We start from the raw sequence: 139,722 nt of genomic DNA on the forward strand, positions 1-139,722 counted from the left end.
TTCCCCCAGTGGGTTGAAAAAGGGCGAGGCTCAGAAATCATTTCTCTGTGGCCTACCTTCTGATTCCGGCAGGTCTGAGGATCAGGCGGCAACTGGGAGCTGGGTGGCTGGAGCTGGGCTGCTTCTGTGAATCAGCAAAGAAGTCCCTGAGACAGGAATGCCGACAGCTGCTGTATGCACACTCTCCCTCCGTCTCTCCCACCTCCCTGTCCTCCTTCTGCCCCTCCTCCCCTCTTTCGGAGCCGCTCTGTGTTGCTATGCAATCATATCATTGGCACTAATAGCTTCTATCCGACCTCAGGCAAAGATACCCTTGACCGGGCAGATGCAGGAAGAGCAAGGACAGTTTTGTGAAACTACCAGAGCCTTGGCGGCTCTCGGAGATTTCAGTTCATTAGAAGCTGAAGAGGAAAGCGGAAGAGGCTGAGAGGCAGAGGGGGAGAGGCTTCCACTGGGGAGGAGGAGACAAAAGAGGCTGGGAGATCAATACAAGCTGCTGAGCCAGGAGCCTGGGCCCCAACTTCCACAGATCGAGCTCAGAGCCAAAGCCAACTTCAGAGCCAGCAGCTGGCATGATCCCTTGGTAGCCAGTCCAGGATTCAGTTTCTGTGTTGGAGGTTGAAACACTCTGCTCTAGAATTGTCACTGGTACCCAAGGTAGAGTCTTGGGCCCAGGGCAGTCTGCCAGTCACCCGTTAAGTTCCATCCTCACCTTCTCTTAGATCTAAAGGTGGAGAAATCCTTACCCATGAGGAGAGCAAAATGCACCCCGAATGATTTGAGAAAACACAGCTCCTTCGTGCCTCCACTCAGACACTACACCAGTCACTCTCCTTCCTTCTGTCCATACTAGGCTTTACTCTTTTAGCTGTCACCTCTGTTTAAGAGAAAAGGGTATGAATGCCAAACACATTGCCAGACATGGGAGAAACAACTGAAGAGATGGAGACAGTTATGTCCCTTTATAGGGTGCCCAGAGCACAGTACAGTAACTCAATAAAGATTTACCGAATGAGTAAATGGGGTGGATGGATGGATCAATGGCAGTCAGAAGGCCCCCACCCAAATCCTCTTACACAAACACACTCATACTTAAAGGCCCCGTAGCTCCAGATCAGGGCAAAGAATAAGAGAAGCATTCTTCTTTCCTCTCTTCATTTCTGAGAACAGGGTGTGTATGACAGGGAGAAACAGATTGGTTTGGGGGTGGGTTGCTTAATTTCACTCATTTGCCTCTAAGAACTTTATAAGCTCTGATCGCACTGCAATTTAGAAGAGAATACACTTTCTGGCTCAAAGGACTTGGCACTAGTGTTGACAAAGTTTCTACAAAGACTGAGAATTAATACCATTATTATGATTGTTAGAGAAAACTCTCAGATAGGAAATAACTAGCACATGTATGTGTTTTCTTTTGAGATAAAATGTTAAAAACTTAAGCTGCTGGTGTCAGAAAGATTAGCCATAAGGCTGGATCTCTTTAAAACAAACAAAATTGGAACCAATTGCTCCCTCCACCAAACAAGGCTTTCAGAGCTGAGTGAGTGACCCCTCCTGCCTGGCCAAAACAGCAGCAGCCAGGCCCCCATGCCAGCGCAGAAAAGGCCTTTGATTTCTGAAGGGTTTTGAAAGCACATCCCGGCTTCTCAACCTTACATACCCCCGACAGAGCATTTCTGAGCTCCCCAGCCTTGCCCTGCCTGGCTCCAGTCTTAGCCCTGCCAGCATGCAGGTTTTCTCAGCACCATCCTGACCCAAAGCCCCAGGAGCCCTTTACACCTGACTTGGAATGACTTGGGGATAGGGGGAGTTGCCTAGAAGAAAGATTAGAGAAACACTCTGAAAAACTGTTTGGGTTGGCACAGTGCAGAGCACACACCAAACACATGCAACCTAACTTCAATCTCACCCCTGGCACCAGTAGGCTGGTGGGTCAATCCAAAGCCGAGCTTAGATCTAGAAGGAGGAAGGAGAATGAACTGGATGGGATACTTGTTCCCCACCTTGACTGCACTTGGAACTGCCCAAATCACCGTAAGCACTCAGAATCCTTCTTCATTTTTCTATCTCTAGAGAAAACATTCAGGTAGCAGATACAAAAAGACAGTACCAGCCTCCAGGAAAATAAACCCATAGAGTTTCTTTCACAGGATACAACAAAATCTTTCCCCAGATCTCCTTCCCACTGACCCAATCATCATGGAATCATTGTTCCTTTACTTCAGGCACTCAGACCTCCTGTGAAAAATGAGGATATTACCATGAGACAAAAAACATTATCAGCGACCAACAATTAAGATTTAATTATTAGATTATAATAATGGCTAACATTATTGAGAATTTACTTCAGGCTAGGCACTGTTCAAAGTGCTTTGCATACGTTATTAGCTCATTTCATCCACATAGTAGATTAAAAATAGGTTCTATTATTCATCCCACTTTATAGATAAAGCTCTATAACATGGTGAGGTTACATGACTTGCCCAAGGTCACACAGCCATGCATTACGGAGCTAAGACTTACACTAGATCTCTCTGGGCAATGTCCGCATTTTTAACCATGATGCTATACTGCCTGAATCTATGTTCTAGTGGCCTGATCAGATGTCAAACCTAGGTAGGTCATTGAGACAACTGTGACTAGGACAAAGTCCCTGGATAGTTTTTCTAATCTTTTGTGCCTTTCTCAAGCTATTTTCTCTATTCAAAATGCCTACCTTCCCTTTAGAGATCAAAAACACAAAGTCCCAAGTGAGCAGACTCCACACAAATTTTGATTAAGACTATGAATGGAGTATGAAAGGGAAAAGACAAGTGACCTTGAGATGAGGTGGATCGCTCCAGTTTGCTATAGTTCCCACACGGCCCACTGTACTCTGCTACTGCTAAGTCGCTTCAGTTGTGTCTGACTCTGTGTGACCCCGTATATGGCAGCCCACCAGGCTCCCCGTCCCTGGGATTCTCCAGGCAAGAACACTGGAGTAGGTTGCCATTTCCTTCTCCAATGCATGAAAGTGAAAAGTGAAAAGTGAAAGTGAACTCACTCAGTCGTGTCCAACTCTTAGCGACCCCATGGACTGCAGCCCACCAGGCTCCTCCGTCCACAGGATTTTTCAGGCAAGAGTGCTGGAGTGGGGTGCCATTGCCTTCTCTGCACTGTACTCTAGTCATTTATATTTCCTGTTTAGCTCCTGTGGTTTTTCAGTGGGTGCCATCTCATAGGCTACCCAAGGTGCACTCTTTACTGTGGTATTTTGGGGGTATTTGGAGGAGGACTGTTTGATTTTTGTTTCCTGGAGGGTATTGAGATAGTCTCTATAGTTGTCTCTCAGGAGAGGTAACATCTTTGCTTGAACATTGCAATTTGACAGAAAATTTCACTCTGACATTTAAATCCCATGCATGCTCAGTTGCTCAGTCACATCCAACTCTGTGACCCCTTGAGCTGTAGCCCACCAGACTCCTCTGTCCATGGGATTTCCAAGGCAAGAATACTGGAGTGGGTTGCCATACCCATCTCCAGGGAATCTTCCTGACCCAGGGATCGAACTTGAGTCTCCTGCATTGCAGGTGAATGCTTTACCCCTGAGCCACCGGGAAAGCCCATTTAAATCCCAGGGACACTCGTTTTCACCCAAGCGACATTTGGACAAAGCAAGCACACAGGCTAGCTTCAACTATTTTCCTGAGGAGGACAAAAAAAGATCAAAGGACATCAGGCCACAAGCTTTGATTGTAGCTCTACCCTGGTAACCTGTAGGAGGATGTTTGAGACCCATCCTAGTATCACTGAGCAGGACTTTGCTCAGTGGACAAGGATAGGTGGGGCATTTCAGGCAGAGATAAAACATGTGCAGAGTTACAAAGCTGACAGAGCACTGCTTGCTAAGGGATTGTAAGTACTAGAACACTAAGCTAGGATGGGGTTGCTGGTGGGAAGCAGCAGGGAGTGGCAGATGAAGCTTTGCAAGCACACATGAAGGCGCTAGGGTCATCTGTGTTTTTGTGTTTTTTCAAGTAGTGAAGTGGCATGGTCAGATTTATGTTTTAGAAGTATTACTATCATTCTAATGGCTTCCATGGAAAAGACAAGTTTTTACATTGAAGTATAGCTGATTTACAATATTAGTTTCATGTGTACAACATAGCAACTCAATTTCTTTTATAGATTCTACTCCATTTAGAGTTATTACAAAATAATGGCTATATTTCCCTGTGCTGGAAAATATATGCTTGTTGCTTATTTATTATATATGTAGTGGGTTGTGTCTCCTAATCCTCTACCCCTATCCCAGTCCTCCTACCTCCTCACTGATAAATACTAGTTTCTTCTTTATAGTTGTGAATCTATATCTGATTTGCTATATTCACTAGTTTGTTGTATATTTTAGATTCAACATATAAGTGACATCATACAGTATTTGCCTTTCTCCATCTGACCTATTTTACTTAGTACAATACCGTCCAGGTCAATTCATGTTTCTGCAAATGGCAAAATCTCACTCTTTTTATAAGTGAGTAATATTCCATTGTATATACACCTTCTTTATCCACTCATCTGTTCATAAGCACTTAGGTTGCTTCCATATCTTGATTATTATAAATACTGCTGCTATGAACGTAAGGGTGTATGCTCTGACTAGTGTTTGTTTTTCCTTTTGGTTATATACATAGGAGTGGATTGCTGGATCATATTGCAGTTCTAGTTTTAGGCTTCTGAGGACCCTCCATGCTGTTCTCCATAGTGGTTGCATCAATTTAGAATCCCACCAACAATGTCTTAAGATTCCTTTCTCTCCATATCCTTGCCAACATTTGTGAAGAACAATTATTGAGTGCTTGCTGCATACTAGATCTGTGCTAGAACTCAGGAGCACAGAGAAAATTTGGAAACTACCTTCAGGTTGCTCACAGCCTAATGGGTGAAACAACTAATTAAACAGAAACATAGTCGACTGCAATGAAGGATGAACTGGAGGGGAGGAATGTGGAAGCTTGGATACTTGGTAGGAGGCAGTTGTAGTACTCATCTGATGAGGGCCTGAAAACAGAGCAGTTGGTAGTGAGGATGGAACAGTGCCCCCATCCCTAATGAATCTTCCTCATATTATCCTTTCCTTTTATCATTTCTTCCTAGCTTTACTACTTGCCGAGTTGCTAAAAGAGAAATAAACTGTGACTATGGTAGGTGGGGGAGAGGCGGTGTAGGTCACTCCCATTGTCATTCCACAACCTTATTATTGGCCCCCAACCATGTTTACCAAAAGTACTACTTGAAATTGTTTCTACTCTTCTCCAACACCCAACCCAAGCTCACCTACCTCAGCAAATAACCACCATTTTTGTTTGGCTGAGTGGTGAACGATATCCCTGTAAAAGTCCTCTCTACTTCAGAATTTCATCCCATCTTCTTCCCCTCCCACCATCCTCTGACAAAGGACCTCCTTTCACTTTTTCTTCACCAAGGTCAATACCTCTGCTCACGACCTCACATCATTCTCTCTCTATCTTCTCTAGGAACTTCATGAATTTTTGTTTTTCTCTGGTTTTCATCTTCAGTCTTTTCCTTGCTTCTGACACTTTCCCCTGCTATCCAAAAACATGTGAGGAGAAGGGAGATTGCTGACTCCTGTGGGCTAGGAAAGGGGAAGAATGTTTCCCCATTAGAGAGAGCCCTCCAATTCACTCTACAGGAAAGCACTGCACACACAACCAGGTCAAGACTGTCTTATCAACAAGGTAGAGAAAGTTTGAAGGGAAGAAACATCATCAGGGTAAAGAATTACTAGGTTTCAGGTAAGGCTGTGAAGTAAAAAGTCTCACTAAGAAAATGCAGAGGAGGGCTTCCCTGGTGGCCCAGTGGTAAAGAATCCGCCTGCAAATGCAGGAGACACAGGTTCGATCCCTGATCTGGGAAGATCCCACATGCCACAGGGCAACTAAGTCCATGCACCACAACTACCGAGCCAGTGCTCTAGAGCTGAGCTGCAACTAGAGAAAGCTCACATTCAGCAACAAACACCCAGTGCAGACAAATACAATATTGTAAAGTAATTAGCCTCCAATTAAAATAAATACACTTAAATTTAAAAAAGAAAAAACCTAAAAAAATTAAAAAAATAAATTAGTAGATAAATAAATCTTAAAAAAAGAAAATGCAGAGGATAATAATAATAATAAAAAACTTTTTACCAAAAGGGAAAGGAAAGAGAGATAAATTGGGAATTTGGGATGTTAAGATACACACTACTATATGGAGAATAGATAACCAATAAGGACCTACTGTATAGCACAGGGAACTACGTTCAATATCCTGTAATAACCTACAATGGAAAAGAATCTGCAAAAGATATACTTTTGCAAAAGGTATACTTTTCTGTATCAGTTCAGTTCAGTCGCTCAGTCATGTCCGACTCTTTGCGACCCCATGAATCACAGCACACCAGGCCTCCCTGTCCATCACCAACTCCTGGAATTCACTCAGACTCGCGTCCATCGAGTCAGTGTGAAACATTATAAATCAACTATACTTCAATAAATTTTTAAAATAAAGAATTTGCAGAGTGTTTTTTTTTTTTTTTTTGCCACATTATTTTATTTACCTAGCAGAAATTGCTTCCAATGAACGGGAATTTCTGCAGCAAAATTGAAAGGGTTAAGTAGAGACAGAGGTGAAATGCCTCAGAAGAAGCTGGGATTGTGAGAATGAGTCAGGCAGTAGGAGGGAGGGAGTTTCACCAAGTGTCTATAACAGACAAGGGAGCAGAAAATTGGGTGCTATGTGGGAGGAACACATTTGAAATGTAGGGACACACTGCTGAAAAGGCTGGGTTTTGTCACTGGAATTGGTAAAGAATAAGGTGAAACCACAACAGAGAAGGGTTGAAGAATCAGTATTGTCCCAGTCAATAGTCTTGGCACCCTCTGCTCTTTCTGCTGAACATCTCAAAATGTAGAACTCATCTTACACACTTGGCTACCTCCCACCCTCTTCTGCTGCTTTTCAAGCTTCTGCTACACCAGACCCAGCAGCTGGGATGTTATATAACCAAATATGTTCTATTTATGTTCTTAAATGTATTCCATTTAGACCAAAACCATTCAAGCTACAGTAAAGGTGGTATAGTGGAAAGAACACAGAATTAGGGGTCAGAAGACAAAGGTTCTAGTACAATTTTGCCGCCAAATTGCTGTTAACCTTTTTGAACCTTGGGTTTTTTCCCCCTTCACCAGAAAGAGGATAATATCTGCTCTGTTCACTTGATTAGGTTGAGAATCAAACAGAATAATGGATATCAGTATATATTGAATATACTGAAATTATAAAATGCTGCTCAAATATAAGAGATTATTATTTCCATTGCTTCAAGGTCCTGGTGGTTCTCCTATCTGCAAAAGACATAAAGACTTGGAGTAGATTATAGCAGCTAAAGAAGCAGAGCCAGAAATGTAATTAGCTCCCTGTCTCCATAATAGATCAGATACTATATGCTTTAAGTAGACATACCAACAAGGCACATCAGATCATTTATCATCCTTCACATTATCAACATTCTCATCCTCTTTCCAGCTGAGAAGGCTAGATATATACACACACACTAACAACCTTCACATATGCAATTCTAGGCTAGGATATATAACACAATGGTAGCTCAGACGGTAAAGAATCTGCCTGCCTGCAATATGGGAGACCTGGGTTCAATCCCTGGGTCTGGAAGAGCCCCTGGAGGAGGAAACGACAAATCCCTCCAGTATTCTTGCCTGGAGAATCCTGTTGACCGAGGGGCCAGGAGGGCTATAGTCCATGGTGTCACAGAGTCAGACACGACTGAGCAACTAAGCGTTCACTCAAAGCCAAGACTCTGTCAGTGTTAAAAGGATGGCTTACACAGTGTTTTCTGGCTAATAACCATCAACTCACAGCTACTGCATGGGCCCCTCCTTAGACTTGATCTTAAATGCAGTCTTATAAGGGTGAATAAAGTCGGTGGGTATCTACTTGATATGACTTGAGGAAGACTGAAACGCTATCTCTAATCAAAATGATTTCCCCTGCTGGCCCTGTCATGAGACCTGCAATTCCCTACTAATCTCTTCTTTCAGGTTAAGGCATCTGTCAAAATGTAAGTGCTATCTTCAGTCATGATACATTATAATCAGTAGTTTATCACTTTCATTCTGATCACCAGACAGGTATGGAATGCAGAGCAAATTATATCAAAGAGGAAGGCAGAGAGGAAGCTTCAGTATGATGTATGATGGACAGCTAGAGTCCAAAGAGTCCAGACGAAGACACTTAGAAACCTCAAGCACCAAAGAGGTAACATTACAAATCCTATATGCCGTGTTGTGCTAAGTCGCTTCAGTTGTGTCCAACTCTTTAAGACTCTATGGACTGTAGTCCTCCAGGTTCCGGTGTCCATGGGATTCTCAGGCAAGAATACTGGAGTGGGTTGCCTTGTCCTTCTTCAGGGAATCTTCCCACCCCAGGGATCGAACCCGTGTCTCTTATGTCTCCTGCATTGGCAGGTGGGTTCTTTACCACTAGCACTACCTGCTTCCCTGGTGGCTCAGAGGTTAAAGCATCTGCCTCCAATGCGGGAGACCCGGGTTCGATTCCTGGGTCGCGAAGATCCCCTGGAGAAGGAAATGGCACCCCACTCGAGTATTCTTGCCTGGAGAATCCCATGGAGTGAGGAGCCTGGTGGGCTGCAGTACACGGGGTCACAAAGAGTCGGACACGACTGAGTGATTTTACTTACTTACTTACTGACTTAGCGCCACCTGGGAAGCCCCACAAATCCTATATGCCAATATATAATTCAAGATAAAAATAATATTAACCTATAAAGTAGGCATAAGATGGTTCAACAAAATCTGACTTTTCCCATAATTTACACTGCAATTCTTTTCTATTGCCATACAATTCATACTTCAAAAGTATACACTTCAATGGCGTTTAGTATATTCCAAGTTGTGCAATGACCACTATGATCAATTATAGAATATTTTCATCACCCTATCCCCTACAAAAAACCTTATCAGTCACTCTCTATTTCCCTCGTCCCCTCCTAGCTCTAGGCAACCACTAATCTACTTTCAGTCTATGTAGTTTTTCCTATTCAGGACATTTTACCTAAATGGAATCATACAATGTGTGATCTTTTGTGTCTGGCTTCTTTCACTCAGCATAATGACATCAAGATTCCTTCTTGTTGCAGCATCTATCAGCACTTCACTCCTTTTATGGCTGAATAATATTCCCTTTTATGGATATAACACATTTTGTTTAGCCATTCATCAATTGATAGACATTTGGGTTGCCTCCACATTTAGGCTATTATTGAGTATTGATGCTATGAACATATGTGTATAAGTTTTTGTATGCACATATGTTCTAAATTCTTTTAAGTATATATCTAGGAATAGAATTGCTGGGTTATATAGTAACTCTCTATATTTCACTTTTGAGGGACTACCAGACTCTTTATCAAAGTGGTTATACGATTTTATGTTCCCGCCACACCAATACTTGTTATTGTTTTTCGATTATAGTATCCTAGAGAGGATCATCAAAAAAGCAAGAGAGTTCCAGAAAAACATCTATTTCTGCTTTATTGACTATGCCAAAGCCTTTGACTGTGTGGATCACAATAAACTGTGGAAAATTCTGAAAGAGATGGAAATACCAGACCACCTGACCTGCCTCTTGAGAAACCGATATACAGGTCAGGAAGCAACAGTTAGAACTGGACATGGAACAACAGACTGGTTCCAAATAGGAAAAGGAGTATGTCAATAAGTCACCCTGCTTGTTTAAGTTATATGCAGAGTACATCATGAGAAATGCTGGATTGGAAGAAGCACAAGCTGGAATCAAGATTGCCAGAAGAAATATCAATAACCTCGGATATGCAGATGACACCACCCTTATGGCAGAAAGTGAAGAGGAACTAAAAAGCCTCTGGATGAAAGTGAAAGAGGAGAGTGAAAAAGTTGGCTTAAAGCTCAACATTCAGAAAACGAAGATCCTGGCATCTGGTCCCATCACTTCATGGGAAATAGATGGGGAAACAGTGGAAACAGTGTCAGACGTTATTTTGGGGGGCTCAAAAATCACTGCAGATGGTGACTGCAGCCATGAAATTAAAAGATGCTTACTCCTTGGAAGAAAAGTTATGACCAATCTAGATAGCATATTGAAAATCAGAGACATTACTTTGGCAACAAAGGTCCGTCTAGTCAAGGCTATGATTTTTCCAGTAGTCATGTATGGATGTGAGAGTTGGACTGTGAAGAAAGCTGAGTGCCAAAGAATTGATGCTTTTGAACTGTGGTGTTGGAGAAGACTCTTGAGAGTCCCTTGGACTGCAAGGAGATCCAACCAGTCCATTCTGAAGGAGATCAGCCCTCGGATTTCTTTGGAAGGAGTGATGCTAAAGGTGAAACTCCAGTACTTTGGCCACCTCATGTGAAGAGTTGACTCACTGGAAAAGACTCTGATGCTGGGAGGGATTGGGGGCAGGAGGAGAAGGGGACGACAGAGGATGAGATGTCTGGATGGCATCACTGACTCGATGGACATGAGTCTGAGTGAATTCCGGGAGTTGGTGATAGACAGGGAGGCCTGGCATGCTGCGATTCATGGGGTCGCAAAGAGTCGAACATGACTGAGCAACTGAGCTGAACTGACTGATCCTAGAGAGTGGGCTTCCCTAGAGCCTCAGTGGTAAAGAATCTGCCTGCAATGCAGGAGACCTGGGTTTGATCCCTGGGTCGGGAAGGTCCCCTGGAGGAGAGCATGGCAACCTACTCTAATACTCCTGCCTAGAGAATCCCATGGACAAAGATGTCTGGCAGGCTGCAGTCCATAGGGTTGCACAGAGTCAGACGTGACTGAAGCAACTAAGCAGCAGCAGCAGCATCCTAGAGAGTATGAAGCTACATTTCATTGTGTCAATCCTTTTTTGAAATATCAAATATCCAGTTCTTAAAAAAAAAAAAACCCTTTAGTGCTTCTATTTAGCTGGTTTCCTAAGCATATGCTTGATCTGCCCATTCTTAGAGCATCCAGGACTGAGATCAACTAGAATTGATTTGGTTTCTGGGGTTGGAGGGCACATAAGCGAGGGCCTGACAGGTAAAACATTTCCAACACCAAACTAAGACACAAAGATGACTAAGCCACACTTCCTGTTTAACAGAGGAGTCAGTCTCCTACTCAACCAACTACAAAACAAAGTACAATGAGGGAAGTGCTATAATAAGGCAATGGAAGCACAGAGGGGTATCAGAGCAAACCAGATGCAGTTCTCTCAAAATACAATGCTAAGCAACCCCCAAATCACCAGAGAAGCCTAATTCTCCACTCCTACCCAGTCACAGTGTGAATCCAGAGTCTTCTTGGAAACAGTCACAAAGGAAGGGAACAAGGCTCTTAGAGATATACTGTACTGGGCCTGAGAGGTATGTTTGTCATTATCTCACTTCAATTACCAATCATACTTATTACCCACTGGCTGGCTCTTTCAGATTGGCCCTCATTATTTTCAGTCCTACATCAATTTGTAGGACTGCACTGAAGAATGCTTGTAAAGTGCTTTGTAATTCTAAAGTGTGTTATAAATGATAATGTCCCATTGCACCCTTCTCAGCAACAACAAACAAATCCTATTCCAGCAGTTCATTGCCCTCTCCCCAATCTACCATTTTACCTGAATTGTTCCCATTATACCTCTTTGCATCAGTACACCCTAACTTCTGGAGATAATGCTTGCTATCAGCTAAGCCTTCAGAGAGCCTTGCAGTCTTAGAAGCACTTTGATTCTGAGTTTTGCTTTGGAAATAGAAAGCAAGCCCAAGAGACTGCTCCCATTTCATCAGGGAGAGGCTGAGGCATATGAAGATTGTGACACAATAATTTAAAAGAAATCATGTAATCAGACTGATGTTCTGTGTGTCCTTCCTGTCTTATGCCCATCTCTACCCATGAGAAAACTGCAGCTATTGAGATTGTGGGTTTGGGATACCTATTCCCCAGGTCTTGAGACTTTCTCTTTCTCCTGAGGGTAGTTAAGAGTAAGCCGGCTGCCTGAGCACAGCTAATTCATATTCACAGACCAGAGAAGACAATTTCACTTTTGAACTGCTCTCTACTTTTCTGAAGTGGGACTCAAATGTGCTCAAAAAAGTCAAGCACAACTGAATCGCCCTCAACCATCTGTCTAAACCCTGCTCAGAGCAATAGGTTAGGGTGTTGTAAAAACATGTGACTCTGCTTGAGGGAGGCCTTGGAGGAAGCCCTTTGGAAAATAAAGACCTCTCATCATTGCTCTATTTATTCAAACATTTATTGAGTACTTACTAATTTGAATACTTCAGAGTGGTAATAACATAGGGGTCATCAGCACAGGTTCTTAAGGTCAACTGCCTGTGCTCAAATCCTGACTCTAATGCCTGCTTACTGACTTTAGTTTCTCTCTTGGTAAAATGAAAATAATAAAATTACTCATGCCATAAGTGTAGACATGAGGACATATCCATATGAGATCTATATCTGAAGTGGCTAGTGCATTGCCTGGTCTGTAAGAAATTTTCAATAAATACTATCTAATATTGCTATTCACACAGAATCAGAGAAAACCTGTTCGGGAGCCATGAATGGGAGTAAAATTTGACAGACCTTAAGCCAGTTTATGGCAACCCACTCCAGTATTCTTGCCCGGAGAATCCCATGGACAGAGGACCCTGGTGGGCTACAGTCCACGGGGTCGCAAAAAGTCGGACACGACTGAGCGACTTTACTTACTTAAGCCAGTTTCACGGGCCCATTGCTGGAACCGTTCTGGGGAAGAGTCAATGTGCTGAGAAGAGTGGTAGGAAAATGCCATGATTGGAGGAAGTAAAGTAGAAACCATACTTGGGAACCACTTGCTGCACTACAGAAGTTTCACGAGAAGATAAGCACCAATGAGGAAATTATTGCATATCAATACATTCTGTTCTAGGGTAAATGATTCCTGCTAACACAACTGAGCCCCTCCCAGTCCCACTTTCCATCACATGACAGAGGACAATGAAAATTTAGGGAGGTGATTGTTAGGTGCAAAGTCTGGAACCTAATGTTATTTTAACTTCCTTCCAGCAGCACTTTTCCTGGAATTAGTCCTGTGAGTTAGGGTACCCCAACTGACCCCAAGAAAAGACAAATATGCAGAAGAGAAGATCCAGTTGATGAGCTAACTGAGAGGTCTGATTTAGGACTATCTTGAAGGGGTCTTTTGCTGGGACAAAGCTCAAAAGAAACTTAAGGAGGGTGGGGAGTGAAAGTGAGAATACTGTTTTGACCATGCTAATTGCTGTCATGCAGGAATCTTTTTGATTCGTTTATTTATTTATTTTGGCTGCTCTGTATCTTCACTGCTGTGCACAGGCTTTCTCTAGTTGAGGCAAGCAGCAGCTACTCTAGTTGCAGTGCACAGGCTTCTCATAGGGTGGTTTCTCTTGTTATGGAGCATGGGCGCTAGAGTGAGCTTGTTGTTTAGTCACTAAGTTATGTTTGACTCTGAGATTCCATGGACTGCAGCACGCCAGGCTTCCCTGTCCTTCCCTATCTCCCAGAGTTTGTTCAAACTCTTATCCATTGAGTCAGTGATGCTATCTAACCATGTCATCCTCTGCTGCCCCCTTCTCCTTTTGTCTTCAATCTCTGGTAGCATAAAGGTCTTTTCCAATGAGTCAGCTCTTTGCATCAGGTGGTTAAAGTATTGGAGCTTCAGCTTCAGCATCAGTCCTTCCAATGAATAGTCATGGTTGATTTCCTTTAGGATTAACTGGTTTGATCTCCTTACTGTCCATGGGACTCTCAAGAGTCTTCTCCAGCACCACAGTTCAAAAGCATCAATTCTTCGGCACGCAACCTTTTTTATGGTCCAACTCTCACATCTGTACATGACTACTGGAAAAACCATAGCTTTGACTATATGGCATGCAGGCTTTAGTAGTTGCGGTACACTGGGCTTAGCTGCTCTGTGGCATGTTATCTTCCCAGACCAGGGATCAAGCTCGTGTCCCCTGCATTTGCAGGCACATTCTTAACCACTTGACCACCAGGGAAGTCCCAAGCAGGAATCTTTAAACCCCATTCCTGGCTTTCATGTTTATCGAGTCTCTCGTGTGTGCAGAGTAGTGCTGAGAATTGCAAGGGACCCCAAAGAAGCAACAAATGAGCTCCCTGCTTCCAGACAGTGATTAAACTGAACTGGGGAAAAATAGTCTATATTTTCCACCTGTAACTTAATTCCAGATTGGAGAGTACAATAGTAACAGCTGCACTAACTGCTTTTATTTTACATACAGTGCTTAGAGTCAGAACCTCTTGAACTCAATTCACAAAGTGACAAAAAATCATGTGTGGGCACTTCTGTTGGTTATAGGATTGCTGCCAGAACTGTATAAAATTCTATATTTATGTTCTCTGCTGCACCACTCTCTCACTGGACTTGCATTCCATAGTCTTTAAACAACAACCAACCCAGTGAAATGTCTCTGGTTTTCCCAGGGAAGGGCTTGAGAGACTCAAGGGCATTCACACAGTGAGTTAATATCACTGGGCATTCCAGTACCAACTCTGCTGTTTTCTCTCAAGTTCCCTTGCCATTTCCAAGGCCCCGTGTTTGTTTTTCACTCCTGATGGGCTGAACCTCAGGAACAGTGGGCAGGTGAACAACAATTGTGAACAATCTAATTGTGAGGAAATCAGGGCAATGGCAGACTGAGCAGAATGAACCTGAAGCTCCAATGAGCTCCCAACCCATGCACTGGTACACTCTCTGGATTCCTGTGTCCCAGTTCCTTGCACCTCCCACTTAGGGTAACAAAGCTCACAGTGAGAGGGAGGTACTAGACAAGCAAGCAATTTGCTAGGATTATTTTTTGTCTTCTATAAGACATTCTCAAAAAGTTGTCCTTTGCTGGTCTAAGGTGGGTTAGGTGCAGTTCTGCTGAAAGCAGAGATAGCCCCTTCCAGCCACGTGAATCTCTGGGTATATTTCCTGACCCCCACAGAGATGAGCCCCATTTAGCACCCATGCTGTGTATAGTCCTTTTTTATGTTCAAACCTAGCAAGGGCCAAGCTATCCCAAAGACCTCTGCTTATTGAAAGCTTGCTGCTACTGCTATTACTACACCCTTCATCACTGCTTCCTGCCCTCGGGGAAGCGCAGCCTGATAGCACAGTCACTAAGAAATTAACTTTGACTGCAAGGGGAGAGAGTCTGTGAGACTTCCAACAGGGACTGATACTTAAACTGGTCACCAGGCAGGGAAGGGCATTCCAGGCTGAGAGCAACATGAGCAAAGGTGCAGGGCTTTGTAAGTACATGGTGGATTCAAGAAAGTGGATAGGGACTTCCCTGGTGGTCCAGTGGCTAACACTCCACGCTCCCAACGCAGGGGGCTGGGGTTCGACCCCTGGTCAGAGAACTAGATCCCACATGCCACAACTAAGTGTTCGCATGTTGTAATAAAGATCGAAGATCCTATGTACCCAGTGCAGTCAAATAAATACATAAATAAAGTTTTTAAAGAAAGAAAGAAAATGAATAGCTGAGTGGGACACATTGGAAGGTATCAGTGAAGGGAGACTGATGTCTGAGAGACTGGACCACTGTAGGGTGGGGCAGAACATGCAGGGCATTGAATGCCAGGTTCAGCACGTGGATTTACTCCTCTAGGCCATGAGGTGTCCTAAGCAGATGAAACACAATCCAGCTCACACTTACAAAGAGAGATCTGTGGGAGTATTGAAGCTTGATAGGCAGACCATTGAGGAGGCTTTAGGCAAAGGGCTGGATAAGAAATGAGAGCCATGTCTAGGGTAGTGGTAGTGGGAACTGAAGGTGGCAGATTTGGATGCACTAAGAAGCAGTCATGTTCTGGTAAACAACTGGCTCAGAAAAGAAAAGGGGGAAAAAGCCCTGATTCATAGTGTTCATTGATTTCCAAGGTATAAATACTTTATCATGGCTGCTTTTAAGCTATCCACTAGACATCACTGGATGTGAAGTTGGGAAGACGTGTGCTCAGTCAGCTCTCTCGGGCCAGTGTGAGCTGGTGTTCCACTATCTAGTGACCAGTTCAATGTGGGGGAGACAGAGAAAAACCAAATGTGATGAACATGTCTAATCTGGATGACTCCTTAGATGTTAACAGATAAAGGGAACCCAGGGAAAAAAACAGACTTTGTTTATTTATCTGTTTGTCTGGAGTAGGGGATAATTTAAAGGCATATCATGAGAGAACTGTGACTTTGATTTTGGACATGTTGGTTTGGAAGTCTTAGCCCTGGAATTCAACTTTCACTGAGGCTCTACCTTATAACAATAACTCACATTGATGAAATATTTATATTGTGCTGAGTATATTATATTTGTTTATGATCTTTCAGTAATGCCACAACCCTATGGATCTAGTAGAAAAGCTGTCAAATAGTAGTTACACAACAAATATCTTTTAAATGAGTGAATGAATTAGGTAGTCTTATTTTCTTCATTTTACAAATAAGAGAAAGGAGACACAAATTGATAGTAACTTGCACAAGGGCATACATCTGGGACTCAAACTCAAGCCTGTATGATTCCAAAACCACTCTGCTATACTATGTATATGTGCTGTGGAAATGAACCATGAGAGTAACAGAAAAAGACAGTGTTAGGTGCTCACTCATGTCCAACTCTTCGTGACCTTATGGACTGTAGCCCGCCAGGCTCCTCTGTCCATGGAATTTTCCAGGCAAGAATACTAGAGTGGGTTGCCATTCCCTTCTCCAGGGTATCTTCCGGACCCAGAGACTGAACCCAGGTCTCCTGAATTGCTTACAGATTCTTTACCATCTGAGCCACCAGGGAAGCCCATGGATCCCATAGACATCTTTATCTCTATACTTAGTCTCCAGGAGCAAATCCCTTTTCTGTTTGTAATAGAAAGATTCTTAAAAGAGTGGACTACTGACATCTCATCCCATTCTTTCCTTTTTATCTTAGTAGCTGTTCACTGGATTGTCAGTTTTACTTTCACTGTATATGTTTTTCTGACAATATATATCAATGTCAACCATTAGCAAGAACAAATTTAACTATTTTATCTATCTCACAACTCCTCTCTGCAAATCTGAAGCTTCTTCTTGACTAAAGATTCTCACTTCAAAGAAAAATTGCTGGGTAAGGATTCTGAGTTCATCAATTATTATCATGTTAAGCAAAATATTTCCTTGAAAACCAAAAGGATATAGGAAAAATGAAAGCTTACTGTTTTCTCCATAGTACTTAATGGTGGTAAACTGGGGGAAGAAATAATAATGGTTAACATCCATCAAGTGACCACTATATACTAAGCACTGTTCTAAGTTGGTTTTAGAAAAGGCAGAGGAACCAGAGATCAAATTGCCAACATCTGCTGGATCATCGAAAAAGCAAGAGAGTTCCAGAAAAACATCTATGTCTGCTTTATTGACTATGCCAAAGCCTTTGACTGTGTGGATCACAATAAACTGTGGAAAATTCTGAGAGAGATGGGAATACCAGACCACCTGACCTGCCTCTTGAGAAATCTGTATGCAGGTCAGGAAGCGACAGTTAGAACTGGACATGGAACAACAGACTGGTTCCAGATAGGAAAAGGAGTACGTCAAGGCCGTATATTGTCACCCTGCTTATTTAACTTCTATGCAGAGTACATCATGAGAAACGCTGGGCTGGAAGAAACACAAGCTGGAATCAAGATTGCCGGGAGAAATATCAATAACCTCAGATATGCAGATGACACCACCCTTATGGCAGAAAGTGAAGAGGAACTAAAAAGCCTCTTGATGAAAGTGAAAGAGGAGAGTGAAAAAGTTGGCTTAAAGCTCAACATTCAGAAAACGAAGATCATGGCATCCGGTCCCATCACTTCATGGGAAATAGATGGGGAAACAGTGGAAATGGCATCAGATTTTATTTTGGGGGGCTTCAAAATCACTGCAGATGGTGACTGCAGCCATGAAATTAAAAGACGCTTACTCCTTGCAAGGAAAGTTATGACCAACCTAGATAGCATATTCAAAAGCAGAGACATTATTTTGCCGACTAAGGTCCATCTAGTCAAGGCTATGATTTTTCCAGTAGTCATGTATGGATGTGAGAGTTGGACTGTGAAGGAGGCTGAGCGCCGAAGAATTGATGCTTTTGAACTGTGGTGTTGGAGAAGACTCTTGAGAGTCCATTGGACTGCGAGGAGATCCAACCAGTCCATTCTGAAGGAGATCAGCCCTGGGATTTCTTTGGAAGGAGTGATGCTAAAGGTGAAACTCCAGTACTTTGGCCACCTCATGCGAAGAGTTGACTCATTGGAAAAGACTCTGATGCTGGGAGGGATTGGGGGCAGGAGGAGAAGGGGACAACAGAGGATGAGATGGCTGGATGGCATCACTGACTCGATGCATGTGAGTCTGAGTGAACTCCGGGAGTTGGTGATGGACAGGAAGGCCTGGCGTGCTGCGATTCATGAAGTCGCAAAGAGTCAGACACGACTGAGCGACTGAACTGAACTGAACTGAACTGTTCTAAGTGCTTTACATATACTAATTGACATAATTCTTAAAATAGCCCTAAAAGGAAGGTGATATTATTATCCCTACTTTACATATAAGGAAACTGAGACACAGAGAGATTAAACAACTTGCCCAAAGCCACTCACCTAGCGTGTGGCAGAGTCTAGATTCTAAACTAGGCCATCTAGCCTCAGAGTCCACTCTGTTAACTACCATACTATTAGGTTAGTTTTTATTCAAAGTTTCTAGATATTCAGGCTTTTAAGGATGGAATAGAAAAAGTAGAATTACCCACTATCTATTTTTCTCCCATTTTCTCCTATTTTACTGGACCTGTGCCAGTAATTTACTCATCGCCCTTCAACTCACTCTGCCATTCTAGACTTTGCTCTGTACATTTCCCAGGCTCTTTTGCTAACTTAGCTTGCTGTTCGGGTCTGCAAATAAGAGGCAGTGACAGGAGATCAGAAGGTGGAGAAAGAGATGCTTCCTGCTTTTGTCTCTGATGGGTGGCAATTGCTGATAGAAGATGTAGTTGCAGAAATAATAGTTTTTAGCCCTGGTTAACCAGGTGGTGATAGCGGTAAAAAACCCACTTGCCACTGCAGGAGACATAAGAGACACAGGTCCAATCCCTGGGTCAGGAAGATCCCTTGGAGGAGGGCATGAGAACCCATTCCATATTCTTGCCTGAAGAATCTCATGGACAGAGGAGTCTGGAGGGCTGAAGTCACTTTAGTACTCGTGTCTGGTGAAGCTCATGGACAGAGGAGCCTGGGGGGCTGTAGTCCATAGTCTGACAGAGTCGGACACGACTGAAGCAACTTAGCACAAGCATGAAAAGTGATACTACTGCTTATTTAACTTCTGTGCAGAGTACATCATGGGAAATGCTGGGCTGGATAAATCACAAGCTGGAATCAAGATTGCTGGGAGAAGTATCAACAACCTCAAATACACAGATGATGCCTCTCTAATTGCAGAAAGTGAAGAGGACCTAAAGAGCCTCTTGATGAAGAATCAAAGAGAGGAGTGAAAAAGCTGGCTTAAAACTCAACATTAAGTAAACTAAGATCATGCATCTGGTCCCATCACTTCATGGCAAACAGATGAGAGAATAGCATTGAACATGTATATTACCACATGTAAAATAGATGGCCAGTGCAAGTTTGATGCATGAAGCAGGACACTCAAAGCTGGTGCTCTAGAACAACCCAGAGAGATGGGGTGGGGAGGGAGGTGGGAGGGGGGTTCAGGATGGGGGGACACACATACACCTGTGGCTGATTCATGTCAATGTATGGTAAAAACCACCACAATATTATAAAGTAATTCACCTCCAGTTAAAATAAAGAAATTAATTTTTAAAAAGACCCGGTGCAGCCAAATAGATAGGTATTTTTTAAACCATTGACAAAAACCCTCAATATTCAATAAACTAAAATCATGGCATCCAATCCCATCCCTTCATGGCAAATAGATGAGGAAAAGTGGAAACAGTGGCAGATTTTATTTTCTTGGGCTCCAAAATCACTGCAGATGGTGAATGTAGCCATGAATTAAAAGACGCTTGCTCCTTGTAAGAAAAGCTATGACAAACCTAGACAGTGTATTAAAAAGCAGAGACATCACTTTGCCAACAAAATTCTGTATAATCAAAGTTAAAAAGGTTAAAAGTGTTAAAAAGTTAAAAAGGTTAAAAAATCCACCTGCCAATGTGGTGGACATGGGTTGGATCCATGCCACGGAGCAACTGAGCCCGTGCATGGCAAATATGAAGCCTGTGCTCTAGAGCCTGGGAAATGCAACTACTGAGCCCACATGCCACAACCACTGAAGCCCGCAGGCCCTAGAGCCTGTGCTCCACAGCTAGAGAAGCCACCGCAATGAGAAGTCCACTCCCCACAACCAGAGAAAAGCCCTGCAGCAACAAAGACCCATCACAGCCAAATTAAACAGTTTTTTTAAAAGTAAGATCACTTTACAAAATGAAAAATAACAAGTGTTAGCAAGAATGTGGAAGAAAATGGAGCTCTCATACATTGCTAATGAGAATAAAAAGTGGTGCAGACACTTTGGAAAACAGTTTGGCAGTTCCTCAGTAAGTTAAACATGTAATTACCATATAACTTTGCAATACTATTCCTAGGTACACACGCCAAAAAACTGAAACACAGGTGTTAAAATAAAAATTTGTATAAATGAATTTTCACTGCAGCACTATTCACAATAGCCAAAGGTGGAAGCAACTCAAATGTCCATCATCTGATGAATAAACAAAAGTGGTGTGTCCATACAGTGAAATATTATTCAGCCATGAAAAGAAATGAAGTTCTGATACATGTTGCCACATTATGCATGTGAAAAAAACCAGACACAAAAGGCCACGTATTGTATGATTCTACTTACATGAACTATGCAGCATATTGGGCTGAGAGAAGAGGGGGAAGTGAGGAGCAACTGCTTAATGGGTATAGGGTTTTCTTTTTGGAGGATAAAAAGTTCTGGAAGTAGATATTGCTGAAGATTGCACAACATTGCAAATATAGTTACTACCACTGAACTGTATAATTTAAAATGATTAAGGTTGTAAGTATTATGTGTATTTTACAGAATAAGAAAAAAGCATCAAATATAAAAGTTATCTTACCAAAACTAATCTTGCAGAGTTCTTAAATAAACCTGATAACACAAAAATGTGAAATATGAAAAGCTGTCAAAGGTATTTGGTAATAGAATGATAAAATGCTAAGAAAAGAAAGAATCCTTATTAATGTCAAGGAAAAATCTGAGGTTTAGGGTAAAACGATCTAATGTAGCTATTAGTCAGTATGTCTGAGTGAAACTTGTTCAGTCGTGTCCGACTGTTTGCAACCCCATGGATTATACAGTCCCCAGAATTCTCCAGGCCAGAATACTGGAGTGGGTAGCCTTTCCCTTCTCCAGGGGAGCTTCCCAACTCAGGGATCAAAGCCAGGTCTCCTTCATTGCAAGCAGATTCTTGACCAGCTGAGGCACAAGGGAATGGCTAATAGGGGTAGGGTTTTTCAAGAGGTATAGAACCCAGCAAGATTCAATTATTGTCTGACCCCTAGACCCTAAGTCTATATCTGCTACTGCTAAGTCACTTCAGTCGTGTCCGACTCTGTGCGACCCCATAGACGGCAGCCCGCCAGGCTCCCCCATCCCTGGGATTCTGCAAGCAAGAACACTGGAGTGGGTTGCCATTTCCTTCTCCAATGTATGAAAGTGAAAAGTGAAAGTGAAGTTGCTTAGTCGTGTCCGACTCTTTGAGACCCCATGGACTGCAGCCTACCAGGCTCCTCCGTCCATCAGATTTTCCAGGCAAGAGTACTGGAGTGGGGTGCCATTGCCTTCTCCAAAGTCTATATCAAGAATCCTCAAGTTGAGGGAAGCTCAATTTATTTCCAGACAGAAGGGAAATGGATCTTTGTAGTCAAGAAGGGCAGAAATCAGAATTGTACTCTAGCTCCCCCATTCAGCTCAACACACTCATTTTTCCTTCGTCTGCACTAGCAGAGGCTACTGAAAGTGAAAGTGAAGTCGCTCAGTCGTGTCCGACTCTTTGCGACCCCATGGACTGTAGCCCACCAGGCTCCTCCATCCATGGAATTTTCTAGGCAAGAGTACTGGAGTGGGTTGCCATTTCCTTCTCCAGAGGACCTTCCCAACCCAGGGATCTAGCAGAGGTCAAATTCCTTGTAGTGGGGTAAACGTCCAGCAGGGGGAGATGCTAAGTTATTCTAAATTCAATAGTAACATGGAATTCTAAACACAGCCAAGATTTTCCTACACAGAGCAGCTTAGAAAACAGGTTAAGTAACTGAAATAAACTTAATTTTTACAATTCTCACCTGAAATTAAATAGGTTAGTAAATTTTTCTTCACGATTACCCATATAGAAATGTGAAAATTTCCCATTTCTATTTAAAACATCATTCACTCTGACCGTATCCTCATTCGGAATAAAGAAAATTAAATATTTTGTTAGAAACTCAGTTGCCCTTAATTTGTTTGAATATATCTATTATAATTATATTATATATTCTATTTTTGGTAGAAAAATATGCAAATACCTCTAAAATTGATCAAAGCCATTTTTAGAGAAATAATATTACAGTGATTTTTACCCACAGTTTCATAACCTACTCCCTCTTATCTATCTATACTTTAGAAAATTGTTCCAGCTTATCTTTTTTCCTTGCTTATCCTAAAATATCTTCAATAAACATGCAAAGCTAATATCTACCTTTAAAAATTCTTTAAAATATTTGATAGTTACAGTTATCATATAAAATTCTCTTTGCATGGGCCTAATTTCCTAGACTGGAAGAGAATAAGGTATGAGAAGAGACACAGATAGTGATTTTATGACTATAATTTTTTTCAAATTCATTATTATACAGTTAAGATAATCATTATCCAAACATGAGATCTTTAAGATTACTTACCTCATCCTTTTCCAAAACAGGACTTAAGACAGTTCTACAAGCTTTTTTTTAAAGAACTTTAGTGATATACTTAATAACATAAAATTCAGTGGTTTTTACCATATTTACAGAGCTTAGAATACTTTTATCATCTTAGAAAGAAACTTCATAGAGGGCCAGGCTGAGCTCCCTGTGTTGTATAGCAACTTCCCACTATCTATTTTACAATGGTAGTGCACAAATGTCAATGCTACTTTCTCAATTTGTCCCACCCTCTGTGATGACCTAGAGGGGTGGGATGGGGGAAAAGGAGGGAGGCTCAAGAGGGAGGGGATATATATATAATTATGACTGATTCGCACTGTTGTAATGGCAGAGACCAACACAGCATTGTAAAGCAATTTTCTACCAATTAAAACTTTTTTTTAATGAGAATTAAAATAAAAAGAAAACCTCATATCCATTAGCAGTCACCTCCCACTTAGTCCTTTGGGGCTGCTCTCACTGGGTAGCATATAAACAAGAAACTTATTTCTCATAGTTCTGGAGGCTGGGGCATCCAAGATCAAGGCACGGAAAGATGCAGTGTGTTTGGTGAGGACCAGCTTCCTGGCTCATAGACAGCCATCTTCTTGCTATAACCTTACCTGATGAAAAAGGCAAGGAAGCTCTCTGGGGTCTCTTTGATAAGAGCATTCATCCCATTCATAAGAGGTGCACCCTCACAACTTGATCACCCTCAAAGGCCTCACTCCAAATATCATCACACTGGTAATTCAGCAAATAAATTTTGAAGGAACACAAACTTTCAGTCTGTCAGTTCAGTTCAGTCACTCAGTCGTGTCTGAATCTGTGTGACCCTGTGAACCGCACCACGCCGGGCCTCCCTGTCCATCACCAACTCCCGGAGTCCACCCAAACCCATGTCCATCGAGTCAGTGATGCCATCCAACCATCTCATCCTCTGTCGTCCCCTTCTCCTCCTGTCCTCAATCTTTCCCAGTATCAGGGTCTTTTCAAATGAGTCAGCTCTTCGCATCAGGTGGCCAAAGTAGTGAAGTTTCAGCTTCAACATCAGTCCTTCCAAAGAACACCCAGGACTGATCTCCTTTAGAATGGACTGGTTGGATCTCCTTGCAGTCCAAGGAGCTCTCAAGAGTCTTCTCCAACATCACAGTTCAAAAGCATCAATTCTTTGGTGCTCAGCTTTCTTCAAAGTCCAACATACATGACCACTGGAAAACCCATAGCCTTGACTAGACAGACCTTTGTTGGCAAAGTAATGTCTCTGCTTTTCAATATGCTATCCAGATTGGTCATAACTTTTCTTCCAAGGAGTAAGTGTCTTTTAATTGCATGGCTGCAGTCACCATCTGCAGTGATTTGAGAGACCCCCAAAATAAAGTCTGACACTGTTTCCACTGTTTCCCCATCTATTTGCCATGAAGTGAGGGGACCAGATGCCATGATCTTAGTTTTCTCAATGTTGAGCTTTAAGCCAACTTTTTCACTCTCCTCTTTCACTTTCATCAAGAGGCTCTTTAGTTCTTCTTCACTTTCTGCCATAAGGGTGGTGTCATCTGCATATCTGAGGTTATTGATATTTCTCCCAGCAATCTTGATTCCAGCTTGTGCTTTATCCAGCCCAGTGTTTCTCATGATGTGCTCTGCATATAAGTTAAATAAGCAGGGTGACAATATACAGCCTTGACGTATTCCTTTTCCTATTTGGAACCAGTCTGTTGTTCCATGTCCAGTTCTAACTGCCGCTTTCTGACCTGCATATAGGTTTCTCAAGAGGCAGGTCAGGTGGTTTGGTATTTCCATCTCTTTCAGAATTTTCCAGTTTTTTGTGATCCATACAGTCAAAGGCTTTGGCGTAGTCAACAAAGCAGATGTTTTTCTGGAACTCTCTTGCTTTTTCAATGATCCAGCGGATGTTGGCAATTTGATCTCTGGTTCCTCTGCCTTTTCTAAAACCAGCTTGAACATCTGGAAGTTCACGGTTCATGTACTGCTGAAGTCTGGCTTGGAGAATTTTAAGCATCACTTTACTAGCGTGTGAGATGAGTGCAATTGTGTGGTAGTTTGAGCATTCTTTGGCATTGGCTTTCTTTGGGATTGGAATGAAAACTGACCTTTTCCAGCCCTGTGGGCACTGCTGAGTTTTCCAAATTTCCTGGCACATTGAGTTCAGCACTTTCACAGCATCATCTTCCAGGATTTGAAATAGCCCAACTGGAATTCCATCACCTCCACTAGCTTTGTTCATAGCGATGCTTTCAAAGGCCCACTTGACTTCACATTCCAGGATGTCTGGCTCTAGGTGAGTGATCATACCATCATGATTATCTGGTTCATGAAGATCTTTTTTGTACAGTTCTTCTGTGTATTCTTGCCACCTCTTCTTAATATCTTCTGTTTCTGTTAGGTCCATACCATTTCTGTCCTTTATCGAGCCCATCTTTGCATGAAATGTTCCCTTGGTATCTTTAATTTTCTTGAAGAGATCTCTAGTCTTTCCCATTCTATTGTTTTCCTCTATTTCTTTGCATTGATCGTTGAGGAAGGCTTTCTTATCTCTCCTTGCTATTCTTTGGAACTCTGCATTCAAATGGGTATATCTTTCCATTTCTCGTTTGCTTTTCACTTCCCTTCTTTTCACAGCTATTTGTACGGCCTCCTCAGACAGCCATTTTGCTTTTTTGCATTTATTTTTCTTGGGGATGGCCTTGATTCCTGTCTCATGTACAATGTCACGAACCTCCATCCATAGTTCATTAGGCACTCTGTCTATCAGATCTAATCCCTTGAATCTATTTGTCACTTCCTTTGTGTAATCATAAGGGATTTGATTTAGGTCATACCTGAATGGTCTAGTGGTTTTCCGTACTTTCTTCAATTTCAGTTGGAATTTGGCAATATGGAGTTCATGATCTGAGCCACAGTCAGCTCCCAGTCTTGTTTTTGCTGACTGTATAGAGCTTCTCCATCTTTGGCTGCAAAGAATATAATCAATCTTATTTTGGTGTTGACCATCTGGTGATGTCCATGTGTAGTCTTCTCGTGTTGTTGGAAGAAGGTGTTTGCTATGACCAATGTGTTCTCTTGGCAGAACTCTATTAGCCTTTGCCCTGCTTCATTCTGTACTCCAAGGCCAAATTTGCCTGTTACTCCAGGTGTTTCTTGACTTGCTACTTCAGTCTATAGTACCTCCCATTATCTTCACCCTATCTCCATCAGCCCCAGACAATCACTTAACTATTTTCTGTCTTTACTGATTTGCCTATTGTGGACACTTTCAGATAAATGGAACCATACAATATGTGCTCTTATGCGACTTATTTCACTTTGTATAATGCTTTTGAGGTTTGTCCATATTATAATATGTACTACTTCTTCACTCCTTTTTTTTTTCTTTTTGCTAAACAGTATTCCATGATATGGTAATTGCATATTTTATTTATTCATTCATCAGCAGGACATTTGGGTTAATTCCACTTTGAGGCTATTATGAATAATGCTGCTATGAACATTTGTGTACAAGTTTTTGCGAAACCTGATTACAAAAAGGATTCAGTTCTATTTTTTAAGTTGAAATTAACATCTAATTAAAAAGTATATACTATTTTTTCCTCCATTACCCCAAGTAACAGAAAGTACATCTACATATAGATACAAGGGGAAAGTATAGCATATAAAATATTCACTCTTGTTCTAATGCTTAGGATGGCAAACTATTAAGTAGGTGCTAATTCATTCATACTTCCAGCACTTTTCTCAGAAAGTCTCAGGAAAGCTCTGTTCACACAGAGAGTAAAGTATGGAGAAAATACATTATTCCAGTAAGCTACTATCTCCTGTTGTTAAGCCGTTAAGTTGTATCCAACTTTTTGCAGTCCCATGAACTGGAGCATGCCAGGCCTACCTGTCCTTCACTGTCTCCCAGAATTTGCTCAAATTCATGCCCATTGAGTCAGCGATGCCATCCAACCTACTTCCTAAATCTTTAATTGAATTTTTATAAGATAGTATACTTTGATCAAATACAGCTTGCAAAGTAGGAAAAACCTATATATCATTTCTCCTCTTTTTGGCTTTTCAATGAAATTTTTACAGGATTTCTATCATTTTACATGCCAAACCTTTGAAAAATAGATCTCAGAATCTAAATTTTACCAAAAAAGGAATCAAGAGGCAAAATACTCAAGTGACTTCCAAGGCCATTTTGTTGTTTGGTCCTGGAGTTGTGTCTGACTCTTTTGCAACACCACCGACTACAGCTTGCCAGGCTCCTCTGTCCATGGTATACTGCAGGCAAGAATACTGGAGTGGGTTGCCATTTCCTTCTCCAGGAGACTTTCCCAACCCAGGAATCAAACCCATGTTTCCCGCATTGCAAGCAGATTCTTTACCACTGTGCCACCAGGGAAGCCCAAGGTGACAGTAATGACGAATCTAAAACTAGAAGCAATGAAAGGTTTTCTTAACATCCAGCCTTCAGCTCGGAGAAGGCAATGGCACCCCACTCCAGTACTCTTGCCTGGAAAATCCCATGGACGGAGGAGCCTGGTGGGCTGCAGTCCATGGGGTCTCAAAGCGTCGGACACGACTAAGCGACTTCACTTTCACACGCTGGAGAAGGAAATTGCAACCCACTCGTGTTCTTGCCTGGAGAATCCCAGGGACGGAAGAGCCTGGTAGGCTGCCGTCTATGGGGCTGCACAGAGTCGGACACGACTGAAGCAACTTAGCAGCAGGAGCAGCAGCCGCTTTCAGCTCTGTGCACCAAATCAAACTAGATAAGCTAATATTCTTCCTGACAAGCTGAAAAAGTCTGCATTCCTGTACATACTTTAAAGTGGACTTTAATTCACATACACTATTATGTTCCTTGGGAAGATACCCTTTCCTGAATATTATAAAAATAAAGCATTAATGATGTCAATGATACAGTCTGTTAAACACTACTGCCCATTGTCTTAGATCAGGCTGCTATATAATAAAAACATCACAGACTGGGTGGCTTTAAAAAACAAATTTACTTCTCACAATTCTGAAGGCTGAAATTCTAAGATCAGGGTATCAGGATGAATCTTATTCCAAGATTGTAGACAGCAGCCTTCCCTGATGGATCTTTCTCAAAGGGGAGGGAAAGGTTATCTGTTGTCTTCTCCATTAAAGGCACTCCTAGACTTTCTGGGTCTCCTGGACTCAGGACCCAGGAGATAGGATCAGTGACCCCACAAGAGACTGAGCCAGACCTGCCTGTGAGTGTCTGAGAGTCTCCAGTGGAGGCACGGGTTGACAGTGGCCTGCCAGGGGGTCAGGGACACTGACAGCAGCAGTCCTGGGAGGTGTGGCATGCTGGCATAAGTTCTTTTGGAGGGGGTCACCATTACTGCCATAACCCCTACCATTGATGAAGAACTGATGCTTCTGAATTGTGGTTCTAGAGAAGATTCTTAAGAATCTTGGATAGCAAGCAGATAAAATGAGTAATCCTAAAGGAAATCAACCCTGAATATTCATTGGAAGGACTGATGTTGAAGCTGAAGTTCCAATACTTTGGCCACCCGATATGAAGAGCCAACTCACTGTAAAACACCCTGATGCTGGAAAAGACTGAGAGCAGGAGGAGAAGGGGATAACAAAGGATGAGATGACTGGATGGCATTACCAACTCAATGGACATGAGTCTGAGCAAACTCCGGGAGATAGTGAAGGACAGAGAAGCCTGGCATGCTATAGTTCATGGGGTTACAAAGTGTTGGAGGCAACTTGGTTATTGAACAAGAACGATCCCTACCATAGTTTGGTCTCAGGCCAAATTACAGGGAGGGAACACAGCCCCATCCACCAACAGAAAACTGGATTAAAGATTTACTGACCAAGGCCCTGCCCACCAAAGCAAGATTCAGTTTTCTCCACAGCCAGTTCCTCCTATCAGGAAGCTTCCACAAGCCTCTTATCCTCATCAATCAGAGGGCAGACAGAATGAAAACCAAAATCACAGAAAACTAACCAAAATGATCACATGGACCAAAGCTTTGTGTAACTTAATGCAATTATGAGCCATGCTGTGTAGGGCCACCCAAGACGGATGGGTCATGGTGGAGAGTTCTGACAGAACATGATCCAATGGAGAAAGGAATGTAAACCACTTCAGCATTTTGCCTTGAAAGCCCCATGAACAGTATGAAAAGGCAAAAACATATGACACTGAAAGATGAAACCCCCAGGTTGGTAAGTGCCCAATATGCTACTGGAGAAGAATGGAGAAATAGCTCCAGAAGGAATGCAGAGGCTGTCAAACTGGAAATGACGCTCAGCTGTGGATGTATCTGGTGGTGAAAGTAAAGTCAGATGCTGTAAATAACAATACTGCATAGGACCCTGGAATGTGAGTTCCATGAATCAAGGTAAATTAGAAGTGGTCAAACAGGAGATGGCAAGTGTGAACATCAACATTTTAGGGACCAGTGAACTAAAATGGATGGCAAGGGGTGAATTTAATTCAGATGACCATTATATCTACTACTGTGGGCAAGAATCCCTTAGAAGAAATGGAGTAGTCCACATAGTCAACAAAAGAGTCCAAAATGCAGTACTTGGGTGCAGTCTCAAAAATGACAGAAATGACAGAATGATCTTGATTCGTTTCCAGGGCAAACTATTCAACATCACAGTAATCCAAGTCTATGCCCCAACCACTAATGCTGAAGAAGCTGAAGCTGAATGGTTCTATGAAGATTTACAAGACCAGCTAGAACACCCAAAAAGAGAGGTCCTTTTCATCATAGGGGACTGAAATGCAAAAGTAGGAAGTCAAGAGAAACCTAGAGTAACAGGCAAGTTTGGCCTTGGAGTACAAAATGAAGCAGGGCAAAGGCTAAGAGTTTTGTCAAGAGAATGCACTGATCATAGCAAACACTCTCTTCCAACAACACAAAAGACAACTCTATACATGGACATCACCAGATGGTCAATACCAAAATCAGACTGATTATATTCTTTGCAGTCAAGGAGGGAGACGCTCTACAGACTCAGCAAAAACAAGGCCAGGAGCTGACTGTAGCTCAGATCTTGAACTCCTTATTGTAAAATTTAGACGTAAATTGAAGAAAGTAGGGAAAACCACTAGGCCATTCAGGTATGACCTAAATCAAATCCCTTATGATTATCCAGTGGAAGTGACAAATAGATTCAAGGGACTAGATCTGATAGACAGAGTGCCTAAAGAACTGTGGATGGAGGTTTGTAACACTGCACAGGAGGCAGTGATCCAAACCATCCCAAAGAAAGCAAGAAGGCAAAGTATTTGTCTGAGGAGGCCTTATAAATAGCTGAGAAAAGAAGTGAAAAGGCAAAGGAGAAACAGAAAGATATATCCAACTGAATGCAGAGTTCCAGAGAATAGCAAGGAGAGATAAGAAAGCCTTCTTAAGTGAATGATGCAAAGAAACAGAGGAAAACAATAAAATGGGAAAGACTACAGATCTCTTCAAGAAAATTAGAGATACCAAGGGAACATTTCATGCAAAGATGGGTACAATAAAGGACAGAAACGGTATGTACCTAACAGAAGCAAAAGAGACTAAGAAGAGGTGACAAGAATACATAGAAGAACCGTACAAAGCTCTTAATGACCCAGATAACTACGATGGTGTGGTCACTCATTTAGAGCCAGACATCCTGGAGTATGAAGTCAAGTGAGCCTTAGGATGTATTACTACAAAGCTAGTGAAGGTGATGGAATTCTAACTGAGCTACTTAAAATCCTGATAGATGATGCTGTTAAAGTATGGCACTATTTATGTCAGTAAATCTGAAAAACTCAGCAGTGGCCACAGGACTGGAAAAGGTCACTTTTCATTTCAATCCCAAAGAAGCGCAATGCCAAAGAATGTTCAAACTACACTGTACAATTGTGCTCATTTCACATGCTAGCAAGGTAATGCTTAAAATCCATCATGCTAGGCATCCACAGTACCTGAACTGAGAACTTCTAGATGTACAAGCTGGATTTTGCAAAGGCAGAGGAACCAGAGATCAAATTGCCAACATCCGAATCATAGAGATATCCAGAAAAACATCTTCTGCTTCACTGACTACATGAAAGCCTTTGACTTTGTAGATCACAACACACTGTGGACAATTCTTAAAGAGATGGGAATGCCAGACCACCTTATCTGCCTCCTGTGAAACCTGTATGGAGGTCAAGAAGCAACGGCTAGAACTGGACACAGAACAATGGACCAGTTCAAAAATGGGAAAGGGGTACATTCAGGCTGTATATTGTCACACTGCTTATTTAACTTCTATGCAGAGTACATCATGGGAAATGTCAAGCTGGAGGAATCACAAGCTGGAATCAAGATTGCCAGGAGAAAGAACACCCGCAAACACGGAGATGACACCACCCTAATGAAAGAAAGCATAGAGGAACTAAAGAGCCTCTTAATGAAGGAGGAAGGGGAGAATGAAAAAGCTGGCTTAAAACTCAATATTCAAAAAATTAAGACAATGGCATCTGGTCCCATCACTTCATGGCAAATAGATGGGGAAACAATGGAAACAGTGACACACTTTATTTTCTTGGGCTCCAAAATCACTGTAGACAGTGTCTTTAGCCATGAAACAAAAGACATTTTTTGTAAAGGAAAAGCTATGACAAACCTAGACAGTATATTGAAATGCAGAGATATCACTTGGCCCACAAATGTCTGTATAGTCAAAGCTATGGTATTTCCTGTGGTCATGTATGGATGTGAGAGTTGGATCATAAAGAAGACTGAGTGCCAAAGAATTGATGCTTTCAAACTGTGGTGTTGGAGAAGAGTCTTGGGAGTCCCTTGGACAGCAAGATCAAGCCAGTCAATCCTAAAGGAAATCAAACCTGAATACTCACTGGAAGGACTGAAGCCGAAGCTGAAGTTCCAATACTTTGGCCACCTGATGCGAAGAACTGACTCACCAGAAAAGACCCTGATGGTGGGAAAGATTGAAGGCAGGAAAAGGGGATGACAGAAGATGAAATGGTTGACTGGCATCATCAATTCAATGGACAAGAGTGTGAGCAGACTGGGAGATAGTGAAAGACAGAGAACCCTGGTGTGCTGCAGTCCATGGGGTCACAAAGTGTCAGACAGGACTGAGTAACAACATAAAGGCACGAACCCCATGTCATGAGAGGTCCATCCTCAAAATCTAGCTACCTAAGGCCCCAACTCTAAACACCATCACGTTGAGAGGGAGGGACCGGAGTTATGACTTCAACAAATAAATTTGAGGGAAACAAATATTCAGTCCACAGTGTCCACCTTTGTTAGAAACAAGATTTTTTTTTTTTACATGAAAGAAATAGAGGTTCTCTATACATTCGTGGCTCAGAAGGTAAAGAATCTGCCTGCAAAGCAGGAGACCTGGCTTTGATCCCTGGGTTGGGAAGATCCACTGGAGAAGGAAATGGCAACTCTCTCCAGTATTCTTGCCTGGAGAATTCCATGGACAGAGAAGCCTAGTGGGCTACAGTCATGGGGATGCAAAGAAGACACGACTGAACGACTAACACTTCCACTTTCATAAATTTAAAAACCTAATAATTTAAACAAAGTGAAAAGTAGTATCAATTCAAAAAAGATCTTAAAAATATAATAACAAGCGGTGCTGGGAAAACTGGTCAACCACTTGTAAAAGAATGAAACTAGAACACTTTCTAACATCATACACAAAAAGAAACTAAAAATGGATTAAAGATCTAAATGTAAAACCAGAAACTGGAAAACTCCTAGAGGAAAACATAGGCAAAACTCTCCGACATAAATCACAGCAGGATCCTCTATGACCCACCTCCCAGAATATTGGAAATAAAAGCAAAAATAAATAAATGTGACCTAATTAAAATTAAAAGCTTTTGCACAATGAAGGAAACTATAAGCAAGGTGAAAAGACAGCCTTCAGAATGGGAGAAAATAATAGCAAATGAAGAAACTGACAAAGAATTAATCTCAAAAATATACAAGCAACTCCTGCAGCTCAATTCCAGAAAAATAAATAACCCAATCAAAAAATGGGCCAAAGAATTAAACAGACATTTCTCCAAAGAAGACATACAGATGGCTAACAAACACATGAAAAGATACTCAATATCACTCATTGTCAGGGAAATGCAAATCAAAACCACAATGAGGTACCATCTCATGCCAGTCAGAATGGCTGCTATCCTAAAGTCTATAAGCAATAAATGCTGGAGAGGGTGTGGAGAAAAGGGAACCCTCTTCCACTGTTGGTGGGAATACAAACTAGTACAGCCACTATGGAGAACAGTGTGGAGATTCCTTAAAAAACTGGTAACAGAACTGCCTTATGACCCAGCAATCCCACTGCTGGGCACACACACCAAGGAAACCAGAATTGAAAGAGACACGTTGTACCCCAATGGTCATCCCAGCACTGTTTATAATAGCCAGGACATGGAAGCAACCTAGATGTCCATCAGCAGATGACTGGATAAGAAAGCAGTGGTACATATACACAATGGAATATTACTCAGCCATTGAAAAGAATATATTTGAATCAGTTCTAATGAGGTGGATGAAACTGGAGCCGATTATACAGAGTGAAGTAAGTCAGGAAGAAAAACACCAATACAGTATACTAACACATATATATGGAATTTAGAAAGATGGTAACGATAACCCTGTATGCGAGAAAGCAAAAGAGACGCAGATGTATAGAACAGTCTTTTGGACTCTGTGGGAGAGGGAGAGGGTGGGATGATTTGGGAGAATGGCATTGAAACATGTATATTATCATATGTGAAACAAATCGCCAGTCCAGGTTCAAAGCATGATACAGGGTGCTCGGGGCTGGTGCACTGGGATGACCCAGAGGGATGGGATAGGGAGGGAGGTGGGAGGGGGGTTCAGGATGGGGAACACATGTACACCTGTGGCGGATTCATGTCAATGTATGGCAAAACCAACACAATATTGTAAAGTAATTAGCCTCCAATTAAAATAAATAAATTTAATTAAAAAATAAAAGGTCACCTAAAAATATATATATAATATCAATCTTAGAGAATAATTTTTCTTCTAATAAACTATTTTGTGATAAAATATAACTGATATAAAGAGAATTTCTACTATGCTAATAAAAGTTTTTGAGGCACCATAGTTATTTTTTCTTTCCAGATTGTCCCCAAGACCAGACGAAGAAGTTATGATAAAAAAATGTTAGAAATCTAATAGCATTTTATTGAATATTAAGTCAATATTTATAACATCAGAAATTTTACACAGATACTGGGTATTCTTTTTGTACAATTGGGAAAACAAACCACATTTTCTATTTCTTTTCTTAGACATGTTTTACATGCAAGCAAAATATTCGTCTTTTTCTTTGCCATGAAGATTCTTCAAAAAAGACTTTTCAAATAACTAGATTTGGCATATTTGCACAGCTGTATATCTAATTTTAAGTGTGTTAAATAATTGATCGAGAAGAATATGGTCAAAGAGGTACCCAGGGAATAATTATTGAAGAAAAACGCAAACTAAGGGGAAAAATTTTTTTTCTCCCAGAATATAAACTCAAGTTTAGAGAAGTTTCTTCCGTGATATGAGATTGTTAGGGGTTAAATTTTCATAAAAACTAATCAAACCCCTTCTCACAATTTAAAGTTCTACATGATCTTAAGGACCAAAATAATATGTTGTGAAAAACAATATGGGAAGTTACTTGGAGTACGAAGTTAAAAGCAAATTTTCTAAATGACAATGGCTACCCATTGGGGAAGCTATCAAATTTACCTCAAAGCAGCTAAAGCTTCTTTTATCCAGGTATATGTAAGCAACATTCCATACCATTAAATATCCCCTCCTTTTTGAAACATTTTACTTGGCCTCCAGCACATCAGTCTCCTAACTTTTCTTCGAGCTCACTAGTGAGTACTTCTCAGTCTCTTGCTGGTTCCTCCTCTTCTCTACTACTTAATATTCGCACGCTCCAGGGTTCAGTCCTTTGCCATTTTCTCTTTGCAAGCTGTACTAAGTGATCTCATCCAACATCATGACCATGAAATAAAGACTCCCAAATCAATTCTGTCAGAATCAAAATGCACCCTGAATTCTAGATTTGGATATCCAACTGCCTATTTAGTATCTCCAAACTAACATGACCAAAAACACCCTCATGACTTCATACTCCTTCAAATCTGTTCCTCATCTCTCCATTCCAGCATTCACCCAGTCACTCAATCAAAAAACTAGATGTCATCCTTTACTCCCCTCCCCCCCTTCATATCCAAGCTATCAGCAGAGCCTTTAAAATTTAGCTTGAATACAGTATCTGACTACCCACCCACCCACCCCACCTCTCCCATCATCTACCACACTAGTCTAGGACTCTTGCCTGGAAAACTGTAATAACCTAACAGCTCTCTCTGCTTTTACCCTTAATCCTCTTCAATCTAAACTCTACACTGCAGCTCTATAGTTCAGTTCAGTCACTCAGTCATGTCCCACTCTTTGTGACCTCATGGGCCACAGCATAGCCAGGCTTCCCTGTCCATCACCAACTCCTGGAGCTTGCTCAAATTCATGTCCATTGAGTTGGTGATGTCATCCAACCATCTCATCCTCTGCCATCCCCTTCTCCTCCTGCCTTCAATCTTTCCCAGCATCAGGGTCTTTTCCAATGAGTCAGTTCTTCTCTTCAGGTGGCCAAAGTATTGGAGCTTCAGCTTTAGCATCAGTCCTTCCAATGAATATTCAGGATGGATTTCCTTTAGGATGGACTGGTTGGATCTCCTTGCAGTCCAAGGGACTCTCAAGAGTCTTCTCCAACACCACAGTTCAAAAGCATCAATTCTTTGGCACTCAGCTTTCTTTATAGTCCAACTCTCACATCCATACATGACCACTGGAAAAAGCATAGCTTTGACTAGACAGACATTTGTTGGCAAAGTAATGTCTCTGCTTTTTAATATGTTGTCTAGATTGGTTAGTAGTAGTAGTAGTAGATTGGTTGTAGCTTTTCTTCCAAGGAGCAAGCGTCTTTGAATTTCACGGCTGCAGTCACCATCTGCAGTGAATCTGGAGCCTAAGAAAATAAAGTCTGTCACTGTTTCAATTGTTTCCCCATCTATTTGCCATGAAGTGATGGGACTGGATGCCGTGATCTTTGTTTTTTGAATGACAAGTTTAAGCCAGCTTTTTCACTCTCCTCTTTCACTTTCAAGATGCTCTTTAGTCCCTCTTAGCTTTTTGCCATAAGGGTGGCATCATCTGCATATCTGAGGTTATTGATATTTCTCCCAACAATCTTGATTCTAGCTTGTGCTTCATCCAGCCTGGCATTCTGCATGACGTACTCTGCATGTAAGTTAAATAAACAGGGTGACAATATATAGCCTTGATGTACTCCTTTCCCAATTTGGAACCAATCTGTTGTTCCATGTCCAGTTCTAACTGTTGCTTCTTCTTGACCTGTATTCTCAGGAGGCAGGTAAGGTGGTGTGGTATTCCCATCTCTTGAGGAATTTTCCAGTTTGTTGTGATCCACATAGTAAATCTGTGATCCACAATGTCAGATTATGCCACTCCTCGGCTCTCCATCCTTCTAATAGCTTCCCATTACATACCCATACCCAGCTACAAGGACCATCATGAACTACTCTCTGGCTCTCTCCCATTTCATTTCTTATCATTCCTTTAATCACCAGGTTGTAACCCTACTGGCCTCTGCTATTCTTCAAACATGCCAAGTAAGTTAACATTTTCAAACCTTTTTACTTGCCTTTACCTCTTCCTAGAATGCTCTTTTCCCCAATATTCACATGGTTCATACACTTATTTCATTAGGGCCTCTGCATATGTCACCTCTTCAAACAGGTCTTCCTTAAGCATCTTACGCTGAAACCCTCTCAAACATGTATATCTCTTTATGAATAATTTGGTGGAAGGCAGAGTCTGATGATGAAGTCATTTTTCACTTCCTGGCTAAAGAACCCAAATCCTGCAAATCAAAGTTGGCCACATTGAAGCTCTCCTGAGCCATGGATAGGAAGACAATTTTAAGGACTCCCTGAAGATGGCAGTCTGTTGCTGAAGTGAATATGGAAACTCAATGAGCCACTGGGCCTCTACCAATGAGGAAGGAATTTAGTACCATACACTCAGTTTGTTTCTGTCCCTATTCTTTGCTTTTTCTTTATAGCATCTGATATTATCCATCTATTTACAACCTGTATTATCTGTCTTCTCCAATGGAGAAGTAAATCCCACAAAAGCAGGTACTATATAACCAGTACACAGAAGAATTCACAGCACATGGTAAGCTCAGTAAATATGTACAAAATAAAAAATAAGTGAATAAATAGGATTCTACTCTGAACACCTTCCAATAATATAGTTCAGGGTTATTTTGCTTTACAGGAAAAAAGAACTGCAATGTGCCCTTAAATACAAAAGTATATTCAGCTTTATTTCTCTCAAATGATACAAATTTTATTAAAAGGCAGAGAATTTTTCTGTAGCACTGAAGCAAAATTCTGTGGTAAATTTTCAGCAAGATATTCTAGCTATTATAAAAATTTTAAAAAGCTTCAGAATTATTCCTGAAAATAAGTTACAGTTAATTTATTTAAACCTAAACATTCAAAAATGGGATATATACATACACATACATGCACATGCACAAAATAGAGCAGTCTCGTAAAATCAAACTGGCAAAACTCCAGGAATGCGGATTATCCCACAGTTCTCTCCTTTTCCTTCTCTCATCACATTGCTACTAACAGTGAAGGCCCAAGAATCTACCAACTACCTAAAGTCAGCTTTTAGAGTTAGAAATATATCCTGTTAACTTGGTGTTGGTATGGTTGTCCAAAATCAGTAAAAGGGCAACATTCGCAGAGGTTTCAGAGGCAGCTGAGTATTTTGCATAAATATGTCCGGCTTAGCTGCCACTGTATATTATCATCTGCTCTCTTCCGTAAAAATGCAAATCATAGTTTACCAAAATGTGAAAAATCCCACCACATAATGGATATATCTCTTTATGCATAATTTGATAGAAGGCAGAGACTGATGATGAAGTCATTTTTCACGAGTGGGCTAAAGAACCTAAATCCTGGAAATAAAGTCAGCCACACTGAGGCTCTCCTGAGCCATGGGTAGAAAGCCAGTCTAAGCACTCCCTGAAGGTAGCAGTCTGTTGGTGAAACGAGTATGGAAACTCAAGTTGAGCCTCTTGATCTCTTCAGCAACAAGGAAGTTTAGTCCCATATGCTCAGTTTGCTTCTGTCAACATTCATTTAATGTTATCAGGTGGAAGAATGAAAAAAGCCCCTTTGACTCAATGCTGTCAGACAGCATAAATCATAAAATTCATGGATTTTCATTTTTACAAGAAGTGCATAAGCAATGCCCACTCTCCTCCTGAACTAGCAATTGGGGATTCTAAAAGTGGTTGCCAACTTTGTAAAGCAGTTAACTCCTGCGAACAGTTTGCTACATGAAAAGTCAAAGGCTATACTTATCCTGTTCTCAGTTTTACAAAAGCTGATGGCAGCCACAGCAAAGAACGAGCAGCTAGTAAGCTGGGTGTACCTCTGCTCCTGTGCAAAAGGCCTGAGAAACTCTGAAGCTACACCTGTACACATGTGGTCCAATGATGCCATCTCCATGGCAACCAGATGTCTCAGTTATCTAGTCTGGTGCCAGGTTTGGAGACCGTGGTAAATTTCAGAGGCTTGTAACCTGCCTGAAGCCAATGGTGGCTAAAATAGTATCACTCATCCAACATGGTCTTCTAGAATAGGGGTCAGGAAGCTTTTCCGTTGTGGCAAAGCCAGAGATAAGACGTAAATGCCCAGACGCGACTGCCCTGGAAAGGGAGCCTGATTTCATCCAAGGGTCATAATTTGCCAACTCTACTCAAGAACTCTGCCATTTCCCATCATGAGGTGGAGTCTAATACCCCTCCCCTTGAACTTGGGGAAGTATGTGATTTGCTTGTGACCAAGAGAGTATGAAGGAACTGAGAGTGCATGACCTCCAAGGCTGCATCAGAAAAGGTGATGTTTCTTGTCCCTGAGACATCTGCCTGCCTGGAGCCCCAAGCCACCACAGAAGCATCCAGTTGTCCTGAGGCCACCATGCTGTAAGGAAGCCCAAGTGAGCCACATGGAAAGACCACATGAAGAAGCAGCCTTGAGACTCTAAGAAGAGGGGGAGATTAACTCAGCCAGCCTCCAGAGTTCTAGCTCTCCATCCACCCGACGACAAGTTTGGGAGAGACCCTGAGGCAGAATCACCCAGTTGAAGCTCTCCCCAAATTCCTGCCTCCTAGAAATAGAAATATTAATAAAAAATGATTGCTATTATTTTAAGGCACTAAACAAAAAAAACTCAGAACACAGTCTCAAAACTAGTGAGTGGCAGATATGAGATTCAAACCTAGGTTGGCTTGACCCCAACCCCATGTCTGTTCTATTACATGACTGCTAACAGCAGCCTTTTAAAAATATCGTGCTAAAACATCCATGACATGAAACATTAAAAAAAATGTTGATCAGGTGGTTTATGCTCTCTGCTCAGGGGACAGAAGAACGATGAATACTACTTCTTATGAAGTGTTTCAAGCCGTGTAACCCCTCTGAAAATAAATAGTCCAAATACCAGTTCCATTTCTTCCCCTGCAGGCACAAAAAAGGGAAAATTACTTATCAGGTATTTAGTTTGCTTATTCTCTACCTCCTCTTCTTTCCCTAGAAAAAGTTCCCAGCATCCTGGATGTGCACACCAAGAGTAAGCTCGAGTAGCCATGTTCTTTACTAAAACTCAGTCACTAAAGCAACATTCAAAGTAGAGCATACCCAAAATTTAAGGGCTAAATATTCCTTTTATTATATTGACAAAAAAATGTAGCTGTTCAGCTGAATAAGTACTGTGAAATGGAAATGGGTCATCATTCCTGCACTCTAGGAATTTAACATCTAAAGTACACAGCACAGGAGCAGACATTATTACATTACTGTCTATATTAAATATGTACACAGCAGAGTTTCTATACTGAGACAACTGTTTGGTTTTGTTACAGTCACACTTTGACTACATGCAAGTGTATTATAAAATAAGACGATGCACAGACACAACAGCAAGAGTCAAACTATGAATAGTTTTATCTATGTAGACGGTATGTGCCAATGAAGTCACATAAAAGTCACTGGAATTAATTCAGAAAGCAAATACTTTACTTTGAATTTGCCTAGGCAGCAGACTTGGGATTTGGGGAAAACTAAAGGTATAAATTCTTTTGATGAAATGAAGCTTTATCCCTGCACACGATGAAAATAAATTTCCTTACCCGAATAGAGCTCATGTTTACTTTCCTTTCTTCTGGGCATTCCTTTAAAACAAACAAAAAAAAAAACAAACAAAAAAAGGAAGTGGAGAGAAATGGGGATGAAAATACTTGGTTAGCAGAAATTACCAGAAAATTAAGATGGCTCTTCACTGTCTGATCCATTTGCTATGTTCTATTCCTACCAACATTCTTGGAATCCTTTTGAATAAACACCCACTATAACCTTTCATATTTGTCCCTAGAAGCACAAACAGAAAGAAGATAAGATCACAGCAGATAAAGTGAGCACCATTTTGTTAATCTACGGCCTCATTTTTAAAAATTCTGGACTCGGTCATGGGTGGAGATGGCAGGTGTTATAGAAGGTTTTTCCTGAGGAATATGATTATCTGAATTGAGTTTTGAAGGATGAGGACGAAGTCTGGTGAGGCAGTCTGTGTACACAGTAGGTTTCTGAAATTGTAATGCTTTATGTAAACTCAAGAGCTAGGTGAGCTAGCTAGTTATTCTCTGGCTTTAACTATCACCTACGGTACTGCACTGAAAAGCCATAAATTCTAACAATCTTTTTTATGAATCACTGAGAAATAACTCTGCTGATCAAACCATGTATAACACAATTAGAAGTTTATATTTTACAATGAGTGAGTTTTAGATGTAGGCAGATTTTGAACATATATCATTTTTACCAACATGAAATGGTAAATCCAAACAAAATTCAATGGTGAAAGTTGTTTCTAAAACTTCACATTCAGAGTCTAACTCTTCTGAATTACTTTTCTACTTGAGGGTTGTGGACATCTATGTTTATCTTCACACAGTATCATTCTCTGTGCCAGAGAGTGGATTATGCAGCATTTCTTAAAGGAACAGAAAGCTACGGTGCTTGGGTCTCAACTGCAAAAAGCTAACCTACTTTTGGCCCTTGCCTCAAGGAAACGTCCAAAACATGTATGGTTCACCGCTTCTCTACCTACTTCCTCTGAGTGATTTGATTTTAAGGGCTTAATATAGTGCTCCAATATCATCTCCAATTGTCCCCCACGCTGCTGACATCCAATCTGCAAGGTCTGATTCTGGCAATCTGCCAGTACACACTTAAAACAGCAAAACTCTATCATGATTGCTACCTAGCTGACATCAATCACATGATGCATCCCAATCTCTGAAAAGTTAAAAAGCAAAAAAAAAAAAAAAAGTAGTTTTGGAACTGATAAAGTATCATCCATGCTGATGAATTTCATACTTATTTCTCACATTCCACCACCTCTCTTGAGCTCCAAAGGTCCCTGTTTCAAGGTGCTTACTTACACTTCTTGGATATCTAACAGGCATCTCAAACTTTAGTAGGTCCTACTTAACTGATTGATTCTTGATTCTTAACCTGCCCTCCCCACAAAAACAAAATAACCTATCCTGTTATTCTATCAGTCAGTCAGTTCAGTTGCTCAGTCGTGTCTGATTTTTTGTGACCCCCATGAACCGAAGCACGCCAGGCCTCCCTGTCCATCACCAACTCCTGGAGTCCACCCAAACCCATGTCCATTGAGTCGGTGATGCCATCCAGCCATCTCATCCTGTTGTGCCCTTCTCCTCCTGCCCTCAATCCTTCCCAGCCTCAGGGTCTTTTCCAATGAGTCAGCTCTTCACATCAGGTGGCCAAAGTATTGGAGTTTCAGCTTAGCATCAGTCCTTCCAAAGAACACCCAGGACTGATCTCCTTTAGGATGGACTAGTTGGATCTCCTTGCAGTCCAAGGGACTCTCAAGAGTCTTCTCCAACACCACAGTTCAAAAGCATCAATTTTTTGGTGCTCAGATTTCTTTATAGTCCAACTCTCTGGACCTTTGTTGATAAAGTAATGTCTCTGCTTTTTAATATGCTGTCTAGGTTGCTCATAACTGTCCTTCCAAGGAGTACGTGTCTTTTAATTTCATGGCTGCAATCACCACCTGCAGTGATTTTGGAGCCCCCCAAAATAAAGTCAGCCACTGTTTCCACTGTTTCCCCATCTATTTGCCATGAAGTGATGGGACTGGATGCCATGATCTTAGTTTTCTGAGTGTTGAGCTTTAAGCCAACGTTTTCACTCTCCTCTTTGACTTTCATCAAGAGGTTCTTTAGTTCTTCTTCGCTTTCTGCCATAATGGTGGGTCATCTGCATATCTGAGGTTATTGATATTTCTCCTGGCAAACTTGATTCCAGCTTGTGCTTCCTCCAGCCTAGCGTTTCTCATGATGTACTCTGCATAGAAGTCTATACTCTGCAAATAAGCAGGGTGACAATATACAGCCTTGATATACTCCTTTTCCTATTTGGAACCAGTCTGTTGTTCCATGTCCAGTTCTAACTGTTGCTTCCTCTTGTTCCTTAATCTAAGTCACACTGGCCTTCCTTTTTTCCCCTGAATCCTTTAAGTACTGTCCGCACTGCCTAGAATGCTCTTCTTCTAGCTATTTTTAGGTTGGCTTATTCTCATCTTTTAGAAGAAATCTCAGATCAACTGTCACCTCTTCAAACAGGCCCTCTTTGAACACTCATCCCTGACAACTCCCCAGTCACACACTCTCACACCACCCTGTTTATGCCTTTCATGACATTTCTCAAAGTTTAAAATGATCACATCTACTTATTTCATGACTTGTTTATTGCTTGTTCTCATTAGAATAAACTCCATTTGGACAGAGATGGTAGCTATCTTCTTAGGCACTGTATTCCTAGTGTCAAAAGTATGCTGTGCTGTGCTGTGCTTAGTCGTTCAGTCCTGTCTGTCTCTTTGTGACAACATGGACCGTAGCCCGCCAAGCTCCTCTGTCCGTGCTGATTCTCCAGGCAAGAATATTGGAGTGGGATGCCATGCCCTCCTCCAGAGGATCGTCCCAACCCAGGGATTGAACCCATGTCTCCCACATTGCAGGCAGATTCTTAACCATTTGAGTTACCAGGGAAGCCCAAGAATACTGGAGTGGGTAGCCTATTCCTTCTCCAGGAGATCTTCCCCATCCAGGAATCAAACCAGGGTCTCCTGCATTGTAGGCAGATTTAGCCCATCAAAAGCATAGTGGACACCTAATATTTGTTGAATGAATAAACAAAGATATATCTAATTATTAGTTCAAAAGTAATTGATAAGAAAACCAAGAGCTTCAGAGCTTCCTGAAACATAAGTTTGACAAATGTCCAGACTCATGGAGTAACTTGAGCTCTTTGATACTGAGAACTGATTGGCCAAATTAAGTTTACTAAATTATCTCTAAAACTATGGCCAATTCAAAATATTTACAATGTGATAATTCAGCAAAGTAAAACTGTCAGAATTAAATCACACTAACATAGTATCAGAGGTTATTTTTATCACCTCAAAGGTACAATCATTAGATAAGGAGCAGGAAGTTGGTGACAAGGCTCAAAAGGAATTCTTTTAAGAGAAAGAGTGCCATTAAAGCCCAGTATTTTCTGAATCATACAGAAACATTAATTACAAAATCCTAGTTACACATTTTGCCAAATGTGCACAATGCTGTTAGAATTAAACTTTTAAGGATCGACCTTCCTGCTGTATAGCACAGGGAGCTCAAGTCAGTGTTCTGTGATGTCCTAGAGGAACGGGATGGCGGCAGCGGAGTTCAAGAGGGAGGGGATATATGTATACACATAGCTGATTCACTCTGTTGTACAGAAGAAACTAACAACACTGTAAAGCAATTATATTCTAATCTTAAAAAGAAAAAAATCAACCTTCCTAAAATATTTTTTGAAACACTTCTGATTTAAAACAATATATTTATTCCTGAACCCGCAAAACAAGTTTGCTTACCTATGTCTAAGTTGATAGCATTTATCATTTTAGAGACTGAATCTTATAATTAAGATGTATACACACATGCACACAGTCTGGGAAGAAAAAAGAACTAACTTAAAGAAAATTAATTCTATTCTGTGATTCGTCATGTAGTATTCCAAGTAAGGATTGGATGCAACTGGACTCCCATTTATTGTTAGCAGTAATGTAAGTTGGTATAACTTCTACTGAAAGCAATTTGACAGCACCTAACAAAATTACACCTAAAAGAAGCATGCCGGCTGCGATGGACCTCGCAGGACCTTGCAGAAGTGAGGCTGAGAGGAGCTACCTCATGTCTGAGGTCAGGGGCGGTAGCCAAGAGTGCCACGCTGCAATGGTGCAGAAGCGGCTGACAGGAGCTAACCCACGTCTGAGGTCAGGGGTGGCGGTAGAGAGGAGCTACTCCATGTCTGAGGTTAGGGGTGGCGGCCGGGAGGAGCTACCCCATGTCCAAGGAGCGGTGGCTGCGGGCACGGGAGGGCCGAGAGGAGCTACTCCACGTTCAAAGTCAGGAGGGGCGGCAGTGAGGAGATACCCCTCATCCAATGTAAGGAGCAGCAGCTGCACTTTGCTGGAGCAGTCATGAAGAGATACCCCACGTCCATGGTAAGAGAAACCCAAGTAAGATGGTAAGTGTTGCAAGAGGGCATCAGAAGGCAGACACACTGAAACCATACTCACAGAAAACTAGCCAATCTAATCACACAGACCACAGCCTAGTCTAACTCAATGAAACTAAGCCATGCCATGTGGGGCCACCCAAGACGGGCAGGTCATGGTGGAGAGGCCTGACAGAATGTGGTCCACTGGAGAAGGGAATGGCAAACCACTTCAGAATTCTTGCCTTGAGAACCCCATGAACAGTAGGAAAAGGCAAAATGATACGATACCAAAAGAGGAACACCCCAGGTCAGTAGGTGCCTAATATGCTACGGGAGATCAGTGGAGAAATAACTCCAGAAAGAATGAAGGGATGGAGCCAAAGCAAAAACAATACCCAGCTGTGGATGTGACTGGTGATAGAAGCAACGTCCGATGCTATTAAGAGCAATATTGCATAGGAACCTGGAACGTTAGGTCCATGAATCAAGGCAAATTGGAAGTGGTCAGACAGGAGACGGCAAGAGTGAACATCGACATTCTAGGAAATCAGCAAACTAAAATGGACTGGAATGGGTGAATTTAACTCAGATGACCATTATATCTACTACTGCAGGCAGGAATCTTTTAGAAGAAACGGAGTAGCCAGCACGGTCGACAAAAGAGTTCGAAATGCAGTACTTGGATGCAATCTCAAAAACAACAGAATGATCTCTGTTCGTTTCCAAGACAAACCATTCAATATCACAGTAATCCAAGTCTATGCCCCAACCAGTAATGCTGAAGAAGCTGAAGTTGAACGGTTCTATGAAGACCTACAAGACCTTTTAGAACTAACACCCAAAAAAGATGTCCTTTTCATTATAGGGGACTGGAATGCAAAAGTAGAAAGTGGAGAAACACCTGTGGAAACAGGCAAATTTGGCCTTGGAATATGGAATGAAGCAGGGCAAAGGCTAATAGAGTTTTGCCAAGAGAATGCACTGGTAATAGCAAACACCCTCTTCCAAAAACACAAGAGAACACTCTACACATGGATATCACCAGATGGTCAACACCGAAATCAGATTGATTATACTCTTTGCAGCCAAAGATGGAGAAGCTCTATACAGTCAGCAAAAACAAGACCAGGAGCTGACTGTGGCTAAGATCATGAGCTCCTTATTGCCAAATTCAGACTGAAATTGAAGAATGTAGGGAAAACCACTGGCCATTCAGGTATGACCTAAATCAAATCCCTTATGATTATGCAGTGGAAGTGAGAGATAGATTTAAGGGACTAGATCTGACAGAGTACCTGATGAACTATGGATGGAGGTTCGTGACATTGTACAGGAGACAGGGATCAAGACCATCCCCATGGAAAAGAAATGCAAAAAAGCAAAATGGCTGTCTGGGGAGGCCTTAAAAATAGCTGTGAAATGAAGAGAAGTGAAAAGCAAAGAAGAAAAGGAAAGATATACCCATTTGAATGCAGAGTTCCAAAGAATAGCAAGGAGAGATAAGAAAGCCTTCTTCAGTGATCAATGCAAAGAAATAGAGGAAAAGAACAGAATGGGAAAGACTAGAGACCTCTTCAAGAAAATTAGAGATACCAAGGGAACATTTCATGCAAAGATGGGCTCGATAAAGGACAGAAATGGTATAGACCTAACAGAAGCAGAAGATATTAAGAAGACGTGGCAAGAATACACAGAAGAACTGTACAAAAAAGATCTTCATGACCCAGATAATCATGATAGTGTGATCACTCACCTAGAGCCAGACATCCTGGAATGTGAAGTCAAGTGGGCCTTAGAAAGCATCACTACGAACAAAGTTAGTGGAGGCGATGGAATTCCAGTTGAGCTATTTCAAATCCTGAAAGATGATGCTGTGAAAGTACTGCATTCAATATGCCAGCAAATTTGGAAAACTCAGCAGTGGCCACAGGACTAGAAAAGGTCAGTTTTCATTCCAATCCCAAAAGCAGGCAATGCCAAAGAATGATCCAACTACCACACAATTGCACTCATCTCACATGCTAGTAAAGTAATGCTCAACATTCTCCAAGCCAGGCTTCAGCAATATGTGAACCATGAAATTCCAGATGTTCAAGCTGGTTTTAGAAAAGGCAGAGGAACCAGAGATCAAATTGCCAACACCCGCTGGATCATGGAAAAAGCAAGAGAGTTCCAGAAAAACATCTATTTCTGCTTTATTGACTATGCCAATGCCTTTGACTGTATGGATCACAATAAACTGTGGAAAATTCTGAAAGAGATGGGAATACCAGACCACCTGACCTGCCTCTTGAGAAACCTATATGCAGGTCAGAAAGCAACAGTTAGAACTGGACATGGAACAACAGACTGGTTCCAAATAGGAAAAGGAGTACGTCAAGGCGGTATACTGTCACCCTGCTTATTTAGCTTATATGCAGAGTACATCATGAGAAACGCTGGGCTAGAAGAAGCACAAGCTGGAATCAAGATTGCCAAGAGAAACAGCAATAATCTCAGATATGCAGATGACACCACCCTTATGGCAGAAAGTGAAGAGGAACTAAAAAGCCCCTTGAGGAGAGTGAAAAATTTGGCTTAAAGCTCAACATTCAGAAAATGAAGATCATGGCATCTGGTCCCCTCACTTCATGGGAAATAGATGGGGAAACAGTGGAAACAGTGTCAGACTTTATTTTGGGGGGCTCCAAAATCACTGCAGGTGGTGATTGCAGCCATGAAATTAAAAGACGCTTACTCCTTGGAACGAAAGTTATGACCAACCTAAACAGCATATTGAAAAGCAGAGACATTACTTTGCCAACAAAGGTCCATCTAGTCAAGGCTATGGTTTTTCCAGTAGTCATGTATGGATGTAAGAGTTGGACTGTGAAGAAAGCTGAGTGCCAAAGAATTGATGCTTTTGAACTGTGGTGTTGGAGAAGACTCTTGACAGTCCCTTGAACTGCAAGGAGATCCAACCATTCTATTCTGAAGGAGATCAGCCCTGGGATTTCTTTGGAAGGAATGATGCTAAAGCTGAAACTCCAGTACTTTGGCCACCTCATGCGAAGTGTTGACTCATTGGAAAAGACTCTGATGCTGGGAGGGATTGGGGGCAGGAGGAGAAGGGGACGACAGAGGATGAGATGGCTGGATGGCATCAGTGACTCAATGGACGTGAGTTTGAATGAACTCCAGGAGTTGGTGATGGACAGGGAGGCCTGGTGTGCTGAGGTTCATGGGGTCGCAAAGGGTCAGACATGACTGAGCGAATGAACTGAACTGAACAAAATTAGAAATATATACCCTTTGAAATCAATTCCATGTGGAGCAATTTTATCCAACAGACACACTTACACTTGTATGAAATAATGTATATAGTCAAACATATTCATTAGAGTTTAATTTAATAGCGATTGGAAATAACTCAAAAACTCAATTTATCACTTATATGCCTAACTTGTACTACATCCATACAATGAAATACTACAGAGACAACAAAAATGAGGCAGTCCTTTATGTACAAATATGAAACAAAAGGGATTCCCTTGTGGCCATGTGGTCAAGAGTCTGCCTACCAAAGCAGGAGACGCAGGTTTAATCCCTGGGTCAGGAAGATCCCCTGGAGAAGGGAATGGTAACCCACTCCACTATTCTTGCCTGGAGAATCCCATGGATTGAGAAGCCTGGAAGGCTATAGTCCATAGGGTCGCAGAATTGGATACAACTGAGCAACTGCACACACACACACACACACACACACACACACAGGCAAAACAAATGCCAAGATACTAAGTCAAAAAAAAGTCAAGAGACAGAAAAGTATGTATAATGTACAGTGTTGAAAAAGATCATTTACACAGAAATATACAATACACATCTGGAAGGATATTCAAGAAATGGAAGGTGGCTGTTCTATGATAAGTGTCCACACGGAGTTCCACTTCCAGGATGGGATCATGAGGAATTCTGTGGAACTACTCACCAGCAAAACAGGCAAAGTTGGCAAAGACTGTTTTTATAAACCCAGGATTTAAAGTTTCTGGAAATTATCCTAACGACATACAAAAAATATAAAAATATTTATTCAACAAGATTTACTAAAATTCCATAAGAACAGCAATGTAAGCCATTGGTCCTTCCTAGTGAGCATGGCAGATGAATCAGGGCTGTAAATATTTACATTAAAAATGAAGATCTCAAATCGATAATCTAATTTATTGCCAAGAAACCAGAAACAGGAGAGCAAACTAAATCTAGAGCAAGAAAGAAAGAAATAATAAAGATCAGAGCAGAAATAATAGAAATAAAAAGTATATAAAGAGAGAGAATATCACACTTCCTGATTTCAAAACTTACTACAAAGTTTCAAATTAAAATAATGTGTTACTGGCATGAAGACAGACATATAGACCAGTGTAAATGAACAGAGAGCTCAGAAATAAACCATCATGGATATAGTCAAATGATCTTTGACAAAGGTGTCATGGCCATTCACTGGGGTAAAGAACAGTTTCTTTAACAAATGGCATTGGGAAAACCGCATCTCCATATGCAAAGGAATGAAGTTGGATCCTTTACACCATATACAAAAATTAACTGAAGGAAGGGAAAAAAATGGACTAAACATCTAAACATAAGACTAAAAACTATATGGATTTCCATATCCAAAGAAAACTGTATTTTTGTATGGATTAGAAAAATCCATAGGGGGAAAGATTTATGACACTGGATTTTACGATATCTTAGGTATGACACCAAAAGCACAAGCCAAAACAGACTACATCTATATCCATATATACATATCCAAATGGCATTATATCATATGCTTAAAATGTCTATGCATCAAAGGATGCAATCAAGCAAAATGAAAAGGCAACCTACAAAATGGGGGGAAATATTTGCAAATCATATATCTGTACATAATTAATATAATCATATATCTGTAAATAATTAATATCCAGACTTCTTATATAAAGAATTCCTACAACTCAAAAACAAAAAATCAAAATAACCCAATTAAAATAACAGCAAAGGACTTGTAGATATTTCTCCAAAGAAGATAAATGACCAACGAACATATAAAGAGATGCTCTGCAACACTAATCATTATGGAGATGTGAACCAAAGCCACAATAAGATGTCACTTCTCACACATTTAGATGGATATTATGATTGCTATATTTAAAATGGATAACTGACAAGGACCTACTATATAGCACATGGAACTCTGCTCAATATTATGTGGCAGCCTGGATGGGAGGGGAGTTTGGGGGAGAATGGATACATGTATGCTGCTGCTAAGTTGCTTCAGTCATGTCTGACTCTGTGTGACCCCACAGACGGCAGCCCACCAGGCTCCCCCGTCCCTGGGATTCTCCAGGCAAGAACACTGGAGTGGGTTGCCATTTCCTTCTCCAATGCATGAAAGTGAAAGGGGAAAGTGAAGTTGCTCAGTCGTGTCCGACTCTTAGCGACCCCATAGACTGCAGCCTACCAGGCTCCTCTGTCCATGGGATTTTCCAGGCAAGAGTACTGGAGTGGGGTGCCATTGCCTTCTCCAGGATACATGTATATGTATAGCTTAATCCCTTCGCTGTTCACCTGAAACTATCACAATATTGTTACCCCAATAGAAAATGAGTTTAAATTTTAAAAAAGATGGTTATTATGAGAAGAACTAGGAAATAATAACTACTGGTGAGGAGGATATGGAGAAATTGGAATTCTTCTGCACTGATGCTATGAATGTAAAATTCATATGAAAATAGAATGCTGTTTCCTCAACAAAGTAAAAAAAACAATTACCATATGATTCAATAATTCCAATTCTGTGTATATATTCAAAGGAATTGAAAGAGACACATGTACCCCAATGTTCATCGCAGCACTGTTTATAATAGCCAGGACATGGAAACAACCTAGATGTCCATCAGCAGATGAATGGATAAGAAAGCTGTGGTACATGTACACAATGGAGTATTACTCAGCCGTTAAAAAGAATTCATTTGAATCAGTTCTGATGAGATGGATGAAACTGGAGCCGATTATACAGAGTGAAGTAAGCCAGAAAGAAAAACACCAATACAGTATACTAACACATATATATGGAATTTAGAAAGATGGCAATGACGACCCTGTATGCAAGACAGGAAAAAAGACACAGCGGTGTATAACGGACTTTTGGACTCAGAGAGAGAGGGAGAGGGTGGGATGATTTGGGAGAATGGCATTCTATCATGTATACTATCATGTAAGAACTGAATCGCCAGTCTATGTCTGACGCAGGATACAGCATGCTTGGGGCTGGTGCATGGGGATGACCCACAGAGATGTTATGGGGAGGGAGGTGGGAGGGGGTTTCATGTTTGGGAACACATGTAAGAATTAAAGATTTTAAAATTAAAAAAAAAAAAAGAAAAAAAAAAGAAAGAGAACAGATATAGCCAGTAGACAAAAATAAGGAATGGGCATTAATGTCAAGCATTTTAGAATATGTTGCATTAGTCAACAGATGCTCATCTGATTGTCTTCTCCTAAGGGAGTAAAAATAACTGAATTACCATTCTTTTATTAGTCCTCATGAAAGGAAAATCCACTTTACAATAAAGAACACTGTCAAAAAAAATAAATAAATAAATAAAAATAAAACATCAAAAAAAAAAAAAAGAACTCAAAGAGAGAACTTTACATGCATGTTCATAGCAGCATTATTTACAACAGCCAAAGCTGGAAGCAAGCTAAATGTTCATCAAAGACTAAACAGACAAACAAAATGTGGTGTATACATACAATGGAATATTATTCAGCCGTTAAAAAGGATATTTCAAAACACTGCTATAACATGGATGAACCTTGAAAACATTATACTAAGTGAAGCAAGCAAACATATGATTCCACTTATATGAGCTACCTGGAACGATCAAACTCACAGAGACTGAAAGCAGAATGAAGGTTACAAAGGCTGACGTGAGGAGGGAGGAGGGAATAGGGAGTTATTGTTTAATAAGTTCTGAGTTACAGTTTTACAAGATAAAGAGTTTTAATGCCAGTGAACTATATACTTAAAAATGGTTAAGTTTTATATCATGTATTTAACCACAATTTTTAAAGCTTTTAGTTTTTAAGTAGAGAAAAATCAATGACACCAAAAGTTTGTTCTTTGAGAAGATCAACAACACTGACAAACTTTTGGCTAGACTAAACAAGGAAAAAAAGAAAAGATTCAAATTACTAAAATCAGGAATGAAAGGGGGAAAACATTACCAACTTTATAGAACTAAGTATTATCAAAACAACAAGATCCTATTGTATAGCACAGGAAACTATAGAAAAGAAATCATTAATTAAAAAAATAAAAGTTATCATCAATAAATTAGATAAATGATATAAAATGAACAAATTCTAGAATAATAAATATTGAAAGTGGCTCAAAAAAAAATATCTATATAGACCTATGATAAGAAAAGAGGTTGACTAGTAGGAGACACATGCACCCATGGCTGATTCATGTCGATGTATGGCAAAAACCACCACAATGCTGCAAAGTAATTATTCTCCAATTAAAACATAAATTAATTTTTTTAAAAACCTTCTCAATAAAAATGCCCATGACCATTTGGCTTCATGGGTAAAATTTACCAAATATTTAAAGAAGAATTAATGTCAATCCTTCACAAACTTTTCCAAAGAGCAGGAGAGAGAATATATCCTAACTTATTCTTTGAGGCCAGAATTAACCTGAAACCAAAACCAGACAAAGACATCATGAGGAAAAACCAATATCCTTATCTGCCACAATTTACTGGGAGACCAAATTTGAAGGAAATTATGCTAGACGAAATAAGTCAAACACAGAAGGACAAATACTATAAGATACCACTTATATGATAGATCTGAAATAATCAAACTCATAGAAGCAGAGAGAGTAGACTGGTCATTGCCAGGGGCTGAAGGGAGAAGGAAAAGAGGAAGCATTAAAAAAAAGTACACGTGATAAACTAAAAACTTAATAAATTAAGATTTCATCAAAATTTAAAACTTCTGTCCTTCAAAAGATACCAAAAAATGAAAAGACAACCCACAGGAGAGAAGTTCTGCAAATCATATATATATATATATATATATATATATATATATAAACTATATATATATATAATTTGCAAATCATACAATAATCAACTGGAATTTATACTATAGAAATGAGTCTTACAAGCCATTTAGACAAATCACCTAATTTAAGAACAGGCAAGGGTTTAAGTAGACATTTCTCCAAAGGAAATATACAAACGGGCAATAAGCACATGAAAAGATGCACACCAATAGCAATCAAAAAGCACATCAATAGCTATCAGGGAAATGCAAATTAAAACCACAATGAAATACTACTTCACAGCTTCTAGGATGGCTAGAATAAAAAAAAAAAACCCAGACAATAACAAATCTTGAGGAAGGTATGAAGAAAATGGAATCCTTACACACTGCATACCCATAGATGAACCTTGAAAACATTAGAAAGAAGCTAGTCACAAAAACCTATATTTTATTGTATGAGTTCATCTTTATGAATTTCCAGAATAAGCAAATCTATATAGATATAAAGGAGACGAGTGTTTGCCTAGGTCTGGGGAATGGGGAAACTGGAGTGTGATAGCTAAGGGGAAAGGGGTTTCTTTTGGGAATAATAAAAATATTCTAAAACAGATTGTCGTAATGGATGCAAAGCTCAGTGAATACACTAAAAGCCATTGAAGTGTATAATTTAAAGTGGTGAATTGTACTGTATTTGAATTAAATCTTAATACAGTTGTGAGAAACAAGAAGAAACAGAAAAAAATTTTTAAGTGCCCATATCTTTTAGGGATATAGAATGAAACATTTACGTAAAATTGTGTAACACTTGGTATTTGTTTCAAACTAACTGGGTCAGGGGAAAGTATGAAACTGGATGGGAATAAAGACGAGCTGGATCTACAGGGGCTCATTATACTATACATTCGCTCTCTTTTTGTATTTTTAAAATTTACAAAACATGGGACTTCCCTGGCCCTCTAGTGGTTAAGACTCCACGCTTCCACTGCATAGGGCACAGTTCCCTGATCAGCAAACTAATCCAATATGCCACACAGTGCAGCCAAAACAGAAAATAAATAAATACAATTTACAAAATAAGAAAAGTTATGTTTTAAAAAAGTAATACAGGGGTAACATTAATAAAGGGAATGCCAAAGTCGATGGTAAGGTTAAGCCAAAATCTAGAAGATGAGAGCCCAGAGGGGTAAACCTAATACTCAACGTCACTCCTGGCCTAAGGGAATTTGCCAATCCAAAGGAGTCAGCTGCAAAACTGAGCTGCATCTCCACTAAGAGGTCACGAAATCAACTCAATGGACTTCAACCAGCACTTTTTAAAAATGAGAATAGAATGGAACGGAATAAATCAGAGTATGTTACACACAGTGGAAAAAACAAACAAACAAAAACCTGAGCTGCATTTCCACAAGCTCCAAGGGCTAAGGTGACTAAAGTCAAAGCAAAGGTTTGCCAAAAGTGGGAACTCTCATAAACTAACATTCACTTTAAACTAGAAACCCAAAGGGCTACCCCTTCAAGGTAACAGTTCACCAGAAATAAATTAGGCTTCTCACAGCCTTGCAGTTTGTTCACCAATCGTGTAAGGAATCTCAATTTGCATTACGTTAGTGCCAAAGAGGGAGAAGGCAATGGCATCCCACTCCGGTACTCTTGCCTGGAAAATCACTTCAACTTCTCTTGTACCCTTTTCTTACCTGGCACCACCTCTACCCAAACAGAATTGAACTAATATTCCCTCCCCCTATTTCTCACAATTATACTTCTCATTTCACCTAACTATATTGCAGTAATGTTCACAAATCTGTCTCTGCCACAAACCCAAGCTGTTTGTGGGTAGAAACTAACTTTGAATCCCCAGAGCCTAGCACAATACCTAGAAGTTAGCTGATACTCAAAAAGTATGACTGAACACATGTCTTGCAATTCAGACACACTAAATTTATGAAATTTCCTATTTGTGCCATCATGGTATTCCCACAGAAAATCTAAAAACTGTTTAAATATTCTTACCTGTAGCAGAAAGGAAACAGTATAACTCAAAAAAGCAGGATGATGGACTAAATTTAAACTTTTTTTATACTCTGCTACTGAAGCATTTCCTAAGACTTCAGGGTCAATATATAATCCTTTCTGGAAGGGTTTGGATGTCCACAGACAACCAACCATGGCTGTCAAATACTGATTAAATTCTTGATAGGTCTTGCTGCTGAAGCTGAACTCTGATTTTGTCTGTTGGGAAAGGAAAAAAAATTGTCATTATCACCTATTCTCCCTTCGTTCTTATTCCCAACAGATCTTGTATCTCTACAATGGTGACTTAATACAGATATTCATCATCCATACCTTGTGTACAAACTCATTTTTCTTTGCAGCAGTCAAATTTTTATGATACCTAAAAGACAGAACAAACAGAATAAAACTTTTACCATTAAATGCCTTTCCTATGTAAATATAAACAAAAGTTTACATTTTAAATGTAAATATATGTACATACACAAATATCCAGCTGTCTAGTTAAATATTTTTTTCCTTTTGTAGTACATTTTCCTCAAAGAATAAAAATTAAGAGGCTCAAATATTAAATTGTACACTTAAGATATGCACTTGACTCTGTAAATCGTATTTCAGTAAAAAAAGAAAGGCAATGTTTTTAATGTTTCAGTATTAAAAATTAACAAGAGTCTCAAAAGCAGCTACTGATACATAACATTTCTTAATGTGGAAAAAAAGGTGCAGTAGACAGGCTAAAGGGAAAATTAGAAATTTAATTTTTTCTTGACGGAGAACGATTCTAATTAGCTTTCAAACATTTCAGTTCAGTTCAGTCGCTCAGTCATGTCCGACTCTGCGACCCCATGAACTGTAGCATGCCAGGCCTCCCTGTCCATCACCAACTCTCGGAGTCCACCCAAACCCATGTCCATTGAGTCGGTGATGCCATCCAACCATCTCATCCTCTGTCGTCACCTTCTCCTCCTGCTCTCAATCTTTCCCAGCATCAGGGTCTTTTCAAATGAGTCAGCTCTTTGCATCAGGTGGCCAAAGTATTGGAGTTTCAGCTTCAAAATCAGTCCTATTTAAACCTTAGCATTATCCTACAAGTTATACCAAAAGGGTCTACACTTATGGCCTAAAAAGAACAATTTCAGTCCTTAAGTGGAAAAATTAGAAGGTATCAGAAATTTAATACTTACAGTTTCATATAATTGGTAATAGCTCCCCTTTATCTCCCAGAAAATGTTCCTTTTACCAAAGAAGCTATGTAGACTTAAACCAGTTGTTGTCAGTAAATGACTAATTTTTCTGTGCAACACAGCAACAAGAATTAACAATGCTGAGTGCAACATTACCACTGCATAAAAAGATCCTTAACTATAAATTCTTTTATTACACGTCCCTCATGTTGACATTTTAAGAACACAGTTAAAATAGTTCCACATTGGAAGGTCATTCCCAAAAGAAAGCCAGGTTTCCTATTTCCAAAGGCCCTGGCAGAAAATAGATAACAATCTTATTGTTCTGAATATTTTACTGCATTATATATAATAAGCTTGTATGTGTGTGTGCAGTCGTGTCCGACTCTTTGAGACCCCGTGGGCTGTAGCTGCCAGGCTTCTCTGTCCATGGGATTCTCCAGGCAAGAATACTGGAGTGGGTTGCCATTTCCTTCTCCAGGGGATCTTCCTCATCCGGAGACTGAACCTGCATCTCCTGCAGCTCCTGCATTGCAGGTGGGTTCTTTACCACTGCGCCACCCGGGAAGCCCATATAATCTTACTGTAGTATATTTATATACTTTATTTTATAGCTGGAAAACGAGGATTGAATTATGATATAAAAATGGGGAAAAGGCTTCATACCTGTCCATAATGTAACAGAGTTGATTCAGGATACTGGAATCCAGGCTGAGGAGTACAGGATAGAAGACCCCAGGAGGAAACAATACCACTAATGGAAGGTTATAATTTATATATATGTCACACACCTTTTGGGAAGAATGATAACATCAGTATATAAATTATTCCTCAGAACCCATCAATCAACTTCACCCAAAGAATCATCACTCGAGAATAAGCATTAGGGATGGTACTGCCTGATTCATAAACAGAATAGGTCGTCACAACTTGCTTAAAAATGCACCTCACCAAACAGTAACCTTATGATAGAGGATTATTTCTGGAAGGTTTTATTATTAAAATCTCTTTTTTTTTCTGGGGAGAAATCTTAGAGTTAGGGGGAAAGGGGAAAGGAACATTTCTTTCTTAAGTCCTATGCGTGCTAAGTCGCTTCACTCGTGTCCGACTCTTTGCGACCCAATGGACTAGCCCACCAGGCTCCTCTGTCCATGGTATTCTCCAGGTAAGAATACTGGAGTGGGTTGCTATGCCCTCCTCCAGGGGATCTTCCCAACCCAGGGATTGAATCCACCATCTAGTATGTCTCCTGCACTGGCAAGAGGTTCTTTACCACTAGTGCCACGTGGGAAGCCCTAGGTGGGCTTAAGCCCCATAAATACTGATTTATCACGTTAGCTGTCAACCTGGAAAACAAGCAAGCAATCTTCTAAGCAAATATAATACAACTAGGTATCAGTGAAGGGAAGAAGCCAGGAAAACCGAGATTAGTGGGTACTTCCTAAATAATAGTTCCGTCTAGGTTGAATACTACAAAACAACAGAAGAGGACCAGAATCATAGGTACCGGAAGAAATAAGGCAGCTGAAAGCTGGGGGTAAAGAGCTAAGGAAACATAGCGTATTTTTGTTTTTTTACCAGGCATTAGAGATCTATAATGGATGAGTAAAAAGACAGACTTCTGTCTAGGGTTAGCATTATTCAGGGGAATGTCTATTAAAGTGGTACCTACAACTCAGAAAAAAGCATTTGCTTTTTCTCCTTGTCAATTATTCAGGCCAGAATATAATCATTAACTTCAAAATTAACTATGTTTAACTTTAGTTTATTAACTAAAATCAACTATGATAATAAGATCATAGCCCAACTTAATAGCTGTGCATAAAATTTAAACACAGAGTAGTAAAGCAGACAGTTATCACAAAAATCTAAGTAGGGGAAATGGGATGTGTACTACCTTCTCATAGAAATCCAAAATAAAGTGCAGCAAGAAAGTACGGTTGCTTTCCAAGCGAACTGCCGTAGTGGACAGCCATCCTACGTAGTGAATCAGTTCAGACACAGAGTTCATGGATCCACCTAAAGTTGTCTCTCTGCAATAAGAAACCATGACATGCAAATCCATATTTGCAAAAGTCCTCACAATTTCCCAGCTAAAGCTGGATATAATATACAGCAAAAAGTTGTGGGGAATTTCAGAAAATGATTGGTGCTCCAAAGTATAACTCACTTTTTTTAAAACCACAGTGATTACAACTATACAGCCATCTAGGGAACCATTAAGACCAATTCATAGAATATCCTGAGCAACCACTCTAATATTAGTAAATAACAGAGAAAGAAAGGATTAAACTCCAGACTTTAGATAATATTACCAATGTCCAGGGACCACAGCAGTCAGCAAATTAGTTTCTAAATACACAAATCCAAAACCAGTTTTGCCTGAATTTCTGAACTAAAAATGGTGTTAAAGTATATATAACCCTGTATGCAAGACAGCAAAAGAGACACAGATGTATAGAACAGTCTTTTGGACTCTGTGGGAGAGGGAGGGGGTGGGATGATTTGGGAGAATGGCATTGAAACATCTATAATATCATATATGAAATAAATCACCAGTCCAGGTTCGATGCATGATACTGGATGCTTGGGGCTGGTGCACTGGGAAGAGCTATATTTTATAATGCCAAGTAGTATTAAGATAAGCAAAATTACCTACAATTATGTACATTTATTTAAGAATTTTAGAAAGCAGAGCCCCTTTTTAAATGCCCTCTCAAAATTTATGACACTAATTAAAAAGGATCCTAGGATTTTTAGAAAGAAAGTACAGAAATTGTAAACCACCTGTATTAGGGTGCCTAAGACTTACACTGCAAAATGGCTAAAGATTATAAATGTAAACATACTATTCTTAACAGAATTTAGGTATTTGAAGAGATTAAGCATTCAAATGGAATTTCTTATGATAGGGGTTCCCAAACTTTAGCTTGTACCAAAATTCTGGAGGCATTTGTTAAAACACATATTTCTGAGCTCTACCTCCAGTAGTCATGTACAGATGTGAGAGCTGGACCATAACAAAGGCTGAGCAGCGAAGAATTGATGCTTTCGAACTGCGATATTGGAGAAGACTCTTGAGAGTCCCTTGGACAGTAAGGAGATCAAACCAGACAATTCTAAAGGAAATCAACCCTGAATATTAATTGAAAGAATTGATGCTGAAACTGAAACTCCAATACTTTGGCCACCTGATTCGAAGAGCTGACTCACTATAAAAGACTAAAGGCAGGAGGAGAGGAGGTGGTAGAGGATGGGATGGTTGGATGGCATCACTGACTCAATGGACATGAATTTGAGCAAGCTCTGGGAGCTGGTGAAGGACAGGGAAGTCTGGAGTGCTGCAGTCCATGGGGCCACAAAAAGTTGGACACAACTGGGTGACTGAATAGCAACAAGTGCCCAGGTTATGTTGATGTTGCGGGTGCAGAAACCACATTTTGAGAAGCACTGCTTTACAAGATACTTTCACTACTCACTAATGCTTCATTTTCTTCTAAAAGTGATCAGACATACATGATATATGGAAGCACTATAATAATGAATATGAAGAAATAAAAAATTTCCAGGCAACTTCCAAGAATCTTGTTTTCTCCGTTCTCATAACAAAGTTGGAGATAACTATAGGGAAAAGAACACAGAGAAAAATAGATGTAGACTAGTCTCACCAAACTAACCAACAAGTATTTGTGATTGAAGCTTAGGGATCCTTATGTTATAAAGTAAGAATGTGACTGATAATATAGGGAATCTGAACACTGATTAGATATTTGAACATATTATAAACTATTAATTTTTACATGTTATACTGATATCGTTTTTCAACTGCTGAAATGATGTCTGGGTTTTGCTTAAAAAAATATCTAGTACAAAGGAGGAGAGACATGAAGGGTGTTAAAGATGAGAAAAATTTAACCATGAGTTGGTAACTGTTGAAGCTGGATGATGCATACATAAGGGTAATAACTGTACTATTTTCTCTACTTTTGAATTTGTTTGGAATTTTCTATAATATAAAGTTAAAAAAATTAATGTTAAAAAAGAATATAGGAGAACCCAAGACTCTAGGTGGAAAGAATCAATGCAACCTGGTTTAGGCAGTTCCTTGAAATTCAGTTAAATCTTTGACTTTCACTTTGAGGTTTTATATTTAATAATAATGAACATAATGGAAATTCAGGGCTTTTTTTAAATTACAAAGTGAAATTAAATTAATGTATACAAGCAAACTATATCAGGGAAACAAAAAAAATCTGTACAGCAAAATAACAGATTCTCCTAGCCATCATCAAAATTGACTTCACATATAAGCAACAATATATTTTATAAAGTGAACTAAACTGAATGAAAGCCAAAGTTGCAAGTTCTAACGTTAGAGGCTTAGGGTTTGCTTTCTGATTTATATAATAAAACTTGAAGAATTAATCTTTCTCACAGGATTGTGGGGAAGGGTGAAAAGTAGGAAAAAAAACCTTAGAAAAGTACGATTCAGTATTTACATAGAGCAATTAGGTTTCATGTCACACCGTTAAACTCCATATGCAGTTTTGCACAGATCAACTCTCGTGGAAGGTTGTAAGATAACTCACAGAGGACTGTTCCTCACAGATTTCACGTGGACGTCCATAGAAAGCCACAGCAGCCAATTCTGCAGTAGTTCTTTCAGACACTGAAGAACACTACACTGCAGAGGCAAAACAAAAAATCATGCAGTTATACCATAGTGCTGAGAACTAACAGACTAAACCAGAGGCTTAGAGATAGAAGGGACTATGGAGACAACCACATCCAATTCAGAACCCTGTAGCTGCTGCTCCAACCTGACTGGTCTCCAAGAGACAGATTAATACAAGTTTATTTTGCCATTTTCTCTACAAGCTGGCCCCCAGCTTATCAGCGAGGAATAGACTCTTGCTTTTCCAAATTATATTCATTCATAATATATTACATCATCAAATATAGCACCACCCACCTCTTATCATCTCCCCTCAGAGATCCTCTTATGTTTCAGATATGTGTTTCCTATGCTTTTCACCTTGGGTCTACAACTGCAATTTATTATTTTGTTGGTCATAAAAGTTATCTTCTGTGACTGTGGAAAACAATTCTATAGTTTTCCTTTCTCAGGCTTTGCCTTGATATCCCAGGAACTTATTCACATATAAACAATATAGTCTTAAAACAAGTGTGCCTGGAACACTTGTAAGGATAAATTGTAATATCTACAAATTTGAAAGCAATCCACACCATCCCAAAACCTAATACAGGAAATCTTCCTCAAACATCCTTAATAATTAATGGTCTAGATACTATTTGAATATCTGCAGTGATACAGTGCTCACCGCTACTTCATTGAAGAGTTCAATTAAGTTTTTTTTTTTAGAAACTGACACACCTCACATTCAGATTATAAATATGTTTGAGTCAAAATCAAACCTGGAATCACCTAAAATAATTTATTTTGGTGCTAACATATGGGAAGATATTCAATATTACTATGTCATATTGAGAAAATCTCCACTCACCTACTCTATCCCATCCAGCCTTCATATTAATGGAAGGCATGAGGTTTTTATCTTTATGAGAAGGGGGCATGGGTTTAAAAAAAAAGATTGAGAAGCACAGCTCTACACCACTCCTAAGTTATGGTCTCCAACTTCATCTGGGTCCTTAATGAAGCCCAGTGATCCTTTTACTATACTTCTCTTCAATCAGCTGTCTCTCCCATTTTTTTTTAATGGCTGTTCTCTTCACATAACACCCTCTTGAAGCTCCCTACTCAATTCTGTCCTCTACAATGCACTTCTTATTTTGAGATTTTTAACATTTTTAGGAAAAAGTAATTCAATTTCTTGCTCTTTGTTCAAACTATACAAATATATCTCTATGTCCACCTATCTCTATATCCTTGTCCTCAATCTTAGAAAACAGTAGTACCTAAACCCCTTACCACCATTCAGGCAAATCACTCTACCTAGTCTTAAACCAATACTATCATGCTTTTTCTGAAACCCTGCACTGTCAATTATCCCCCATTTTCAACCTCTCTCTCTTCTCATCTGGCTCCTTCTATCCTATCTATAAACATGTTCCGGTTTTTCTCACTCTGGGGACAAAAAAAAATTACAACCTTCCCTTGATTCAAAGTCCCACTATAGCTCTCTTTCTCTATCCCTCCCTTAGCCAAAGTTTTGGAAACACAGTCAACACTCATTGTCTTATCTTCATTTCTCATCGACTCCTCAAGCTCCACAATTTGGTTTTTAACCCCACACTCCACTGAACCTGTTCACAAAGGTAGCCAAGAACTCTGTATTATCAATTCCAAAATAAATTTTTTTGGTCTGTATCTTTCTGGACCCGCTTGGGGTACGTGGCAACATTAGCCTTTCACTCCTTTTTTTTTAAAATTTAAATTTATTTATTTTAATTGGAGGCTAATTCCTTTACAATATTGTAGTGGTTTTGCCATACATCATCATGAATCCACCACGGGTGTACACGTGTTCCCAATCCTGAACCCCCCTCCCACCTCCCTCCCCATACCATCCCTCTGGGTCATCCCAGTGCACCAGCCCCAAGCATCCTGTATCTTGCATCGAACCTAGACTGGCCTTCACTCCTTCTTGATAGCCTGTGTCTCTCTGTTTCTTTGGAACTACTATTCTCCTGGTTCTTTTCATACTTCTTGAAAATGTTCCTTTATAGACTCTCCTTTTCAGTGAGAATTAAGTAGTAAGCATTTCCTTGATTTCTGTCTTTGGCCCACTGCCTGTTTCCCTTCCTCTCTCCACCTCTTACTCTCAAATACGAATATATGCATGTGTTTATAAACGTATACTTGTTAGGCTGGAACATATGAAACTGGCAATTGTCAAACAGCTTTGACCTATCAGATTAAATCTATTCAGATGGTTTAATCTAATATTTACAGATAAACAGCATTCTAGATTGGTAGAATAAGAGAAAAAATAAAGAATAGCCGAGGAACTTCCCTCGTGGTCCAGTGGCTAAGACTCTGCACTCCCAATGCAGGGGGCCCAGGTTCATTCCCTGGTCAGGGAATTAGATCTCACATGACACAATTTAGAGTTCACTTGCTGCAACTAAAAGTCCTGTGTGCCGTAACTAAGACCCAGCACAGCCCAATAAACAAAAACAAACATTTTAGAAAAACAAGAATAACCGAATTAGAAGTTTGGGATAGGCAATTAATTAAGTACCATTTGATTAGGATAAACACTCATCAGGACGATATATTTTTTCTGTAACTGTGCCCAACAATAAATGATTTAAGGTGAAAAAAATTACAAAGGAACATTACTTATATTGTCACTCTTTTAGAATAGGAATAACCATTCTATAAGAAAGTGGCTCTCAAACTTAGATAGAACTCCTGTAAACCACAGTGGTCTTTTTTTTGGAGAACACTCCAAAATAGTAACACATTTTATTATATAAGGTTAGAACAATTTTATTAACAGAAAATGACTATTATAACACATAGTGTGTGCTCAATATATATCTGAGAAATGAAAAAGTGTATCTACAAAACTATCAACCACAACAATCAAACTAAGTATGCTTAAGTTATTTCCTAGTTTGTTTTAAATACTGATTTGTCACCTGCATTCACTTCATCATCTGCCACAAGTGGAAACAGTTCAGGAAAATTATATGTGACAAAACCTTAAAAACAGAAAATTCTATACATTAACTTTGATTTAAGTGACGTAGCATCTCAAGTCCAGGTTCAAGTGAATCCTATTAAAAAACTACTGCTGTAATGTGGGTTTGAAAGTGTGTACCACCAGCCATAGACTAAGACAATTTTTTTTTACCTTGAAAAAAATAGATGATGTAAAGAAAAGCCGTGAAAGATGGTCAAAAAGAAGTGGCTTCACCTCTAAAAATCAGAAAAGAAAAACATCATTCAATTCTTTTAATTAACATTACACTGAATTAAATGGCTCCAAATTTTCATGATACATACCAGAGAAGCTACTAAAAGGAATCCAGCTCACAAGTTGAAGGAACTGTGATCGACAACAGAGGCCATCCCAGAGAGGAAGGCTCTTATACAGGAATGCTTCACAGGAATAAAACCCCTCCTATAACACAAGTTGATGGTAAAACCTTACGTGGGGCTCTTCAGTCATAACTACACTCAAAACAACCAATTTACATTGTGCAATAGTTGTTTTACTCTTAATTTTTTTGTCATAAATATAATTAAAAGCCTTGGGTTAGGTATCAGACTTTCTCCTAAAAAGAATCAGATGATTAATATTTGAATACTTTAACATCTTTATCAACATAGTTTTCAAATACCATAAAACTTCACCAACTAAAAAGAAGGTAAGAAATCAAATTATGAAATATTTTTCAAGATAAATGAAACTATTATTTTGGAGTACACGCAGACACTCGAATAGTCCATAAAGTTGCACAGTAAGTCTGGAATTTTAATAGGAGCCACAGACCAAACCTGAACTCTGAGCAAAACCATCTGGAGAGGGCTGAGTGTCTAGCTGCTTCTGTTTTCACAAGTGAGTCAGGATCCAGGGCTTTCCCTTTTAATTCTGTCATCCTGAGTCTTAAATAGTGGCATGCACCAAGACTCTATCCTGCACCTTCTTTTCAGACATGAATTCTCTGAACAAGCACATCTGTAACACAGCTAAAACCATCACCTATATCATGAGGAGTCTTAAATTTCTGCACTTCCAGCCCAAATCTCATTCTGATCCCTAGACTTATTATCTAACTGCCTATTGAACCTCTTAGATATTCCATCTTTTAAAGCAAATATATCTTTCCTTCTTAGCCTGCTTTTCTTATACTCCCATCATCATCCTCCCAAACAGAAAATCTAAAAATTCAACCTAAATTAATTCTTTTATTCTCACTACCATTATCCATACCCAACTTCTAATTCAATGGTTTCATATAAAATCCTTAAGATTTATTCAACAAACATTTATTGAGAATCTCTCTCTCTCTTGTTTTTAATATTGCACCAGGTATCAAGTTAAACACCCATACATGAAGAAAAGTCAGACATGGTTCCCACCTGTCTGGAGCCCATAATGTGTGGAAAAACAGATGTTTCAGATAAGACGATACAGGAAAACACACAAGAGCCAAGGGAGCACAAAGAACAAACATCTAACCCAGATTGAGTAAAGGCTTCTTGATGGTGCTGATACCTGAGTAGCAGCCTAATAGTACAACTCAGGGTTACCCAGGCCAAATAATTAACTGGCTTAACATATTCAGCAGTCAAAAAAATGCTGCCAGGAGCCAGCGTGAGGAACTCCGCCCATGGCAAAGATCATGAGGAAGGAGGCTTCCGCATATGCAAAGGCGGGATCGAGCCTCAGGAAACCCCCTGTTCCCGAGCATCTACCCCCAAAACCAGAGTCTGTTATGCTCTCACCTACACCTCTGACTTTACGGAGGGCTGTTCCCCCACCACCTCTCTTGGAGAAGGAGTTAACTTGCAGTTCCAGTTAATAAAAATTCCTGGGCGTGACAAGAATGACAAACTCCTCTGAAGGTTCATCTAGCCTGCCTGAGTGGGTTCGTCTGGCCACATGTATGTGATTGTTTACAGCCTCCCAACCGTGAGAGGCATGAGATGCTTTAAAACTTTCTAAATACAGACTCTTTTGAGAAGTTAGAAAATTATTAGTATAGTATAGGAGATTGATTAGAAATTATATTGGTGAAGGGTTTTCATTTGTTGAGCCAATATCTGCTGCTAAATCTCCATATTCCCTGCCCTTATAATGAATATAACTAGCATATAGGAGAAATAAGTATTAACCTTTAAGATTAATCATGTTAAACCTTAGGCTAAATAAATTCCTTTCTTGATTGTAACCCACTAAACCCTCACCCTGTAAGAATGCAACTTTATTTGGAGGGTGGTGCCTGGTTTAAGAAAAAAAATCACCCCTGGAAAAAATAAGTTTTCTGGTTGAATGACTGTTATCAGAAAGGGCCATAAAATGTCAGCAGGCCTCATGGCCAGAAGATGATGTAAAACCCATAAGACCGTTGTATACATTTATATGAAGCACCTGATTTTGACAAGGGTCAGGTCTGCTGACCCCCACGTGACTCTGTATTCATCCCTATGTATAACAAAAAGTATATAAGCAAACCTGAAAAATACAGAAATCAGATCAGTTTCTGGAAAGACAGATTCCCCCATGTCATTCTTTCTTTCCCCTTCTGGCTGAATTCCCATCTGGAGCATGGACACTCAGCAAAGTCCTTGTCTTGGAGTTTTATTGGTATTCCACGTAAACCAAGTTATTCAGCCTCTTTTTCTCCACTAATATTTCCTACTACACTATCCTTTTCTAATCTCTCTTTATATCTGCAATCAAATAAGTTTTTTCCTAGGACGTCGATTCCGTCTCCCCTTCGAATTACCCTGGATCCACCGGGGCTGGACCCTGGCAAAATGCTTGTTGATTGTAAGAACATAGGGTCACTGCTTGTGACTAACAGGGAGGGAACACAGCCCTACCCATCAGCAGAAAATTGGATTAAAGATTTACTGAGCATGGTCCTGCCCACCAGAGAAGGACTCAGTTTTCCCCACAGGCAGTCCCTCCCATCAGGAAGCTTGCACAAATCTCTTATTCTCACCCATCAGAGGGCAGACAGAAGAAGAACTACAATCCCACAGCCTTCAAAACGAAAACCATAACCACAGAAAGCTAACTAAAATGATCATATGGATCACAGCCTTGTCATGGCAAAGGGGTTTGCATGACTCAATGAAGCTATGTGCCATGCCGTGTAAGGCCACCCAAAACAGACGGGTCATGGGGTGGAGAGTTCTGACGAAACATGGTTCACTGGAGAAGGGAATGGCAAACCACTCAGTATTCTTGCCTTGAGAACTCATGTACAGTATGAAAAGGCAAGAAGATATGACACCAGAAGATGAGCCCCCCAGGTCAGTATGTGTCCAATATGCTACTGAAGAAGAGTAGAGAAATAGCTCCAGAAAGAATGAAGAGGCTTTGGCCAAAGTGGAAATGACACCCAGTTGTAGATGTGCCTGGTAGTGAAAGTCAAGTCCAATGCTATAAAGAACAATGTTGCATAGGAACCTGGAATGTGAGTTCCATGAATCAAGGTAAATTGGACGTGGTCAAGCAGGAGATGGCAAGAGTGAACATCAACATTTTAGGAATCAGTGAACTAAAATGGATGGAAATGGGCAAATTTAATTCAGATGACCATTATATCTACTCCTGTGGGCAAGAATCCCTTAGAAGAAATGGAGTAGCCCTCATACTCCACAAAAGCATCCAAAATGCAGTACTTGGGTGCAATCTCAAAAACGATAGAATGATCTCGGTTCATTTCCAAGGCAAATGATTCAATATCACAGTAATCCAAGTCTATGCCCCAACCGGTGATGCTGAAGAAGCTGAAGCTGAATGGTTCTATGATGACTTATAAGACCTTCTAGAACTAACACTTGAAAAGATGTCCTTTCCATCTTAGGGGATTGGAATGCAAAAGTAGGAAGTCAAGAGATACCTGGAGTGACACACAAGTTTGGCCTTGGAGTACAAAATGAAGTAGGTAAAAGGTTAACAAAGTTTTGTCAAGACAACACATTAGTCATAGCAAACAATCTCTTCCAACAACACAAGAGACAACTCTACATATGGACATCACCAGATGGTCAATATTGAAATGAGACTGATTAAATTCTTTACAATCAAAGATGAAGAAGTTCCATACAGTCAGTAAAAACAAGATCTGGAGCTGACTGTGGCCCAGATCATGAGCTCCTCATGGCAAAATTTAGGCATAAATTGAAGAAAGTAGGGAAAACCACTAAGCTATTCACGTATGACCTGAATCAAATCCCTTATGATTACACAGTGGAAGTGACACATAGATTCAAGGGATTCGATCTGATAGACTGCCTGAACAACTGTGGATGGAGGTTTGTACACTGTACAGGAGGTGGTGACCAAAACCATCCCAAAGAAAAATAAAGCAAGAAGGCAAAGTAGTTGTCTGAGGAGGCCTTATAAATAGCTGAGAAAAGAAGAGAAGTGAAAGGCAAAGGAGAAACAGAAAGATATACCCAACTAAATGCAGAGTCCCAGAGAACAGCAAGGAGAGATAAGAAAGCCTTCTTAAGTGAATGATGCCAAGAAACAGAGGAAAACAATAGAATGGGAAAGATTAGAGATCTCTTCAAGAAAATTAGAGATACCAAGGGCACATTTCATGCAAGGATAGGTACAATTAAAGGACAGAAACATCAAGGACCTAACAGAAGCAAAAGAGATTAAGAAGAGGTGGCAAGAATACACAGAAGAACTGTACAAAAAAGGCCTTAATGACTCAGATAACCACGATGGTGTGGTCACTCATTTAGAGCCAGACATCCTAGAATATGAAGTCAAGCAGACCTTAGGAAACATTACTACAAAGCTAGTGGAGGTGATGGAATTCCAGTTGAGCTATTTATCCTGAAAGATGATGCTGTTAAAGTGCTGCACTCAATATGACACCAAATTGGGAAATTCAGCAGTGGCCACAGGACTGGAAAAGGTCACTTTTCATTTCAATCCCAAAGAAGGACAATGCCAAAGAATGTTCAAACTACCACACAATTGCACTCATTTCACATGCTAGCAAGGTAATGCTCAAAATCCTTCAAGCTAGGCTTCAGCAGTATGTAAACCAAAAATTTTCAGATGTACAAGCTGGATTTCGAAAAGGCAGAGGAACCAGAGATCAAATTGCCAACATCTGTTGGTTCATAGAGAAAGCGAGGGATTTCCAGAAAAACATCTACTTCAGCTTCATTGACTACACTAAAGCTTTCACTGTGTGGATCACAACAAACTGTGGAAAATTCTTCAAGAGATGGGACTACCAGACCATCCTACCTGTCTTCTGAGAAACTTGTACGCAGGTTAAGAAGCAACAGTTAGAACCAGGCATGGAACAAGGAACTTATTCAAAATTGGGAAAGGATTATGTCAAAGCTATTTATCAACACCCTGCTTATTTAACTTACTTGCAGAGTACATCATGTGAAATGCTGTGCTGGAGGAATCGCAAGCTAGAATCAAGACTGCCAGGAGAAATATCAGGAACTTCATACATCTATATGATACCACCCTAATGGCAGAAAGTGAAGAGGAACTAAACAGCCTCTTGATGAAGGAGAAAGAGTAGAGTGAAAAAGCTGGCTTAAAACTCAACATTCAAAAAACTTAAGATTTTGGCATCCAGTCCCATCACTTCATGGCAAATAGATGGGGAAAAACTGGAAACAGTCACAAATTTTATTTTCTTGGGCTCCAAAACCACTGTGGATGGTGACTGCAGCCATGAAATTAAAAGACACTTGCTCCTTGGAAGAAAAGCTATGACAAATAGACAACATATTAAAAATCAGAGACATCACTTTGCCAACAAAAGTTGGTATAATCAAAGCTATGGTTTTTCCAGTAGTCATGTATGGATATGAGAGCTGGACTGTAAATAAGGCCGACTGTGGAAGAATTGATGCCTTCGAATGTGGTGCTGGAATAGACTCTTGAGAGTCCCATGGACTTCAAGGAGATCAAACCAGTCAATCCTAAAGGAAATCAACCATGAATACTCATTGGAAGGACTGATGCTGAAGCTCTAATACTTTGACCACCTGATGCAAAGAGCCAACTCATTAGAAAAGACCCTGATGCTGGGAGTTTGAGGGCAAGAGAAGGGGGCAACAGAAGATGAAATGATTGGATGGCATTACTGACTCAATGGACAGGAGTTTGAGCAAACTCCAGGAGATAGTGAAGGACAGGCAAGCCTGGTGTGCTGCAGTCCATGGGGTAGCAAATTGTTCGGACACAACTTAGCAACTGAACAACAACAGTGACCTTGTAAGATTTCTCTTACTGGCCAATTAATTTGATGCATTCAGTTACATCTTCAGTTTGTTCTCTTAAATTGCAGACCTCTTTCTCTGTTTTTGTGTGTGTGTCAGGGGTAACACATGCCATGTGGCTTGTGGAATTTTAGTTCCCTGACCATGGACTGAATCCGGGTGGTCAGCAGTGACAGCATAGCATCCTAGCCACTGGACAGCCAGGGAATTCTCTAGATCTTTTTCTCTTATTTGGATAATTTAACAAGTTCTTTCTTTACAGCCATCAGTACAAAGATAAACGTCAGTTCAATTGGCTCTATCTATAATGAATTTTGGGCTTCCCAGGTGGCACTAGTGGTAAAGAACTCGCTGGCCAATGCAGGAGATGCAAGAGACACAGGTTCAATTCCTGGGTCAGGAAGATCCCCTGGAGGAGGGCATGGCAACCCACTCCAGTATTCTTGCCTGGGAAATCCCATGGACAGAGGAGCCTGGCGGGCTACAGTCCAAAGAGGAGGTCTCAAAGAGTCAGACACAACTGAAGCAGCTTAGCACGCACTCATGATGAATTTTGAATTGAGCAAATATTGTTTACAAAAGATGTCAAGCACCAGTGAAAAGGTTTTCAATGAATATCTAAATTAATTAAGAAGTGATGAAGTCATGGAACTCTGCTCAATGTTATGTGGCATCCTGGATGGGAAGGGAGTTTAGGGGAGAATGGATACATATATATGTATGGCTGAGTCCCTTTGCTGTTCACCTGAAACTATCACAACATTGTTAATTGGCTATACCCCAATACAACATAAAAAGCTAAAAGAAAAAGAAGTGGTGATATAAGTAGGAAACAAGCAGAACCTTACTTGTAAGAAGCATTCTGCCCTGAGGATAGTGTCCAGAAAGTTGGCAAATTCTTTTCCATGATCATAATTATTCACTTTGTACCAAATACACTCTGAAACAGAAATATTAAGCATAAGGCTCTGGTTGCACAACAATAAAAGCTACACAAAACATCACAACAACTCTAAAGTGACAAATAAATGATAAATATAAATAAGCTATCAGTCTCATACATCCCAGCCAACTCACACTGGAGACTGTAACACATACGTGGAGGTGATAGTGCAATGTTCCTCAAGAACTTGGTAATACAGGGGAAAAGCTTATAGTAAAAAAAAAAAATAAAGTGGTAAAAGTCATACATAATGAATACGATTAGCTTTACGCCACACAGTAATCCAACAGAATGTTTAAATATATGAATTAAAAGCTTGAGAATGCCTAAATTTCAATTAGGGTGAACTGGGGGCAATCTAAGAGTGGTAGAACTTTAGTGAGTGGAAATTTAACTGCATCATACCCTATGTAAAGAAAGACTCTGAGTTGGAGAAAGAGAGTTACCCTGAAACTGACTAAAATTGACCTTAAACACTCGAAGAGTCAGGATTTGCTTATCCAGGAAAGAAATAATCTGGTGAACACAACATTATTTTTAGAGAGATTGACCCCCTCAGAGGAAATGAAATGATTGGGTTTTACTATGGCCTGGATGAAAAACTCTCTCACTTCCCTTTCCTTCAGTTCAATATTAAGAAACCTTCTGATGACTAATGTGGCTCCTATATATACTGATAGAAGAGAAGAGTGATTCTAGTCGGCAAACATGAATATTTTGGTTACCAGAAGGAATTACTTCTATTATGAAATAATAAGTTGACATTCTGGCTTACACAATAGTCTCAGAGTTTGGTTAGCATTAACCTGATGATTCTGCGGGCTTAACAGCAAGTTTCTGAACATACAAAAGCTAGAGAGGGCTTGGACTGTGACAGTCATCAAAGTGGAGGCACCCAGTGAGTTCTGGTGACGATGCAGTAGTGTTTCCTTAACAACATTATCTCCTTCCTTACTTTCCCTTGAAATTAGAACAATGGCAGCATTCAGGCTCTGAATATATGATTATCAGAAAAAATTATTATAGCTTATGAAGGCTCCTCCTGTCTAGACATTGTCACTCTTTTAAAAGAAACCTATTTCTAAACCATCTTGCTCTTTCTTCATTCATCTAACACTTTAAAAGCATCAATTTTTACCTTCTTGTAATGTTTGACTCAACCAGTGATAGAGCCTCAGTAAGACTGACTCATCTCTGACACAGTTAATATAGTGAAGTAGCAGAGAGCTGTTCAGCACTGCGCCCATCTGAGAAGGCAGCTGCAAAGACAGAAAAATCAGTCAACTGTAAGTATATAGGAGATCAGAGCAACAAGGAAATCATCAGATAAGAAATATATAACAAAAATAAAGGCCATGAAGATGAAATGGGTTATGCGAATAAGCATGTGGCCCAGTTATATACCTCTAAGCAATGAATGTTCTGTAAGAGTTGAGGGAAGCTTTTAAGCTGTTCCAGTGGAAATGATCCATTGCTACTGAAGTAATCAGAAAGATTCATCCTTTTTTTTCTACTTTCTTTACTGTAGTTACAGGAATTTAGCACTGGTATAATTGAGTGAGAATTCCATTTCTAAAAAGGAACGATAATGAAACAATCAGTGGATCAAACAGATTACAAACTATAAATGTAAAAGCACTTATTAAGGTGATCTAATGAATGGAGTCTGAATGTGGTTTGCATAGAATCCTAATTAAAGTAATTAAAATATACTCAGATATCTCTAATCTCTTCCAACATCTGAAACCTTATGGTTTGAACTTAACAATAAAGAAGGCTGTGGAAGTTACTTGGGATTTTAAATACTTACTCTTTTTATAGGATAGACATTAGCTAACATCAACTTTAGAGGTTCTGAAGGAAATCCTTGATTCCTTGACCTCAGAGCAAGTAGAGCGGTCTGCCACAGATTCTCTGAATTCTTAAAATAAATCTGAAAATTTGAATATAAAGTACATGAGAGGAGGTATCCATAAGTTGGAACGGTATAAAATCTAAAACTCATTAACTGAAGTAAATTAATTATGAAATATTTTGCCCCATGCAGGTCCATTTAAAGTATAATCAGCAATCTATTAAGAATATTGAATAGAATCAAAACGAAGTGTTAATCCCTAAAAAACTTCTCAGAAGCAACACTACAATATTAGATCTTAAACACTATGCTATAAACATTTTAGTCAAAATCTATAAATTAACTTACTCAAAATAACATATTTCTATCCAAATATGACTTATTGTTCCTTAATCCCTTACCTTCTTTTTCATAGGCAAAGATACAGAAATCAAAGTAGGAACAAAGAATTTATACAGTGACAACAAAGCCTGGAGATGAGGCTGCATTCCCTGAAATAAAACAAGAATTTTCAGTTCTGTGGCCAATAATAAAAAAAGAGTAACAATAATATAAAAAGATTAAATGTATATTCAGATCCTAATTTTATTATGTGATATAGGAAGATGCTATAGAAAATCGAGGAACAGAAACTCAAAACATTTAAATCAACTATCATAAAGCAACCCTCTCTGACTTGACATGTTCTCTTTTATGATCTTTTCCCATATTTTACTTCTTCCCTGATTTTCTCTCTTCTCTGCCTGATTAATATGAAATAAAATTAAATTTACACAAAATCATTATTATTACTATCCTCAGAGAGCTATCAGAAGATACTGCATGCACTCAAAAACCGAAACAGGAAGCTATAAAACAAGAAAGTGAAAGTGGTAGTCGCCCAGTCTTGTCTGACTCTTTGTGAACCCATGGACTACAGCCTACCAGGCTCCTCTGCCCATGGGGTTTCCCAGGCAAGAATATTGGAGTGGGTTGCCATTCCCTTCTCTGGGGGATCTTCCCAACTCAGGGATCAAACCCAGGTCTGCATTGTGAGTAGATTCTTTACCATCTGAGCTTCCAGGGGAGCCCCTAATAAAACAAAAACAATCACTGAATTGTAAATACCAACAGGAAACCTCATACTGGGGAAGCACAAATGTGCACGTGTGTTTGTGTTTTTCATGAAAACTGAACGCCTCTATGTAGGCCAGCAGCCTTCAGTAATTAGGCATAGGCACCACAACCTCCCTCGGTTTTACACCCAAAGCTTCTGTTACCTGGCAGGTATAGTGGAAATAACAAGGCAAGAGGGTTGTAAGGACAAGAGATAATAGGATATATACTGAAGTTTAAGCATCCAGAGAAGAATGCTTTCCTAGATCACAGCCACAGAATAAATAAGCTAGTCACTTTAATAAAATAGTCATTTTTTATTACTCGCTAACACTTAATTTCCAGCCATACCAACCCAATTCCATAAACAGTTGCTGCTATTTGATATCTACCTGGCTTTTGCTCATGCTGTTCCCTGCCATGAGGGCCCTTCGTTTCCTTCCTGGCCTAGTTAAATTCTACTCACCATCATCACTCCTCCCTTGACCCCAGTCTAATTCTGATTTTTACTTTGTTGACTCAGCTCCCTAGGCAATAAGTTTCTTGAAGATAATGATGCATTCACTTTTACATCCCCAAAGCCTAGCTCCATACCTAGCACAGAGTACACTGGCCAGTTTTAGGTTGAGTACTTACCATTTTGGCCTGAAGATCAAGCAGTTTTCTCACACGAAATGGTTTGACTAGTGAAGGTAAAGAAAAGAAGTTTGTGATTCAGAATAAAAAGAAACGTTGTCCATGTAGCTTCTCCTTACACCACATTAAGACTATAATTACCCTGCTCAGTTAAGCCATTAAGCAGATGCTCTTAGGTAAAAGTACTAAAAAGCAATTCCCACAAAACCTTGCCATACAACTAATGCTAATAATTAAAACTTTATAAAGGCCAATACAAATGCTAATTCCACAGAGTGAATGTAATACAATTGGAATGAAAATACTCACCATTCTCTTTTTTGGTAAGTAAATATAACAAATGGCAGACATAAGGGCACTGTCAAAATATAAAAATTAAAAGAAAAAATGACAATATATCTTGAAGAGAGCAACAATGCATTTTCGTTAAATGTCAATCCTACAATGATTAAGTAAAAAGGCTTCAGAACTTGACTGAACAATAGTTTAAATTAGCATGTCTTTATGCTATTTTTGGGCTTCCCGAGTGGCTTGGCTGGTAAACAATCTGCCTGCAATGTGGGAGACCTACGTTCAATCCCTGGGTTGGGAAGATCCCATGGAGAAGGGAAAGGCTACTCATTCCAGTACTCTGGCCTGGAGAATTTAATGGACTGTATAGTTCATGGGGTCACAAAGAGTTGAACATTATTGAGTGACTCTCACTTACCCACTTACACTATTTTTAAAGTTATCTTTGGAATACAACAATGCAGACAACTTGAAAACCAGAAACAGAATCTTCTCCCTAACAAAAATTCATGTATTCCTTCTAATGCGTGTGTACATGCTAAGTTGCCTCAGTCATGTCTGACTCTTTGTGACCCTCTGGACTATAGCCTGCCAGGCTCCTCTGTCCATGGGATTCTCCAGGCAAGAATACTGGAGTGGATTGCCAATTCCTTCTAGTAGTCCACAGCTATTAAGTTATAAACTTAAAACTTTTATCCTGATTTCCCACTTAAAAGTATTTTCCCATGTTACTTGGTCTTCAAAATGATCATTTTCAATTATCTTAATATTCCAGTGAATATACCAGAATTTAATTAGCCATTTAGACCTCAGTCTGGCAAAACAGCACACACTCAATAAATCTGAGCTTAAAGTACTGAATGATTGGTTCCTTATACCACATCATTTTGAGTGACCACTTGTTGAGGTTTTATTCTAGATTAGAGGTCAGCAAACTATAGTTCACTTATTTTTGCAAATCAAGTTTTACTGGAACACAACTGCACTAACTCATTTATGTATTGGCCATGCCTGTTTTCCTGCTACAACAGCAGACCTGAGCAGTTGTGACACAAACTGAGTGGCCTGCAAGCCTAAAATATTTACTTCCTTTTCTTTATAGGAAATCTGCTGTTACTTCTTCTAGAAGAAAACAGAGGAGAGTATCTTCATGACAAGAGAGTAGCAGTTTATTTTTTCCATTAAAAAATGATAACCATAAAATAACACATAAAAGAAAAACCCCAATATCTGTTTATCACACAAAAAACAATATTCTATTGCAGGAATGGGTAAACAACAACCTGTGGATCAAATTCAGCCCACTGCTGGGTCACCGTGAATAGTTTTTTTGGAACACAGTCATTTGTTTATTGTTTGTAGCTGAGTTTGCACTGCACCAGCAGAGTGAGTACTTGTGACAAAGACAGTATGACGCTCAAACCTAAATATTTACTACTTGGCCCTTTAAGAAAAATTTGCCAATACCTACTTTAGAATATAGGAAATTGAAAAAGTAAATTATTAAAGGGGGCGACAGAGGATGAGATGATTGAATAGCCTCACTGACTCAATGGACATGAGTTTGAGCAAACTCTGGGAGATAGTGAAGGACAGGGAAGCCTCACGCAATGCAGTCATTGGGATCACAAAGAGTCAGACACGACTTAGCGACTGAACAACAATAACAAATTATTAAATGGGACTAGAGAAGCAGCAAAACCCAAGATTTTTTTTAAAGAAAGTTATATTTTAGTAGTTATGACTCTATACTTTAAAGTACAGAATTCCATATTGTCACTCCTGTACTTAGAAATGAGTTGATAAAGACTGAACATACTTATAAGAAGTGTGAATTTAGATATAGAATCTTTTTTTCAAGGGAAGAATACATATTATGACCAAGTTGCCATATTCTACACAAAATATAGTAACTTTCTGTAAAAAAACATTCACTGCCTCACATCCCTAGGATATGAACCATTGAAAGCTGAAGTGTTAGTCACTCAGTCATGTCCAACTCTTTGTGATCCTATGGACTGTAGCCCACCAGGCTCCTCTGTCCATGGGATTCTCCAGGCAAGAATATTGGAGTGGGTTGCCATTTCCTTCTCCAGGGGATCTTCCCAACCCAGGGATCGAATCCAGACCTTCTGCATTGCAGACAGATTCTTTACTGCCGGAGCAACACAGGGAATGCTGTGAACCATTAGCAATACATGTTGGGTATAAAATAAGTGTCACCCTAAGCTCCAGTATTCTATCTGACACTGTCCTTTAATCACATCTAGAAAGGAAAAATTCATGTGCATCTGAGACTTTACAATTGCTTTGCTGACATATAGCCACTGCATCTCAGTCACTACAGAGTCAAGTGCCCATCAAGTTGTGACTTTTTATTTTTACTTTTTGGCTGCAAGACATGGCATATGGGATCCTAGTTCTTGATCAACGATTGAACCCACACACCCTGCAGTGGAGTCTTAACCAGTGGACCACCAGGGAAGTCCCAAGTTGTAACTTTTTTTTTTAATGCTTTTTATAGTTAGGATCCTTATTTCTTCTGGGTAATACTTATACAAATGTGTTCAGTTTATAAAAATTGACTGAACTGATTAAGCCCACGTCTCTTTTGTCTCCTGCGCTGGCAGGCAGGCTCTTTACCACTGGTCCCACCTGGGATACTTCAATAAATATTTTTAAAAGAGAAGAAGGAAAAAGAAAGGAAGCCCCCTTCTCACCTGCCATGCTGAGCAAGAAACTCTTTAGTCAGCATCATGAAAACTACTCAAGCATACTGAAATTATTTGACAAACATTTATGAATAGATCTTATTCATTCATGAAAGTATTTATTAAGCAGTAGATAAAACAGACAAAAAGACCTGCTCTTATGAAGTTTACAATGCTAGATATTTTGGTTATAAAAGGTTCAGTCCCTGCCTGAAAGAACTCCTAAGTATGTATCCAAAAGAATTCTAAGCAGGGACTTGAACAGACACTTGGATGGCAATGTTCACTGCAACATTATTCATGTTAACCAAAAGGTAGAAACAATCCAAAAGTTCATCAACAGATAATGGCATATACATACAGCAGAATATCATTCGGTCATAAAAACAAAGTTCTGATATATGCTATAACATGAATGAACCTTGAAGACATGTTAAGTGAAAGAAGCCAGACACAAAAGAACAAATACTGGATTATTCCACTTATATAAGGTACCTAGAATAGGCAAAGCATTATGCTTTCAAGTAAAAAGTAAAGTAAGTTAAAAGAAGCCAGTCAAAAATCACCCCACACTGTATGATTCCATTTATGTGAAACGTCCATAATAGGCAAATCTCTAAAGACACAAAATATATTAGGAGTTGCTTGCATGCATTCATACAAAGTCGTTTCAGTCATGTCCAACTCATTGCGACCCCAGTGACGTAGCCCACCAGGCTCTTCTGACTATGGGGATTCTCCAGGCAAGAATACTGGAGTGGGTTGCATATCCTCCTTCAGGGATTCCTTCCAACCCAGGGATTGAACCCACATCTCTTATGTCTCCTGCACTGACAGGCAGGTTCTTTACGACTAGTGCCACCTTAAAAGCCCTAGGAGTTGCGTAAGGACCTCTAAACAGAAAGATAGGGGTGATAGCTAAAATGTATGAGTTTTTTTTTTTTTAAGTGTAAGAAGGTCACAATAAAGCAAGCCACATGAATATGTTGGTTTCCCAAGTGGTATGAGATTTTTGAAGTGATGAAAATAGTCTACGATTGACTCTGCTCATGGTTGCACATATCTTTGAACATACTAAAACCCAGTAGATTTTACTTTGAGTGGACTGTATGGTATGTAAGTTAAATCTCACAAAGCTGCTTTTAAAAAGTATTCAGAGAGAAAAGAAACAACATATTACAATTAGACTGATTCAACAACAATGGAAAGGAGGTGCCAGTGGAATAATACTGTCAATGTCCTGAGAGAATTTAACTGTCACCCTAGTGTTCTACACACAGCAGAACCAAACTTCTTTTTTTCCCTACCTATACATGTATCTGTTCTTTTTCAAATTCTTTTCCTGATTAGGCAGAACCAATTTTCAAGAACATGGGCACAGTAAAGACATTTTTAGGCAAAGACAGAATTTACCATCAGAGATTCTACTCTCAAACTGGGGCACTATGACAACCCAGAGCAGTAGAATGGGGTGGGAGGTGGGAAGAAGGCTCAAGAGGGAGGGGACATATATATATGTATCTATGATATATGTTGATATATGGCAGAAATCAACACAATATTGTATTATCCTTCAATTAAAAAATTAAAAATAAAAAGATTCTACTGAAAGAATATTCTAGGGATTTCCCCAGTGGTCCAGAGGTTAAGACGCCACACTTACACTGCAGCAGGCACAGGTTTAATCCCCAGTTAGGGAAGTTCTATATGCTGGGTGGTACAGCCAAAAAAAGAAAAAAAAAAAAAACTAAAGAAAATATTTTCAGAGAGGAAAATAATCTCAATTAAAGGTCTGAGATGTAAAAACAAATGATGAGCAAAGAAACTGGCAAATATGTGGGCAAATCTAAACAAATATTAACTGTGAAGAAAATAATAATGTCTACTATGTGTGTATGTGGAGGAGGATGGCGAAGAGTCAGAGCTAAAATCAGATAATATGTACAATCTGGGAGGGATGTGATCAGAGTTAAAGCATTCTAGGGCCCTGTATCTTTCAAGATGAAAATAACGATATTGGTTACCTCTAGACTTTAAGAAAAGCCTTAAAGATTTCAACTGAGAAAAATTATAAATAGTTATTAATTCATTAAAAAATAAACCCATTACATGATAAATGACATATTTTATTAAAAATAACTGTATCTTCCAAACAAAAGAAAAATAGTAAGAAGGGTGACTTTTTATATATTCTACATTTTATACTATATATGCATATTAAAATAGGTACAATAGCAACACCACACACAGAGTATGTAATTTCCAACCAAGAATGGGGGAAAACCACAATCAATCCAAAATATGAGGGATGAGGAAAAGAATCAGAAAAAAAGCAGATCACTTAGAAAGCTCAAAATAAGAGATCTCAGGGCTTCCCTAGTGGCTCAGTGGTAAAGAATCCACCTGCCAATACAGGAGTTCCACTCCTGATCTGGACGATTCCACACGCCATGGAGCAACTAAGCCCATGCACCACAACTGCTGAGCCTGTGCTCTAGAGCCTGGGAGCTGCAACTACTGAAGCCTGTGCATCCTAGAGTCTGTCCTGAGCAACAAGAGAAGCCCGCATACCACAATTACAGAGTAGCTCCTGTTCCCTGCAATTCTAGCAAAGACTGCAGCAATAAAGACCCAGCATAGCCCAAAATAATAAAATTTAAAAATAAGGTATTCCTACTTATTTCTACGATATCAATAATCACTACAGAGGTAAATAATTTTCCAGGCAAAAGTGAAAAATCATTAAACAGGATTTAAAAATAAAATCTGTGCTACACTAAGTTGCTTCAGTCATATCCAACTCTTTGCAACCCTACGAACTGTAGCCAGCCAGGCTCCTCTGTCCATTGGATCCTCCAGGCAAGAATGCTGGAATGGGGAAGTGTCTAAGACATAAGGGCAAAGGAAGATTTTTCAAAAAACCAAAAGATCGAAATACACCAAGCAATGTTGTTGCTGTTCAGTTGATAAGTCATATCCGACTCTTTGTGACCCTATGGATTGCAGCACACCAGGCCTCCCTGTCCCTCATTACCTCCCAGAGTTTGCCCAAGTTCATGTCCATACCAAGCAATATACTAGCCAAAATAAAGCCTGAGTTGACAATGTCAATATCAAACAAAATGACTAAAATGAAAAGCATTTCTAAAACGCTACTTCATGATACAGGTTTGAATCAGCAGGACAATATGAAAACTATAATTGTGCCTTTACCTAATAATAGACTCAAAATATATAAAGCAAAATTTGACAGAACTTTTTAAGGAAAAACTGACAAGTCTGCCTTCTGAGTGGGAGATTTTCAACATACATCACTTGGTAATTGATAGATGAACAGCAAGAGCAACAACAAATCCATAGGATACGGAAAATTTCAATTACAATAACCTTCATTCCCTTACTCTAGTCTTCAACAACTCACCCCACTGTCACTCTAAATCCTGTCATCACATTGAACCAGTGTCCCCCTGCAATCTTAAACTCCAATGCTACAACTTCTATCATTCCAGTTCTTAATCCTAATACATGCCTTTAATGTTATCAAAGCAACCTGAAACTCAGCTGTTTGTGCTCCCAATCTGCTCTCTTTAGTCTTCACCTTCTCCCTCTTCTCTCTAGACTTACTGATCCATTAGCTCAGTCACTCTCTTGCCTTCGTGTCCCACCCTGGAGGAACTACGACCCTTGACATTAGTAACATCACAAATTCGTGCTCCCTAAACTTAGAGTTGGACTGTGAAGAAAGCTGAGCGACGAAGAATTGATGCTTTTGAACTGTGGTGTTGGAGAAGACTCTTGAGAGTCCCTTGGACTGCAAGGAGATCCAACCAGTCCATTCTGAAGGAGATCAGCCCTGGGATTTCTTTGGAAGGAATGATGCTAAAGCTGAAACTCCAATACTTTGGCCACCTCATGCAAAGAGTTGACTCATTGGAAAAGACTCTGATCCTGGGAGGGATTGGGGGCAGGAGGAGAAGGGGACAACAGAGGATGAGATGGCTGGATGGCATCACTGACTCGATGGACATGAGTTTGAGTGAACTCCGGGAGTTGATGATGGACAGGAAGGCCTGGCGTGCTGTGATTCATGGGGTCACAAAGAGTCGGACACGACTGAGTGACTGAACTGAACTGAAACTTATGTGGGCCTTCAGAACTGTGTCTCTTAATCTATCTCTATTTCCACCAAGAGCTATTTCAAAATGTATACTCTCAAACATTAACATTCTATCTTTTCTTCCTCATTCTCAGCAGAAGACCTTGCCTCCTACTTGAGTGAAAATTTGAGAAAAAAAAATCACTAAAACCACTGGGCAGAAATTCCCTCAATCACATCCCTTACTAACTCACAAATTTATGGACATCAACACCCATATCTCTCTTCCTATTGAAAAGAAATCCCTATAACTTTAGCCCTGAAAGTGAAAGTGATAGTCACTCAGTCGTGTCTGACTCTTTGCAACCCCTATGGATGGTAGCCCACAGGCTACAGAGGCTACAGAGGACAGGCTCCTCTGTCCATGGAATTCTCCAGGGAAGAATACTGGAGTGGGTTGCCATTTCCTCCTCCATTAACCCTGATCCCTACTCTTGATACCGCTCCTCTATATTCCCATGGAACTCTGTGGATACTATCATAGGATTTATCACACTGTACTTCTCTCTCCTACTACATTTAAAGATCTTCAAGGCTCAGGCTCTGACTAGGTAGGTTGCCTTAGCAAAGTTACATAACTTTTCCAAGCCTCAGTTGTCTCATCTCTAAAATGGGAATAGCATTTCCCATGAATCCTGCCTCTAGTCACATGACCCTGGATAATTATTTGACTTCTCTGTGCCTCAAACTCCTCCTCTCTAAAATGGGGATAAAAGTGTATATGTCACAAAGGCTGTAAAGAGGTTTAAATGAGTTCAAACCACTTGTTATCGGGTGTGTTTTACATTTACAGCACATTTCAGTTTGGCCTAGCCACATTCCCAGTGCTCATTTAGTCACATGAGGTTAGTGGCTACCACACTAGACAGCACAGTATAGAAAATAGTAGGTGCTAAATAAATGGTTATTTTGAATTGAGGTTAAGAATAAAAAGAACTTTCAGACCCTCAGAACTAGGAAAAAAATACATAGTCTGACATTTCATTTTCTACATTTTAACATCTCTGAAAACAAAACTAATCCTAAAATCAGTATCAGGTAACAATTTTAATGGTAATATCTCATTGTAATGGTTCAAAAGATAATGATGCATCTTAAAACTGATGTCATCTTAGAGTTGGTGAAATACTGTGTAAAGCACTTGGCGCATGGTATATAAAGCTCATATAACTATATGAAGCTTATAGTTAACTTATGTGCTAAGTTGATTTGGTTGTGTCCGACTCTTTGCAACCTATGGGCCACAGCCCACCAGGCTCTTCTGTCCATGGGATTCTTCAGGCAAGAATACTGGGGTGGGTGGCCATGCCCTCCTCCAGGGGATCTTCCTGACCTAGGCAATGAACCCGGATATCTTATGTCTCCTGCATTGGCAGGTGGGTTCTTTACTACTAGCGCCATATGGGAAGAACAATAGTTAACTTATTCTTACTCATATTTGTATCTCTAATACTAGTTCAATGACTCTCACGTTAGTTAATAAATGTTCACTGAGTGAATTTCTACAGGATATAACCTCAAACTTTGTACATCTAAAGCCAAACATATTATGTTCCTTTTAAAACTACCTCCTTTTCCACAAATTTCCTTCTATGGTCAAAGGTACCATCATTTTGCAACATACTGGCTTACAAACTCTATCTTTATTTCTTGACCTTTCCCTTAATCCAGTTTAGGTACTAGATTATGTCAATTCTTCCTTTACAGTCTCCTTTAAGATTTGTCCCTTCAATTTTTCATACCCCTTAATCTCTGATAGTGATTCTCAGACTTTTTGGTCTCAAGACTCTTAAAAATTAGAAGATCCCCAAAAGCTTTTGTTTATCTGGTTTATAGCTGTTGATATTGACCATATTCGAAATTAAAGCTGGAAATTTTTTTAATGTTTAGTAACTCATTTAAAAAATAAACTCATTACATGTTAACCATAAATGAAATATTTTATGAAAAATAACTATATTTTCCCAAAAAAAGACAGCATGACATAGTTTTACATTTCTACAATGTTTCTGACTTAATAGAATATAGATAGATACTCTGCTTATGCATTAAATGTAACAATATATTGTTATGATTGAAGTACATGAAGAAAAGTTAGCCTCACACACATATGTAATTGGAAAAGAAGGAATATTTGAATAGCCTTTTCAAAAAATTATGGATATTAGTCTTTGATACTTCACCAAAACTAATAAGTGGTAGTCTCTTAGGAAATAGCTGCAATGTGGATTCTGAAATCTTATCAATGAACTCTTTGTACTCTATTCCATTAAAATTCCTTGACATATCTTGTACTTTGGATGGCTTTTACTCATACATAATTTCAAACGAGATCATTTGGAAATTAGTTATACCTATCTCCCAAATGTTGACATATTTCATTATATAATTATTAATATAATTATAATCATTATATAATACTAAAAATCACAGTCATTAATATTCTCATTCTCATCAGCAAAGTCTTTTAAGTATTGGGAAGCTGTCAAGTTCACAATGACAAATACAAATTTTTCAAACTTGTCATTTTTGCTTAAAAGCTCAAATTTTACCACTTGCCACAAATAGTGCCAGTTGTTTTCTATGAAATGACCAGCTCATTTTGTTCATTTTCAAGAAAACATCTGCCAAATACCAAGTCTGAATAACCATAGTTTATATGTCAGTCATTCTTTGAAGTAAAAATGGTATTCCATGGAATAAAGCAGCTAGTTTGGCTCACAATTCAATCACACAAAGTTCCTTCCCTCATGACAACTGCTGTGCTTTAATATGCAGAAGGGATTTATTGATACTTCCCATTTCACCAGACAGAATACTAAAGATATGTCTCACAGGTTAAAGTTTAATATAATTAATGAATTAATCTTTATTGCTTCATTTGGGACATTATTAAGTAAAACTTGCATTTTTGTTTTTTATTACAGTAAAGAACACAACAAACCCTACTACAGTGTGGACTCACTGCCCTGAGTGTGTCAGTTTTATCCACCATCAGTGCAAATGTCAACACAGTGAAAATAGCTATTAACATCTTGATATCGCTATAAAGATAATTTTAACCTCTGAGACCTCCTGGAAGTTTCTTAGGAAGCATCAAAGGATCCACAGAGCATATTTGAGAATTGCTAAGTTTAGGATATCATCATCATGTCAGTCTCCTAACTAGTCTTCCTGATTCTAGCTTCCACCCTAATTCATAATGTTTGGCATTATTAGATACAACTTCCTACAATGTTGCTTTCAACATGTTCTGTCCCAAGTTTCTCAGTGATTTCCCCACTGGATAAAGTTCAAATTCCTTACCATCATATTTAAAGACCGCTACAATTTTTCCTCACCCAATTTTTTCAGCCTTACCACCCACCACTGCCTGACATCAATTGCAATTAAGTCAGTCTGATATATTTAAGGTTTCCTAAAACACAATTTACAGTTCACAACTTTGCTTGAAATGTTCCTGTCATATCAAACATCAAATCTCAAATCCTACTCCACCTTCATGGCCCAGTTCAATGCCCACGTACTTTATGATGCTTTTTCTAATCACTCTCGTTTACAGTGTTCTTTTCTTCCTGGAAATATCACAGCAATTATTATCCTCACATTAACATACACTGTCTTTGATAATAGAACTTACGCATTGTCATTTAACTTTATGTGCTTCCCTTAGTCTCCGAAATAGATTACAAACCCCTGGAATATAGAAACTCTCAGCTAATCTTTGAATCTTCTACACTGTCTCATATAATGCAACAAACATAGTCAATTTTTGAAAATGAAAACAATAAATGAATTCCCTCCCTTCCCCAAAGCAAGAGAAGTTCTGTTAGATGAACGGTTCACATGGTCTGTGAACTACTGATGGTCCTTGAAAGACTTCCAGGTGGACAGTAGATTGATTTCTTAGAGTTATTAATGCTTTCAATGGGACTAATTATGGTATTTAATCAAAATCAGTCCACTGGCATCTCATGAAAAGTAATCCTCTCCTTCTCATTAATTCTGATGAGGTTTTCACAGTGTTAATCAAGAAACTGTAGAATAAATGACCCAAAGGACCCTGTTGAAGTGGTTTAAAAGGGAAAAGATGGCAATCACTGCTCTAGATCAGCAAAGAGACTCCAATGTGAACTCAATTCTATCTGTAACAATTATTTCCTTAAAAGAAGATAAAAAACAAATGTGGGGAAAATGTCATTTGTTAATCTGAGAGACAGGTATAATGGTTTTCGTTATGCTACTCATTACATCTTCCTGTTTCATACATTTTAAAATAAGTAAGTAAAGTTGTTTGGCACTTTGAAGCACACATGGTGCATCGATATACAAGCACGTATCACTGATCAATGCATAATGCTGTTCAATTTTTACTTACCAGTGCATCATCTTGCAATGAAGCAAAAAAGAAGCCATAGAGCAAGTTAATTTGCTCCTTGTGATCAATGAAGTCAAACATTGCAACCAGCCAACGATAAAAAAGCACCTATTGAGAAACAAAATGCTTATCTTTAGAGAAATATAACTAGCAACAAAAGAGCTTAATTACCCCCCTCAGGACTGTTTTAGAAACCTCTAGCACAAAGAAGGATAATAGATTTTATTTCTCAGTAAAAATTTCTATTTGAACAGAGTTCTTGCATCAAGCTATATTGTTCCAAAACTACAAGCTTTGCACAAAAGGCCACTGCCATTACTTCATAAGTGGCTCTTCCTTGCCAGCGCTTAAGTGGCTCTGAAGGACTTATCATCAAAGTGTTTAAAAAAAATTACCTTGGTGCTACCAGAACACTTGCCAGCACAAAGCCAGGAGACCGCCTTAACCACAGAATCTTCTGATATTAGAGTTGCTGGAATCATACACTTGAATATCCGAGTGTTTACAGCACTCCCTAGAAAGTAGACAAAGTCCAAATTAAACTACATTTTAGGGTCTTGATTGTCCCTTCACTGTAATTAACTCTTGGTCCTAAAACTTTCCCTTTACGTTGAAGGCAATAAAGTAATATTCAATAACACTTACGGAAAAGGCAATGGCAACCCATTCCAGTGCCTGGAAAATTCCATGGATGGAGGAGGCTGGTGGGCTACAGTCCATGGGGTCGCTAAGAGTCGGACACGACTGAGCGACTTCACTTTCCCTTTTCACTTTCATGCATTGGAGAAGGAAATGGCAACCCACTCCAGTGTTCTTGCCTGAAGAATCCCACGAACGGGGGAGCCTGGTGGCCTGCCATCTATGGGGTCACACAGAGTCGGACACGACTGAAGTGACTTAGCAGCAGCAGCAGCAGCAGCAGCAATAACTCTTATCATCATTACAAACCATAGTTCGAAACAAAAATGTACCTTTAACTTCTAATATAAACTACAAAGCAGATTCTTTGGCTCTAATATTTCTATCTAACAATGGAGGATGAATACAGGATCTCTTCTTGGAAGGATGAAAATGTTTGGACAATTAGATAGTAGTGATGATTGCCCAACTCTATGTGCTGTGCTTAGTCACTTAGTCATGTCTGACCCTTTGCAACCCCATGGACTATACAGTCCATGGAATTCTCCAGGCCAGAATACTGGAGTGAGTAGCCTTTCCCTTTTCCAGGGGATCTTCTCAACCCAGGGATCAAACCCAGGTCTCCCACATTGCAGGCATATTCTTTACCTTCTGAGCCACCAGGGAAACCCAAGAATACTGGAGTGGGTAGCTTATCCCATCTCCAGGGGATCTTCCTGACCCAGGAATTGAACCAGGGTCTCCTGCATTGTAGACAGACCTGGGAAGCCCACCCAACTCCATGGATATGCTTAAAAAAAAAAAAGAAGAACAACAAAACCAACCCCATATGCTTCCAAAGGGTGAATTTTATGGTATGTGAATTACATCTCAAAAATACTGTTTTACTCCTAAGAAAATTTCAAGGACTTTTAAAAATGGCATAATAGATTCTGGTTTATTTAAATCTACTGTAAGACATCTTACATCAGCTGCTACATTTAAGAACAGACAGATGCATTTGTATTCTCCATCCATGCCCCAAAAGTGGGAAGAATACCAGAATGAAACAACTACCCTATTAGCTGGTAGTATTGTCATTCTATATTGGTCCAATCTTTCCATCATTCTCTGTCTTCCATGCCATTCTCCCATCTGCTAATAGAAGTGATGTGACCAGTAGCTTTGTCTTAATATACACCCTATATCAGCTTCTGCTTATTAAGGCTTCAATAATTTTATATATACATATATTATCAATTTCTTTTTGTATTTAAACATTGTTTTATTTGCATTATACTGTGGTGATCAGAACCATTCACTGAAAAACTAATGTTCTCAACTTCTCATACAAGTAGAAGCCACAACAGTATCTTGGATACATGTGTTTTTAACCAATGTTTTAAAGGCATTACAGTGTGGTAATCACATCCATTCAGTATAACACTGTTCTCAACTTCTCCCGAGAGTAGCATTCTTAGAAATATACAGGTCTTTAAACACTGTCTTAAATGCACTATACCATGGTGATCACATCCATTCACAAAGATAACACTGTTCTTAACTTCACCCATAAGTAGCATTCTCAGAAACATCTTATATATGTCTTTTATTTTCCTACAGGTGCAGACCTCTTGTTTTTTTTTCTTAGTAAAAATTGTATATATTTAAGATCCACAACATGATAATATGATATAATCAGCCCTCCATATCCTCAAGTTCCACATCTGTGAATTCAACTAAACACAGAAAGTGTTCCTAAAAAAATATTACATAAAGTTCCAAACAGCAAAGCTTGAATTAGGCATACACAGGCAACTATTTACACTGCATTTACATTGTATTTACAACTATTTATATAGTTGTATCACTGGAAAAGACTCTGATGCTGGGAGGGATTGGGGGCAGGAGGAGAAGGGGACAACAGAGGATGGGATGGCTGGATGGCATCACCGACTCGATGGACGTGAGTTTGAGTGAACTCCGGGAGTTGGTGATGGACATGGAATGACTGAGTGACTGAACTGAACTGAACATGTAAACACCTGGCAGATACTGTATACCTATTATAGTAAAATGACTACTATAGTCAAGCTGATCAACATTTTATTTCCTTAAATAGTTACCATTTTCTTCTCTGTGATAAGAGCACCTAAAGTCTATTCTCTTGCAAATTTCCAATATTCTATACAATATTACTAACTTTAGTCATCATGTTCTCTAGATTTACTTATCCCACATAACTACAACAATGTGTCTCATCAATTTCTACCCCATCATTTTGTGTTGAAAAAAGGAAGCAGTGATGGCAGATAATGAATCATAAGAATAAAAATCTCTGGTTTCCACTCAGTGATTTCCTGTTTTTACCTCTCTTCTCCCCTATTCCCCTCCCCCAATTCTTGTAAAGTTTATAACAGTCTGACCACTAATACTTTATACATATACCAAATTCAAGGGGAGAATTCTATGTTGAATAGAGTCCTATATTGACTCTGTTCTTACTTCCCAGTGACTTTTTAATTACTAAAGAGTACAAAGTCCCTTTGTACCTAATTATGACATTTCTAGCATACCTGCCCTTGAATATGCATTTCAACTTAGCAAAGGAGTTACAGACAAAGATCTAATAGTGATGGGGGATATTATAGAAATAACTAGAAGGAGAAAAGCAATTAAGGAGGCTACCTTTAATGTCTCCAAATTCCAGCTTAATAGAAAAATGAAATTAGACTGGAAAGTTAGAGATTATTTTTCAAATTGTTATATACAAGTTTCAAAGCCTGAGGCATGCATTTTTAAAAACACATGCATTTGCTACAAGACCTAGCAAACATCACGAAAACCTAATCGTTCATTTCTGAGATATCATAAAAGAGAAGAGAAATTCCAAAGTAGAAAACATCTGTACATTCTATACATGTTTTAAGGGGAGAAGGAATAGATAGAATTGTTCTCGATAGACACTAATTAGTTAAATATGAATTCATGGATATTTGTTAGAGCAAACAATCTGAAACCACTTATAAGAAGACCAATTTTATTAGGTCAAATTTAACTTTCTAGGAAAACAGAGAGCACTAATCAGGTAAAAATAGAGAACTAAAATATCTGGAAGTCATATACTGAATTCAGCTAGTCATGCACTGTTTCTTTAAAATAAACACACATGCCCTTGCAAATGGCAACCCACTCCAGTATTCCTGCCTGGAGAAGCCCATCGACAAAGGAGCCTGGCGGGCTCTAGTCCATGGGGTCGCAAAGAGTCGGACACGACTGAGGGACTAACACATACCCTTGCAAACATGACAGGATATGCACAAAGGAACCCAATATGCAAAATGATATATTCAGTATCCAAGTTTGATAGTTGTCTTAAAGAAAAAAAGCAGAAAATCTGATAGCAGTGTGGTGCACTATGAACACTAGAAGGGGAGTAACGAGACCAGAGTTCCCCAGTTTTAGCTCTGAGATTATGCAAGTCTCTTTAACCACTCTGGGCTTCAGTTGCCTCACATTTAAAATGAGAATGTTCAAGGGCTAAAATACTCTCTAAGTCTAAATTTGGATAAAGGTAGGTTAAAAGGTTCTCAAGTGAAAAGAATAATGGACAGATACTATTTCTTTCTAAGATTCCCCACCTCCACCCCCATACAAATGAACTTAGAACAGAAAAGGAAGCATTTGCTCAAAAGAAAAAGCATCTTAACGGTTAAAGCCACAGACACTGGAATGGAGACAATATCAACAGCGACTTGCTGTCACTGATAAGTGAGTCTAAAGGCAATAAAGTACACCAGCGATCTCTTAATGTGCCTTCCAGCAACACTACTTAAACTATTATCTACCCTTCCTAACAGAAATACTAAAAATTGCTTCCAAGCATTTGGTAACAAGAATCCATTTGAAAAATAAAAATGTGATAACTAGCCATTTTCAGCATATGCACATAGAAACTTTTCGTTAAGGTAGTTTCAACATAGTGAAAGTGAAAGTCGCTCAGTTGTGTCCGACTCTTTGCGACCCCGTGGACTATACAGTCCATGGAATTCTCCAAGCCAGAATACTGGAGTGGGTAGCCTTTCCCTCCTCCAGGGGATCTTCCCAACCCAGGGATCAAACCCAGGTCTCCCGCACTGCAAGCAGATTCTTTACCAGCTGAGCCACAATTGAAGTTTGGAGATAAGAAAGGTCCGTTTGTATAATCTTTGATTGGTTTTATGAAGAGAATAGGAAAAATATACAGTTCTTTAACTGCATCTGATTCCAATCAACAATGTAATTCAAATTCTGAAAGGCAAAACTAATGCTGAAAAATTTATCCCTGTGACATACCAAATTTGCCACTGAGTGCCACACTTAATAGAATGTCAATTCCTTCTGGAGCTAACCCATTCTTCCATGCCACGTTTTCCACAGTTTTCAAGTGTTTCTCTTTATTCTGTGAAGTTTTAATGGGACCTGAAAGAGGAACAATAGTAAACAGTGAGAACTTTAAAACTCTCTCACTCCTCAGCCTCAACAGTTACAATTAGACTACTTCAAAGGAACACCTTTATGTAAAAAAAGTCTTCCTAAAAACCCTTCAAAGCCCTTAAAACTCTAGAATATTTGACAGCAGGAAAACTGAGTCCTGCCCTGGTTTCTTTGCTCTAAACTAACTAAAAGCACTGAACTTAAGACTAAGCTGTTTTCAATAACTAAGACAGTGGTTCACAAGGTTTCCTGCACATTTGAATCACTTAGAGCTGTTGAAAAATTCCAATGCCCAAGTTGTGTCCCATACTAATAAAATCAGAAAATCTAAGAGTGGATGCCAGGTACCAGTGGTTTCTAAAGATTCTCGGGTAGACTTCCCTGGTGGTTAAGAATCTGCCGTGCAATGCAGGGGACTCGGGTTCGATTCTCAGTCAGGAAACTAAGATCCCACGTGCTGCAGAACTACTGAGACCTTGTGCCACAGAGAGTCTGTGAAACGAAAGACCCCACATGACACAACAAAGATCCCGAGCACCTCCTGTGACAAAGCTGCATCCGTGATGCAGTCAAATAAATCAATATTAAAAGAAAAAGATTCTGAGGTAATTTAATCCCAACGTGCAACAGTTTGAAAACCACTCTGCCGGAACATTTTTTGTTATTGTATCCCTAGTACCTAGCATACTGATATGCAGTTAAGTGCTCAATAAATATCCATTAAATAAACAAAAATCATGAATGAGCAAAAATATGCTTTCCTTTAAAAATCCTTACCAACAAAGTCTAGAATTTTTTCACAGGAACAGGCCTTACACAAGTAAAACAATCTCTTACCTTTCTCAAAGTATCTCAATGCTATCTGCAGAGCGTTTTCTGTTTGACCATCAGCACCTTCACAATCTTCCACAGTATTGTTCTGTCCACATTTTGAGATGCTCTTTGAGTCATTTAGGTCCTCTTTTACTCTCCAGGCTGAAAGTCTAGTCTGATAGCTACTACTATCCTGTGAAGTCCTCTTTCGTGCCCAAGAGTTAACTTTCTTTTGAGATGACATTACTGCACATGTTCTACACAAAAACAAGTGTCAAGGTGTCACTAACCAGCCAAACAGTTACTCCCTTTTTACTCCAAAGACAGAGCACCTAGCATACAAGTACACAATAAAAAATGACAGCAATCCAGGCAACAAAATCTATAGGTTAACTTTCTCAAAAAGCCCTTTGACTTAAAGAGGAACAGAGAGAAACAGCTCTCCAAGGTAACATTCACCAGCTGAACTGGCCCTGTGGGAGGGGGGAAAAAAGATGGTAAGAGTACAGGGAACATAACAAATTCTCCTAAAATGGCTATATCACATAAGTGAGTCTAATACTAATTCATCTCATGAACTCAATGTTATTTTCTCCACTCCTATTTCTCTCCACTTTGCCTTGATTTTGCTTTTAATCTTTAATGCTGCCTGCCTTGTCAGTGCAAAGTTTAAGACAAACTGGTTGCCAAGCTAAGGATTCTCAGAACAGAAACATGCCTCACTAATTCACTTATTCAGTAAATAATTACTAAGCATCATCTATATGCCAAGCACAGTTCTACTTATCAGGGATAAATCATAAAAGTCAAGGCCTCTGCTATAGTGAAACTTACAGGGGGTGGGATGGGGAGGCGCACGAGAGTCAATAAATAAGTAAATAACTAATGCTGCTGCTGCTAAGTCACTTCAGTCACGTCCGACTCTGTGCGACCCCATAGACGGCAGCCCACCAGGCTCCCCCATCCCTGGGATTCTCCAGGCAAGAACACTGGAGTGGGTTGCCATTTCCTTCTCCAATGCATGAAAGTGAAAAGTGAGGGTGAAGTCGCTCAGTCGTGTCCGACCCTCAGCAACCCCATGGACTGCAGCCTTCCAGGCTCCTCCATCCATGGGATTTTCCAGGCAAGAGTACTGGAGTGGGTTGCCATTGCCTTCTCCGAATAGTGAACATAACATACAGTGGTGTGATTTTAAAAAGGGGGGGTGAGGTGACAGTGACAAGCTACTGTGGAACAAGTGTTCAGAGAAAGCCTCTCTGATGTGACCTTTAAGCTAAATTCAAATGCCAGGAGGAACCAAATATGTTAAGATCTGGTCAAAGAGTATTTCACAGAGAGGAAAGAGCAAGACATACTAAGATCTTGAAGCAAGGTCTTTGTGTGTTAAACAAACAGCAACACCACCAGTAAGAGGTGAGGATGAGTAGTGGCATGAAAGAGGTACAGAGTAGTGGGAGACAAAGTCAGAAAGGCAGACAGGGACTGCTATATTGGGGTTTGTCAACCAAAACAAGGAGTCTGGATTTTAAGTGTCATAGGCAACTAAGAGAAAGTGATACCATCTGATTTGTTTTAAAATCGTTTTCGCTGCAGCGCAGAGAATAGAATGTCAGAAGTCCAGGAGTGGAAACAGACAATTTAAAAAGTTTAGCAAAGGGCCAGAAGAGATGTGAGTGTGGTCTGAACCTGGCCTAAAGTGTAAACAGTAAGAGAGACAGAAGATGATTGTAATCGTGAAATGTTTTGGAAGGAGATTGATCAAGGCCATAACAAAAGAATTGGATGTAGGGAAAAAGAGAGAAAGCCAGAATGACTTCTAAATTTGGGGCTGCAAATGGAAAAAACGAAAGGAATGGTCGTAATGACACTCAACCCCACCTCCCTAGAACAGATGAGGCCGGAGCAGGAAGGAGAGCAATACGTGTGTGTAGACCACCAGGAAGTTCCAGGTTGCCAGTTGTTTCCTCGGTTCCTGCGTAAGAAGGGCGGGCGACCTGCTTCTGGCCCCTTCTGATGGAACTGTCCCATCGCTCCCCAAGAACTCCTCTCTCACAGCCTGCAACAGGGAGCAAACCTGGCCGCGACCACGGACCCACTGGGCAGATTCCTGGTGTGGGGGAAACCCGACACCTTGGAGGACTGCCTTGCTCAGAAGTCAGGAGATTAATTCTCTTCGGTACCTGAGCTCCCATTTTGCCTTGTGTTTAAAAGTACCTCACCTCACACACTCCGGGGTCCCAAATCCTCCAGGTTCCAAACACCACCTCTCAGATTCAAATAAACAGGCTCCACCCCGCGCATGCGCTTCCGCGGGGACGCGGCTGGCGCCAGGGCGGAGCCCCGTGCTCTGCTGAAGCTTGATTGGTTGAGTCACAGCTCACTGGCGCGAGGCGGTGCGCGCGCTGACGCTGACGCAAACTCAATTCCTCAGAGCCGCGCTCCCCACCCGCCCGGGCCCGGCCGTTGCTGCTAAAATCAGCTGATTGGCTGACGTTCCCCTAGTTCTAATATTGTTCGCATTCGTCACTGTGCGTAAAACAAAACGATTAGTGTCTCGGTTCTTGAATTTAACAAAACCAATTGTAGTGATCCTTTTGCTCAGGCTGATCCCAAATGTCGGGACTTTGTAGGAAAATATGAAACTGCAAACTTCTCAATAAAGGCTGTTCTCCCTTGCTGGGCAAGAAATTAAGTTAAAGGGCCTGAGACCTCTGAAGCTGTCTCTAGGAGGTGAGAGGAAAGAACAGCTGAATTGACCTTTTTACCGAGAATGGGCACGCATACCTTCGAGGGTTTGCTGGAAACGGTGTCTTGTATGTAGCTGGCCAATCAAAATGCAAAGGTTCCTAACTTTGAGGAAACGATGGACTTTACAGACACTGGCTAAAACAGCAACAAGGGCTTAGTCTGAGACCTGAGATTAGTCCCTGGTTTAATCTTCCTAGAGTGGGGAGTGGTGAGAAAAGATAAAAATTTAGTGACTCTCACAGATTTTTTTGAAGCCAAAACATAACCCATAAACTGTAGGCAAAACTGTGGGAGGAAACTTTGCAATCTTAGGGAGAGATGAAGAATCAGATTATGTTGATGTATTTGGGAAAGACTACAGCAAAAATGTGAAAGTTGGACTGTGAAGAAAGCTGAGCGCCGAAGAACTGATGCTTTTGAACTGTGGTGTTGGAGAAGACTCTTGAGAGTCCTTTGGACTGCAAGAAGATCCAACCAGTCCATTCTAAAGGAGATCAGTCCTTCCAAAGGAAGGAATGATGCTAAAGCTGAAACTCCAGTACTTTGGCCACCTCATGCGAAGAGTTGACTCATTGGAAAAGACTCTGATGCTCGGAGGGATTGGGGGCAGGAGGAGAAGGGGACGGCAGAGGATGAGATGGCTGGATGGCATCACCGACTCGATGGACATGAGTTTGTGTGAGCTCCGGGAGTTGGTGATGGACAGGGAGGCCTGGCGTGCTGCAGTTCATGGGGTCGCAAGAGTCGGACACGACTGAGCGACTGAACTGAACTGAACAGCAAAAATGGTTATTTGCCACATCTTACATGCTTTTCAAAGTACTTTCAAGTTTAATCATGCATGAGAACTGACTATTCAATATTTTCTATGATAGCTGCTCTTCCTTATCTAGTAAAACTGAAAAATTCTTGAGACACATGTTCATAGTTTTAATCATTTCATAGACTCATGTGTAGATTGGAAAGAATTTTAAGCCTTCAATCACCTTGTTTTTGTAAATGAAATTGGGGCCCTGGGTGGTAAAATAATTTGCCTAATGTGACAAGTCTGTGGCACTGGAATTTGTGCCAGTTTGTGGGTACATATATAGTGAGACACACTGGCTCATCTTTATTTATTCATCTGCAATTCTTTATTTTTGTGAAATCATTCTTCAACCTTCCCTTGGCATCACCAAACCTAGGAACTGTACTGAGATCTTAATTTTGTGGCTTTCTGTTTCATGTGCTGACATCACAAAATTGTGAGTGAACTTAAATGAGATTAGAAAGTTTGTAACCTCACTAGTATATTATTATATTCCCCCTTATCTTTATTTTCCTCCCACATCCACTCAAAAATAAAACAGCCTGAATCCCATGATATGACCCTTTCTTCCCAGACTTTCATTATTTGTCCAGACTATTTCCTCCAAACTTCAAAAATGTTTATTTTGAAAGAATGAGAGAAATAAGACAGAGGTATCATTTAACAAGAACAATGACACTGAAGAAAATACATTAATTCGTACTCCCCACACACAACACCCCCACCCCTTTCCCCATCCCTGGCACAATGATATTTAAACCATCAGAGCACATCTAACAAGGAGAAGCAGCAGTATATAATGAAGAAAGCAATTTTCATACTGCTCAATCCGACTAACCCATATCGAATGTCCTTCCCCCAGCTAAACTCCACCCACTGAAAGAGGTGTAGTAGAGCAGACAACCATGGGGGTAACTTGGATCTCTGCTTACACTAGCAAAGTTCAGTGAAAATTCAGTAAGAATAGTGAATCTGATTTGCAGAAAAGACTGGATATAGCTCATCTGTCAAATTTCAGATGATTGAAGAGAACAGCTAGAGTTGGAGATTCACAGACTTCTAACAGGACTAATCTTTGCTCCCTCAACTGCAACAGTGGAGCATCTGCCAAATACTGGTTAGCTGCTGAGAATAGTGGAAGTGAGGCAGCTTTTGGCTTAAGAAAATCCAAAACAGATGTCTGATAACAAGTTTATTGTTTCAGTTTCCAACTGTGAATAAAGGAGCTTAGTAGGCTGGGCTCCGGCAAAGGCAAGGTGAAACTTCCGATTTTATCACTTGAAGAATTAGACTATCTACTGACTGCATTATTTCCCTTTTTTAAATTAAACTCAATATGGAGTATTTACAATTTAAACAACTTTTAAAGTAGAGGTTAATTCATTTTACATGTAACTCAGTGTCTCAAATTGAAGGAACTTTTTCCTAAAGCAGGAGGTTTAAGTTTTCAGCTTAAACTGAGGGATCCCTGTATCCCATGGGAATACATAGTTTGTTTTATACCAAGAAGTAAGTGGGATTCTCTTTATAGGAGATTTGTTTTATTCTGCCTTCACTAGAATCAGTCTATAAAGGAAAGGTTACCTATGCAGGATTAGTTCAAGATCAGAGCCTTTTCCTTTGCACATGCGTGCGAACACACACATACACACACCTACACACACCCACACACACACACACACAGTAAGTAATGTTTACCCACACATAATCTCACAGTCACATGCTTGCTGGAATCCATCTCACAAATACACTTCAATAGTTAGCCATATACATGTACATGCAGCAAGATGTGAGAGTTGCCCCAGAGTGATTAAAGGTGGTGCACACACGTCTATGTGGGGAGGTCATTTTAGGGTATAGGTGTACACAAGCCAATAGGACCATCAACTTGCAGGTTATATGTGTCCCTTTTCCCCCAAGATAAATAAATCAAATGAAAAACACACACTGACATCTTCCTGGGTGTCATGGAGGCAACTGCCTGGAAGGTCCATTTTTTGCACTTCTGCTCTCCTACGACAATTTCATTTTGCCCTGAGGGGCCTTCTCGTATAAGGATGGCTGCTCCTCGGTATTCCCGGCATTGCCGTCACTCCCCGCATTCCCTGGTGGCGAGGATTTCTTCTCAGAAGACCGGTCTTCAGGCTTGCGGGCAATCAGCAGGCGGCAGGTGAGCAGGATTCCAAACACCAGGGCATGGGCATAGCGTTTGAGAGGATCACCGACTAACTGGTGGAAGAAGAGGACCGCCAACACCAGCAAGAGGAGGAAAAAGTTGGCCACATCTTTGGGACGCCCAGGCACAAGAGTCATGACAATGCCACAGGCCACCTCAAGAGCACCAATGCTTTTGCGGAGGAGAATGGAATTGATCCCCATTTTCTTCAGCAGAGGGAGGGCTCGCACATAGCTCTTGTAAGCACGTTTCTAGAGTGGAACACCATAAAGAAATCGCTGCATTAATCATGATTTTACCATTAGAATGAAGAGCACACAAGCAGGGTCCTTCTTCCCCACCATTCCCTTTCACACCAGTCAAGGGTGTCCTGTTCTTTGTTTACCATGTCCCCTAAATAAGAATCTTATAATAAAGGGAAAAAAGCAAGCAATCCGCTGAGATCCTTGTGATTTAATCCTTAGTAACACCATCAAAGGTAACAGAATTTGACTTTATAGTTAAAAAATTTTTTTTTTCTGCCATACCAAGTGCCAGCACTGGGGATTTGGGATCTTAGTTCCAGACCAGGGATCAAACCCAGGCCCTCCTGCAGTAGTGGAAACACCCTTGAAAAAAATTTTTTTCTGATTATAAATCATAAACAACATTAAGAATTTAAAAGAAAATTCATTGGGCCCATAAAAACTGGTACAGATTAGCCACATCCCCTTTTTCCAGTGCCTACTTTGTCCAAATGCAGATGCATATGAGCAACAACAAAAATGAAACAAGACAATAAAGCCTCACTAATTTGGACTTTTCTAATTTGGAATTTTTGATAATTCAAAAAATATCTGATCGGAGTCTACATTTGTGGAATCTGTAAAAAAAAATTTTTAAGTGTGCTAAGCAAACAGAAAATTTTAAATGTATGCAAATATTAGCCCCTTATATATCTTTAGGATATAGTAAGCCAAAAATCATTCTTATGGTCATTGATATAAATCCCTGGGCTTTTACAAGACACTGATTAATTTTAATTCAATAAACACTTATTGAATACCTATTATGGATTATGTGATGGAGATATAGAGATGACTATGACAGGGTCAAGAAGCTGTTGTTCTAGTGGGGGGAAACATGCATAAAAACATCATGGAAGTAACATGGTAGTGGTATATAATAGAGTACTGTATAAGGTCTAATTGTAGCCCAAGGCAGATATCATGGAACAAAGAAGGGAGGCACTGGTTATACTACAAAGTAATAGAATTTTACTGACCTTAGAGTAATAGATAATATTTTTCACTATTCAGATGGACCCAATCCTCATCTTGTAGTAAATTGATGAGATTTTATCAAATCTGTTTTTTCCTGGTTTTGCCCACTGCTTTGTTTTCATGAAGTATCAATTAATTCATTCAATATTTATTAAGTGCCTCCTTGTGCTAAGCATTGTGCTTGGTACTCTGGATTCAGATATCAATCATTCAAAAGCCTTGCCTTCCTAAAGTTTGCATTTATAGGAAGAAAAGTTATGGAAGTACATAAACACAATGTAGCATTATGGTCGTAGGTACAGTGGAGATGCACTGGAATGGTCAAATTTCCCTAGACGGGGACTGAGAAAAGCTAGATGGAATCTTAAAGAAGAGCAGGTGTTTGCAGGATCAATAAGGGAAGGCCAGTGCAGGCAGAGGAAGCTGGATGAGTAAAAGCCCTGAAGGACATAATAGACTGGTGTATTTCAAACACTGCCCCAGCTCAGCATAGGTTGGAGGAGGGAGAGGTAAGGGGGAGACATGAGACAGAGACAACAGATATGAATCAGATCATAGAGTGTAGCATTGTGGAGCTGGATTTTATCTTATATCTTATATCTTTATCTTATATCTTATTTTATCTTTTATCTTATAAGCCAAGATCTCTCTGGAAGTAGCATCAAGGATGGATTGGGAGAGGTATGCCTGGAAGTGAGGAGATCAGGTGAGAGACCTGGACTAGAGTAATGACAATAAGGATAGAGGGAAGGGATGGAGTCAAGGATACTTTGAATGCAAAGCCAACAGGAACTGATGTTTTATCAGATGTGGCCATGGAGGGAAAGGGAGAAGTCAATACTGCATATGGAAGAAGAGGGGGAAGAGGCAAGAAGGAATGAGGAACTCAATTTGGAGTTTTTTAGTTGAAGTATCTCTAAGACATCTCTAAGCGGAGCTGTCTCATAGGCAACTCAGTAATAGAGGTCTGGGGTAAAGATACAGAATTGATAGTCATCAGTATTCCCAGGTAGAATGTATACAGTGGGAAATTTTGTGTGACAGACATTTTAATAAGGGGAGGAAGAAGAGAATCCACAACATAGAGGCAAGTGTGGTTAGAAAAGTAGGAGGCAACCCAGGAGAGATGGGGTCATAAGGGCCAAGAATTTTAAGAAGAGAATAGTCAAAAGCACCAGATGCAAGACAAATATTATAAGAATCAGGCAGAAAGCCAACTGGACCTGTCGGGAGAATCTGGTGCTTAGAATAATGTTCACACACTCTAGTTTGGAACAAATGTTAAGTCATTCCTCTAGTGAATGCACCTTTATTTCATGGACTAATTATCATGAGTGGCACCAGATAGTCCTTTATGAGTATTCTAAGAATGAGTACTGTTTTAAGATCCATGGTTTAGATTTAAAAAAAAAGCATGGGTTTGGATTCAAACAGGCTTGGCTTCAAATCCTATCTCTGTCACTTTTTAGTTGGGTGCCCCCTGGGCAAATTACTTGCTTCTCTGAGTCTCATTTTCCTGAGCAAAACTGGGACTAAGATGAAATGAGTAAGGCTATGTCCCCTGAGTACAAAATCTAAGGCACCAAAACACTCATTGATTAAGTTAAATAAAATCCACACACACACACACAAAAAATCACAACTTTAAACAGAGACAGGATCCGATTTTGCACTTTTACGACCCTGCCTCACACCTCTTCCTAAACCTGGCCCTGTCAGATTCTGTCTTAGTTGTCTTTATTTACCTTTATTGACCTCTGACTGGTTTGATCTCCTTGCTCACAGCATTCTCATTTTTGGTGTATCCTTGACTCTTGAAGCTTCCAAATAATTTGGGTTCCTTGGTAGCTCAGACAGTAAAGAATCTGCCTGCAATGTAGGAGAGACCCAGGTTTGATCCCTGGGTCAGGAAGATCCCCTGGAGAAAGGAATGGCCACCCACTCCAGTATTCTTGCCTGGAGAATCCCATGGACAGAGGAGCCTGGCAGGCTACAGTCCATGGGGTCACAAAGAGTTGGACACAACTGAGCAACTTTCACTTCAATCACCTCTAGTCCCTACCCTGTTACTGAGCATATAAGAAAACTCAAAGTATCAGTCCTTCCTCCTCCATCTCATGTTAGGTTAAATCAGGCATTTTCAGAGAGAAATTAGGAGAGGTTGACCAGCAGGATGAGTAAAACCCTGGGTTTAACTGAGCTAGACACATGTGGATCAGAGTTGAGTCAAGGAATAGGGCATCTGGTGGTTTCCTCTCACTATTAGCCTAAATGCCACCTGCTCACTGTCTGTCCCTCTACACTCTGGTGATGGTAGCAGGGGGACATGAGGGAAAGAAATCTAGACCCAAGAGTTTTTCTTATCACTCTGAAGGTAGGACTTTTTCTAATTAGCAACACAAAGCTCCCCAAGAGGCAGATCCTAAATCCTAAGTGTAACCTTCTAACATAATAAACACAGGAAGCAGGATGAGTTTCTTACAATCAGTTCAGAGTAAAGATTCTAGATGCTGACTGAGTGGCTTCTGGAAACATTCCCTTGTTTTGCCTAGGGATAACCACCCATCTCCTCCTGGGGCGGCAGCCGAGAGGAGCAACCCAACGTCCAAGGAGTGGTGGCTTTCCGGGCACAGGAGGGCTGAGAGGAGCGACTCCACGTTCAAGGTCAGGAGGGGTGGCGGTGAGGAGATACCCCTCATCCAAGGTAAGGAGCAGCAGCTGTGCTTTGCTGGAGCAGCTGTGAAAGAAACCCCACGTCAAAGGTAAGAGAAACCCAAGTAAGATGGTAGGTGTTGCGAGAGGGCATCAGAGGGCAGACACACTGAAACCATAATCACAGAAAACTAGTCAATCTAATCACACTAGGACTACAGCCTTGTCTAACTCAATGAAACTAAGCTATGCCCTGTGGGGCCACCCAAGACGGGCGGGTCATGGTGGAGAGGCCTGACAGAATGTGGTCCACTGGAGAAGGGAATGGCAAACCACTTCAGTATTCTTGCCTTGAGAACCCCATGAACAGTATGAAAAGGCAAAATGATAGGATACTGAAAGAGGAACTCCCCAGGTCAGTAGGTGCCCAATATGCTACTGGAGATCAGTGGAGAAATAATTCCAGAAAGAATGAAAGGAAGGAGCCAAAGCAGAAACAATACCCAGCCGTGGATGTGATGGCGATAGAAGCAAGGTCTGATGCTGTTAAGAGCAATATTGCATAGGAACCTGGAATGTTAGGTCCATGAATCAAGCCAAACTGGAAGTGGTCAAAGAGGAGATGGCAAGAGTGAATGTTGACATTCTAGGAATCAGCGAACTAAAATGGGCTGGAATGGGTGAACTTAACTCAGATGACCATTATATCTACTACTGCGGGCAGGAATCCCTTACAAGAAATGGAGTAGCCAGCATGGTCAACAAAAGTGTCCAACATGCAGTACTTGGATGTAATCTAAAAAACGACAGAATGATCTCTGTTCGTTTCCAAGGCAAACCATTCAGTATCACAGTAATCCAAGTCTATGCCCCAACCAGTAATGCTGAAGAAGCTGAAATTGAATGGTTCTATGAAGACCTACAAGACCTTTTAGAACTAACACCCAAAAAAGATGTCCTTTTCATTATAGGGGACTGGAATGAAAAAGTAGGAAGTCAAGAAACACCTGAGGTAACAGGCAAATTTGGCCTTGGAATACAGAATGAAGCAGGGCAAAGGCTAATAGAGTTCTGCCAAGAGGACACACTGGTCATAGCAAACACCCTCTTCCAACAACACAAGAGAACACTCTACACATGGACATCACCAGATGGTCGACACTGGAATCAGACTGATTATATTCTATGCAGCCAAAGATGGAGAAGCTATGTACAGTCAGCAAAAATAAGACCGGGAGCTGACTGTGGCTCAGATCATGAGCTCCTTATTGCCAAATTCAGACTGAAATTGAAGACAGTAGGAAAAACCACTAGATCATTCAGGTATGACCTAAATCAAATCCCTTATGATTATACAGTGGAAGTGAGAAATAGATTTAAGGGACTAGATCTGATAGATAGAGTACCTGATGAACTATGGATGGAGGTTCGTGACATTGTACAGGAGACAGGGATCAAGACCATCCCCATGGAAAAGAAATGCAAAAAAGCAAAATGGCTGCCTGGGGAGGCCTTACAAATAGCTGTGAAAAGAAGAGAGGTGAAAAGCAAAGGAAAAAAGGAAAGATATAAGCCTCTGGACATGGAACAACAGACTGGTTCCAAATAGGAAAAGGAGTACATCAAGGCTGTATATTATCACCCTGCTTATTTAACTTATATGCAGAGTACATCATGAGAAACACTGGGCTGGAAGAAGCAAAGCTGGAATCAAGATTGCCAGGAGAAATATCAATAACCTCAGATAGGCAGATGACACCACCCTTATGGCAGAAAGTGAAGAACTAAAGAGCCTCTTGATGAAAGTGAAAGAGGAGAGTGAAAAAGTTGGCTTAAAGCTCCACATTCAGAAAACGAAGATCATGGCATCCAGTCCCATCACTTCATGGGAAATAGATGGGGAAACAGTGGAAACAGTGTCAGACTTTATTTTGGGGGGCTCCAAAATCACTGCAGATGGTGATTGCAGGCATGAAATTAAAAGATGCTTACTCCCTGGAAGAAAAGTTATGACCAACGTAGATAGCATACTCAAAAGCAGAGACATTACTTTGCTGACTAAGGTCCATCTAGTCAAGGCTATGGTTTTTCCTGTGGTCATGTATGGATGTGAGAGTTGGACTCTGAAGAAGGCTGAGCGCCGAAGAATTGATGCTTTTGAACTGTGGTGTTGGAGAAGACTCTTGAGAGTCCCTTGGACTGCAAGGAGATCCAACCAGTCCATTCTGAAGGAAATCAACCCTGGGAGTTTTTTGGAAGGAATGATGCTAAAGCTGAAACTCCAGTACTTTGGCCACCTCATGCGAAGAGTTGACTCATTGGAAAAGACTTTGATGCTGGGAGGGATTGGGGGCAGGAGGAAAAGGGGACAACTGAGGATGAGATGTCTGGATGGCATCACTGACTCGATGGACATGAGTCTGAGTGAACTCCGGGAGTTGGTGATAGACAGGGAGGCCTGGTGAGCTGCAGTTCATGGGGTCACAAAGAGTCGAACATGACTGAGCGACTGAACAGAACTGATGAGCATCTGAATGCAGAGTTCCAAAGAATAGCAAGCCTTCTTCAGTGATCAATGCAAAGAAATAGAGGAAAAGAACAGAATGGGAAAGACTAGAGATCTCTTCAAGAAAATCAGAGATACCAAGGGAACATTTCATGCAAAGATGGGTTCGATAAAGGACAGAAATGGTATGGACCTAACAGAAGCAGAAGATATTAAGAAGACGTGGCAAGAATACACAGAAGAACTGTACAAAAAAGATCTTCATGACCAAAATAATCACGATGGTGTGATCACTCACCTAGAGCCAGACATCCTGGAATGTGAAGTCCAGTGGGCCTTAGGAAGCATCACTACAAACAAAGCTAGTGGAGGTGATGGAATTCCAGTTGAGCTATTTCAAATCCTGAAAGATGATGCTGTGAAAGTGCTGCACTCAATATGCCAGCAAATTTGGAAAACTCAGCAGTGGCCACAGGACTGGAAAAAAGTCAGTTTTCATTCCAATCCCTAAGAAAGCAATGCCAAGGAATGCTCAAACTACCGCACAATTGCACTCATCTCACATGCTAGTAAAGTAATGCTCAAAATTCTCCAAGCCAGGCTTCAGCAATACTTGAACTGTGAACTTCCAGATGTTCAAGCTGCTTTTAGAAAAGGCAGAGGAACCAGAGATCATATTGCCAACATCTGCTGGATCATCAAAAAAGCAAGAGAGTTCCAGAAAAACATCTATTTCTGCTCTATTGACTGTGCCAAAGCCTTTGACTATGCCTTAGCCTTTGATCACAATAAACTGTGGAAAATTCTGAAAGAGATGGGAATACCAGACCTCCTGACCTGCCTCTTGAGAAACCTGTATGCAGGTCAGGAAGCAACAGTTAGAACTGGACATGGAACAACAGACTGGTTCCAAATAGGAAAAGGAGTACATCAAGGCTGTATATTGTCACCCTGCTTATTTAACTTATATGCAGAGTACATCATGAGAAACGCTGGGCTGGAATAAGCACAAGCTGGAATCAAGATTGCCGGGAGAAATATCAATAACCTCAGATAGGCAGATGACACCACCCTTATGGCAGAAAGTGAAGAGGAACTAAAAAGCCTCTTGATGAAAGTCAAAGTGGAGAGTGAAAAAGTTGGCTTAAAGCTCCACATTCAGAAAACGAAGATCATGGCATCTGGTCCCATCACTTCATGGCAAATAGATGGGGAAACAGTGGAAACAGTGTCAGACTTTATTTTGGGGGGCTCCAAAATCACTGCAGATGGTGACTGCAGCCATGAAATTAAAAGACATTTACTCCTTGGAAGAAAAGTTATGACCAACCTAGATAGCATATTCAAAAGCAGAGACATTACTTTGCCAACAAAGGCCCGTCTAGTCAAGGCTATGGTTTTTCCTGTGGTCATGTATGGATGTGAGAGTTGGACTGTGAAGAAGGCTGAGCGCCGAGGAATTGATGCTTTTGAAATGTGGTGTTGGAGAAGACTCTTTAGAGTCCCTTGGACTGCAAGGAGATCCAACCAGTCCATTCTGAAGGAGATCAGCTGTGGGGTTTCTTTGGAAGGAATGATGCTAAAGCTGAAACTCCAGTACTTTGGCCACCTCATGCGAAGAGTTGACTCATTGGAAAAGACTCTGATGCTGGGAGGGATTGGGGGCAGGAGGAGAAGGGGACAACAGAGGATGAGATGGCTGGATGGCATCACCGACTCGATGTATGTGAGTTTGAGTGAACTCCGGGAGATGGTGATGGACAGGGAGGCCTGGCGTGCTGTGATTCATGGAGTCGCAAAGAGTCAGACACGACTGAGCGACTGAACTGAACTGAACTGAACCATCCATCATTGAAGAATAGATTTTTATCTATACTATAGTAGAATCTGTGGGCCAAATTCCAGGTCTTTAAATCAAGTTCCTGTGACCTCGATGAACACTTTTCTCTCCATTTGGTATAACTCCATATTACTTTTTCAGTTTATCTAACCTCTGGAACTGCAGCTGTGAATATTTGTATGCAGCAGTTGCCTCTTTCTTTCCTTCTTTTCTCAAGAGGAAACTGCATGTGGATAAGCCATTTCATCACATCTTTAGTTTAAAGCTGAGTAGGTACAGATAGCATCTCTTCTCCAGGACTCCAGACAGTGAACGTTTAAGTTGTTAGAGATGGGACTCAGCTTGGATAGGGTCTTGACAGTATAGGAAGCCCTTTATTCTTTCTCCTGTGGAACAGGATAAAGACATCAAAAGTATCCTACTATTGCCAGCCCCCACAAGACTTGGGCCAGGTCGTCTCAATTCTAATAGAAGGGTCACTTGTCTTAAGTCTATAGTAATTAGATCTCTAAAGACTTTAATTGTTGTGACAGTAAGAAGAAAGAGGTAACTGAGTCACTTTATCAAAAGGCTCTCACAGTTCACTTTGTTAGGTCTGTTTCTTTCTCACAGACTTTGTATAGGTCTGTTTCTTTTTTACTGCCATGAGCCAGACCCTGTAACCATAGTTTCCTTATAGTAAAAGGAGAGAGAAGGGTTTAGTGAACTTTTTCAAATACCTTTAGTCAAAGACAGTCATCCAGAAATATCCTTGGGCTAAGATTAGCTAAATTCCAATTCTAGTTTTGCCCCTAAATTGCTTGGAGAAAATTAGTTAAGTATTGTATTACCTCAATTTCCCCCCTTCTGAAATTAAATGAGCATTTTGGAGATTTGGTCAAAGAATCATAACATCATAGCTGAAGCACACAATTAGAAATCCATATATTTGCAAGCCACAGTAATTACTTTAATGATAATAGCAATGATTCAAGCTGGTTCATTTGTATAGTATGAGATGGTATGATTCAGACATGAATCAAACACATACGGAACCTTTCTTTAGTCATATCTTTTTTCTTTTTATCATTTAGTCTTCACTCCTGGGTTCATGATCTCATATTAATTACATTAAACTTGAACACCTCACAACTGTCTAATAATACTCATCTTTGATTACAGTTAATTACCCATCCAAGCCAGCTAACAGGACAAAATGTGAAGAGAGGGCAAATAATTTGTTCCACTTTAGTTCACTTACACCAGTTAAGGTAAATGAAAAAAAAATAACTTGGCTAATATATTGTATAATTCCATTTATTTGTTGCTGTTCAGTCGCTCAGTCATGTTTGATTATTTGTAACCCCATGGACTGCATCCCACTAGGCTTCCCTGTCTTTCACTATCTCCCAGAGTTTGCTCAAACTCATATCCATTGAATCGGTGGTGCCATCCAACCATCTCATCTTCTGTCATCCCCTTCTCCTCCTGCCTTCAATCCTTCCCAGCATCAGGGTCTTTTCCAATGAGTCAATTCTTTGCATGAGGCAGCCAAAGTAAAAACAGTAAAACTAACATATTGTTGAAGTCGGGATTTATGCAGGGGATGGGTGTAGGTACTAATGGGCAGGGGCCATGAGGAAAGTTTCTGGGATGCTGGTCATGTTCTATTTCTTGATCTAGGTTACACAGGATTCTTAAAATTCCTTGAGCTGTATACTTAGGTGTACATTTCAGTATGTATGTTATACTTCAATACAATTTATAGGGGAAAACCATATGAAAGCAGAAGAGAGCACTGATAAAAATATATTTTGGCTAAAAACCTCAGTCTGGTTGCTATATTAGATCATAAAGGCTACATAAGTGCTGAAAAATTTACTGACTCAAGTATGATTTTCCTGAATCTCTGTAGGAAAAAAAAAAGCCATATGTGAATCATAGATCATCTCTTAAATGCAATAAAAAGCCATCACATGCTTAATTGCCAAATATCATGTGAACAAAAGCACCTTTTAAGCAGTTCTACTTTCCACTATCATATAATGCCCACCTAAAAAGGAAGCTGCTAACCAGAGTGGATCCCTCCCAGATTGCATCTAACGGGAGAAGGGTCTGACTTCCACTCTCAGTCAAAAGTCACTCTAAAACAAGCACAGCTGTTGACCATTGGAGGCTACAACCTCCCTGGCATAAATTTCAATGTAGTTTAGCTTAGGCTAGCTAGCTGTGTAAACTAAGCACAGTCACTTCACATCTCAGGATCAGTCGCCTCTCTGAGGGAATAAACGTATTGTACCACCTCAAAGAACAGTCTAAGCATTGGTAAATTACTATCTTATTATGTAGCTGGAATGCAATTAATAGTGTGATTGGAAGCATAAAAGATCACCTGTGGACATTAACTAAAACCCTGGGGAAATACTGGAGGGCATTTAACTACAAATAAGCAAATCATTCAAATCAACAATAAACCTTCCCTATGAGGGGCTGCAAAGAAGCGGCAAAGACCTGCCCTGTCTTCTTCAGGGTCAAAAATCCTTTGGCTTCAATGTGACATTATTTTTGGTGTTTTCTTACTGTTCCATTTGTGGCCCTTTGTGCGTGCAGGATAGAACCACCGCTAGTGAACCCCTGCTACAAAGAGCTGAACACCAGATAGAGAGCAAGTCAACCATTCATATGTTAAACTGCCTAGCAGCATTTGTGTCCTGTCTCCCAGCTGCAAGTGAATTAATGAAGGCACTTAGTCAAGGGAGTGGTCAGTCGTGTTGCATTCACGTGGGATTTAGAGTACTCTATAGTGACACTTGCTAAATTGGGAGGAGGTATGGAGTGACACATACCAAACGGGCTATTCAAGAGAGGCATCCAGAAATTCTGCACGAGATCCACTATGCACTACCCAGCAGCGAGTGTAGGGTTTTCTATATTAGCTGATTGCATAGAGGTCTGTTCACCAACGCATGTAAAAATAGCAACCTACTCTTTTAAATGTCTGATTTCAATCCCTTAAACTGGTCCTTCAAATTAGTCAGGAAATCACTGCATAACATAGTGTGAGTAATATCATCACCTGAACCTAGAGCATTTCTTGAACACCTACCATTTTCATATACTGTACTAGATACTTCCATATGCAACCTCAGTTCACTTACAACAACCTCCTGTGGTAGGTATTATCCTCATTTTGCAGATGAGGAAACTGAGGCAGACGCTTCAGGAGTGTCAGGTCTTGAACCCAAACCAATATGACTAGAAGTCTGCACTCTTTCCAATACCCTTTCCTGGCTCCTCCAGTAGAGATGGGAAAGAAGTTCATATTCATTTGTCTGTCTAGTTGTTAGCAGTGATTCTCCATGGACGGGATAACACCTAAACACGACACTAATGGCTTTAGAACAACAACAACAAAAATAGTTGACACGAACAAAAAAAAAATCCAAATTAAAAAAAATTGGTTTCAAAGTAAAATGAAACCCCAAAATATGGGATAGGGACAGTTGGACTGGTACCAAAAAAGGAGAAAGAATGTGCCACACATTTTCAAGAATCGGTCATAAGTTCTGACATCCAAAAAAGCAGTTGTAACCATTAATGATTCCTCTACTGGGAATATTGAGTCACAGATTTGGTTTCTAATCTCTGCTCCAGCAGCAGCTTAGCCTAGCATCTTGAATAAGTCATTAAACTTGCTCTATTTCAGTTTATCCATCAATAAAATAAGCATAACTTTTAAAAATGAATCTACCTCACTGAGATGTTTTAAACAACAATCATAAACAATAAGAACAACAACAACACCTTGGGATTTTATATAAAAAGCCATTGCAGTCAATACATGACTAACTCCTGCAGAGGAATTACTCCTCAATGGAAAACAGAAAATCCCAGATCATTATCCCAGCTGATCTCTGGTTGGAGTCCTGAGGGGCTGTAACCTGCTTCTAAGAGGCAAGAAATGACTTCTGAACTGCATCAAGAGCCAACCAGAGAAATCTGAAGGGTGGTGACCAGCCAAGACAATGCTACAATGACTCATTCATTCACCCAGCCATTCAACGAATATTAACTGAGCACTTTCTTTGTACTAGAACTGAATTGTCCCCACGTTCTATGGGTTCAACAATAAAGCTAGGCTGGCCCAGGCACAATGCAGTGGGCCCTATGCCAGAAAGCCATCTCTAGCCTAGGGCCTAACACTCAATACAGGAGAGAACTCTGGACAGGGGCAGTCTGAAAATTCTCCTCAAGCTTCATAGTACCGTGATGTTTACCTCCCAGCTATAGTTCTTCCATTTCTTCCAGATGCCCTTAAGCACAGAATTGTGCACACACACGCATGTGCATGCGTGTGCATGCGCACACGCGCGCGCACACACACACACACACACACACACACACACGGGCTTCCCAGGTAGCTCAGCTGGTAAAGAATCCACCTGCAATGCAGGAGACCTGGGTTCAACACCTGGGTTGGGAAAATCCCCTGGAGGAGGACATGGCAACCCACTCCATTATTCTTGCCTGGAGAATCCCCATGGACAGAGGAGCCTGGCGGGCTACAGTCCATGGGGTTGCAAAGAGTCAGACACAGACACAGACACAGACACAGACACACACACACACACACACACACTCATTCTATACTGCTGTATTAGATTACACCTATTTAAATATCTTCCTTTGTATGATATGGAATCTTCATATATTCTGCCTTTCACTAGACTGTAACAGACAGCTCCACTCCCTGGGAAGAAACCTACTGTAAAGCCATTTGTGGCTGATCCTCCTCGTGGGCGCCTGCCAAGCTGATCGGAAGCTTCCTGGTGACTCCATCTTAGTTGGATTGTCTGCAGAACCTTACACTGTACTTAGGGTGCAGCTTGGATGGCCTCTAATGCAGGGTTCAGGGAGACAGGGAGTATACTGAGGAAGGGTACTATGTCCCTACAGAAAGGGAAAGCTTAAATATACCTAAGGCACACACACACATACACAAACATATAAATGTATGTATATATGAAAAGGAAAGAAAATCAAGAGTATATGCATTTATTTATAACCTAACACCAAACTACTACTGCCAAGATAAAAATATAGTGGCAATTCCCCTCCACCCTTTCCCTCTGCCTTTGGTGGCTTCTGCTACCCCACCTCCTCTCTCCGATGCAGGCTGTCTTGGATACTCATTTTGACCTGATTTCATTTCCATCTGGTCAAATGTTGTGGGAGGATGGAAAGCGGGAAAGAGAAACACATTAGGATTTGCCACTGGGGGTAGCCCTTGGCCCTTGAGTATCAGCTGCCCTCCCTGACCCCAAGGTGATCCTGTGATGAGAGACATGGGAAACACCAGCTTAAACCCTGAGACTGAAGCCGGAGCTTCTTGCAAACATTTCCGAGTATCTGATTTGCCAGGCTCCATCCATTTGCAGCTCACGGTTGAGGGGCTCTGGAAGGCTCCGCAGTGAGCTCCTGAAGAGCTATTTATTCCTGTCAACTGTCAGCATGTGGGGCTATTCCTCCTTGCCTCAGCCCTAATGGGGAGTCCCTCTTGCCTCTTCTCTCCTCCTTTTTCTCTCCTAAGCTCCTTTCCTTCTTGACCTTGAGAGCCCAGTAATGGGTTCCCTCCCAGGACTGGCAGTCTGGCAGAAGCAGTGAGAAGGAGGTTCTCTTCAGCTGGGGTGGGGTAATGAAGAGGCAGAGTGACTGGAGGAGAAGCGAGAGAGCAAGAAAGTGCTGGAAACAGCCCCTGTCATCTCCTTCCTACTGCACAGCCTGGGAACAAGTCTTCTTCACACCCAGCTGGGGAGTACAGCCCAGCCCCCAGGTTGCAGAGATGTTTTGGTCAGTCACCTTCAGGTGATTTGAACTCTGCAGAGGGGAAACCCTGCAGAGGGCCTGGCCTTGGGCATCCACAGGAGCCAAGATGGGGATTATGGACTATTTTGCGGGAGGGAAAAAGCAGACTGCAGATTAGCCCAGAAACAACACAAAACAAAACATCCAGTTTTCCCTTGAGAGAAGAAGAAGCAGGGTTTCAGTGACCTTTATTTGGGCCAAGTCTGCTTTTGTCTCCAGGATACAGACACACGCCCAGGCAGCTAGGGGAATACCATCCGCTCCCCATCTGGGATGAGGGATACCATCTCTGCCCCTAAAAATTGCTTGTATTAGTAGCCCATTCGCCCTCAGCTCTTTCCTCCTTCCCTTTTGTTCTTCCTCAAGATAAATAAACTCTCCAGCTTGCTAAACTCTAAGCTCCAAGGGAAGCAATCAGACTTGCAAGCTGGTTGCCCGGACTTTGGGTGTGCTGGAAGGAGGAAAGGGCTCCTGCCGGTGACAGGTGTTACGCAGGTCTCAGCCCTCGGGTTTACTTGAGGGTGGAGGGTTTACTTGGGCAGCCCCTCCCCCAACTGGCATGCAGTGGCTCCCTAACAGTTGTTCCCGGCTAGCTCTCGCTCTCGTCCAGCTGCTCCTTCCCAGCTGCAAAGTTGTTGGGGAGAAGGGAGGGTCCGGGGTGGGGGTAGGGGTGAAAGGGCTGGGACCTTGGACCAGGGAGGAAAGAAGGGGAGCGGTACTCTCCATCCCTTCGGAGTGCGCTCCTCACCACCCGTTTGCTTCACTTACCATCTCACTGTAGGCATCCTTGCTGAGCCTGGGGGTCAACTTGATAGTCCCCATGAAAACAAAGAAGAGTCCCAGGGCCACTGAGAGGGCCACGACGGTTACGGTTCTAGGGGATGCCATGGGGTCACCAAGGCAGGTCCGGACTAATCGTTCTGCTTTGCGCACCCTCTGGCCTAAGGCGCAGGCACTTAGCGCAGAGAGAGCTAGAGGGACACTGCGGAGGCAGCAGGCAGCTAGAATGACAAAGGGAGAGGAGGGAGCTCGAGGGAAAAATTGAGAGATCGAGATTCAACCTCTCACTACAACAATCGCTGGGTCCTAATGCCCTACGCTTGCTCTTCACTGGCCGGAAAGCACAGTCTCAGAAATTAAACGAAGTCCCAAACTGGGGTAGAAACTTCAAGTCTTAAATGGGCAAATAGGTAGGTTATGTTGTGAATTCAGTCCCCAGGCTGCCTCTGAAATGAGGAATGAAGGAAGATCATTCTATCACTTCCCCCAGGAGCGCTTTCGATCTCTCTAGTTCTTTATTCACTCTCCCTTTTCAGCCTCTCTCCTCTCCCCTTATCCTTCCTCTCTCCTTCTCTCCCCTTTTCCTTTCCTTCACCAAAACATGAACCCTTGGAGTTGCTAGTTTCTGCAGTAGGTAACAGTGGAGGATGAATCTGCAAAGTTTTCAGGCTTGATTGTTGCCAGAGAAAGCTTTATCTTCCTTTTCCTCCAAGTTTTTTCATGGCTCCTATTGCTCAGTGGTTAATTTCAGAGTTTTAAAGTTGACATTTAAGGCCCTCCACATTTGGACCTCTGCCTCCCTTTGGAGGTTTGTGTGTGTTCAGTCATGTCCAACTCTTCGTAACCCCTTGGACTGTAGCCCACCAGGCTCCTCTGTCCATGGAATTTCCCAGGCAAGAATACTGGAGTGGGTTGCCATTCCCTTCTCCAGGGGATCTTCCCGACCCAGGGATCAAACCCCCGTCTCCTGCTTGACAGGCAGATATTTTACCAATGAGCCACCTGGGAAGCCCCTTTGGAGGTTTATCTTCCAACAACCCCCACTGCTACCCCGTCTCCTTTCTACTCCTGGTCCCATTCAACCTGACATGTCCCACCTCCCCTACATTCGCTTTCCCTGCTCAGTCACTCTTCATTTGCAATCAGCCTTTCCTTCAGTGTCACCTCCTCCATAAAGATTTCCCTGATGCACTCCCAGCTGGATATGATTTCTCCCTCTGACTTCCTGTTCTAGTAACCAATATTTATTGGCTGTTAACTACGTGCTAGACTGCCCTTGACTTGTATTAATTAATTTTATCTTAACAACATCAGTAAGCTAGATATGAGTTCCCATTTTATGGATGTGACATTGAGGAAGTTTAATTAACACAGGGAAGTTAATTAAATAACTTGCCCTAGAGTATATGCTAGTAAGTGGCGAGACAGAAATCAAACCTGGCCAGTCATTTCCAGAGCCCAGGTTCTCAACCATTCATCTGCTGCCTCTCTGTATAATATTTTGCATCATAAATATGGCACTTACCTGATACTGCTGAACGTTTTAATTACACACACAGATGTAACTTTTTGAGAGGCAGTGTTCATTAAGAGAGAGAGAACAGTCTGGAGTCAGATCCAGAAGGTCCAGGGTTTCAATCCCAGCTCTACCACTAATTGTAAACTTGGATAAGTCACTTATCTGAGCCTCCATTTCCACATTTATAAAATGTGAATGAAAATTCTACCTCAAAAGTTTGTTGTAAGAATTTTATGTTCATAAATTGCTTAGCACAGTGTCTAGCACAACGAGACCTCAATGGATATGGTTCTTTTCTTGCTTGTTCTGCTTTCCTAATCCACACCACAACTATGATTGTAAGCATTTAGATGGTAGGAATAGGACTTACCTGGTGGTCCAATGGTTAAGAATCTGCCTGCTAATGCAGGGGACACAGGTTCTATTCCTGGTCTGAGAAAATTCCACATGCTGTGGGGCAACTAAGCCTGCATGCCCTACAGCAAGTGCTCTGCAACAAGAGAAGCCATAGCAATGAGAAGCCCCCACTCACCTCAACTAGAGAAAGTTCCTATGCAGAAACGAAGATCCAGCACAGCCAAAAATACCGAAATAAATAATTTTTTTAAAAGGTAGGAACAACTTCTGCATATCTGCTACAATACCTAGAACAACCCCTGTTGTGCACCAGAGCCTTATATATCTTGACTGGGAAAAATTTGATGAATTTAAATGCAGCTATTCTGGGGAGTCGGCTTCCCTGGTGGCTCAGACAGTAAGGAATCCACCTGCAATGCAGGAGACCTGGATTCGATACCCGGGTTGGGAAGATCCCCTGGAGGAGGGCATGGCAACCCACTCCAGTATTCTTGCCTGGAGAATCCCCGTGGACAGAGGAGCCTGGTGGGCTGCAGTCCATGGGGTCACAGAGTCGGACACAACTGAGTGACTTAAGCACAGCACAGCATGTTCTGGGGAGTTGTAACACTTTACGCTTTAGCCATCATTTATGTCTTACGGTGGAAGAATTTTTTACTCTTTTCTGATTATGAATCAACCTATAAATTAGTGAGTGACTGCAAGGTACATACAAGTTAATTAGGCACTGTAGGAATACACAAATAAATGAGGCATAGATCCTGCTCCCAATGGGCTTGTTGCATAGTGGAGAGTAGGATTTGTTAGAGAGGAGAAAATTTCTTCATACATAAAAAACTGGAAAGAATAAACCAAAATGAAATGTTTGTCTTGATAATTTGTTTTCCAAATGTCCTACATTTAACATGGCAGTAAAATGAGTACTTAGGGAAATCCACTCATGTACTTGAGTAACTGATTTTAAAAATATATATATACACATATATCTGCTATTTTCCTTTCAAATTACATGATATTGGGAATAACACTATTAATTATAAAAATGTATAAAATACTGAATAATAAATAAAATCCTGAATAAGGAAAAAGTTACTCATGATTTCAGTGTGCAGAGATAAATATTCTTAATATTTTGACGGGTCAATATTTTCACTGACATTTTTCTTAAATACCTCTCTGTACAAAATATTTATAAATTAGTTTTTCAAAATTTGATTCTACTATAGAGTCAGCTTCATGCCCTGCTTTGTTTTTTAACTTGTTAGCAGTTTTTCTGTATCATTAGACACATCTTTAAAAAATGATTGCATAGTACTTTAGCATCTTTTGATACTGCAATTCATTTAACTATTCTCCTATTGCTAGATGTTGATGGTTGATGTTTCCATGTTTTTTCCCTGTGCATATCCTTATATATCTTTATCTGAATTCCTGAACTTTTTCTTAGGATAAATTCCTAGAAAATGATAGGTCAAAATTATGAAGTTTTCAAATATATACAAATTTAACTACAGCTAACATCTACTCATCACTTAGAGGATACCAGGCACTATGCTAAGTGACTTGCAAGTACTGTGAGGTTAGTACTATTAATTGTCTCCATTTTGTGAATGAGGAAACTGAGCCAGGAGGGAAACATCTCCTCAAGTCTAGAGCAGGGCTTCCGCCTGTTAGGGTACTCAGGCCTGTATTGTTCCTTAGTTTGTTGCTGCTGCTTCTTTGATTGGACATTCCAGGTGGGGCTAGTGGTAAAGAACCTGCCTGCCTACTTATACAGGAGATCTGGATTCGATCCCTGATCAGGAAGATGCCCTGGAGAAGGGAATGGCTACCCGCTCCAGTATTCTTGCCTGGGAAATTCCATGAACAGAGGAGCCTGACAGCCTATAGTCCATGAGTTCACAAAGAGTCGGACATGACTGAAGCTACTTGGTGTGCACACTCCTTTAATTCATTTAGAAGATATGAATATTTAAAAGACTTTTGGTACATATTAATAAAGTGCTTTCCAGAAAATATTGTACCCTCTGATCAGCAACATAGAAATATATACTCATCACCACATCAGATCTGCACCAAGAGTATCAATGTGGTTTTCATCTTCACCAATTTCATTGTGTAGAATTTTGTATTTCATGGATTATTAGTGTGTTAGAACATTTTCATATATTTATTAGTTGTATGCATGTCTTCAGTTTATGTCTTCTTCCATTTCTATTTTGAGTGTTAGTGGGTTTTGATCGATTCGTAAGAGCTCTTCTTTGTCAATAAATCTGGTAGAGTCAAATCTAGGAATCTTTTTGTGATTTTATTCATTGATTTGTGCTTAGAAAATTCATCTCAATCTCAAGATTAAACATTTGTCTGTATTTTCTTAAAGCAGTTCTAGTTCTTCATCTTTTTTTACATTTAATATTATTGATGAAATCTGTGCTCATTGATCTGTGATGCTTCTTTTTCTTTTTGAATTGGAAGAAAATTGCTTTACAATGTGATGTTGGCTTCTGCCATATAACAATGCAAATCAGCCATCAATTATTGTATATCATCAGGTTCTTGTTTTGTTTTAGGTCAGTCTCAAGGCTTTCTGTTCAATCCTACTGATTTTGTTTGCTGATTCTTGTGACAGTATGTGCATGCATGCGTGCTAAGTCATTTCAGTTGTGTTCGACTCTTTATGACCCCCATGGACTGTAGCCTGCCAGGCTCCTCTGTCCGTGGGATTCTCCAGGCAAGAATACTAGAGTGCATTGCAGGCCCTCCTCCAGGGCATCTTGCTGACCCTGAGATCAAACCGTTGTCTCCTGCATTGGCAGGCAGGTTCTTTACCACTAGGGCCACCTGGGAAGCCCTCTTGTGACAGTACTGTATTTTAAATATTATAACATGTATATATTTTAATATCTTATAAGCCAAGTCTCTCAGCACTATTATTCTTTTTCTAAAATTTCTTTGCCATTCTCCCCTCTTTATTGTTTTATGTAAACTTTAGAATCACTTTATCAAGGTAAAATAACTGAATTTTGACTGGATTGAATTAAACATATAATTAATTTTAAACCTTGATATCTTACAAAATTTAGCTTTCCCATCCAGAAATATGCTATTGATTTCCATTTATTCAAATCCTAGTTGCTGAGAGATGTACAAACATCCTCGTTTTCTTTGTGTAGGGCCTATACTTTTTAAAAAGTTATTTCTATGGATTTTATACTTTTCTTGTCATCATGAATGGATTTTTTTCTTCATTATACTTCTAACTAGTTGTTGCTGACTTACAGGAAAACTATTGATTAGTACTCAGCCACTCTGCTGAACTCTTCTGAACTCTTGTTAAATCTGTGGGTTTCAGTTGATTCCCTTGGGTGTTCTCTGGATAGACAACCAGATCAGCTGCAAATAATGATGATTTTTGTCTCCCTTTCAATACTTACGCCTTGCTTCTTTTTCACATCTAAAGCTTCTTACATTTGCCTGGCCTGGGGCAAGAGTACAAATGGAGGCCCACTTACTGTATATCAAGGAACCATGGATTGGAACACAAAAAGAAGCATGAAAGCCAATGCTTGTTATTACTGGGAAACAATCATTATGAAAGAATCTATTGCTATTGAGAGAGGAAGGACTTGACAAGTTAATTTGTCTTTTCTCTTACTAAGCACTTCTGCTACTCAAATTTTCCCTATACACCAAACAGTGTCTGACATCAGTGGCAGCATAACTCACATCATGGCATTTGGATGCATTTGCCTTTTATTTCAAGTTAGTAAAGAGCTATCATTTATTGAGGACTCGGCATGTGTCAAATGCCATTCTAAGTGCTTTACACATGTAATCGAATTCATTCTTATGGCAACCCTAAAAAGTAGCAACTATCATTGTTAGACTTTGACTGATTATGTAATTTGCTCAAAGTCACATGCCTGTATGTCCCTGAGCCGGCATTTGAAACCTAGGTAGGTGTGAAACCAAAAGTTCATTTTGTTAACAACTACTGTTTTGCTAACTTCTGTCTTATCATTTGTCATGATGTTGGCTGTTGGTTTGAGATGGATATTCTTTATCTTTATTTGGCTCTGGGTGTGAAATAGAATACTACATTTTTCATCTTGAACTTAAAACTGAGCTGGGATCTTATATCTTGTTCCTTCAAAGAGGTGGACATCTTTGTTGTTTCTTAGGGCCTGAGAAATTCTTTTCTTGATCCATCTCATTCCTTACATCCTAGCACTTAAATATTGGTGGGGTTTTGCTCCAACTGTAGAGGTCTCTGAATGGTGACTGCCCAAGGCATTGGAAACTCACAAGCCCGCAGACAGTGAAGAGTTAACAAAAATGTGTTAATTGGTGAGACATTAGGCAGCAGATACTAAGTTTTTATATTGTGACTCCTGAATGCTCTGGAAATTCGGGGATGACTGCTAATGAGGGAACCAATTATAGCACAGATCACTCACATTCTTTTGGTGGTTCTCAAAGAGTAGTTTGAGAACCTCAAGTGGTTCATTATTTCCTTGAGGTATTTTGTGGGCTGATCGCTTAGAAAGTGAAAGTGAAAGTGAAGTCGCTAAGTCGTGTGGGATTCTCCAGGCAAGAATACTGGAGTGGGTTGCCATTTCCTTCTCCAGGGGATCTTCCTGATCCAGGGATCGAACCCAGGTCTCCCACATTGCAGGCAGACGCTTTAACCTCTGAGCCACATTATTTTGTTTCTGATTTGCTTTTACTTGTGTCTTATCCAAAGAAGTGTCATTCCCCCTATCTGTTATGGGAGAGGTTTGCTGTGATGTACAGTAGATGTCCTGCTGAGTCACTTGCCTTGTGATGGCACCCTACTCCAGTACTCTTGCCTGGAAAATCCCATGGGCGGAGGAGCCTGGTAGGCTGCAGTCCTTGGGGTTGCAAAGAGTTGGACACGACTGAGAGACTTGCCTTTCACTTTTCACTTTCATACATTGGAGAAGGAAATGGCAACCCACACCAATGTTCTTGCCTGGAGAATCCCAGGGTAATCCTGGTATGGGCTGCTGTCTATGGGGTCACACAGAGTCGGACATGACTGAAGCGACTTAGCAGCAGCAGCAGTGGTCCTGATTGAAAGACTAAGCATCACAGCAGCATGTGTGTAACACCCGCACCTCCCATAGGGTCACAGCATGATGACTTGCTCCGTAGACTGAAGTGGGATGCCTTAATTTTATCACTGGCTCCCAGCCTGGCGTCCTGCAATCCATGGGGTCGCAAAGAGTGGGACACGACTTAGTGACTGAACAACAACCATCTTGACAGCAATCATTCTGTGTTAGGCACTGTATCATTACAGTGCATTACATATGCCAGCCCATTCAATCCTCCAAATAGTCCTATGGATCAAGCCCAGTGGATTCAGTCATTACGCCAGTTTTTACAGATGGGGGAAATTGAGGCTCAGAGAGTTTAGGTCATTTGCCCAAGATCATTTTTTCCTAAGTGGCACAGTTAGAAATGGAGTCTGAGCCACAGCAGAGCCTATATTTTTGGATTATTATTGATCCTTAACCTTGACTAGCATTAAAATCACCAGGAAATGGGTTTTTAATGCATATTAGTAGGGCTCAGAGGCCCTGATATTCCGTCCCTCCCTGAATATTCACTGGAGGGACTGATGCTGAAGCTGAAGCTCCAATACTTTGGCCACATGATGCGAAGAGCCAACTCATTAGAAAAGACCCTGATGCTGATTGAGGGCAGGGGGAGAAGGGGATGAGAGAGGACGAGATGGTTGGATGGCTTCACTGACTCAATGGACATGAGTTTGAGCAGGCTCCAGGAGATGGTGAAGGATAGGAAAGCCTGGTGTGCTGCAGTCCATGGGGTTGCAAAGAGTCAGACACGACTGAGCAACTGAAAAACAACCACAGAGGCTTCCCAGGTGGTGCTAGTGGTAAAGAATTGGCCTGCCAATTTGGGAGACATAAGAGATGTGGGTTTGATCCCTGGGTTGGGAAGATCCCTTGGAGAAGAGAGTGGCACTCCATGCAGGTATTCTTGCCTGAAGAGTCCTCTGGCAGAGGAACCTGGCAGGCTACAGTCCATGGAGCTGCAAAGAGTTGGACACTACCGAACCCCTGAGCACCAGCAGCAGTGGGACCCATCGACAGAGATTGATTTAATTTGTCTAAGGTGGGATCTGCAGCAGTTGTATTTTACAAAGCTGTTCAAGTGCTTCTAATATGCATCTACACTAATGAACGCTGTCTTAAAACTCAGCGGCCTCAGCTGTATCTCAGGAAAATACGAGGCACGTGGTGGAAAAAGTGAAAAGAGAAATCAGGTCATGGTGGGGTGAGTTTATGTTCAATGTGCGCCTCTGTTTGTCTACTGTAGGCAACAGACATTCTTTATAAGGTAGGTGTGAACAGCCAGCTCTGAGGAGAGCTTTCACAGTAATGGCTCTTTCCTCAGCTTCACAAGTGGTGCTAATCAAGCCCCTCCACAGCCTTGAACTGAATGTGTGAGTTATATCAAAATCCCAACTGACAGGTAGCTCTACTGGGCCAATACTGAACTTCCTCTTTAACTCTTCAGGTTACTTCCAAAGGAGAACCAAGATCACACGGTACATGCATCAGGCTTCCATAATTGTCAGGACTAAGAAACTGAGCCTAACTCAGGATATGTCTAGCTGTTTCCAGAAATATTATATTCTGTGAGGGCAGCCAGTGCACTGTTTTCTCAGCCTGGGTGATGTCTCTAGCCAGTTGTCTGGTCTTCTTGGAGAGGCAACTGAAACCCGAAGATCAGAACATCCCCAGGATCCCTGAGCACTGAGCCAAGAGACAAACACAAACCACCTACAGCTCTGTTCAGCTGTAGGCTCTTCTGTTCTCCACCAGAGGCAGTGGAGTGCAGAGTGCAGTTCCTCTGCTCCAGCAACGCCAGCACCACGTGGGGATGTCTTACAAATGCACGTTCTCAGGCCCTGCCCCCAGACCTACTGACTCAGAGTCTCTGGAAGATGGAACCCAGCAATCTGTGTTTTGAGGAGCCCTCTAGGGCATTTTGATTCATGCTAAAATTTGAGAGCCACTGGCCAAAAGTTAAAAGATTAAAAGTGGAGATGTGGCATCAGACTGTTGAATTCAAGTTCTGGTTCCATCACTTACAGTGTGACCTTGGGCAGGTTACTGACGCTTCTCTAAGCCTCAGTTATCACATCTGTAAATAGAGCTGCTAATTTTCTTCTCTGTAAAATAAGTACTTACACAGAATGATGTGTATAGAACACAGAGCACAGTAGGACGCACAAAGTAAGGATTCAATAAATGTTGGATACTTTGGCTCAGTGAGTAAAGAATATGCTGGCAATTCAGGAGACACAGGAGACTTGGGTTTGATCCCTGTGTCAGGAAGATTCCCTTGGAGGAGGAAATGGCAACCTACTCTAGTATTCTTGCCTAAAAAATCCCAAGGACAGGGGAGCCCAGGTAGGCTACCGTTCAGAGAGTTGCAAAGAGTTGGACACAACTTAGTGACTAAACACACACACACACACACACTCATCACTATATGGGCTGTTCTGGATGCAGCAAGTCCTTTACATAGGAACCTTCACATTGAGAACTTTTAAAGATGCAAACATTAAGTTCGCATGTCCAAATCCACAAGTAAGTTTGCATGTCTGGCGTACATTGTCATATGCGTGCATCCTTTAGTAAGTGGTTGTGCTTTTGTGGACTTTGTTGTACAGTAATGTCTAGAGTACAGTAGTACAATATCTCCAATTCAAGCTCAAGATGTCTAGAAGCAAGGATAAAAACAGTGGTGATGTAGCTGGTACTACTGTACTTTTCAAGGTATTGTACTGTAAGATTAAGATGTCTTATTTTTTGTGTTTGTTTTATGTATTATTTGTGTGAAAAGTATAAACCTATTACAGTATAGTACTATATAGCCGATCATGTTAGTTGGATACCTAGGCTAAATTTATTGGACTTACAGACTGGACTTACGAATGTGCTTTCAGAATGAAACTCATTTGTATGTAGGGGACTTACTGTAATCACCTTTCATTTCCAATATGACTGGGTTCCCTTGGAAAAGATCCTGATTATAAGATCATAAACCTAGTAGTGTATCTTAACTCAGTGAAGTGAGTGAAAGTTGCTCAGTTGTGTCCAACTCTTTGTGAACCCATGGACTATACAGTCCATGGAATTCTCCAGGCCAGAATACTGGAGTGAGTAGCCTTTCCCTTCTCTAGGAGATCTTCCCCATTGCAAGGATTCTTTACCAGCTGAGCCACAAGGGAAGCCCAAACAACTCAGTGGGGATGGAGCAAAAAGTATTTCATCTACCAGTTTCTTTAGCGATTCATGGAACATAAAAGTGGGGACACGACTCGGAAGCAATCTAGTTCTACCACTCCATTCAACCTAATAATGGCTCTTAAAAGAAATCCAAGCCCAGAGCATCAGGAAAGAAAGTAGAGATGAGTGTCTGTGTTATTGAGGGTCTACTGAGGATGGCAATTTGGAAAGGATTGAAATTTTAGCCTCTAGGTAGTTGTAGAATTTGTGCCCTTGGTTCTGAGTCCCAGGCATGAAGCCAAGGCTCATGTACTGATAGCATTCCAATCTAGAGCAGGACATGGAATAGGTGTCCCCGTGTTATTTCTCTACACCTAGCTCTAAGGAATGAGTTGTCAGTGCTGGAATGCTATTGACATTGAATTGCAAATTTCAATGCTATATAAAAGCAAAGGGTTGACACCTTATTAAGTGAGAAAATGAACATTAGCACCACCCATGTAAATGTGAGGTAGTAAATATCTGTGTTACCCTAGAAACCAGAACATAAAAGTAGCTAGGTAGTTTGGTGACAGTTTCCAAGGTAATTCCTCCCACCTCCAACATAAGAGCTTTCCTATTATGTTAACTCTTTTTTTTTCTACATGCCCACTGGACCTTCACATGATGTTCCACTATCATCTCCTTCTCCCAAAAGCTTCCCTTTCTGACTTCCCTATTTTTGTAAGTGTCATTTTCCTAAGTACTATCATCCAAAATGCTTGATGTTTATCAGGTAATTGAAGGGCCCCCAAGGTAATGTGTCTCTCCAAACCTAAGAGGTAGAGTTTAGAAAAAATTAGACACATATATAGAAAGCGATAGACTCTTCAATTGAAAATTTTTTAAAAGCTCACAGTGGATGAAACTAGCCATCTGTGACTCTTCCTTGAAGCAACTTCTTGTGAATATAATTTGCAGATATACTGCCAATGAGATTAAGATGCTTCCCAATATCTCACTTGGGAGCTACCAACCTAGAATGTAATTCATGTAAGATGAGCTGTTACCTTGGCAACTGGACATGTAATGAGGCTAGAAGGCAATTAATAATGTAATGACAGAAGATTCTGGTAACTAGTTAGAGATGGTGGGAAAAGACCATTGGAAAGTCTGTGTTTATCCATCTTTGATCAAGTAACAGAAACACTGATCTGATAAATGTGTTACATATAGCCCAGTCAAAGAGCTCTGTCAAAACCATTTAGCTCCATATATTCGAACTACAAATGATTGTTAGTTTGGTTTCTCAGATACATTCATGGCTGGTAGGTATAACCTTATATAGGAGATAAGAATGTTTCAGTCTCTAGAAACTATATTCCTCACTGGCACTATGTCTCCTATAAATCTGCTTAGTGTAAGTTAGTCCCTCAGAGGCTAAACCACTTCCCTGGCAACTGATGAAATCTAGTTCTCAATTTCACATACTATGGAATTTTCACTAAGATTTATCAATTCACTTTTTCTCTGATATTTTAGGTGTTTTCTCCCCTAATTATCAATGTAATGACTGTTCATTGTAGAAAACATTGGAAAGTACAGAAAAGGAAAAATGGAAGAAAAATTTTGTAAATTGTCACCCCAAGTTCACTCTTTAGAAGCAACCATTGTCTTCCAATGCACTTTTGTCTTTACAAATTTAAAATTATACTGAGTGCACAACTCTTTATCCTGCCCTTTTCACTTAAGATTGCCTTCTACACACACTTTCATGTCATTATAGACTTTTCAAAGACACAGTTTTAAGTACATTTTTTATTGACATATAGCATGCATACAGAAAAGCACACATATCAAGAGTATAACAATGAATTTTCACAAAGTGAAGACATCTTTATAACCAGCACCCGGATGAAGAAATAAAACACTATCTGTACCTCAGCAGCCTCTTCATGCCCCCTGACAGCTACTCCCTGTACCCTAAAGGGCATCCTGATTTCTAACACCATGCCACAAGCATAATTTTTAGTGTCTCTGTAATTGTCTATGGGTATCTTCTCACGGCCGCCCCTCCTGACCTTGAACGTGGAAAGTAATGCTCAAAATTCTCCAAGCCAGGCTTCAGCAATGCGTGAATCGTGAACTTCCAGATGTTCAAGCTGGTTTTAGAAAAGGAGAGGAACCAGAGATCAAATTGCCAACATCCGCTGGATCATGGAAAAACCAAGAGAGTTCCGGAAAAACATCTATTTCTGCTTTATTGACTATGCCAAAACCTTTGACTGTGTGGATCACAATAAACTGTGGAAAATTCTGAAAGAGATGGGAGTACCAGACCACCTGACCTGCCTCTTGAGAAATCTGTATGCAGGTCAGGAAGCAACAGTTAGAACTGGACATGGAACAACAGACTGGTTCCAAATAGGAAAAGGAGTACGTCAAGGCTGTATATTGTCACCCTGCTTATTTAACTTATATGCAGAGTACATCATGAGAAACACTGGGCTGGAGGAAGCACAAGCTGGAATGAAGATTGCCAAGAGAAATATCAATAACCTCAGATATGCAGATGACACCACCCTTATGACAGAAAATGAAGAGGAACTAAAAAGCCTCTTGATGAAAGTGAAAGAGGAGAGTGAAAAATTTGGCTTTAAGCTCAACATTCAGAAAACAAAGATCATGGCATCTGGTCCCATCACTTCATGGGAAGTAGACGGGGTAACAGTGGAAATGGTGTCAGACTTTATTTTCTGGGGCTCCCAAATCATTGCAGATGGTGACTGCAGCCATGAAATTAAAAGACGCTTACTCCTTGGAAGAAAAGTTATGACCAACCTAGATAGCATATTCAAAAGCAGAAACATTACTTCGCCGACTAAGGTCCGTCTAGTCAAGGCTATGGTTTTTCCTGTGGTCATGTATGGATGTGAGAGTTGGACTGTGAAGAAGGCTGAGCACCAAAGAATTGATGCTTTTGAACTGTGGTGTTGGAGAAGACTCTTGAGAGTCCCTTGGACTACAAGGAGATCCAACCAGTTCATTCTAAAGGAGATCAGTCCTGGGTATTCATTGGAAGGACTGATGCTAAAGCTGAAACTCTAGTATTTGGCCACCTCAATGCGAAGAGTTGACTCATTGGAAAAGACTCTGATGCTGGGAGGGATTGGGGGCAGGAGGAGAAGGGGATGACAGAGGATGAGATGTCTGGAGGGCATCACTGACTCGATGAATGTGAGTTTGAGTGAACTCCGGGAGTTGGTGGTGGACAGGGAGGCCTGGCGTGCTGCGATTCATGGGGTCGCAAAGAGTCGGACATGACTGAGCAACTGAACTAAACTGAACTGAATCATCTATGGACAGACCATATTTTATGTAACCATTCCCTATTCTTCTAATGTTGGACCTTGAAGATGGTTTTTTATTTTTAACTTTGAGACCCTCTGGTCATATATCTTTGTTCACATCTCTACTTCCTAAAAATAGATGCCTAGAGGTGGAATTTCTGGGGCAAATAGTATGAAAAATTTAAAAGCTCTGCATTCTAATTGCTTTCCAGGAAATTTGTATCAATTTACAATTCCACCAGCAATGTGCGAGAGCATCTGCCTCACTGTCCATGGACTACTTTCAGTAACATCGGTTCTTTTCTTTCCATTAATTTTATAGATAAAATAATATTATGTACATGCTGTAGTGGGCATGCTCAGTCATTATTAGAGAGGTAGAACAAAGCAATTTTTGACCACTTATGTTTCTTTTCCTGTGAATTATCTCTTCGTGCCTTTGCCAAGTTCTCTGTTGGGGTCATTGGGTTTTTCTTATAAGTTTATATAGCTCTTTATGCAATAAAATAATGCTCTTTTGCCATAGTCATATATATTTTTCTGTTTATGACTGAATTTGTTAATTAAATTTTTGTCATATATAAGTTTTTCAGATTTGTCTTGTAAAATCTACCTACACGGTGGTTTTTCGAACTGCTATGTCCAAATTTCAGAGGTATAATCATTTATATTTTAGGGCTTTTATGATTTGATTTTCTTTTGACCTTCAGTTAATCCTGGCATTTTGAGTTGTTGCCTGGTAGTGGGCTCAAATTTTCATGGGTATCACTGGAGTGCTTATTAAAAGCCCAATATGCCTGAGCCCTACCCCCGACCCCCAGGATTTCGATTCTGTAGGTGTGGAGTCCAGACCATTTCTGTCCTTTATCGAGCCCATCTTTGCATGAAATGTTCCCTTGGTATCTCTAATTTTCTTGAAGAGATCTCTAGTCTTTCCCATTCTGTTGTTTTCCTCTATTTCTTTGCATTGATCTCTGAGGAAGGCTTTCTTATCTCTTCTTGTTATTCTTTGGAACTCTGCATTCAGATGCTTATATCTTTCCTTTTCTCCTTTGCTTTTTGCCTCTCTCCTTTTCACAGCTATTTGTAACGCCTCCCCAGACAGCCATTTTGCTTTTTTGCATTTCTTTTCCATGGGGATGGTCTTGATCCCTGTCTCCTGTACAATGTCACGAACCTTATTCCATAGTTCTTCTGGCACTCTATCTATCAGATCTAGGCCCTTAAATCTATTTCTCACTTGCACTGTATAATCATAAGGGATTTGATTTACGTCATACCTGAATGAATGGTCTAGCGGTTTTCCCTACTTTCTTCAATTTAAGTCTGAATTTGGTAATAAGGAGTTCATGATCTGAGCCACAGTCAGCTCCTGGTCTTGTTTTTGTTGACTGTATACAGCTTCTCCATCTTTGGCTGCAGAGAATATAATCAATCTGATTTCGGTGTTGACCATCTGGTGATGTCCATGTGTAGAGTCTTCTCTTGTGTTCTTGGAAGAGGGTGTTTGTTATGACCAGTGCATTTTCTTGGCAAAACTCCATTAGTCTTTGCCCTGCTTCATTCTGCATTCCAAGGCCAAATTTGCCTGTTACTCCAGGTGTTTCTTGACTTCCTACTTTTGCATTCCAGTCCCCTATAATGAAAAGGACATCTTTTTTGGGTGTTCATTCTAGAAGGTCTTGTAGGTCTTCATAGAACCGTTCAATTTCAGCTTCTTCAGCATTACTGGTTGGGGCATAGACTTGGATAACTGTGATATTGAATGGTTTGCCTTGGAGACAAACAGAGATCATTCTGTCGTTTTTTAGATTGCATCCAAGTACTGCATTTTGGACTCTTTTGTTGACCATGATGGCTACGCCATTTCTTCCTAGAGATTCCTGTCCGCAGTAGTAGATATAATGGTCATCTGAGTTAAATTCACACATTCCAGTCCATTTTAGTTCACTGATTCCTAGAATGTTGACGTTCACCCTTGCCATCTCTTGTTTGACCACTTCCAATGTGCCTTGATTCATAGACCTGACATTCCAGGTTCCTATGCAATATTGCTCTTTATAGCATCGGATCTTGCTTCTATCACCAGTCACATGCACAACTGGGTATTGTTTTTGTTTTGGCTCCATCCCTTCATTCTTTCTGGAGTTATTTCTCCACTAATCTCCAGTAGCATATTGGGCACCTACTGACCTGGGGAGTTCCTCTTTTGGTATCCTATCATTTTGCCTTTTCATGCTGTTCATGGGGTTCTCAAGGCAAGAATACTGAAGTGGCTTGCCATTCCCTTCTCCAGTGGACCACGTTCTGTCAGAAATGGTCTGGACCTAACAGAAGCAGAAGATATTAAGAAGAGGTGGCAAGAATACACAGAAGAACTGTACAAAAAAGGTCTTCACGACCCAGATAATCATGATGATGTGATCACTCATCTAGAGCCAGGCATCCTGGAATGTGAAGTCAAGTGGGCCTTAGAAAGCATCACTCCAAACAAAGCTAGTGGAGGTAATGGAATTCCAGTTGAGCTATTTCAAATCCTGAAAGATGATGCTGTGAAAGTGCTGCACTCAATATGCTAACAAATTTGGAAAACTCAGCAGTGGCCACAGGACTGGAAAAGGTCAGTTTCCATTCCAATCCCAAAGAAAGGCAATGCCAAAGAATGCTCAAACTACTACACAATTGCACTCATCTCACACGCTAGTAAAGTAATGCTCAAAATTGTCCAAGCCAGGCTTCAGCAATACGTGAACCGTGAACTTTCTGATGTTCAAGCTGGTTTTAGAAAAGGCAGAGGAACCAGAGATCAAATTGCCAACATCTGCTGGATCATGGAAAAAGCAAGAGAGTTCCAGAAAATCATCTATTTCTGCTTTATTGACTATGCCAAAGCCTTTGACTGTGTGGATCACAATAAACTGTGGAAAATTCTGAAAGAGATGGGAGTACCAGACCACCTAACCTGCCTCTTGAGAAATCTGTATGCAGGTCAGGAAGCAACAGTTAGAACTGGACATGGAACAACAGACTGGTTCCAGATAGGAAAAGGAGTACGTCAAGGCTGTATATTGTCACCCTGCTTATTTAACTTATAAGCAGAGTACATCATGAGAAACGCTGGACTGGAAGAAACACAAGCTGGAATGAAGATTGCCAGGAGAAATATCAATAACCTCAGATATGCAGATGACACCACCCTTATGGCAGAAAGTGAAGAGGAACTAAAAAGCCTCTTGATGAAAGTGAAAGAGGAGAGTGAAAAGTTGGCTTAAAGCTCAACATTCAGAAAACGAAGATCAAGGCATCCAGTCCCATCACTTCATGGGAAATAGACGGGGAAACAGTGGAAATGGTGTCAGACTTTATTTTTTGGGGCTCCAAAATCACCGCAGATGGTGACTGCAGCCATGAAATTAAAAGACGCTTACTCCTTGGAAGAAAAGTTGTGACCAACCTAGATAGCATATTCAAAAGCAGGAACATTACTTTGCCGACTAAGGTCCGTCTAGTCAAGGCTATGGTTTTTCCTGTGGTCATGTATGGATGTGAGAGTTGGACTGTGAAGAAGGCTGAGCGCCAAAGAATTGATGCTTTTGAACTGTGGTGTTGGAGAAGACTCTTGAGAGTCCCTTGGACTGCGAGGAGATCCAACCAGTCCATTCTGAAGGAGATCAACCCTGGGATTTCTTTGGAGGGAATGATGCTGAAGCTGAAGCTCCAGTACTTTGGCCACCTCATGCGAAGAGTTGACTCATTGGAAAAGACTCTGATGCTGGGAGGGATTGGGGGCAGGAGGAAAAGAGGATGACAGAGGATGAGATTTCTGGATGGCATCACGGACTCAACGGACATGAGTCTGAGTGAACTCCAGGAGATGGTGATGAAAAGGGAGGCCTGGCGTGCTGCGATTCATGGGGTCGCAAAATGTCGGACACAACTGAGTGACTGAACTAAGGTGTGGAGTAGGGCTCAGAAACCTACGTGTATTATAATCATCCCCTGGTTAAGATGCTCATGGGCTTCTGTGCACATGTTAAAACACTCTTACAGAATACAGTGTCGCCTGCCTTAGTACAAAGACTTAGCACCTCCCATCTTGATGACACAGCTCCTAGAATTCCCTTCCAGGAACATCTCATGAAAAACTCTTCACTGGTTGCCTGTTGTTAAGGGAACAGATCAAACCCTGCATCCCAGCACTCCAACTCCAGGCCCTTCTTTTTTATCCTATTTAATAAAAATATTTAATCTGCCAAAATGTATAAAAATACAGAAGGAGGAATTCCCTGGCAGTCCAGTGGAACTAAGATCCAGCAAGATGCATGGAAAAAAGGCACCACAATCTTTTCCAACCCAGCCTGCCTCCTCCTGGGCCTTGGACCTTGGACACATATGTACACATATTGCTCATTCCTGTTTTCATGTTGCAGCCCCTAACTTCTCTAAAGTGATTAAAATTCTTTGCATTCAGTTCAGTTTTCATTCTCTTCCTTCCTGGACTACCAAGAAGATCTGCTGCTTTCCTAGAATTACCCAAACCCACGGTTGTGTATTCTGACTTTGTGCATCTTGTCTTTCCATCAGGTCACACACTCTCAAGGGCGCGGTCTGTGTCTATCCCTCATGGCCTCTAACACAGGCCAAGAGGCCAGGAAAGCACACCGAAAGAACATGGTTAATGGAACCAAACCAGACCTCACTGCCAAGTGATTTTAATACATGTTATTTCTGAGAGCTAATGCCGTAGCCTCAGAAATTCTTTCCTTGTCCAAAATGAGAATATTTGACAGTTTTCTAGAGACTTCACTTTGTAGTGATTTGGTTTGCTGATAACAAAGTTAAGCAAAGGTTTTTTTTTGGTTTCAGCTCTTATCTAATTTAACAATATTGCTTATCATCTATGACATGTTCATTTATTGACTTGCCAGTTGAAGAGTCTAACCTTTTCCATAATATGGGATATTTCTTTCCCCTCTTACATATGTAATGATTTCTCAAGTAGATTAGACCATGGTTTATCAGATTAAACATATATAAAAGTGTTAATGGCTAAATAATTGCATTATAGCTTCCTTAATCTCTTTTCTCTCTGCACCCCTCAGGGTTTTCCTTTCTCAAATAGCAGACCTGCTTTAAATGAGTTTGCTTGGATGCTCAGAGCAGGTGGGGGTGGGGGTGACCAAAGATGCACTTTTCCTTTCAGTAGAGGAGGTGGGATTCAATTCAGTTCATCAAATATTTATTGAGCTCCTATTGGGCATCTGGCTCTGGGATAGGCACAACAAGGGATGCCAAGATGAGCAATGATAAAGGATCAGAGGGCATCAGAAGGAGAAGAAATGGGAAGAAGAGGTGAGGAAAAGAGCAGGGCTGACTTTCTGAATAAGAGAGAATTAAAAGGAGAGAGAGAAGAGACCCGAAAGTGCAGTCTCTGGCTTGGTCTCACTTCCTAGCTCAGCATAGAATTAGAAACCTGAAGCAACAGTTTGAGCTCCCATGTTGCTCAAGAGCCATTAGAACAGTTAGGAAGGACACAATTTGAGTCAAGCACTTACCTGCTCAAGTGTTTAGTAATGGAAGGCAAAAGTCTCTCTTTTTTCTTTTTTAGTGGATACAAATTATTTTTTCATTGGGGTATAGTTAATTTACAATACTCTTAGTTTCAGGTGTACAACATAGAGACTCAAATTTTTTATATATTAAAAAATATAAAATTCCCTGTGCTGTCCAATACATCCTTGTAGCTTATTTATTTTATACATCATATAAAGATCTCTTTTTTTAAAAGGTATATATTCACATGTGTGCACGTGTCCGTATACACACACAGTATATACAAATATTTTTGAATGATAATAGCTAATATTTATTGTGTGCTTACTCTGTTTTTAGCATTTTGCATGTATTAACTTTGTTAATCTTTCTCACAACCCAGTGAGATAGGTGCAATTATTATGGACATTTTTTTTCAGATGAGAAAACTGAGGCACTCAGCAATTATGTAATTGGCTCAAATTCACACAGCTTATAAGTGGCAGATTTGTGCTTTGAATCTTGTCTGGTGGACAGTGGGCTTCCCTGGTGGCTCAGCCTGTGAAGAATCCACCTGCAATGCAGGAGACTTGGGTTCCATCCCAGGGTTGGGAACATCCCCTGGAGAAGGAAATGGGCTACCCAGTCCAGTATTCTTCCTGGAGAATTCCATGGACAGAGGAGCCTGGTGGGCTACAGTCTATGGGGTCGCAGAGTTGGACACGACTAAGTGCGCAAGCCCTAGCAGACAATGTTGGCTGTTATACAGTGGAAGTGAGAAATAGATTTAAAGGCCTAGATCTGATAGATAGAGTGCCTGATGAACTACGGAATGAGGTTCGTGACATTGTACAGGAGACAGGGATCAAGACCATCCCCATGGAAAAGAAATGCAAAAAAGCAAAATGGCTGTCTGGGGACGCCTTACAAATAGCTGTGAAAAGCAGAGAGGCGAAAAGCAAAGGAGAAAAGGAAAGATATAAGCATCTGAATTCAGAGTTCCAAAGAATAGCAAGAAGAGATAAGAAAGGCTTTTTCAGCAATCAATGCAAAGAAATAGAGGAAAACAACAGAATGGGAAAGACTAGAGATCTCATCAAGAAAATTAGAGATACCAAGGGAACATTTCATGCAAAGATGGGCTCGATAAAGGACAGAAATGGTCTGGACCTGACAGAAGCAGAAGATATTAAGAAGAGGTGGCAAGAATACACAGAAGAACTGTACAAAAAAGATCTTCATGACGCAGATAATCACGATAGTGTGATCACTCATCTAGAGCCAGACATCCTGGAATGTGAAGTCAAGTGGGCCTTAGAAAGCATTACTCCGAACAAAGCTAGTGGAGGTGATGGAATTCCAGTTGAGCTGTTTCAAATCCTAAAAGATGATGCTGTGAAAGTGCTGCACTTGATATGCCAGCAAATTTGGAAAACTCAGCAGTGGCCACAGGACTGGAAAAGGTCAGTTTTCATTCCAATCCCAAAGAAAGACAATGCCAAAGAATGCTCAAACTACCACACAATTTCACTCATCTCACACGCTAGTAAAGTAATGCTCAAAATTGTCCAAGCCAGGCTTCAGCAATATGTGAACTGTGAACTACCAGATGTTCAAGCTGGATTTAGAAAAGGCAGAGGAACCAGAGATCAAATTGCCAATATCGTCTGGATCATGGAAAAAGCAAGAGAGTTCCAGAAAAACATCTATTTCTGCTTTATTGACTATGCCAAAGCCTTTGACTGTGTGGATTACAATAAACTGTGGAAAATTCTGAAAGAGATGGGAATACCAGACCACCTGACCTGCCTCTTGAGCAATCTGTATGCAGGTCAGGAAGCAACAGTTAGAACTGGAACATGGAACAACAGACTGGTTCCAAATAGGAAAAGGAGTACGTCAAGGCTGTATATTGTCACCCTGCTTATTTAACTTATAAGCAGAGTACATCATGAGAAACGCTGGACTGGAAGAAACACAAGCTGGAATGAAGATTGCCAGGAGAAATATCAATAACCTCAGATATGCAGATGACACCACCCTTATGGCAGAAAGTGAAGAGGAGCTAAAAAGCCTCTTGATGAAAGTGAAAGAGGAGAGTGAAAAGTTGGCTTAAAGCTCAACGTTCAGAAAATGAAGATCCCATCACTTCATGGGAAATAGATAGGGAAACAGTGGAAACAGTGTCAGACCTTATTTTTCTGGGCTCCAAAATCACTGCAGATGATGACTGCAGCCATGAAATTAAAAGACGCTTACTCCTTGGAAGAAAAGTTATGACCAACCTACACAGCATATTCAAAAGCAGAGACATTACTTTGCCGACTAAGGTCTGTCTAGTCAAGGCTATGGTTTTTCCAGTTGTCATGTATGGATGTGAGAGTTGGACTGTGAAGAAGGCTGAACACCAAAGAATTGATGCTTTTGAACTGTGGTGTTGGAGAAGACTCTTGAGAGTCCCTTGGACTGCAAAGACATCCAACCAGTCCATTCTGAAGGAGATCAACCCTGGGATTTCTTTGGAAGGAATGATGCTAAAGCTGAAAGTCCAGTACTTTAGCCACCTCATGCGAAGAGTTGACTCATTGGAAAAGACTCTGATGCTGGGAGGGACTGGGGGCAGGAGGAGAAGGGGATGACAGAGGATGAGATGTCTGGATGGCATCACTGACTCGATGGACATGAGTCTGAGTGAACTTCGGGTGTTGGTGATGGACAGGGAGGCCTGGCGTGCTGCGATTCATGGGGTCGCAAGGAGTCGACACGACTGAGCGACTGAACTGAACTGAAGTGAGTTACTGGTCCATGTTTAATTTTAACTGCTGTACTCACTAGGGTAATACATTGCCTTACACATAATAGGCATATTTTGCTTTGAATAAATAAATAACTGAAATGCTGAGTATAAAGTGCTTTCATTTAAGCCGAATTACTATTAAGCATGCAAATCAAGTGTCATAAAATGAGATTCGTTTTGTTGTAAATTTTATTCTGTTAAAGTAACTGTTTTTTACAGCACACACGTGTGCATCCTTCAACACTGATTTGAGGAAACCACCCGACTCTACATCTCCCAATCTTCCATTCCATTAAGGATCTGATGCCTGTAATTCTACCACTAGAAAACTATTCTTTCAGTTGAAAGAGTTAAAGGGCAAGCAGCCGGGACAGGTTTAGGGCTGTTTACACCATAGGGGGATTTCTAAGTGATTTCGGAGGTTTATCCAGATCCACCAATGGGAGGGTGAGGAGAGCAGGCAGTGGGCAGGGTCGCGCAGAGGGGTGGGGTGGGCGGAACTTGGGCGCGGAGGCGCCAGGCTGTAGGGCCAGTAGTGGTTTGGCGGAAAGTCTGCAGAAGACGTGCCCCGGGCGAAGTCTTGGGACTGGATCCCGAGACAGGCTGCCCGGGGCCGGGCCGCTAGTTCCCGGCAGAAACCCCCGCGTCCTGCCGCGCCTGCTCTCGGGAACTCGCGGCGCCATGCGCACCAGGAAGTGACTCTCCCCAGCGGCTGCGATCCGGGACCTGAGCTTAGTCTTTTCGTTGACAGCCTCCGGGTTGTATTGGTTACAGAAGGTAAGAGGGGTTCGTGAAGTGTCCGAAAACCCGACTTGAATATTCCCTACAGTGCAGAAAACTGCTTACTGCGCCAAACTGCCCGCCGGGCGGGGAGTGGGGAAGGTAGGCGCGGCGGGAGGGGACGACCCCACGCTGGCTGCACTTGGGCGCGTCCTGCCCTGCGTCCGTCTGTCTGTGCTCAGACCTCCGGGTTCCCGGCTCCCCTGGCCCTGCAGCCCGCCAAAGTTAAGTAGTTGCCTTTCCTAGTGTCTCTTCTTTTTAGGCTTCTTATGGACTCGGTAGGCAGAACTTGCCCAAAGAGGAAAGGGATGGAGGGGCTGGTGAATGGGGGTCTGGTGGGGGAAGGAAGGACCTGACTGCACGAGGGCTGCAGTCGTGAGGGCTGCAGCCACAGATGCGGCAGTAAACCCGTCTGTCCACCTGATTTAGCCAGGAAGCATATCTGGGGCCAGGTCACCTGAAGGAAAGGTGAATGGAGAATGTAAGCAGAATCTTTTTCTGCAGGTGAACATTTGCTCCAAGGAGATCCATGGCTCTGTGAGGATCAGACTTAGCACATAGTCTCTGCTTTGAACCTCTCTGAGCATTTCAGGCTAGTTAGCTCTTCAGCCCTGGAGGCTTAGTTTACCTCCATGTCTGGCGGCTTTGGACCCTGGGTGCCCTTTCTGATAAATTCCTGAGGCAGAAATAGATTGTCACAGTCTTTTTTTTTTGAACCCAAGCATTTACTTAAAACAGGAAACATTATAAAAAATTACTGAGTATGATGAGAGGTTCTTTACCAGGAGAGATGTCTTGTTGGCACCTTGAATAGTAGAGTGCTGCTTTAGACTATAGCTGATCATTTGGAGAAGGAAATCTAGAAAGACAAGGGGTACAAGGCAAATGGAGCACAGTCATTGTGGCAGTCAGGAGGGAAAGGGGCCACACTTTCCCCAAAAGTCTGGATGTTATGGGGTAGAGATAGCTGTCTTCAAGTACCTCAGCTCCCCTGCCAAACCCACTAAGGCATGCAGCTTCCTTCCTTCCTTGCCAGCTGGAGGGAGAGTGGCCCTTTCCTGGATGAGCACCGCTCCCTCTCTCTGTAGTGGGGTCCCCTCAGTGCCCCCCTCCAAACCATTCTTTATTCTTTGTCTCCTGTGCCTTCACTCACTTCCTCTCTCTGGCTTTTGCTTTTCCTTATATCAAGTACACACATGTGTCTCACCTTGGAAAAAGGTCTCTCACAGGTCACACATTTAATAATATTAACAGGTGGTCCAGAGTGAGCCTTAAGTTCATCACACTCCAGCAAGCACTGAGGTTAGGAAAGTGTGTGTGTGTGTGTGTGTGTGTGTGTGTCTGTGTTTTAATTAATTAATTAGGCTGTGTCAGGTCTTGGTTGTGGCATGTGGGATCTTTCATTGCAGTGCACCGATTCTCTAGTTGTGGCACACGGGCTCAAATAGTTGTGGTGTGCAGGCTCCAGAGTGCATGGGTTTTAGTAGTTGGAGCACGCAGGCTCTGTAGTTGTTCCGTGCTGGCTTAGTTACTCTGACGCATGTGGAATCTTAGTTCCCTGACCAGGGATTGAACCCATGTCTCCTACAGTGGAAGGCTGATTCTTAAGCCCTAAACCACCAGGGAAGTACCTGTGTGCTGTTTTTCAAGTTTCCACATAATTGTTTTTGAGCTTTCCAGGTGGCTCAGTCAGTAAAGAATCTGCCTGCAATACAGGAGACCCACATTTGATCCCTGCATCGGGAAGCTCCCTGGAGAAGGGAATGACTACCTAGTCCAGTATTCTTGCTTGGGAAATCCCCTGGACAGAGGAGCCTGGCGGGCTACAGTTCATGGGGTCGCAAAGAGTTGGACCCGACTTAGTGACTAAACAACAACAATAATTGTTTTTACCCTCACAGCACTCACATGCATTGTTACATCTTGCCAGGTTCACAGGTTGTACACATTGAGGCACAAAGAAGTCAAGTGACACACTTTGAATCAGAGCCTGAGGCAGGACGGTGATACATGTTGAATACCTGCTGTGTTAAGCCCCGTCCTGAGTGCTTTCCATATATGAGGCCATTTAATTCTTACTACCCAGGACTGATCTCCTTATAGAATGGACTGGTTGGATCTCCTTGCAGTCCAAGGGACTCTCAAGAGTCTTCTCCATCACCACAGTTCAAAAGCATCAATTCTTCAGGTGAGATGGCTGGATGGCATCACCGACTCGATGGACATGAGTTTTGGTGAACTCCAGGAGTTGGTGATGGACAGGGAGGCCTGGCGTGCTGCGATTCATGGGGTTGCAGAGTCAGACATGACTGAGCAACTGAACTGAACTGAACTGAATTCTTACCACAACCCTGAAAGGTAGGTGTTACCAGTTCTTGTTTTATAGATGGGGACACTGAGATTCATAGCACTTAACTAACCTGCCCAAAGTCATAGAGCTAGTGAGAAGCAGAGCTGGGGTTTGAACATGACCCCAAAGCCGATGTTCTTAATTACATGCCCTTTTCTGGGAATTGGTTGAAGTATGTTTATTTCCAAGGCAAACCATTCAATATCACAGTAATCCAAGTCTGTGCCCTGGCCAGTAATGCTGAAGAAGCTGAAGTTGACTGGTTCTATGAAGACCTACAAGACCTTCTAGAATGAACACCCAAAAAAAGATGTCCTTTTCATTATAGGGGACTGGAATGCAAAAATAGAAAGTCAAGAAATACCTGGAGTAGCAGGCAAATTTGGGCTTAGAGTACAGAATGAAGCAGGGCAAAGGCTAATAGAATTTTGCCAAGCGAATGCACTGGTCATAGCAAACACCCTCTTCCAACAACACAAGAGAAGACTCTACACATGGCCATCACCAGATGGTCAATACTGAAATCAGATTGATTATATTCTTTGCAGCCAAAGATGGAGAAGCTCTATACAGTCAGCAAAAACAAGACCGGGAGCTGACTGTGGCTCAGATTGTGAACTCCTTATTGCCAAATTCAGACTTAAACTTCTTTCTTAAATTAAAGAAAGTAGGGAAAACTACTAGACCATTCAACCATTTGACCTAAATCAAATCAGGTCATTATACAGTGGAAGTGATTATACAGTGGAAGTGAGAAATAGATTCAAGGGATTAGATCTGATAGACAGAGTGCCTGAAGAACTATGGACGGAGGTTCATGACATTGTACAGGAGGCAGGGATCAAGACCATCGCCAAGAAAAAGAAATGCAAAAAGGCAAACTGGTTGTCTGAGGAGGCCTTACAAATAGCTGTGAAAAGAAGAGAAGTGAAAGGCAGTGGAGAAAAGGAAAGAGATACCCATTTGAATGCAGAGTTCCAAAAGATAGCAAGGAGAGATAAGAAAGCCTTCCTCAGTGATCAAGGCAAAGAAATAGAGGAAAATAACACAATGGGAAATGCTAGCGATCTCTTGAGACAGCAAAAGAGACACAGATATATAGAACAGTCTTTTGGACTCTGTGGGAGAGGGAGAGGGTGGGATGATTTGGGAGAATGGCATTGAAACATGTATAATATCATATATGAAACGAATTGCCAGTCCAGGTTTGATGCATGATACTGGATGCTTGGGGCTGGTGCACTGGGACGACCCAGAGGGATGGTACGGGGAGGGAGGAGGGAGGGGGGTTCAGGATGGGGAACATGTGTATACCTGTGGCGGATTCATGTTGATGTATGGCAAAACCAATACAATATTGTAAAGTAATTAACTTCCAATTAAAATAAATAAATTTATATTTAAAAAATTTAAAAAAAAAGAAAAAGAAAACTAGAGATACCAAGGGAACATTTCATGCAAAGATGGGCTCAATAAAGGACAGAAATGGTATGGACCTAGCAGAAGCAGAAGATATTAAGAAGAGGTGGCAAGAATAAACAAAAGAACTGCACAAAAAAGGTTTTAATGACCCAGATAATCATGATGGTGTGATCACTCACCTAGAGCCAGACATCCCGGAATGAGAAGTCAAGTGGGCCTTAGGAAGCGTCATGACGAACAAAGCTAGTGGAGGTGATGGAATTCCAGTTGAGCTATTTCAAATCCTAAAAGATGTTGCTGTGAAAGTGCTGCACTTGATATGCCAGCAAATTTGGAAAACTCAGCAGTGGCCACAGGACTGGAAAAGGTCAGTTTTCATTCCAATCCCAAAGAAAGCCAATGCCGAAGAATGCTCAAACTACCGCACAGTTGCACTCATCTCACACACTAGTAAAGTAATGCTCAAAATTGTCCAAGCCAGGCTTCAGCAGTATGTGAATCATGAACCTCCAGATGTTCAAGGTGGTCTTAGAAAAGGCAGAGGAACCAGAGATCAAATTGCCAACATCCGCTGGATCATCGAAAAAGCAAGAGAGTTCCAGGAAAACATCTACTTCTGCTTTATTGATTAAAGCCTTTGACTGCGTAGATCACAACAAACTGTGGAAAATTCTTCAAGTGATGGGAA

At 40.7% G+C, this 139,722-nt stretch overlaps 2 protein-coding genes across 3 annotated transcripts; both read right to left on the reverse strand.

Annotated features, from left to right (window-relative positions):
- Window positions 1-39,643: 39,643 nt before the first annotated feature.
- On the reverse strand, window positions 39,644-92,288 carry CENPI (centromere protein I). Of its 2 annotated transcripts, XM_068962817.1 has the most exons (20): window positions 92,069-92,288; window positions 91,091-91,216; window positions 86,533-86,651; window positions 86,138-86,245; window positions 74,911-74,959; window positions 74,602-74,648; window positions 73,272-73,361; window positions 72,826-72,948; window positions 72,420-72,587; window positions 72,154-72,274; window positions 70,921-71,012; window positions 64,127-64,244; window positions 63,975-64,039; window positions 60,723-60,817; window positions 58,031-58,166; window positions 56,800-56,924; window positions 55,283-55,331; window positions 54,950-55,168; window positions 40,417-40,458; window positions 39,644-39,745 (listed from the first exon to the last, which is right to left on the reverse strand). In XM_068962817.1, exons 1-20 carry the CDS (start codon window positions 92,286-92,288, stop codon window positions 39,644-39,646), a joined length of 2,214 nt encoding a protein of 737 aa, XP_068818918.1. The 2 variants fall into 2 exon arrangements, with proteins under 2 accessions (XP_068818918.1, XP_068818919.1); XM_068962818.1 differs by lacking the exon at window positions 40,417-40,458.
- A 5,325-nt stretch (window positions 92,289-97,613) lies between these two features.
- On the reverse strand, window positions 97,614-112,768 carry TMEM35A (transmembrane protein 35A). The gene is made up of 2 exons (XM_068963373.1): window positions 112,649-112,768; window positions 97,614-98,027 (listed from the first exon to the last, which is right to left on the reverse strand). The coding sequence occupies exons 1-2, from the start codon at window positions 112,766-112,768 to the stop codon at window positions 97,614-97,616; spliced, it is 534 nt and encodes a 177-aa protein (XP_068819474.1).
- Window positions 112,769-139,722: the final 26,954 nt, after the last annotated feature.

Source organism: Capricornis sumatraensis, chromosome X, assembly GCF_032405125.1.
Source record: "Capricornis sumatraensis isolate serow.1 chromosome X, serow.2, whole genome shotgun sequence".
NCBI classification, from domain to species: domain Eukaryota; kingdom Metazoa; phylum Chordata; class Mammalia; order Artiodactyla; family Bovidae; genus Capricornis; species Capricornis sumatraensis.

What these genes read in the sequence shown, in the direction of transcription:
- TMEM35A (XM_068963373.1), bottom strand. Translation starts at nt 112,768, where the DNA reads ATGGCATCCCCTAGAACCGTAACCGTCGTGGCCCTCTCAGTGGCCCTG. An exon ending in AGGATGCCTACAGTGAGATG is followed by an intron (nt 98,028 to 112,648) that starts GTAAGTGAAGCA and finishes GTTCCACTCTAG; the next exon opens with AAACGTGCTTACAAGAGCTA.
- CENPI (XM_068962817.1), bottom strand. Translation starts at nt 92,288, where the DNA reads ATGTCATCTCAAAAGAAAGTTAACTCTTGGGCACGAAAGAGGACTTCA. An exon ending in ATTGAGATACTTTGAGAAAG is followed by an intron (nt 91,217 to 92,068) that starts GTAAGAGATTGT and finishes TTCCTCTTTCAG; the next exon opens with GTCCCATTAAAACTTCACAG. An exon ending in GGGCAGAATGCTTCTTACAA is followed by an intron (nt 64,245 to 70,920) that starts GTAAGGTTCTGC and finishes CTTGTGTTATAG; the next exon opens with GAGGGGTTTTATTCCTGTGA.